Source organism: Podarcis pityusensis, assembly GCF_964106645.2.
Source record: "Podarcis pityusensis genome assembly, chromosome: 16".
In the NCBI taxonomy this organism is placed as follows: domain Eukaryota; kingdom Metazoa; phylum Chordata; class Lepidosauria; order Squamata; family Lacertidae; genus Podarcis; species Podarcis pityusensis.
The window spans coordinates 11,021,143-11,162,393 of NC_138041.1; the positions used below are offsets into that span (position 1 = coordinate 11,021,143).

Here is a 141,251-nt window from a genome sequence, read left to right on the forward strand (position 1 = left end):
ATATCACCATGCAAAACATCACAATATTCTGATATATCATGATGCCTGAAATAAGGATGGAGCTATGTAGAGGCATTGGCTGGCTTCACGGTTTCCCCCGCATTGTGATTTTTGCTGCCCCCTGCAGGACACAGGGGAGAGTTGAGCCGGCCAAGCTAACAGGAGCTGCAGAAATTGAGAGAAGCGTTGTCTGGCTCCACATTGTGATTTATATTGATATATCGTTGAGCCCTGACCCACACACCATTCTACTTTATTAGTTTTTCTGTAGTGCATTCATGCTTTTCGGAGGGACACAGTTGTTGCAATGTAAACCAACAAAAATATAACAACCCACCCACCTCCCTGAACATTTATAGTAGGGTTGCCATATTTCAAAAAGTGAAAAACCAGAGGAAATTCACCAAAACCTACACTTCCAACATGGGTTGCTATATGGCCGGATTTTTCCAGACATTACAGCCAAAGCCATATGGCAACCCTAATTTATGGTATGAAAATGAATCTGTCCAATCCTCTTTCAAAGCCATCCAATTCGGTGGCCACCACAACATATTGCGGGAGCAAATCCCATGGCTCGAATCTTCCACAATCAATCTAACTCAGTATCGTCTACCCTGACTGGCAGCGGCTCCCCAGGGTTTCAGGCTGAGGTCTGTCCTAGCAGCACAGAGAGATGGAAGATGTTCTACCCTGAGCTAGTCTTTCCTCATAGCTTATTCCCCTCTTCCTGCACACACACCTATCCCTCCCAGGTAGCAGAGATAGAATGCTGCTCCCTGCAAAACCATACCTATAGTATGTATTTGGAAAGTAGTTTGTTGGTTCGTAATGCATTTGGATGCCTCTTAAGATATCGTAACCCAATTTTGCTTGATGGTTCTGGAGATCAAGGAGCAGGTTTCTCTCTGTGGCTACTGTGATGGGACGATGAGCTGCTTGTGCGTAAAATCCAAGTCCCTCAGAGTTTGGTCAAGTTTGCAAACCTCTGTCTGTAACGGAGCCCCTTAAACATGGCTCTGTCAGTCGCTTGCAGATTCCGACAGTGGTTGCTTTCGGAATCGCTTCCAACATAAAAGCTCCTTAACGGAAACACGTCTTCTGGACTCTCTGCGTGACAGTTTCCGGCGAGGAGTGGGTGTCCCTACAGGAGGTCCTGAAACCTCCCCACTGTTTTCGCTGGAAGTGTCTCGGAGCCATCCCTCCTGCTCACTTTCCCTCAGCTCAGCTCTTCTCCCCCTACTGGTTCCCTCTTCAGCTGCTGAGTCTCTCCCAACCTGTGTGAGCCCTTCCACCTCCCTTCCTTCCGATGGCAGTTCCCTGACAGCTACATACAATCAAATGCCATTTTGAATCAAGATCACGGACTGAACCTTTCAAAACTGCACCAATATTTGCCACCAATTTCAAAACCGCACTGATTTTTTGGGTTTCTTAGAACGCATGAGCAGCGCTATTACTGCTAAGCAATGCAGACATTTGTCTTCAACACCTCTTGGTTTTCACCTTTGTTTCAATTTTATTACGTTTTTAAAGGGTTGTATCCAGTGCCTACTCAGAGCGGACCCATTAAAGTTAATGGGCAACATTAACTTAGCTCTATTAATTTCACTAGTTCTACTCTGAGTAAAACATAGTTGGTTACAACCCAAGGTCTGCTTTTATTGCTATTTTTAAATACTTATTCCCTATCATTTTATGTAACCCATCTAAAGTTGTTTTTTTCCTGATAAAGTGGTATATAAATCTTTCTCAATAAATAAATAAGATTTGCCACAACAGTGCGTTCAGGTGGCCTTTCAAGAGACGAGCAAAACAGCAGCTCTTAGGAAAGGCTTGCTTTTCTTTTCTTTTTAATTAGTGAGTCATGTTCTGTGGATCAGTGGGAAGTCCGGGGTTCAGAAGTTACACAGAGAAGCACAAAACAAAGTCACTGGCACATGTTTGAGTCTGCAACTGTTGATGGTTGAGGCCTAGGAGAACAGCCGAGGCCTAGCCTCCACCCGCAGGCCACACAGCCTGCCTCATTTTTCCTTGTGCTCAATCTGGCCTTTCGATATCAAGTCTGGGATCTCCACAGCCAGCCAGGGTCCCAGCTGCAAGACAAAGAGAGGACCGTCAGGAGGCCACCAGGGCCGCTGCCTTTCCCCTTCCTTGGCCATGTGACATACTTGACAGAGAATAGCCCTCTCCTCCATTTTTAGGATTGTTAAACAATATTTACAATTACAAGGCTTCCCAGTTCACATCCAACATATGAAGTTGCCTATCTAGGCTCAGTATTATCTACAATAGAGGTGAGGAACCCATTTTTCAGCCTGAGAACCACATTCCCTTCTGGATGACTTTCTGATCCTAGCCTGCCAGCTGATGGGGAATGAAAGATCTGGCCTACAGACCAGAATAAGTTCCCCACCCCTGATGTATCATGGATACAACTGACACGGGCTCTAGTCCACAAAAACCAAGGCAATTCTTAAACTTTAAGAAACTGGAAGACTCCCATGTTGTTTTCATGCTTTGATACTTATTTGCAGGACACAGTTTTTCAATCGGAAGGTTTGCTGCCAATGCAATTTACTCATTTGACAAGATCAGCCCTTTGGGGCTTACTAAATGATGTCCCAAGCAGCCCAGTCAAACACATGTGTGCGCACACACTCTCACACCTACAACTCACCCCCAAGGCCATGAGATGAGCCAGCCCAAATTTAGGTACGTTCCTGGCCCACAAAGGTTTGAAGTGGTCTGTCAGACATATTTTACCGCCCCTGCAAGAAGACACACAGAGGTATTAAGATGGGGCATTAACAGGACAGATACAAGGGGAAATTGTGATCTAGACCACACCATACAAACTGGCTAAAATATAGAGGAGGAGAGCATCTGACCTGTACATTTTTGCTGTTTTTCCATCCAGCTCTGGGATGGCGATTTCCGGCGCAGTGGATGGATATGTTACCGGAATCTGCAAATGGGGTTTAAGCAGAGCTTAATACTTAGAAATCCTGCATAGGTTGACCTAATTAGCCCTCACCAAAATCCACAGGTAGCTGACCATCCGACGGTTTCTGAAAACTATTTCATTCCAGCCAGCTTTTTAACTGAACTCTGATTGTATAGCTTTAACTCATTTTCAGTCACATTGCATTGGGTTTCTTGTTCACTGCTTACAGGCAACTGTGATTAAACAATATACAAATTGTTGAAATAAAATATATAAAAGTAAAAGAAGCAGCTCTCACACAGAAAGTGAGGAATGAAAGGCAGGAGGGTCAGGAAGCCCAAAGGAGGGCACAGGGCAAGGACTCACATCAAACTCAACAGCAAACTCATACTTCAGGAGGTTGTGAATGTACCAGCATTTCCCAAACCACCTGGCAAGGAAAGAAAAAGAGATATGACACAGTTACATCTCCTGTCACACTAAAGTCACATCCACATAATAATGAATATTAATATTACTATTATTGCTACTATCACCCCACCCTTCACCTCAAGGTCCCAGGGTGGGTTACAGCAAGTAAAACAGTGTTAAAAACAGTTTAAACAACTTACAGAAATAAAAATATACATCCCAATTGCCAAAAGCCAGGGTAAAAAAGCCAGGAGTCTCCAACATTCTCCAAGTGCTATAGAATATATTCACAATCCATGTAAAGCACTACAGTGGTACCTCGGGTTAAGTACTTAATTTGTTCCGGAGGTCCGTACTTAACCTCAAACTGTTCTTAACCTGAAGCACCACTTTAGCTAATGGGGCCTCCTGCTGCTGCCGTGCCACCGGAGCACGATTTCTGTTCTCATCCTGAAGCAAAGTTCTTAACCTGAAGCACTATTTCTGGGTTAGCGGAGTCTATTAACCTGAAGCGTATGTAACCTGAGGTACCACTGTATTGTGCCACTTTAACAGTCATGAAGAATACCAGGAACTGTAGTCTGTTCAGAGTGCAGACCTCACAGAGCTATAATTCCCAGCACCCAAAACAAACTACAGTTCCCAGGATTCTCCACAAAGTTTTGGGGGTCTCCCTTGTACTCACCTTGTGCCTTCCTTGTTGGACTCTAGCCTGAACCAATCGTTATCAGCGTTCTTGTTGTTTTCCACATACTACAGAAAGAATCCATAAAATAAAACAGTCAGCAAGGAAACCTCCATAGCATGATGTCTGTAATGAACATTTTTTGAAAATCTGACAGAGGCAGGTTACAGATTATTCCTGCAGCCGTATATTTAAAATAACACCACCACCCCCAGCACACATACAGAGATTCCTGGGAACTGTAGCTTGTTAAGGGTGCTGCGAATCATAGCTCTGTGAGCGGTAAGCAACAGATCCCAGGGTTCTTTAGAAGGGTGGATTTATTTACTTATTAAATTTAAATCCTACCCTTCCTCCCAAAGGAGCCCAGGGCAGCAAACCTACCCACTTTTTTTTTTAAGTAAAACTGTTAAAATGTTACAAAAGTAGTTACAGTTAAAAATATAGTTGTCATCCCCCCCAAGATCTCATCTCAGTAAGCTTCCAGAAAACAATTGGGGCGTGGGGGGGTGAGAGAGAAAAAGAAAGGTGAACTCAGACACAAGTCCTAGGTGTGTTTACTCAGGAGTGCCATCCGCACAGAGCAGCGTGCGGAACATGGCACTTAGGTTGGTAGCTTTCCTGGGCACAAACCCTCCTGAATCACAGTACAGTGGTACCTCGGGTTAAGTATTTAATTCGTTCTGGAGGTCTGTTCTTAACCTGAAACTGTACTTAATCTGAAGCACCACTTTAGCTAATGGGGCCTCCTGCTGCCGCCGTACCGCCGGAGCACGATTTCTGTTCTCATCCTGAAGCAAAGTTCTTAACCTGAAGCACTATTTCTGGGTTAGCGAAGTCTGTGACCTGAAGCGTATGTAACCCGAGGTACCACTGTACAACCATCTGGCCGGGGACCATCAGTCCAGGACGTTTCGCACTACAACTCCCATCAGCCCCAGGAAACAGCCAAAGGCCCCGCACGGTGGGAGCCGTAGTCCGAAACAACTGGTAGGCGTCAGAGTGGGTGGAGGCTGGTCTCCTCAGAAGCAAGTCCCACTGATTTTCAATGGGGCTCACTCCCAGGGAAGTGGCAACAGCCCTGCAGCCTCAGGCCCCGCAAGTCTCTCCTATTGCAGCAGCACGAAAACGCCTGACTATTCTTGACCCTCTGAAGCCACCGTAGTGCAGCGGAGCCACGTCACCCTCCCGGCACATAGCTCCCTCTCCTCACCGGGAAGGACCACGTACCTTAATGAGCGCCTGGTATTCCTCCTTCAGCCGCTGAATCCACAGCTCCTTGTCCCGCGGACCCGCGTTCGTCTTCAGCAAAGGCAGCTCGGCCACTACCCGGCGAGTAGCCTCGTCCGCCATCTTTGTTGAGGTACGCAAACCGGAAATGGCTTCCGGTTGGGCAGGGCGAGGAAACGTCGGACGTTGTTGTCATCCTTGCCCAGCACGTGAGCAGTTGGGCGGAAATGGATCGTGTGACGCTTTCCCCAACATGATTGTTGAGGGCGGAAATAGAGTGTAGAGCGGGGCGGGGGAAAGGAAGAATCGTAGAGCTGGGAGGAAAGAGTTAGAGGCTCCATGTAGGCTGTTGGTGGAAGTTGTTTCTTGCGTGGCTTAATTAGGGCGCTGTGGTTTCCTTGGATTCCACTTTTACCCAACATCAAAGGAGTGGGAGAGCGGACGGATTCCTCTCCGCCGCATGCGCTTGGAGCAGCCAGCCTCACCCTAATGCCCTCCAGATCTTTTGGACTACAATTCCCATCAAGCCCCAGTCGTCGCGTGTTGGTTGGGGCTCATGGGAGTCGTAGTCCAAAACTGTAAGCTCTCTGAAATCTGACGTAAAGGTAAAGGGACCCCTGACCATTCGGTCCAGTCGTGGCCGACTCTGGGGTTGTGGCGCTCATCTCACTTTATTGGCCGAGGGAGCCGGCGTACAGCTTCCGGGTCATGTGGCCAGCATGACTGAGCCGCTTCTGGCGAACCAGAGCAGCGTACGGAAACGCCGTTTACCTTCCCGCCGGAGAGGTACCTATTTATCTACTTGCACTTTGACATGCTTTCGAACTGCTAGGTTGGCAGGAGCAGGGACCGAGCAACGGGAGTTCACCCTGTTGCGGGGATTCGAACCACCGACCTTCTGATCGGCAAGTCCTAGGCTCTGTGGTTTAACCCACAGCGTCACCTGCGTCCCCAAAATCTGACTTAAGTGGACCGTTAAAGCAGCCTAATCACTGAAGCCATCGTGGCAAATGCCGGACCTCTCCCAGGTTGTGGAGTGAAGCCTTGGAGAGTTTGAACATTAAGCTTCAAACCTGCTGATTTATTTAGAACATTTGTGCTGTGGGTTAAACCACAGAGCCTAGGGCTTGCCGATCAGAAGGTCAGCGGTTCAAATCCCTGCGACGGGGTGAGCTCCCGTTGCTCAGTTCCTGCTCCTGCCAAACTAGTAGATAAATAGGTACCACTCTGACAGGAAGGTAAATGGTGTTTCCGTGCGCTGCTCTGGTTTTGCCAGAAGCGGCTTAGTCATGCTGGCCACATGACCCAGAAAAACTGTCTGCAGACAAACGTCAGCTCCCTCGGCCAGTAAAGCGAGATGACCGCCGCAACCCCAGAGTCGTCCACGACTGGACCTAACAGTCAGGGGTCTCTTTACCTTTGCTCTTCAGCCAAAAAGGCTCCCAGAGCAGCTTGCGTACAGTCAAAACAAGACAGTCTTACTATGTAAGCAAAAACAACAAGAACAAGAAACCTATGACACGCAAAGGGCAAGGGGCAAGGAAGGAAGAGGAAAATCAAAATCAAAACTCAGGCAACAATTTCTGAACAGTTGTTTCCAGTTGGCACATGGAGCTGGGCTTCCAGCAGAGCAGGTGGGGTGAGTTTCGTATTTGTCCCATTGAGGCAGCCTGATGGACTGGCTTCCCCCAAGTGACAGTTGAAGGGAGGGGAGGCCTGATGGAGCTGGCCTGTCACAGCCAGAACCAGTGGCATCAGCTCTGTTTACAAGATGATTGTCTCCCTTTGAGAGTTATATAGTACCTTTAGGCACACATTCATCTTTTCTATGTGCTTGCTTTGACATTTTTCTTGCAGTGATTACGATGACCTATAGCTAACAAGTAATATTCATTTTATTTTATTTTTAACCCATTAACCTCCCTTCCTCTGTTAAATAGTTCACCTGGGTTGCTTGTCACTTTTGCCACCTCCTCGCTGGCCTGCCTGTTTTTCATCAAGCTGCAGTTGCCATGGCCACCTATTGGCATCCACAAGAACCGCAGCGTGATGACAGCCTTACGTTTTTACATATACTGTATAGCAGTGGTTTTCAACTAGGGTGCTGTGGCACCCTAGGGTGCCTTAAAGGATGGTCAGGGGTGCCGCGGGCAACACTGGCCTCTGTCCCTCTTTCCTTCCCTCCCTCCTCTGATTCCTTCTTGCGTCTCTGCCTCCCAAAGGCTTGCACAGCTGTTTGTTGCAGAGGCCCTGGCTACAAGCTCCTCAGGTGAATGGTGCCTCTGGGGCTGGCCAGGGGGTGCTGGTTGCCAGAAGCTGAGGCGATCTCGGAGTAAGCAAGCAAGCAGGCGAGGGAGCCCAGCCAGCCAGTCCTCCAGCCCTTGCTGTTGGGAATGGACAGTGTGAGGAGGCACATTTCTTTGGGGCAGGGGGCAGCTCAAAGACTGGGGAGGGTAGCAACAGAGGACTCCCAAGGAGAGGGGAGAGGAGAGGTGGCTGAGGGAACACTCCACAAGGGAGGGTGTTTGAAAAAAAGTGAGAGGCTGCCAGCCCCACAGGGGTGCCACAGAAAGAATGTAATTGGTCAAGGAAGCCGTAGACTCAAAAAAGTTGAAAATCTCTGCTGTACAGGAATATACATAGAGAATTAGAGAGTTGGAAGGACCATGAGGGTCATTTAGTCCAACCCCCTGCAATGCAGGAATCTTTTGCACAATGTGGGGCTCAAATTAATGACTCTTAGGGCTGCCATATGTCCGAAAAATCCCAGACATCGCCAGGATTTGGCTTCCAAAAACGGCTTCCTGGTGGAATTTTCAATGTCCATTGTAAATGTCCGTAAAAACCTGGACATATGGCAATCCATATTGTAAGTGGGTTTCTTTGCTGATTTTTATTTTTTGCCAAAAAAAGCTTAACAACTTTGACACACACACACCACTCACTTTTGTGACCGGATTTTCACTTTCTGAAATACAGCAACCCTAACGACTCTGAGATTAAGAGTCTTATGCTCTACTAACTGAGCTATCCCTCCCAGCAGTGTATTTTAAAGATGTTGCTTAATCCCGTTTGTAAACCACACTAGGTGCTTCCATTTTAAACAGTGTGTGTTTTATATTAAACAAACGGAGTGTTTGCTGGATCAAAGCAAACTCTACCTTAGTGAACAATATCTTCAGAGGGCAGTTGCAGTGGTGAAGCTGCACGTTCCGCTACCAGGGGCGGAGAGCAGGCGGGGGGGCATGGCACACGTTTTGGGGGCGTGGCACGCCACCAGGGGGGGCGCGTCACATGTCGGGGGGGGCGCTGTGATGGCACCCTACTGGAATAATGGTGCCAGGGATGGTCTGCTCCCTCCACACCCCCGTTCCTCCGCCAGTAGGCAGTTGTCTTCAAGTCCTGCTTGCAGGCTTTCCAGAGGCCCCTGTCTGACCACTGTGGGAAAGAGGAAGCTGGAGGAAACAGCCCTTTCCTCTGTTTGGGGGGGGGGGCTCTTCTTGTAGCATTGTTCAGAATAGAACCTTCAGTGTACAGTGCCAGTCTACCTTGGGATGTGTGTTAAATGTACTGCATTTTTAAGTGTATGAGACACCCCCTACTTTTGAGGACCCCAAATTTAGAAAATGGGCATATACACTATCCGTGTATAAGACGCCCCCAGATTTTTAACCTTATTTTAAAGTTTTAAAAAAAAGCCCTAGTATTATACACAGAAAAGTACAGTACTTTAAATGTACAGTGCGGCTTTTAATCAAGTGTTGTTGTTGTTTAAATAGTTGAAGCTCGTTACATCAGCTTGAGGAACAGCAAACTGGGATGACGTACCAGTGGGGCAGGGAACTGTACATGGTATACAAGAAAAAGATGAACATGGAGGGGGCTTCGGGGTCCCCATTTGGCACCCACCCCATTGCTCGCCATTTTAAGTGGAGTGGGCATGCAATATCTTGCACTGAGCCTGCAGAATTTGGATGCTCTGCCTGTATCAAAACCCAGACACACATACACATGCAGACACTTAGAGAATAAGGCGCCTTTATTACAACCAGAGTGAGATCCAGCCAGTCTTTGGATTACAAGAAGGTGCTAGATTTCCCCTCGTTTCCTTTTCAGCAGTTGATGAGGACAGAGCCTCTCTGAACGCAGCTTCCACTCTTTACTTGGTCTTTTTCTGGATGGTACTCAAAAGGCTGGAGAAGAACTGAGTAGCCTGGTCCCTGAGTTGCTCAGCCATAGGAGTCACATGCTCTTGTGCCCGCTGCACGTAAGCCCTGCCAGAATGAATAAACGGACGAATAAAAGAATCAATAAGTGGATCAGGCCAAGGGCTTCCCTCTAATCCAAGCATCCCAATACTCGGCCCTCCAGATGTTTTGGGACTACAGCTCCCATCATCCCTAGCTAACAGGACCAATGGTCAGGGATGATGGGAGTTGTAGTCCCAAAACATCTGGAGGGCTGAATTTGGGGATGCCTGCTCTAATCCTATCCATTTCCAACAGTGATATGACAGACACTTTTGGAAAGCCAACAAGCAGAGCATGAAGGCAAATGGCTCTCCCCTTCTTTGGTAGTCCTCAGCAGCTGTTCTTTGGAGAGACTGCCCCAGTGCATGGGGGTTCCATTCCTAGCCATATTGCTGATTATGAGTTAACATATATATGCAACTGGTTAATGCCCAGATTGCTTCTAAGCAGTTTACAAAACGTAAGAACCAACTGCACAGTACAGTACATGCAGTTTTCAGAATGCAATGCGTTCCTCAGGAAATCGTTTGTTAGGCAAGAGTTTGCATAACGACAATTTCCAATATTTCCCTTGGGAACATTTCTGATCCGTGATTTGTCCAACCTGTCTTCTCTCTCACTCCATGGTTTCATCCTGAAATGGCCGCAGCCAACCAGCAAAAGAGAGACAAAGGAAAAACTGATTTATCCCTTCTCTCTGCCTGTTCCCCTTTTCCACGCTTTCTGCCCGAAAATGGCTGCGACTGACCAGCAAAGCACAAACAAGTAAGGAAGTGGGCAAACTCCAGATGTTCCGATATCTGAATCAGCTGTTGTTTGGGCATAATTCTTTATGTTTGGAATTTGTAGATAAGGAGCATTCTGATAGCGGGACCTGTGTGTATTGTTAAAATACAGACTAATTGTTTAAAATTTGGTGTAATTTAAATGCATGGTAAAACAATCCAACTGAAACATTAATATATAAATGACCGTAATTAACATGTGCAATGAAACAATCCCATTAAAATGAAACTGCAATTAAAACAGGAGGCTCGGGCTGAGAGAATAAGGGAATGCCTGTATAAATAAGTATCTTCGAAAGCCAGCAGCATGCCAATACAGATGGAGCATCTCATATATCAGCCGGGAGATTGCATTCCACAACACTGGTGCCATCAGGGAAAAAGCCAGTCTCTGATTCACCACCAGCCAATAACCATCAGGCCTTGGTAAAAGTAACCAGGTTCCATGTGTAGATTTTGGTGCCTTTATTGGGCAGTGGAGGGGAAGAGTTTTTTTTAGAATTGTATAAAAAGGGTCCTCACCCCATTTCAGTTGAAATGCGATTGGATCTGGCGCTGTTTCATTTATATGTGTATTTGATCCGCTGTTTTTGCCTTGAATCGAAATATTGCCTCTTTTGTACAAGTTATGTTTTTAATGCTTCATCTCCTTACCTGACCATGCTCAGTCGCCTTTCGTTCTGTCTGTCTTTCTGAATTGTTGGACTTTTAATAAAAATACATTTAAAAGAAAGAAAGATGTGAGGGGGGGAAGGAGCTCTTACATTGTCTGGGCCTTGAATTCCTCTATCTTCTCTTGTGGCACGAGTTCCTTTTGAAAGTAGTCAGATAAGCTATTAAGGTAGCTCTGCACTTGCTGCACGACATCAGAAGCCTGGGCTGGAGCCTGTTCCGCTTGCCGTCTGACCACAGTCCCTGCAAGGACAGGGGGAGACTCGTAAACAGGGGGTCACTCGACAGTAGAAAGGGAAAAAGCCATTAACCAGTACACCCTCTTAGTTCAAAGGGAGCTGCCTCATACTGAATCAGACCAACTAGCTCAGTATCATCTTCAGTGATGCTCCAGGGGTTCCTCCCAGACCTACCTGAACGACAGGAGTGAGCCAGCAGTAAATCACACAGTGCATGTTGGAGTTAAAGCTTTATTAGCAAGAACAGGATCTGCAAAGACTCGGCTGAGTAACAGGCCTAATGAACATAGGAACCCACCTACAGGTGTTTCGTCCCCATGAATCAGTTGCTGAAACTAAAGGTTCCTGCCTCCCCACAATTGTCTAGGTCTCCTCCTCTCCAGGGTTTGCCCCCCCGAAGCAATCAGAGACTGAGCCAGCATGCAGTCTGTCTTTGCTCCTTCCACTTCATGCCTCTTCTGGTTCTAGGAGACCAGAGTTTGTTGCAGCAAGATGGCGAGTCACCCATGACTCTTTAGCAGCCTGATTCATCTCTGCCTCTTGGCCTCTCTCCTCCAACTCTCCTGCTTCTGCCTCTGATATTGGACTTCTGTCTGCCACAGACTCTCCCAGCTCACTAAGCCCTGTTACCCCTTCAGTTCCCAGCACCTCCTCTTCCTAGTCTTCTCCCTCTCCTCCTTCTCACCACTCATTGTCGTCCCACCACCACTCCCTGGGCTCACGGAGATGTCCTTGGGGACTGAACCAGGGACCTTCTGCATGCAAGGCAAATGCTCTACCTAGAGAGCTTCAGCTCTGCTCCTCACGCATGCAGTATCCCCTCTCCTGTGTCCACACTGTGTCGTTCGAAGTTCAGTCCCGATGGAACAATACCGGAGAAAATTGAATAAGTGGAAAACAAACACCCACCCTCAACGGTTGCCAATGACCTGAAGGAGAGTCTCCACCCCCATCGTTCAGCCCAGACACTGAAATCCAGCACCGAGGGCCTTCTGGCGGTTCCCTCATTGCGAGAAGTGAGGTTACAGGGAGCCAGGCAGAGGGCCTTCTTGGTAGTGGCACCCACCCTGTGGAACACCCTCTCTTCTAATGTGAAGGAAATAAGCAGCTATCTTATCTTTAAAAGACATCTGAAGGCAGCCCTCTTCAGGGAAGTTTTTAATATTTAATGCTGTATTGTTTGTAACACTCGATTGGAAGCTGCCCAGAGTGGCTGGGGAAACTCAGCCAGATGGGCGGGATATAAATAAATTATTATTATTATTATTATTATTATTATTGCAAATTAAGTTCCACCTGGAAGCACTCTTTGATTCCCTCACGATATGCAATGAAGAACGCTGCCAGCCCCCTTGCCCCACAGTACCTTCCATGCAGCAGACGCTGACCAACAGGATTGCAAGAGCGAACACCTTCATTTTTGCACTCTTGGAGCACTCCTTTACTTTCTGGGGGGAAAGGGAGGACGGGGAGAGGTTGTGAGAAAAGAGGTGAGGAAGCAAGACCAAGCCCGCGCACTCTACGGCTTGATTCGTACACACTATACCTTTAAAGCACATTGAAAGTACATCTCCCCCCCCCTCAAAGAATTCTGGGCACTGTAGTTTGTTAAGGGAATTACTGGGAATTCTGTGAGGGGTGAAGTCCTGTGGTCAGAATTCCTTGAGAGAGAAGATGTGCTTTGAGGGCATTGTGTGTACGCAGGCTGCACCCACAGTGTACATTTGACATGTGGCTCTCCTCAAAGAATCCTGGGAATTGTAGTTCGTTAAGAGTTACTGGGAACTGAAGCTCCCTGAGAGGTCAACTACAGTGCCCAGAATTCTCTGGGAGGAAAGAATGTGCTGGAAAGCAGTAGTACTCAAAGGGATGGCCCACAAACCATTGGCAGTCCACAAGCTATCGGCTCAAAGGCCACGTAAACCCTCCCACAGCTCAGGTTGGGTAGGGAGCTTCAGAGACCAAATATGGTGCCAGTCCCTGGCACATTGAGGCTGGGGGAAAATGATGGCCCACCATATCAGATAGTTAGATAGAAGCATTGCTTTAAAGGTACAGTGAGGGTTTCCCAAACTTGGGTCTCCAGCTGTTTTTGGACTACGATTCCCATCATCCCTGACCACTGGTCCTGCTAGCTAGGGATGATAGGAGTTGTAGTCCAAAAGCAGCTGGAGACCCAAATTTGGGAAACCCTGGTATAGGCTTAGTTGGCCAAGTGAATTCTCAGGTTTTTCGTGAGGCAGGTTTTTTTGTTTGCTTGCTTGTTAAATACTTTACTGTTTTAAAAACAAAGAATATAGTAAATATGTGAACTTTGTGAACAATTCCCCCCTCCTCCCAAAAAACCACTTCGCGTTTTCTGCCCAACTGCATGGCATGCTTTAAAAAAAGCAAAACTTTTCATGAGGACTAGAAACTATTGTATCCCTCCTTTTTGGTCAATAGAGAGCAGCCATTCTTGAAGGCTGCAGTGCCTGTGTTAGAGAGGAGGCTGAACAGCTAAAGGTGTTGGAAAGGGAGGGGGGGACAAAGGGAGGAGAGAGCTGTACCCATCTATGTCTACCACCCAGACATAATAAAAGTAATTTAGAAATCCCAAACTCAGAAAGGTGGCACAGAATCTTTCTAAATGAAAAATTAAAATGTACATTGGTGGTGTTGAATATCAAAGAATAGTAATTTCACTTCCCTTAGTTCAGGTGCTTACGCAGCCAAGTTGGGACCAGTGTAGAGTTTTTTAAAGCTTTTTTTTTTAAAGGAAATTCGCCAAAATCTACATTTCCAGCACGGGTTGTCATATGTCTGGATTTTCCTGGACATTTAAGTGATTTTCGCCCGGACATTGTTTCTGATTGCCAAATCCCATCTATGTCCGGGAAATTCAGGACGTATGGCAACCCTAGCACGAGGGGGTAATATCAGCAGGCTGGGGGAGCCCCCAAGGTTTGCAGAAATAAAGAAAACATTGTGCGGGGGGGGGGGAGTCTACAGGAAACACCAGTAGCAGCAGTTGAGGACTGAGAATGCAGACTGACTGTTGGGAACGGAACGGAACCGGTTTATCCCAAATCAGAGAACTTCACGCTGCAACTCTTTGTTGCAGCCTAGGAGTAGCCAAACAACAACTATTGTCAGGGACAACCCCTCTGTTTCACATTTGTCACCAGCTTCCTTTTAGATTTTCTACTTTCCCATCCTTCTACCGCTCCACCCTTGACACCTTCTTCCCCTCTTGAGAACAGGCTAAAATTAAACTGGGGCAGTTACCCCCAGCACCACAGCGGGGCTTAATTCTGTGCTTTGACACCCGTTGCACAACTGCCACACCTCAGACCCATATGAACACCCAGGAGAGTGGTTTTTTCACCCGCCCACTATAAGAACAAGTGCCCCCCCCCCCACACCAAGGTTTCAAGAGCAGGGCTTGTGGATTAACTTGAATTCTGCCGTAATCCATAAAAAAAGTCAAGCTCTATTAACAGAAGCTCCACCGGTTGGATTTCTGCCTGTGTCACATAGCTGATAAAGTTTCAGAATTTCTGCGAGGGGGTAAAGTGACAATTCCATTGCTCCACCCCACCCCAAACCCTTTCTTCTTAAATAAAATAAAGTCAATTCATTCTTACCCAAAAGATCAATTACAAGGAGCCAGTCAACATAGAAGTGATTGTTAGTTTGAAGTTGTAGGCTCTTATATAGGGCATCAAAAGACCAGCCTGTTTCACCCGATCTATTCTCCCTGTTGATTGGTGCTTGTGTCCCGTCCCGTTCCTCCTCCTCCCCTTCAACCTGCCACCACATCGACTGTCCCTCTTGGAAGTGCAATGTGCGATTTCTGCAACTGCTAACTAAGGCAATTCCCATGTCAACAGCTTCGGGGTCTAAGGGTTAAGTACACACAGAGGCCCACACTTACTTCAGTGATAACATTTAGTGTGGGCAAGGGAATCGTGGCCATATCAGAGTTAATGCAGAATGCAAGCCCTGGTTTGAGGCAAGCGCCCTCATATAAACCTTTGGTGCAGTCACATCTAGAGTAACGTTTGCAGTTTTGGCTTCCTCCTTTTTCATGATCCTGGCCGACCTTACAAGGACGTTGTGTAGGGATAATAAGAACAGAGGAAGAGCCCAGCTGCAGTGGATCAGGCCAAAAGCTGAACGATTGGTATTCAGAAACGTTACTGTCTAATAGCCATAAACATCCATTAATTTTTCTAACCCCCTTGTACAGTCAGGAAATCACAAGAGTTTTAACTACCGTATTTTTTGCTCTATAAGACTCACATTTCCCCTCCCAAAAAGTAAGGGGAAATGTGTGTGAATGGAGCGAATGCAGGCTGCGCAGCTATCCCAGAAGCCAGAACAGCAAGAGGATTGCTGCTTTCACTGCGCAGCGATCCCTCTTGCTGTTCTGGCTTCTGAGATGCAGAATATTTTTTTTCTTGTTTTCCTCCTCCAAAAACTAGGTGCGCCTTATGGTCTGGTGCATCTTGTAGAGCAAGAAATACGGTATATGCTTCATTTTGTCTGTCCACTCCTTAATCTTCCAACTTTCAGCTCCATTGCATGATTCTGAGTTCTAGTATTACACAAGAAGGAGAAAAACTACCCAGGCCCCACCTTCACCAAACATTTAGAGGAGTATTCAAGGAGTATTTAAACAGTCACATATTCCTCCCCTCCCCCAAGAATCCTGGGAACTGTAGATTGCAAAATGCACAGAGAGTTATTAGGAGACCCCCCCTCACAACGCTACAGTTCCCAGAGTTTCTCCTGAAGAGGGGTTGATTATTAAACCACTCTGAAACAGTAGCTCTGTGAAAGGAGCAGGGGTCTCTGAAAAACTCCCAGCATCCTTAGCAAACTGCAGTCAGTTCCCAGCATTCCTTGGTTGGGGGGGAGCCATGTTTGTTTAAAGTAATACAATACAGCTTTAAATGTAAAGTGCAGAAGGAGCCTGGCCTCAGTTTGATTTCCCCTCAATAGAGTAGTGTTATACATCTTTTCTAAGCTAAAAAACCCCAAACCCAAATGTTGTCATCGTTCCTCACAGAGTGGCGGCTCCACCCCCCTGAACATTTTGGCTGTGCTTTTCTGAACCTTTTATAAAAACAACTGAGGTGGGGTGACCAAAACTGAACAAAGTGTTTTGTGTACATAGTAAGTGTTAAGTTGTGGGCGAACATATCAGACAACACAGCGATTCTTCCAAAGCAGCTCTTTATTTGTAAGCTGGAACAGAACTGAACTGAGGAGCTCAGTCAGCCTGCTTATCATAGAATCATAGAATCATAGAGTTGGAAGAGACCACAAGGGCCATCGAGTCCAACCCCCTGCCAAGCCCCTGCCAACCCCCTGCTTATATAGAGCTCCAGAACAATGTAACTGTTGCCATTTTCTAAAACTATCCAATCACTGAATGTCACTTTCGATTCTTCATTTGCATAACTATCTACAGTATCCCCCTGCTGGCCCAGGGTGAGAACTTCAGTACAGAACAGTAAGTTTGTCACATGACAGATAAAAATGATGCTTCAATAACTTTCCTAAGTTTAACGACTTAAAAATAAATAAACGGTCCTGACAATAAAAAGAAACAAATTCTGCATCTTTCCCCTCAACTCCCCCCCCCCCATTCATTTCCATGCCAGGAAAAGTTTTATCTTGCTGAATTTGCCAACTGTGGCTGTTGTTAAAGGCATGGGAGCTTTGTTGGGGGTGGGAAGGTGGCAACCCTCGCATCTCCTGCAGCTGAACTGGAGCAAGCTCTGCTAAACAATTCTTCGTTTAAATGCTGTGTGTGCACCTCTCGTCCTTGAATCTTCCTCCCTCATCAGTTGCCAACTGATGAGGAGGGAAGGGGGCCTAGCCTCCTCTTGTGCATTTTAAAATAAAGTGGCTCTCCAGAAATAAACAGGGGGAAGTTTTTTGCCCCTTCACCTGCAAACATAATTGGTGCATTCTGCACCAACATTTAAGGCACTATGATGCCACTTTTAAAAGTCATGGCTTCCCCCAAAGAATCCTGGGAGCTGTAGTTTGTGAAGGGGGCAACGAGTTGTGAGGAGACCCCTAGTCCCCTCTCAGAGCTAGCTACCATTCCCAGAGTTCCCTGGGAACTGTCGCTCTGTAGCAAACGTACTGTTCCCATGGTTCTTTGCAGGATGGCGTGACTGCTAAAGTGGCATAAGAATGTTATAAATGCATCCTGTGGATGTGACCATTGGCTGCCCACATTTGGAGACTGATATGAAAAAGTAGGCAGCACACAAAACACTACCAAACCATTCTACGTTCTAAATCTTATATTAATAATCCAAAATTTGAGAGAACAAGGTACAAGATCTACTACAAAAGCCACAAACAGAAAACTCATTCAAATTGTGTCCAAAAGGGAGATTCAGTCTTTAAAGTTTCTTTAGCCAGGCTCCTGTAGATTTCAGTCTACAACGAGAATTGGCTGCATAAAAAGTCTTGTCAGCTCACATGAGGCTGGCCAGGGTTTAATGGCTGGGAGGTGAAGGACAGAGTTTGGCTCTAATCTTATCGCTGGACATTAACCTCCAACATGTCAGGTTGACTAATAGGGGCAGATGTGGAAGTAGACAAAGGGGGAAAAACAGTGTCAGCAGAAAAGGAAGCTGGGAGTCCAGGACGTGTAAAGAGGTCCTTAAGAAACTCAGTAGACCTGGTCTGTGGGGGAAACCTGTCAGGCAAACAACTCCCTCCCCATTAAAAAGGTAGACAACAACAACCGAAATCCAAATCTTTGGCGTCTTTCCCTTTGACCTCACATGGAATGTGCAACTGTAGTTTTGCTTGAAGTTGGAAATAAAGGTTTTATGGAGGAATGGTTTGAGCCAGTGATTCTTAAGCCCCCCCCCCCAGGCCACACTTTCAGAATAAGAATTAGCTTGTGCCACGCTGAATTTTTTATTGGTAGCAAATACGTTGGGAAACAAAAAGAAACAGCAACTAGCGGTGCTTGATTTAGAACATACGGTAGAACACAAACTACCTTTATACAGTGGTAATAATAATAATAATAATAAATAATAAATTTTATTTATATCCCGCCCTCCCCAGCCGAAGCCGGGCTCAGGGCGGCTAACAACAATCAAATAATCAAAAAATCAAATAATCACACAATCTAAAAATATTTCATTATAAAAATTAATTACCTCGGGTTAAGTACTTAATTCATTCTAGAGGTCTGTTCTTAACCTGAAACTGTTCTTAACCTGAAGCACCACTTTAGCTAATGAGGCCTCCTGCTGCCGCCTCGCCGCCAGAGCACGATTTCTGTTCTCATCCTGAAGCAAAGTTCTTAACCCGAGATACTATTTCTGGGTTAGCGGAGTCTGTAACCTGAAGCGTATGTAACCTGAAGCGTATGTAACCCGAGGTACCACTGTAATAGGATCGTGGGACAGCCAGAAAGTATGAAACAATGCAGCTACATAAGGATCACTCCCAAAATATAATTATAAACAAGCCTCTTACATGTGTACCTTAAGTATGTATACAAACTCAGTGAGAGGTGTGAGCTTGCAGTTTAACCTGATGCTTCTTCTTTCATTTTGAAAAGATATCTATCCATTTCCTGCAAATAAAAACAATTATTTTGGTACTATGCTATGTTGAAATGTTTCTTTGCTTGTCCTTGAACCTTCCCACCATCTCTCCTGCCACACCAGTGTGGCACACCAAACCCTTTGAGAACCACAGGTTTAAGTAATTTGCTGTTCGCAAAGCTGGCTAAGGGCCACCCACACCTGTGTTTCAGATGGGTTGTGAATCCCAAGTGCCTCCCTTAATTCCCCCTCAGTCTTACAGTGTTTTCCTCCAACTACTGCTGCCCTAGACTTTTCTCCTCTTCAAGTCCAGAGATTTCCCTTTGCAATGGATGTGGCTTTGCTGTTCGGATTTTTCAGGATACAGGGAATCTCTGGGTTTTTGCAGGAGTGGTTCACAATCCACGTTAGGTATGGACAGGCCCTAAGACTCAGGCAGGCTTGGGGAATAATACACGACTCTCAAACTGGCACAGCTGGTGTGCTTGCTTCTGTACTCTTTCATCTTGGTCAACTTGTGTACGTTTGCAAAACAAGCAATTTTTCAAAAAAGACCATGCCCAAAGTTCTTGTTCTACTTGGGGGCGGGGGGAGCTGCCCGCTTAAAAGAGTGAGCATTTGTGCTCAGAGCACATGAAGGGCTGGAGCCCAGTGGGCAGGCCATCTGCTTTGCATGCAAAAGGTCCTGGTTTCCATCCTCCAGGTAAGGCTGGGATAAATCCCTTACTGAAACCCTGGATAGATGCTGCCAGTAGACAAGACTGAGCTACATGAAGCAATGGTCTGACTCCAGAAATTACTACTTCTTACATCCCAATGTGCTTGGCTGTCTGTGTGTGAGAGAGAAGAAACACTGTATTCTGCTCTGGTCAGACCTCACCTGGAGTACTGTGTCCAGTTCTGGGCACCACAGTTCAAGAAGGACACTGACAAACTGGAACGTGTCCAGAGAAGGGCAACCAAAATGGTCAAAGGCCTGGAAACGATGCCTTATGAGGAACGGCTAAGGGAGCTGGGCATGTTTAGCCTGGAGAAGAGGAGGTTAAGGGGTGATATGATAGCCATGTTCAAATATATAAAAGGATGTCACATAGAGGAGGGAGAAAGGTTGTTTTCTGCTGCTCCAGAGAAGCGGACACGGAGCAATGGATCCAAACTACAAGAAAGAAGATTCCACCTAAACATTAGGAAGAACTTCCTGACAGTAAGAGCTGTTCGACAGTGGAATTTGCTGCCAAGGAGTGTGGTGGAGTCTCCTTCTTTGGAGGTCTTTAAGCAGAGGCTTGACAACCATATGTCAGGAGTGCTCTGATGGTGTTTCCTGCTTGGCAGGGGGTTGAACTCGATGGCCCTTGTGGTCTCTTCCAACTCTATGATTCTATGAAACAAACAGGAGACATCAGCGCATAACTATGAAAACTATTAAACACATCAGGATTTCAACTCTCCCCCCTGCAGAAGGGCTCCTAGGCCTTCAACACCTGATGATCAACAGCACCTTCCATCTCGAACTCTACGATCGACAGGTGAGGCCCCAAGTTAGTGGCTAAATATCTCTGTTTGGTTTTTTGTCGTCGAAATACACTGCAGACGTCTGATCTCCCTGGAGACCAAGAGATATGACGATACACTGCTCTGCCTCCTTCCTCTTAGTAAATGTTTTGTGCCACTGGGGAAGTGGTAATTCTGTATTGATTTGTTTTGGATGTTGTATGTGATGCCAATAAAGGTTTTACGATACGATACAACAGGGGAGGCCTTGCTGCCATCCGGGGCTGCCCAGTTGGCCCTGACCTGTGACAGGGCCTTTTCAGTGATGGCTCCCCATTTGTGCAATGCCTTCCCTACTGAGGTGCGCCTGTCTCCATCACTATTAATTACCAGGAGGAATATGACAGCATTCCTGATAACCCAGGCTTTTGGTGGCTGAAGAATACTGTCCCTGGCGGAAGAATGTTTTTAATTGAGGAACCCGTTTGCATGATCCAAATATTCTTATTAGCATAAACAAGAGGGTAACGAACCTGAATCAAGTGGGTGGGGGGAAGGAACAAGGGAGAAGAGGGGGGAGGGAACCCTTTTTGCTTCATCCCCAGCATCGAAAATTCTGGGAAATTGTCCATTACAAACCATTGGGTTGGCAGGCACCTGGCCTATTGTACATAAACATGGTGGGCACATTCGGCCTGCTTCTTCCGTCACCGCTGCACATCATGTGCCCCTGTGTTTGAAGAGTCGCTGTGTGCTCTTCGGTCCAAAGGCTCAGTTAAGCAATCATCACCCCTGCAGTATTTGACAAAAATAAAATAAATAGATCACCCTGATCCAAGCTGAAATAATTGGAAAGCATTTTTCTTAAAGCTCCAAGTAGCTCCAGGAAAAAAGTATTTTGGGGGGAAAACAAAGAAAAACTTAATTTCCGAAAGAAAACCACGTGGGTTAACAAATCCCAAGCACCACACAATATTAAACATCCTAATCCCAAGCAAAATATTAATGTCAACGAAACAGAACCAGTCATCAAAAAACAGCCATAAAAAATAATGCACAGGTGAAAGTGGCTCCCAGAAGGGAAAAAAAAGGAATTAAAATAATAAAGGAGATGGAGCTACTCCCGTAAGGAAAGGTTGATTTCTTTGGAACTTTTTAGTTTAGTGAAAAGGTGAGCAGGTGGTGGCATAGAATCATAGAACTGTAGAGTTGGAAGGGACCCCGAGGGTCATCTAGTCCAACCCCCTGCAATGCTTGAACCACTGACCTTCTGGTTAACAGCCGGGTGCACTGACCCCTTGCGCCACAAGATTGAAGTTTATAAAATTTATGCCTGGCATGGAGAAAGTGGATAGCAAAAAGCTTCACTCTCTCTCCTTATATAACACTAGAACTTGCGGACGTCCAGTGAAACTGAATGTTGAAAAATGCAGGGCAGAATCACGTAGCACATAGTTAAACTGTTGGAATTCGCTCCCAGGAGAGGCAGTGATGGGCACCAACCGAGAAGGCTTTAAAAGAAGATTGGGGTGCAAGACTACTTGTAGCCAGAGGTTGGAAATGCGAAAAAACACCAACAATAACAGATTGGCAAACACTCATGATAGAGTATTTCCAATTAGCAAAGCTGACCGGAAAAACCAGGGGAGCCTTAAATCAAAAAGTATACGGAGAATGGAAAATATTTAAGGAATATAGAAGACTATATTGTAAAAAATTATACCATCCTGGCATAATTGAATGATATTTGTGTACAACAAATAAATGGAATAAACAGCTTAGAGGAATATATGGAAAAAGATATAAAACAAACTGTGCGACAAAATCAAGACAATAGAAAAAGAATAATGAGAACGATTGGAAGTTTTTCACAGAAAACTTCATTGGATAAGACATGTTGTGTAAATATGTGGTTCTTTTAATTGTCTTTTTTTTGTCACTTTTAAACCTTTTTTTGACCTTTTTGAGGTGACAAATCCTTTTTCTTTTCTTTTTTGTGCTTAATTTTGTTATACTTACCTTTACTGTATGATTGTATTTTAAACTAATAAAGATTTATATTTAAAAAGAAGAAGAAGATTGGGCAAAATGATGCAGGCGGCTATTGATGGCTGCTTGCCTTGGTGGCTCTGTGGTCAGAAGGCAGATGCTTCTGAATCCAAGGAAGAGGGCTCTTGTGCTCTGGTCCTGCCTTTGAGGCCTCTGTTTGGCCTCTGTAAGAACAGGATGCTGGACTAGATGGGCCGTTCGCCTGATCCAGCAGGCTCTCCTTGTGTTCTAAGGAACCAGAACTTGGTTCCGAAATTCTGGTTCCTTATTTGACACAGCAGGGCACGAATTTAAGTTTCTTTGCCCTTGCACCCCAAAATAAATACTGGGTTTCTGAGCACAATTCAAAGTGCTGGTGCTGACCTTTAAAGCCATAAACAGCCTCAGCTCAGTATACCTGAAGGAGCGTCTCCACCTCCATTGTTCTGCCCGGACACTGAGGTCCAGTGCCGAGGGCCTTCTGGCAGTTCCCCCACTGTGAGAAGCCAAGTTACAGGGAACCAGGCAGAGGGCCTTCTCGGTAGTGGCACCCGCCCTGTGGAACGCTCTCCCATCAGATGTCAAAGAGAAAAACAACTACCAGACTTTTAGAAGACATCTGAAGGCAGCCCTGTTTAGGGAAGCTTTTAATGTTTAATAGATTATTGTATTTTAATATTTTGTTGAAAGCCGCCCAGAGTGGCTGGGGAAACCCAGCCAGATGGGTGGGGTATAAATAATAAATTATTATTTATTATTATTATTATCATTATTATTATTATATGGGTTACCTTGCAATCTGAATGTGGCCCTCAAAGCCTCTCTGTCTGGTTCTTATGACTTTATTTAAGCAACACTTCCTGGCCTCTGGCCTCACCATCTGGCAGCTCCCTCACTAATTGCTTGTGATTTTAGAATTGTAGTGTTGGAAGAGACCCCTCCCTAAGGGTCATTTAGTCCAACCCCCTGCAATGCAGGAATATAAATGTCAATAAATAAAATTACTACAACCCTCCCTTTTTTTAAAAGCATACAATACTAAATTAAAATCCACCAAAAGATTAGAAGGCACTTTTAACTAAAAGCGCTCGTCCTGCAATCGCATAAAAAGGACACGTTGTCTCCCACCCAACTAAAAGATGAACACCAATTAGGAACAAAATCTCTGGGTAAGCGTTTACTTCGAAGGGAACCCGTTGCGCTCAGTGTGTGCGGAAGTTTGCAGCCCGATCCAATGCATGCCTACTCAGAAGGGATCCCAAGTAAGATCCCAAAGTAAGCATGGATTTTAGCCTTCCTCCCCAAGGAGCCCAGATGGAAGAACATCTGGAGAGCCACAGATGTCCCTGATTTAGCGGGTTGAAGCCAGAGCGGCGCTTTCGGAATGTTGAATGGAAGGAAGAAGGCGGTGGCAACATTTTCACCCAATCACAGAACAGTTCCGGGCGGGGGAGAAGGAAACAACAACAGCGATTGCAACATTCCTATCCAATCACAGCCCTTGTTTGCTTCCTCTCCTCCGCGCGGGCGTGTGTGCGTGTTGCGTGCCCGTTTCAAACATGGCCGCTGAAAGCACATGTTAGGCTTCAACCGTTGAAAATCGCTTCCTGGAAGAGGGCGGGTGGGGTCAAGGGGGGCCCAAGATGGCTGCCCCCATCAAGATCACAGAGTGGGTTTCTTCCTAGAGTCTAGTTTCTGGCTGATGCCCCTTATTTCCCCACCACCACAAGCTTCCCCCCGCTTTTTGCCAGGACGCTGCCTGCTGTTTTGTGTGCGTGTATGTGCCCAGTTATCCGAGCTTCTCCTTCTGTGCATGTTCCAGATCTTGCTTTAGAAGCCTCTCGTGAGCATCCAAAGCATGCACTGACAGGTTTCCCCCTGCTCAGAACCCTCATATCCTTCCTCTTCCTTTGCAAACCCCGCAAACCAGGTTCCGCTTTATGCGGCTGACCTGGCAAGCTTCTTGTGAAACTTCGTTAACTCGTTGGCAATAAATATCCGAAGAAGCGAGTTGTCCTGGGATGTTGGGAGTGGTTATCATGGCTGCGGCTGCGGGTGTTAAAGCGCTCCTCCGCTTAAAACCTGGCGTTACTCTATTCTTTTCTTTAAACTGAGAGGCAGGAAGTGGGACGCAAGAGTTCGTATAAATAGATTTCTACCTTAAGAAGCAAACAAACGCCAAACCAATGGGCCAAAGCTAAGCTTCTTAGCCTGGTTCTAGAGGGCCATGGGGAACATGCTGTCCCCTCTGCCTGGGCTGCGCAGGGGGTCGCATCGGAAGGAGCCGCTTGCTAACCCGGGCAGCTTCGATGAGCTCCATCGGAAATGCAAAGGTAAGCCGTCGTTTGCTCTTCCTCCTCATCCCTCCTCAAAGCTCTCACCTTTCTCATGAAGCCTTTGGTGCAGGCAGCCCCCTAGTCCTCATGACGGTCTATTGCTGGGGTGGGGAACCTCGGGGCTGGGGCTGGGGGCAAGTGCTGCCCTCCAGGCTGCTCTGTTTGGCCCTCGGACTTCTCTGCTGGCCCTCGCCCTGCCGTGCACCCTCCTTGAGTAGTTTTGTGTGGCTGCCGAAGGGCCATAGCTCTGTAGGCAGAGCATCTGCTTCGCATGAAGGAGACTCCGGTTCAGTCCCTGGCATCTCCAGTTAAAAAGGACCAGTAGGGGAGAGGAAAGGAAAGACCCATCCTGAGACCCCAGAGAGCTGCTGCCAGTCAGAGCAGGAGTTGCTGCACACTACCAGACCCCAAGAAGCTTTCCCTGTTGCCTGCATGATCTCCCTCTTCATTCCTTCCCCGCGGCTGAAATTCATGAGAAATTCATTCATACCGAACCACAAGGATCACAACGACTACTTATAAGGAAGATTCCTATGTTCCATGTGGAAGGTCCCCAGATTCAGCCCCCCAGCACTTCCGCATAGAGCCGGGAGATGTTAATCTGCAGAGAATACTGACTCTACACAAGGCAGCTTCCTACCTTTGAAGGTGACTCGGAAACTACAACTAATCCAGAATGCTGCAGCTAGACTGGTGACTGGGAGCAGCTGCTGGGACCATATAACACTGGTCCTGAAAGAACTACAATGGCTCCCAGTATGTTTCCAAGCACAATTCAAAGTGTTGGTACAGAACTTTAAAGAACTAAATAGCCTCGGCCCGGTATACCTGAAGGAGCATCTCCACCCCCATTGTTCTGCCTGGACACTGAGGTCCAGCTCCAAGGAGCTTCTGGTGGTTCCCTCACTGTGAGAAGTGAGGTTACGGGGAACCAGGCAGAGGGCCTTCTTGGTAGTGGCGCCTGCCCTGTGGAACGCCCTCCCATCAGACGTCAAGGAAATAAATACTATCTGACTTTTAAAAGACATCTGAAGGCAGCCCTTTATAGGGAAGGTTTTTTTGTTGTTTTTTTAAAGTACTGTGTAATGTTTTGTATCTATGCTGGAAGCCACCCAGAGGGGCTGGTGCAACCCAGTCAGATGGGCAGGGTACTAATAATAATAATAATAGTAATAATCCTCTAGAAATGTGTCCTTGAGCTATGATTATTCCTCTTGCTTGCTGGGTGGAGGTTGGAGAGAGATGTGCATGCAGAAATCTCTCACTTTATGTGGCTGTAAAACAATTTTGCCTTTGGACAATCGACTAGCTTCCCCATGTGCTCACACACACTTCTGTCATCCATCCAGGCATGTAGGAGGCATGAAGGGAGTTCAAGGATGCTTTCCAGTCAGGCAAAAACGCTCAAGGAGGGGGTGAAGCAGGACTCAAGAGGGGTGTGGCCTGGGGAGAGGGTCAAGGGCCAGGTAGAGAGGATTGGAGGTCCGCATCTGGCCCTTGGAGCTGAAGTTCTCCATCTCTGGTCTAGGAATTCCTGGATTATTCATATTCTTCATTTTGTAAGCTTAAATACTACTCCTGTCTCTCTTCTCCCTCCCTACTTCTGTTCCAGAAGTCTTCCCCCAGCAGACAGAAGGAGTCAAGCTTATCATTAATAAATCCCTCACCAGCCATTTTCAGGTTCGTACCCTTGCTGCTATTAATCATGCTGGCTATTTTTAGTCATATAAAGTGGAGAAATGGGTCCAGCTCCCAGGGGAAGCGCTGTGGCACAGAGGAACAGCATCTGGTTTGCAGGCAAAAGGGGGAAGTGGGAAATACTGTTCAATATTTACCATATTGCTCCCTGTAAGGTGTAAGGGGAGGGGTAGTGCCTCTGGTGGGGGACACACGCCATGATCTTTCTGGGGCAGTTTTTGTCCACTTTTGGTTCCCAGCCTGCACTCAAATCTCACCTGTGGCTCCCAGAAGCTGTCAGCATGTGACAGCGGCCACACCCTGGCAACTAAACCAGGTGAGGGGAGCCGATGGGTTTCAAACCCTCAATGAGTTAGGGGCTTCCCCTGCACGCGAAGACAGGCTCTGAAGGATTGAGTGGATGGGACAAAGAGTAGGTCCAATGGGAGAAGGAAACTTCGGATCCTAAACCTCCACTATCTTCGGGAGAAAAAAAGCGATGGGGTAAACCCTACAGAAATCCAGAATAGCATCCCTAAGACGGTTGGATGGTGCATTGTACACCTCCCTCCAGCAACTCCTGCAGCCAAGCTGGTGCCAGACATCTTGTTCTGCTTTCCTTTGGACCACATCAGCAAGGCCAAGAGGAGGGTCTTGTTGTCTGGGCAGCCCAGGACCCCCATACACACTGAAGAGACTTGCACCCTGGGAGGCCACTTCAGTGCTGCTAACGCAGTGCTTAGACTTCACCCCTGGAGGTCCACTCCATTGTCTCTTGAGACAGATGGATGCCAACAAAAAATAATTTGCCTAGGGATTGATTCCCCAAAGGAATTCTCCAGAGAGTTTCTTTTTGGAATAATAGGAAGGCGGGGGGGGGGGGATCTGTTTTTTGCTGATGGATGGGGATCTATACACTCCATATAAGGCTTCTATGTATGCCATTGCAACCCAACGAACCAGATAAAATTTTACTGTACAACAGGTTCTGTGTGCTGGGACCACCTATGCTAAAACATACTTCTGTGCTACCTGTATTTTTGTGCTGACCAGCGGTGGCACCCAGCCTTACAGATCCCAGAGCTCCCAAACCTGGAGTATGAGCTATCTGCTGGATCACGGTGTTCATTTCTCAAAGACGATAAGACTCTCTTCCATCAGCGGAGTGCATCTTTTTTCCTTCTTCCAGGTGACCCATACTATTCACATGAGCACAATTGGACAATCAAGTTATCATCTCAATACAACGTATGTGGGAGACCAGCAGTTGAGCCCCACGGAAGTGAGCAAAGCATTTATTTTTTTCCTGGGGGGTGGGGTTGTGACAAGTGGGGAAAGTGCTGAAAAGAGCAACATGGTTCTAGATATGTGGTCTTAGGGGGCTTTTGAAAAGTCTTAATAAAAGTTTATTTTTAAAAACGATCTAGGAGTTGGAGCAACTCCCCTGTGAGGAAAGATGACAAAATTTGGGCCTTTTTCCTAATTTAGAGGAATCTTTTGCCCAAGGTGGAACTTGAACTCAGGGTCATTCCATGAAGCCACAGGTTGCCCAGTCCCCCAATTTTATATTTAATTATTATTTGCTGGCGTTTTGAGAATTAATTTTATTGTGTACTGTTATATTCTAATCGATTATTGAATATTACTTTTGAAGTTATGTTTCATTATGACTTTCTGTATTGGATCAGATTACTATAAGGTGTGCATATTTTGTTGCTGTAAGCCTCCTTGTGTACTGAAAGGCTATATACAAGTTAAAAGTGAAATAAATATCTTCTACCCAAAATTCCCACTGCCCCAAGTAAAAAGTTGCATCTCTTTTCTTCCTTCCATCCTGCTGCTTAGTCACCACCTCTGCAGAGGCAGAGATGCTTCCAGAATGATACTTGGCATCCACATTTGCTCGCCCTGACGCCATCTTGAATAAGGTGGAAGGGAAAAATGGCAGCACCTATGCACCATCTGCTCTCTTGAGCATGGGTTTCTAACTCATTCAGTCTTCCTTCCTTTGAATGCCAGTTGCTGGAGCACACAGGTGGGGAGACTGTTCTCTAGCTCAGGTGCTGCTTTGGTGCTAAATTTCAGTGCTTGGCCATGGCAAGACGAGATGGGCCATTGGCTCTCCTTACCTTCTCCCTGCTTCCATCATAGGCCTTCCCAACTCTCATTGGAGACATTAATAATGCTGGGAGCCTCAATGCTCAAGTGCTCCACCTACTGGCTGAGCGGATACGGACAAAAGCTGTATTCCAGGTAAAAACTGCACAGGGAGTGTTTGGGTCTGAGGCCAACGGGCTTGAAGGCAGGATCTTAATGCTTTTGGTATTGCCAGGCTGAAAACTCATCAGCGTATATTTTTTTGAGTGTTCGATGACAAGCAACAGACTTATGCAACGGTTAATTTTTAAAAACCATCCTATCTCTCCCCCCCTCACTGTTTTTAATGGCATTTTACACTAGGTATATTGTTTATGAATTGGTAGTATGCAAATATTTTTCTAAATAAAAATGAATCCTAAATAAAGAAATTCAGAGGTGGCATCTCACACGCCTGTGAGGCTTTCTCACGTTAACAACGGCATCCTGTCTGAGAGGTTGAAGAGGCTGTAAATCAGGGACTGGGAACCTGGGGCCTTCCAGATATTGTTGACTGGGGTTGATGGGAATCGGAGCGCAGCAGCATTTGGCTGGTACCTGTTGGGGCTGGTAGGGCGGAAGCCATGGAACCCAACAGTGGGTGGCGCCAGAGCTAAAGACAGACAGAGTCAAATAATTCTAGTTTTGCCACCATCCTCCTCCCTGCTGTTGAGTTCTGTAAGTGGCAACACTGAGACTAAGGAGAGGGGAAGCTGGAAGGCCATACAGTGGTACCTCAGGTTACAGACGCTTCAGGTTACAGACTCTGCTAACCCAGAAATAGTACCTCGGGTTAAGAACTTTGCTTCAGGATGAGAACAGAAATCGTGCTCCGGCGGCGTGGCAGCAGCAGGAAGCCCCATTAGCTGAAGTGGTGCTTCAGGTTAAGAGCAGTTTCAGGTTAAGAATGGACCTCTGGAACGAATTAAGTACATAACCAGAGGTACCACTGTACTGTCACCTCCTGGACTGGTGGTTGGTAAGGCAGGCAGGTGGGAGCTGGGGGGGACGGGACAGACGAGATGGGTGGGACAATGCCCCATTTGCCCTAATGGACCAGTCTTTGCTAACATGTGGTCCCCCTACAGCCCCTTGGGAGCTTTTGCATCTCTGAGAACTAGGCTGTAAACTCGTTTTGAGTAAAAGTCCATGCCCAACCCTGTTCCCGCCCCCCCCCCAACTTTTTTGTGTTCCAGACTCAGCAGTCCAAATTTGTGACTTGGCAGTTTGATACCGAGTACCGAGGAGATGACTACACGGCCACCCTGACGCTGGGCAACCCTGACTTGATCAGCGAGTCGAGTGAGTGAGTGCCCGTCTGCCATCTTGGCAATCTTTGGCAATTGCCGTAGGCTTGTTTGCATCCTGCCCGCCCCTCTCTGGGGGGGGGGGGACTTAGTTCTTTGGTTGGCAGCTTGTCCAGGAAAATATACAAATGTGTGTGTGTGTGCATAGATAGATAGATACAGGCAACTCTCTGTTTATGCGATGGTTACGTTTTGAAGCACCACACATTTAAGTGAAATCACATATATTGGCAACACAATTGGAAAAAGCTTGCAAACGCCGCAGTTGCTGTCTCCCAGCCTCCTTCCTCAAACTCCCAGCTCTCCATGGGCCTCAGCGGTCAGTGCAAAGGCTCATGGGATTGCACTTGCTTGCTAGGGATTGCTAGGCGCTATTTTTGTGCCATTTTGGGGCTCTTTCGGGGGCCGTTTTTGCCCCTTCTGGGTTTGCGCGATGCACATGTTCGTTGTCACATGTGCCTTGAGCATGCACAAATGGAGAGTTGCCTGTACAAATGTAGGGAAGCAGGCAGAGAGAGAGGCTGACATAATGGGGAGAGAGGCAGGCAGGCAGTGAGAGGGAACCAGACTTGGATGAATGCAGAATAAATAGGTCACAATGCAGGGTTTCCCAAATGTGCGTCTCCAGCTGTTTTTGGACTACAATTCCCATCATCCCTAGCTTGCACAGCCACTGGTCAGGGGTGATGGGAACTGTAGTCCAAAGACAGCTGGAGACCCTAGTTTGGGAAACCCTGGCGTAGTGGTTAAGAGTGTTGGACTAAGACCTGGAGGTCAGGGTTTGAATCCCCACTGGGCACGAAGCTCACTTACGATACAATACGATACGATAATCTTTATTATCATTGTCCCATACAGAACAACGAAATTGAAAACAAAATTGAAAAAATCTACACCAGACATTAAAAAAAAGCCTGCTATCCCAACTATCCCAGCCTGGTTAGCCCCTAAAAACTCTCATACCCCATCATTGAATACAATATGCTCACATAGAAACTACCTTCCACTGCGTTTAAAACCAAAATTGCATTTGGATAGAAACTGTTTCTCAGGTGGCTAGTCCTAGTCTCGTAGGTCACCTTGGACCAGTCACTGTCTTTCAGCCTAACTTACCTCACAGGGGTTGCTGTGAGGTTAAGATGGGGAAAAGAGAACCACCTCGGAGGAAAAGGTGGTAAATAAATGTAGTAAAAAGAGAAAGAAAAGACATTTGGAGGCCTAGAATGGGAGGGGGAGCCCCTAAGACCAATGTTTCCCTCAAATGACCACTAGAGGGGGCGACTCTCCCGCAGCTGCTGTGTTGCTTAGCAACCAACCCTAGAGAAGGATGGAGTTTCTACCATGTAATGTAGGGCCTGCTAAACAGTGAGAGGCCCTATGTCACCTGGTGGCAGCTTCGAACATGGGGCAAGAACATCATGGCTTCTTTGTGGCCTGCAGCGATGCCTGGAGAGGGGTGGAGTAGCAGCCTAGCAGTCCCCCCCTCCCCGGGTGGGACAAATTTGCTTCCGTCCTCAACTCCTGACTAGTGTGTTATTTTATTTCTTTATTGAATTCCTGTCCCACACTTCCTCTCCCAAGAAGCCGAGGCAAACGGATTTGCACAATTTTAAAATGGATTAATATTCTACAGCCTTTTGAATCCGTCTGTGGGAAAGGGGGAGGTTATTGTTTCGCTGTTTCGTTTTACTTATTTTTCAAGTTTTTATCCTGTGTTTTTGCTCTGTGAACTGCCCTGAGATCTTAGTGAGGGTATAGATCAAATAAATAAATCTAATAAACAAATAAAAACAAAAATCAAGCAAAAACATCCTGGAAGAAAGTAAAAGGTTCTTAAAAACAGCAACAGTTGAAAACCTCTCAAAGCAGTTCCAGGTAAAAGCATTGTAAAAGCAGCCACAATTAAAAACTTCTTAAGTTTCCATTAAATTCCGGCATGGCTGCTTTTACCATTTTGAATGCTGGGTGTGGGAACAGGGAAATTGCCCTGGATCACTTGGATGAACTACTGAACGTTGTTGAAGGTTGTTTCATTAAGGGACAGACATGAACTGTAATTAAGTTCCTTTTCGGACATGTTGAACTTGAACTAGTTCCTTTTTAAAACAAACTTCCCAGGCTCTGCTCAAAACTCTGCCCAGGCCACAGCCCTCCCTGGCCCTGCTGTCCCCTCACCCAACTATTTTTGCCTAGCTAGATCATTCCCTTGAACTCTGATAATGCCTCTTGGCTTGCCTGGGTGAAGGAGATAGAGAGGTGTTTGTGTGTTTAGAAGGTTGCCTCCTGTGCAAAGTACAAATTTGCATGCATTGCTTTGTCTACTTTGGCCTCTGGCCTGCCCGTCGTTGGCATGTGACAGCTCTTGGGAGGTTGCCTTCAGACTAGAAAAAGTTCCCTCTGTCCGTGCTGATGGACCAGACTGCAACCTAACAACCGTTGCTCTAGAGAAACCATAGTGATCTGCTCAGACTCTGCCTTTCTCCAAGCTGGTGTGACCTATAGAACAGGCATGTGGAACCTTTGGTGCTAGACTGCAATTCCCATCAGCCTCAGCTTCTTTTCCAACCCTTCTTTGCTGCTCACAGTAAAATACTTTTTTTCTTAATTTATAATACTTGCCCATCCATTGCTATTTCCATTGACGCTGCATGTTCAATTCCTGCTCAGACTTTTTTCTGTTTTCCCACTTAATCAAGTAGAGCTAATCTGTCCATATAAATCATTAATCGTAATTTTAAATCATATTTCCTCAATAATATCCTCTCATTCGTAATATCCGAGTTTTACAAACCTCACAAACATCCAGAAAAAAATCTCCTCGTCTCCCTTGTTATGCCATTCCCTTTTCACAAAACAAACCAGTCACTATCCAGTTTCCCAGGTTTAATACACTTCCCTCCCATTATTCACAGATTTTATTTGTTTCTACTTCCATTGGCCCTGGCCAGCATGGCTAGTGATAAGGGAAAAATTGGAAGCTCGGCAAGATCTGGAGGACAAGAGGTTGCCCATCTCTGCTGTAGCTGCCCCAACACTTGGTTAGCTCAGTCTAGGAGGGGACGCAGGAAGCTGGCTTATATTGAGTCAGGCTGAGGCGTTCTCAAAGTAAAGGAAGGACTGAACTCTGATTAATAAGAATACACACAGAGGCTTGAACCAGCAAGACTCTGGGAAGGGTGCGTATAATAATCTCTCTCCCTCTACCCCTCAGCCCAGGTCGTTTTATTCACAAAAGAACTTTTTACAGATAGTTCGTAAGAACCAATCAGATTTCTTCTGAGCATTTCAACAAACCCCATGCAGGGACAAAGTTAAACTACAAACACTAGTTAGGCATGCATACTTTTGGGTAAATGAATGAAAACTACAAAGGAGTGCATTCAGCAACCCCAGAGGTCATAATCAATCAATACACATGATAAGAAGGATGGCCAGGAGGACAGCGATCATTATCTTTTTTTTTTTTTTAAATGATATTTATTGAGAATTTTTAAGTTACAGAGAAAAAAGAAGGAAAAAACAAGAGAAAAAGAAAAAGAAAGAAAGAAGTAGATAAAAATAACAATTAAACAATACAAATCAATAAACAAAGTCAAAGAGAAAAAACAAAACACACCGTACATCAAAATCAAAAAGCAAAAATAAACAAAAAAATTTAAAAACAAATCCAATATTTCCAAATCCTTAACTTTCATTAACTTATTTCATCGACCTCCTCACACCTCCCTTTTTTGTATTCTAGTTGTTAATTATCTCAGCAAATCCTTTCCATCTTTCACAATATTCTGTCATTAAATTACCTTAATCTATTTTAACCTTATCTTACCATAAAAAACCTTAAAACTTAAATCTTATATATACCAAATTCTTTTAACCATAACATATTCTTACATAATTCTTTTTAACATTTCTGCTAAGGCCAAATAATTTCATTCCAACATTTTTCTAATACTCATTAATTTTACAATACTTTTCTAAATAAATTTTTAAAACTTTCTTCCAATCTTCAGCCATCGTCTCTTCTTCCTGTTCTCGGGTTTTGTCAGTCCTTTCTATTCCGTCCATCTAGTCCATCAACCTGGTGATCTTATGTCCGAGGCTCTTAAGTCTTTTCCATGTCCCTTCTGCAGATCTTCTTCTTGTTTATACCTGCACTTTACTTTGTCTTTTGTTGATCTTTTTCTTATTTCTTTCCTTTCTCATTGGGGGGTAAGTCTCGGGAGGACTCCAATCCAAAAATATAAAAAATATCTCCATCTCTCCTCAGCAGATCAGCCCATTCCCCACAGTCCCATTCCCCACAGTCAGCACTGTAATCCAGAAAGTATTTAAAAGCATGTTTCAAAGTCCTTCCAAAATTAAGAGCCCTCACAACTCCAGACCCCCCCTGGTCCACTCCAGATTCAAACTTCAAGAACAGCGGTTTATACTCCTGCAAAGCCTCGGATTTCTCCATTTGTGTTACTTGAGGTTCAACAACAACCTCCTCCATTTTCTTCTGCACTTGCGCTTGCCCTGTCAAAACAGGTTCCTGGGCTGGTTCCTGAATGGTTTCTATATGGGTATTCACCGTTTGTCCAAAATTTTTAACTGCAACAGTCATCAAATCCATCTTCTCATGCATCTGCTCCAGCAAAGCACTTGTCTTACAAAAAGCAAGCACCAAGACTTCTTGTAAACACATTTTTATTCAAGGTTAGAGTCTGGTCTCACGATCCTAATCTTACAGCTGTGAGGTCCCCAGATCGACTCCGGCAACAAATTAACAAGCTCCCTCTAGAGGAGACAATTTCTATTTGTATCCATCTTTGAAAACAGGACCAACAAAAGAAAATTACTTTCACTTTTCAAATACTTTGTTTCTTTTGATTGCAAGAAGCTACATTGGAGTCAATTTGTTTCTCTTTTTTTTTTTTTTTTACTATCTGTCAAAAGACGTTCCATTCAGAGTCGATGAACTTCCCCATAAATTTCTGTCTCTGACACCCCGTTCCCAGGTTTGAGACAGTGGAAATTTATCTTTCTTTACTCTCTCTCCTGCATGCTTAAACAGTCAAAAATCCCCCCTCTTTTCTCCTGCTTCCAAGAGGGGTTTTGGTGGTAATAAATGAAGGAAATTTAGAACTTTATTTACGACTTTCCAGACTTTAGCTTACAAAGTTTTTGCTTCAATCTATTTACAAAAAACAGGAGGCGGACTTCCTGTTTAGAGCCTTCCCGCTTCAGTGCCAAATTAAAATGTTTCTTAATCCAATTTTCCGTTCTACTCACGGGTACTTGTTTAGAGTCCAATTGTCCACAGGAAAAAGTCAGCGCTCTCCGGCAACGGCTGTGCGGCTTCACTCCGTAAAAGTAGCAGTTGATTCAAAACACCGCGCCACTCACCCCACGTCGCTTCGGATCCCCAAAAAAGGGTTTCCCTGCGAGTAGGGGAGGCGCTCCTGGTGTCAGCCGAATCCCATGTTCCCAGGCTTCCTCCGCCTGGGATTTTTAGAGGGTCTCCGCCTTCGCCGCGGCGGCAAGACCTGATTTTCACGGAGCGGGTTCCTCTCGGTCAGAGGAGCTCTGCCATTGCCAATGGCGCTGACCCGGAAGTCCGACAGCGATCATTATCACCTTTATGTGGCCCAAAGATTAACATCCTAAGATTAACATATCAGAAAAGCTACAGCAAAGAAACTGCCCACTGTCTTTGATGACCCAGGACGCTTGCCTGTCTAAGTGTGTACGTGACTTGTGAAGAAAGATAAATGGAACAGGGATGCAGAGGTGTGGATTGATCAGATCAGGAATCATATCAAAATAGTTTAAACCCAGTCAACGCAATGCTTTCATTGCTGACACAGATGGCTTACTCTATATTTGTTATAATTCCTCATAGCAATACCACCTGATCACTACATCAGGCCACAGGTCCATCTAGCTCTGTACTGCCTGCACTGACTGGCAGTGGCTCTCCAGGGTTCCAGGCAGTGATTTCTCCCAGTGCTGCTCTGCTTGGAGATCCTGGGGACTGAACCTGTACGCAAAGCAGATGTGCTACCACTAAGCCACAGCTCGTCTCCAAAGGGTGTTGGTTATTTTTCAGCTGCATGCAAGTCTTTTTTTGGGGGGGGGATGACACTGACTTGCTCTTCCTTCTTTGCAGTCATTGTCGTGGCACACTTCCTGCAGAGCATCACTTCGCGGTTAGTCCTTGGCGGGGAAATGGTGTATCACCGGCGGCCGGGGGAAGAGGGCGCCATCGTCACGCTTGCTGGGAAGTACACAGGTTGGTTTCCTTTTGCTGAAGGTTTGGGGCGTGACTCGAGGAGCAGGCGCTCGTCCCCCACATACTTGGCCTCCATTTTCCATCATGGTTCTTCAAAGAGCAGCTTCTTGATATTGCTTTATTCGGCATCAGATGTGATCGGCATGAAAAGCCTTCAGCCCTCCAGGTGTTGCTGAACTACAGCGCCCATCATCCCTGGTCCTTGGCCATGCTGACTGGGGCTGATGGGAGTTGTAGTCCAGCCAACATCGGGATGGCTAAAGTTTCCCCACACCTGAACAAGAGCACACAGAGCTGTTGAAACACTTGCAGAAAGGCTCATTTCTCAGTTGGCCTCAGACTTTCCTGTTTCGGCATGTGGCAGGAAGAAGCCTGCATGTCCAAATGCTTCTCTGTGTCAGAGGCTTAGTATCAAGGGCAAAATCAGTTTATGGCTGCTAAATTTTTTCCTCCTTCTTTGCGTCTGGGAGATACAGTGGTACCTTGAGTTAAGAACTTAATTCGTTCTGGAGGTCTGTTCTTAACCTGAAACTGTTCTTAACCTGAGGTACCACTTTAGCTAATGGGGCCTCCCACTGCCACTGCGCCGCCACCGCCCAATTTCTGTTCTCATCCTGAAGCAAAGTTCTTAACCCGAGGTACTATTTCTGGGTTAGCGGAGTCTGTAACCTGAAGCATCTATAACCCGAGGTACCACTGTACTGTGAATAATCCAGCTGCAGAGACACACACACACACACACACACACACACACACATATATGAGAGCAGGGATGAAGAAACCTGTGGCCTCCCAGGTGATGGCCACATCCACACCATACCTTTAAAATGCTTTTGTACCTCTTCCAAACAGTCATGTTTAATTACTGGCACCCAAAGAATATAGGGAACTGTAGTTCATTAAGGGAGCTGAAAGTCGTTAGGCTATCTCCCAGTTCCCCTCACAGAGCCATAAATCCCAGGGTAGCTTAATAATCAACTCCTCTTCCCAGGGAATTCTGGGATGTAGCTCTGTGAGGGGAACACCGGGGGGGGGGATCTCCTAACAATTCTCAGCACCCTTAATGAAATAAATGTGTTTTACTTTCTGAAGGAAGGTGGGAGGAGAGGCAAGGAAAAAGATCTACCCTCCCTCCTTTTTTTCTAAGGATTCTACTCTCCCTTCCTCAAAACAGCAGCCACGTCTGACAGCAGATATTTTGGTTTCCCTGGAAAACTGTATAATGGTTCAAGTGGACTCTTGTAGCCAGGAGAGCTGCGTCAAGAAGTGTCTGCGTAGTCTAACACACACTCTTAGCCAAGAATAGAGACAGGATAGAGGTGTTGTTACACAGATGTCATTAAGCCACACAAATCTGCCCCTCCACCCCCCAAAAAAACCCTCATTGGGGTCCATGAATTTCAATGTGTTCCTTTGTCCTGTGTGTATTTCCCCCCTTTTTTCTGTAGCCCTCAAATGGATAGCCACCCTGAACCTTGGCTATGGCGGGGCTCACGCCAGCTATTATCACCGTGCCAATGACCAGGTGAGTCAAAAAGGAGTTTCTTCGGCGCCCCCGCCCATTGCCCACTTTCTTTGGCCAAGTCTGACCTCTTGATTTCTCCCCCTCAACAGATCCAGGTCGGGGTAGAATTTGAGGCCAACACTCGGCTGCAAGACACGAGCTTTGCCTTTGGTTATCAGCTCACGCTGCCACAGGCCAACATGGTTTTCAGAGGTGAGCGAGGGGCTGGGACGCCCTCCCTGTGCGAGGCCAGAGTGTGATCAAATGCCTGAACCTTCCTGCTACAGGCCCTGCTTCCCATAAGCCCTTCCTTCATCCGCCGTTGCCTGTCTTCCTGTGACAGGATAGTACGCACCCCGGAAATGATCTCTTTCAGCTTCTGCCTTCTGGAAGAAGGTATAGGGTTATAAAGGCCAGGACTAGCTGCCAGTTTCTACGCAAATGCAATTCTGGTTCTAAATGCAGCATAAGGGGTCTCTATAGTATAGTGTATTTTAAAATGGGGTTTCAGAGTTTTTAGGGGGGTTTGAATGTTTTATGTAGTTTTGTAGTAGTTTTATGTAGTTTTGTAGTAGTTTTATGTAGTTTTTCAGTTTCATTGTTCTGCATGGGACAATGACAATAAAGATATCGTATATCGTATTTATCGTATATTGACAGGAAATGAGTTTGGCAGGGATAGGGAACCTGAGTTCCTGTCTGTCGTGAGCCCTGTGGAGGTGTCATGGGAGGGGGGGGACGGACGGGACAGGAACATCCTGAGGAGATGAGGGGAAAAGAAATCAGGAGGTTGCAGCTAGATGACCCCGAGCAGCATGAAGAGGACAAAATTGGGGCCTCAAGAAATGTCTGAGCTGGAGGAGGAGGGCTGGTGATTGAGGAAGCCAGGAGCTGAATCCCAGGGAAAGGTTTAAACAGATTGTCAGAGAGATGTCCCATCTTGGAAGTCTTCCCTGAGTGTGAGGCTCTCCTGAAGCCAAGCTTGGGGGCTCTCAAGGCCATCCAGCAGAGTCTGAGAAAAACTGGCCAGACTTTTTAGAGAGGAGAGAAGACTGCATCTCAGCAGCTTGCTTGAGAAGTTCCGGCGCTGGGGAATTGTAAACTGGGTGGCTGCTATTGCCATCTTAACTTGGGGGTCCCCCACTCCCCTGAGGTTCAGGTGGCCTTTTCCAGGAGCTGAGTCCCTAGTGTGACAGGACCTCCCCTGTGAAGGCCAGCAGAAGTCCACCCTGCTTTATTTGAGGCACCTTTTAAAAACCATACAGTTCAGACATGGTGTTCTCTCTCTCTCTCTCTCTCTCTCTCTCTCTCTCTCTCTCTGTGTGTGTGTGTGTGTGTGTGTGTTTTACCAACCAATCTTTATTGATGTTATAGTTAATAGGGTCGCCATATTTCCAAAATCTCACCAACAACAAAATGAAGTTTTTGAGCTATTTTTAAGGAAATTCGCCAAAATCAACACTTCCAACACGGGTTCAGATTTCCCCAGACATTGCAGTGATTTCCACCTGGACGCTGTTTCTGAGTACCATACTGTGTCTGGGAAATTCCAGATGTATGGCAACCCTATTGTAGTAATACTATATTTTTCCATAGGGCCCTGCTGCCTTATTACCCTTTTTTAAAAAAAAATAAATAAATCAAATTACAGTTTGTAAATATTTAAACCTACACAAAATGTGCCCCCTCTTTCCTTTTCTAGGTTTCCTGGACAGTAGCTGGTGTGTGGGGGCTGTCCTGGAGAAGAAGCTCCCCCCTCTGCCCGTCACCCTGGCCTTGGGCGCCTTCCTCAACCACTGGAAGAACCGGTTCCATTGCGGCTTCAGCATCATCGTGGGCTGAGCGCCCTGAAGATCCACCTCTCTCGACTGCGCGAGGCAGTTGGATTTGATTTTGCGAAGCTGCTTGGTCAGAGGGGACCCCCGTTCTGTCCGTGTGTCTGTTTTGTGTGGGCAGAGCGGGGCACTTCACCACAGACTTCTGCAGTGGGGCAGCGATGATTTGGGGGCCCCAGCATCCTCTCAGCGTGCCTGCATCACAGCCCTGCCTTGAGGAGGTCCACGGATTTTTATTTTTTTTGTGTCTCCAGAAGGACATTTAATGTTATTGGTGTGGCAGGGAGGGAGATGTGCTCTCCTCCGAAAACATGACCATGTATTGTTTTCTTCCAGATCGTGCAAGGCGTAAACTCCGCGGCAGGTGTTATGGTGTGGGTGACGGGGCAGGGGGCTCGTGGAAGGACGGATGCCTTCATTTGCTGGGGCTTGGAGGATGTCGATCATGGCATTCCCTTGAGGAACTGGGAATCGATGCCATCACTACGTCAGTTCTGGCCCAAAACTCTGAATTTTGAAGAGGGTGGCATGCATGTGAGCATTGTGCCACTCCCCTTGCCTGGGACTGTGATGAGGGCAAGGGCTGTGGCTTCTGTGTAGTGATGGCTTGGAATATAATTAAAATCATGCTGGGGACATCCCATCCCCCCTCAAAAATGTGTGTCTTGTTGGTGCTTATTTGGGGGACCTGCAAGAAGGTTTGCCTGTGATATACTTTGCCCACCAAGTCGCCAGGCAGGAGGAAACAAAGGCATTGCCATCTACTATGTTAGCTGACTTTTTCTAAAGCAGGGTTTCCCAAACTTGGGTCTCCAGCTGTTTTTAGACTGTTTTTTTAAGACTACTATTCCCATCATCCCTGACCTGTTAGCTAGGAATGATGGGAGTTGTAGTCCAAAAGCATTCACGTCCTCAAAGGCATCGGATGGGAAACAGAATTTTCGACTTGACCCTGGGGGTGATCCAGCAGGGCTGCTGTTCTGTTCTGTTAAAATTCCTTGGGTGTGTTGGAAGAGCTCAGCATAGGAATGAAGGAAAGAAACAGGAGACCTCAAAGGTGTACTAGGAGCAAATTTTATCAAGGCTTCAAGCCTTTGAGCTGCAGTTCAATTCACTTGCCCCTGAAGAAATCTCACAAAGAGCTAGCTGGAAGCCTTTTGTGCGCTGTCTATTAGTAACTAATTCTGGCCAGCTTGAGGGCCTTCTGGTAGTTCCCTCACTGCTAGAAGTGACGTTACAGGGAACCAGGAAGAGGGCCTTCTCAGTAGTGGCGCCCACCCTGTGGAACACCCTCCCATCAGATGTCAAGGAGATAAATAATGATACGACTTTCAGAAGGCATCGGAAGGCAACCCTGTATTGCGAAGTTTTTTATGTCCGATGTTTCGTTGTGTTTTTATATTCTGTTGGAAGCCACCCAGAGTGACTGGGGCAACCCAGTCAGATGGGCAGGGCATAAATAAATTATCATCATCATCCCATTTTCCTGCTTGAAAGTCACTTGGAAAAGTGTCTGCTGCAGCAAAAACGGCACTGCCTCATTTTTAAAGTGCTGCCAAAAGAGTTCAGGTGCAGAGTAGACAAGATAGCTTTCCATACTCTGAAGCCTGCTGCTCCTAGGTGCCTGTACTGATTCTGTCTGGCCCTGGCCTTGCATCTGATGTGCCCCCGGAAATCCTTCTCGAGCTGTAAATAAACACATTAAAACACACACACACACACACACACACACACACACACATATGCCATCACTTTTTGGGGGGAGCTCTTTTCCTCCCACAGGACACCAGCTTGATATGCAAAAGCTGCCCTGAAATTCTCTCTGTCTGGGGGTGGGGCCCTGGCAGTCGGGCTTTGCTTTCGTGATCTCGGAAGCCTAAAGAGGGTTTTGAGGGGCAGCGCTGGGGAGCTTAGAGAGGATCAGTGGATCAGACAAGGTTGGCTGCAAGGAGGCTCATGATGATGCTTGGCTAAGCCAGGATTGGGGGTGAGGGTGGGAGGAACAGGGTTGGCTGCTATTGGATTAGCTGTGGAAGGAAGATTAGATTGATTGTGGGGGAGCGGGGGACGGGAAATATGGGTTTGCAGCAGATGGAGGGGGAAGAGACTACAGTTCTGCAAAAGTAACCAGCCCTTGCTCGGGGTAGCAGCAGAAGGGAGCAATGCCTGGCTTTCCAGCAGATCCCTAAAACTACCGGATCTCGAGAGAAGTCTTGGAAAACTTCTGGATCCAGTCTTCCAGCACATATGTCCCTTTTTACACCTAAAGCAAAACGTGAACGAAAGATGCAGCACTCTCCTGGTGCAAGCTTTCAGCTGATAATTTCCGAAAGCAGTGGCGTCATGGTGGTGAGGTCCTGGGTGTCGTGGATATGGAGGATCTGCCGCGTATTTTCGACTTTCAGCGTCCTCAGCTCTGTCAGCAACAAGAGAAGTTTGGCGTAGAGGAACCTGGAGAAGTAGAAGGGAGAAGGAGGCAGCCATCAGTCCTTGTCGTTCCTGATACTTTGAGTGGGTGCTCTCTATTACACACACCAAATTTCCATTTGCTCCTTGCCTGAGCACCACCTAGGGCCCCATCAGCACCACACATTCAAGTTACGTTGCTTTAAGCAACTACGGCTTCCCCCCAAATCACCCTGGGGACTGTAACTTGCTAAGGGCGCTGAGAGTTGTTCAGAAGACCCCCTCGCAGCTACAGTTCCCAGAGGGATTTAACAATATCCATTCCTCTTCCCAGGGAATTCTGGGAATTGTAGCTCTGTGAGGGGAATAGGGGGTCTCCTAACAATTCTCAACACCCTTAATTGTTTAGTTGTGGGTGAACATATCAGACGACACAGCGATTCTTCAAACAGCTCTTCTTTATTCAGAGGCCAGAACAGAACAGAACTGAACTGAAGGGCTCAGTCAGCCTGCTTATATAGCACTCCAGTACAACGTTACTGCAGCAACTTTCAAAAACTATCCAATCACTGAACGTCACTTTTGATCCTTCATTTGCATAAAAACTATCCAATCACTGAACGTCACTTTCAATCCTTCATTTGCATAACTATCTACAGTATCCCCCTGCTGGCCCAGGGTGAGAACTTCAGTACATAACATTAATAAGCCACAGTTCCCAGGATTCATTGGGGGAAGCAAAGGCTGCTTAAGGGATCTTAAAAGACTAAGGCCTCCATCCACACTGTACATTTAAAGCAGTATCATACCACTTTAAGACATCATGGCTTCCTCAAAAGAATCCTGGGAAATGTAGTTTGTGCTGAGCAGGGGTGCCAACTTGAATAAAATATGGGGAGGGCCCCAGGTAAGCCCCGCCCCACATAATCAGTCACAGAACGTGATGCACACACACCATTTGAATGGCAACGCCCGCCAACTTTGGGTGGGTGGCCCCTTCAAATGTTTTATTGGGGGGGTGAAGGGACCTTGGCCCCTAGGAGTTGGCTCCTATGGTGCTAAGAGTTGTTCAGGGACCCCTATTCCTCTCACAGAGCTACAGTTCCCAGAGTCCCCTCGAAAGAGGGATTGATTGGTAAAGCACTCTGGGAATTGCAGCACACACAACCAGCACAAGCCTTCATTTTGCCCATTGTGAAGCATGATAACTAGGGGCTGGAAAGTTGGGTTTGTGAGAGAGTGGAGAAGTAGTAACTGTTGGGACAGGTCAGAAAATACGTAACAGAAATGTTCTGTGAAAAACTGACTACAGCAGAACACCTATAGCAATCCTAAAAAAGCAGGGAGTGTGGTCAGTTGCACGAAAACAATCACATTTGCAAAATAAAGAGCCCGTCTGGAAGCCCCAAAGCAACATCAGGACGGCCACAGGTTGCCCACCCCTTGTAGAGAGCACCCCCTCTCCCACCACAAAGCACGTTCCCTGCTCACCTTCCTTCGGGCAGAGCATGTCGCTGGTCAATGTAGTTTTTTAAAGTTAGAGCGATTTTCTCTTGGGTCTGGTCAATCACCTCTCGCTGTGTGACGTCCATGTGGTCTGCAAAGTCGCAGGCTTGGGCAGTGAGAGACAAGGCAGAGGAGATATGGGGCAAAGGGTGAGGAATTCCCCTCTTACCCAAAGGGAGTGCTGGCAAAAAAACAAACAAACCCCACCCACCCAAATGGGTTGCTACTTAGTGCATGCTCAGAGGCACATAGAAAAACGTCCCCCTCTTGAGGAAGATGTACTCTGCATGCACCCAGAGGCCCTTGTCTGGAAATGCCGGACTTCTTGAAATAAAGAATGAGGTCGACATACTGTGCTGTGTGTGTGTGTGTGTGTGGGTGTGTGTGGGTGTGTACACACACACACACACACACACACATATATGAGCAAACAGCACTTCACCCACGTTTTCTCTGGATCCCTTTTGAGATTCAGTTAATCACGGGAATAAGAGATACAGGCCACTCCCCATTTACGAAGGGGTTATGTTACGAGGCACCGCGTTTAACTGAAACTACGTATATTGGGAACACCATTGGGGAAGCCTGCAAACACCCCCATCGCTCCCTCCCAACCTCCTCGCTCAAACTCCCAATTCTCCACGGGCCTCAACGGTCAGTGCAAAGGCTCATGGGATTGCACTCGCAAAGGCTTGCAGGATTGCTAAGCGCCTTTCCCCCCTTTTCTGGGCTCTTTTAGGGCCATTTTTGCCATTTTTAAAGACACTTCCAGGTTTGGTGCGACGCCCGTGCGATCACACACCAATGGGACGTGTATTGACTGGCCGTTGCCTGTATGATACTGCAGTTAACAAAAAATATTTATTTATTTTTAATCACAGATATATAAGCACACCCACATACAGACAGGCATTTTTTATTCCACCTCTCCTTCCAACGAGCTCTAGGTGGTGTATACGGTTCTATTGTTGTCCTCTGAACAACCCTGTGAGGCAGGCCAGGCTGAGAGGCCGCGACTAGGTCACCCGGTGAGCTTCCTGGCTGAGTGGGGATTTGAACCTTGGTCTGCCAGGTCTTGGAGGGACGCAGGTGGCGCTGTGGGTTAAACCACAGAGCCTAGGACTTGCCGATCAGAAGGTCGGCGGTTCGAATCCCCGCGAGGGGGTGAGCTCCCCTTGCTCGGTCCCTGCTCCTGCCAACCTAGCAGTTCAAAAGCACGTCAAAGTGCAAGTAGATAAATAGGTACCGCTCTGGCGGGAAGGCAAATGGTGTTTCCGTGTGCTGCTCTGGTTCGCCAGAAGCGGCTTAGTCATGCTGGCCACATGACCCGGAGGCTGTATGCCGGCTCCCTCGGCCAATAAAGCGAGATGAGCGCCGCAACCCCAGAGGCGGTCACAACTGGACCTAATAGTCAGGGGTCCATTTACCTTTTCACCTGCCAGGTCTTAGTCCAATACTCTAACCGAGCAGGCATGGAAACCTCCTGCCTTTCAGAAAGGGTGGTGATGGTGCAATCTGCCACTACTGGGATGCGGAGGACTTACCCGGGTAGAACAACACCAGGGCTTGGAGCAGAACGTATTCAGCCTCGTGCAGCCTCAGCTTCTTCAAGCTGATGTGGAACTTCAGCAATGGCTCCAGGTAGACCTGCTGGAATCCAGCTGGAGGAGAAGACAGGGATGTTGATAAAGTGGGTCTCTGTGTATTGTGGGCCTGTGATGCTTATGGCATGTAGCATAGTGGAACAGTTTGCCCACAGAAGAAACCAATCTGAGGTCACAGGACTGGCCCCTCCAGGATCCTCTGCTGTGCTAAATACTCCCCTCTGACCACAGGAGGGAGCATTCACACAACGTAATCCAATTATGGGTCTCTTGCTAGATTGGTTGTATGAACCCCATGAGCAACATTGGTTCCAGAAGGCAACCAGGTCAGGAAAGAACCCAGGAAGGAATTCAGCGCCCCAAAAGGGCTCTTGTTCCCACTTAGCATCATTTGCATCAGAAAACAGGAGCGTATTAGTAGTAGTAGTAGTAGTAGTAGTAGTAGTAGTAGTATTTCTAGACCGCCCTTCATCAGAGGATTGCAAGACAGTTTACAATATAAAAACACAAAAATGCATAGCATAATAACAAACAAAAAACAATAGCTCATGTGAAATCTCCATGAATTCATCTACCCACACTGCTGCTTCCAGGGTAATCTCTCTAACCCTGCCCAGGAAGCATAATCACGGCAGCCATAAATTGTGCTCCATACATTCTGTTTGGTAGGAATGCTAACAACTGGATTGTACAGACTGAATACTAAATTTATGGAAGTACTAGCACCTGGAAACTGCAAAACAAGACAGCTTTCCTTTGTACAATTAGCAAAGAGGCTAGGAAATTGATATTTGGAAGTTTTAAAAATGCTAATGGGCTGGGCCAGTCGTGGCCCACAGTGACAGCCACCAACTTGGATGGTTTTACAAAACAATTGAACATATTCATGGAGGAAGAAGCTATCAATGTCTACCAGCCGTGATGACTGTGTCCTGTCCCCACGCTTGGAAGGTGGCCTGCCTCAGGATACCAAAGGAGGGGAATCGCTAGTGAGAAGAGTGCTTTTCCACTCAGATCTCATTTGTGGGCTTTCATTAGGGATCTGGTTGGCCACTGTGAGAACAGGATGCTAGACAAGTTGGACTGTGGCCCTAATCCAGCAGGGCACTCTTATAGTCAAGCCTGAGAGAGCCCATGGAATGTGCCCTGCTCCCAGTCACATGGCAGCTGTGGGACTCTCTAGACTTCCTGTGACTTACTCAGGGCGCCATCTTGGATGGTGTAGCAGTGTTGGCCGCATTCCCAAGCTTTGGTCTCCTCATTGAAGACTGTGTTGAACCGGATCTGACAGATCTCCAGGGTGGCGCCTTTGAGGAGTGAGATTTGATCATCGATTGGCAAACTTCTGGTTGGGGGAGAGAGAGAAAACACATTAAGCGGTAAGACAGGCTCAGAGTTTTGGAACCAATCCTTAGCCTTGAGGTAGAAAGCTTGTGATGCTCTAGATGTTGTTGAACTATTACTCCATCACCCTTGACTTAGAGATTGGTTCATCTGTCAGTTCTGGTTTCTCTCAGTTTCTCGCCTTTCCAACGTCCTCCACATTTCCGCATCAGTATTGCAAATTTATTTAAAAAATAACAACAGTGCAAACTTCTCCTAATATAAACGTTTGTATGCAATTTTGCCTCATATACATAATTTTGCAGAGCAATTTTTCCTAATAGAATGCATTTTTGCCTGTTGCCGTTCACTATTTTTTTTAAATGCTTGATTTATTAAACCTTTAAAGTCAGCCTTTTCGTACATGTGACTTGGCCAGAGAACTGTGTTGCAAAACTTGGAGAAGTGCAAATTTCAAAGGCCAGCTGCATTTTGGTCTGCAGACTGTTTTGGAAAGTTCTAATCACAGAACTGTAGAGTTGGAAGGGACACCAAGGGTCACCTAAGTCCAACACCCTGCCATGCAGGAATCTCAGCTAAAGCATCCAGGACAGATGACCATCCAGCCTCTGCTCAAGAACCTCCAAGGACTTGCATGTACTTTGCTAAAGGAAAATATAATGAAAATGATGTATAGATGGTACTTGGCTCCTGTAAAATTAGCAAAGATATATCATAATTGTGACAATATATGTTGGAAATGTAAAGAAAAGGAAGGAACCTTTTATCATATGTGGTGGACCTGTCCCAAGGTGAAAGACTTCTGGGGAAAGATTTATAATGAATTGAAAAAAATGTTGAAATATACATTTATAAAGAAACCAGAGGCCTTTCTTCTTGGAATAACAGGTTTGGAATTGCCCAAGAAAGATGTTAAATTATTTCTGTATGCCACAACTGCTGCTCGTATTTTGTTAGCTAAAAAGTGGAAAACCCAAGAATTACCAACAGTAGAAGAATGTCAGATGAAGATGATGGATTTTTCGGAGCTAGCCGACCTAACCGGAAGAGTCTGCGACCAGAAGGAGGAGGAATATCGGGAAGAATGGAATAAATTTAATGATTATTTAGTTAAATTTGTTAAGTTAAAATACGGTAACCGCAAACAGCTTGCAGATACTTAATAGGCTTAGGATTCTGTCTATGTTAAGTGATGAATTAATATGTTTAATTATATAAGGTGAAGATTTAAGGATGTTAATGTTTAAGTTAAATTTTATAAAAATTGGGATTTGGAAAACCGTTAAAAGGATATGCAATGAAATTCAACTAAGGGGAAGCAAGGAAGTCACTTAACAAAGTTAATAACGGTAATTTTCAATAAGGCTATGATTTATGTTTGTTATGTTTGTTTGTCTTGTGTGTTTGTTTGTTTGTTTATAATATTGTGAAAACCAATAAAAAAATTTGGGGGAAAAAAAACAAGAACCTCCAAGGAAGGAGAGCCCACCACTTCTTGAGGGAGTCTGTTCCACTGGCAAACAGCTCTTACGGTCAGAAAGTTCTTCCTGATACAGTATTTAGCTGGAATCTCCTTTCTTGTTACTTCAACTGAGCATGTGCTCAGAGGCACCTTGTTCACAGAGTGGCTATTTTACACCTGGTTCTGGTTGGCAGATCTCAGTTCTAGATGAAAGCAAGAAGGCAGGGCAGGTGGGGACTGGCTGAGGATGGTGGGGGAACTATTATTATTTTATTACAGTCATGTTGTTGTTGTTTAGTCGTTTAGTCGTGTCCGACTCTTCGTGAGCCCATGGACCAGAGCACGCCAGGCACTCCTGTCTTCCACTGCCTCCCGCAGTTTGGTCAAACTCATGCTGGTAGCTTCGAGAACACTGTCCCACCATCTCACCCTCTGTCGTCCCCTTCTCCTTGTGCCCTCCATCTTTCCCAACATCAGGGTCTTTTCCAGGGAGTCTTCTCTTCTCATGAGGTGGCCAAAGTATTGGAGCCTCAGCTTCACGATCTGTCCTTCCAGTGAGCACTCAGGGCTGATTTCCTTAAGAATGGATACGTTTGATCTTCTTGCAGTCCATGGGACTCTCAAGAGTCTCCTCCAGCACCATAATTCAAAAGCACCAATTCTTCGGCGACCAGCCTTCTTTATGGTCCAGCTCTCACTTCCATACATCACTACTGGGAAATCTAGGCGGCTTACAACATGTAAAAAAAGTTTACATATTTACTGACATAACAAAAGTAGTCATGAACAATAAATAAAGCACATCAGGAAGCGCACAACCAAACTGAATAATTTCAACAGAAATCATATGTATAGCGTAGTAAGATCTAAAAATAAAAATAGCTTCGAGAACACTATCCAACCATCTCGTCCCCTGTCGTCCCCTGTCGTCCCCTTCTCCTTGTGCCCTCCATCTTTCCCAACATCAGGGTCTTTTCCAGGGCGTCTTCTCTTCTCATGAGGTGGCCAAAGTATTGGAGCTTCAGCTTCACGATCTGTCCTTCCCGTGAGCACTCAGGGCTGATTTCCTTCAGAATGAAGAGGTTTGATCTTCTTGCAGTCCATGGGACACTCCAGAGTCTCCTCCAACACCATCATTCAAAAGCATCCATTCTTCGGCGATCAGCCTTCTTTATGGTCCAGCTCTCACTTCCATACATCACTACTGGGAAAACCATAGCTTTAACTATACGGACCTTTGTTGGCAAGGTGATGTCTCTGCTTTTTAAGATGCTATTACAGTCATACCTCTAAGTTCGGTTCAGGTTATGTTCTTTCAGGATACGTCCCACAGAACGGGTTACTTCCGGGTTTCGCCACTCACGCATGTGCAGACACTCAAAATGATGTCACACGCATGCGCAGAAGCGGCAAATTGAGACCTGCGCACGCGCGGGTTGCGTTCTGCTCATGTTGCGAACAGGGCTCCGGAACGGATCCCGTTCGCAACCAGAGGTACCACTGTATTTATTAAATTTCTATACCGCCGTTTGTCCAAGGATCACAGGGTGGTTTACAATATGAAAACACAAAAATGCATAACATAGTAGCAAACAAACACACACACCCCAGTATTTTGTTGTTTATTATCAATCCCCCTGTATCCATTATTCAAGCCATCAATCACTGACTGCTGAGCTATAAACAACCTCTTTCCCCTTCCCCAAGACAGGGGATGCCCTCCATTAACCGATCCTTACCTCAAACCTTTTAAAATCAGTTCCATAATTAATTGATAATTAGTCTTAGATTAATTTCATTGTCTTACAGTGGAGCTGGCTGCCTTACACACACTCTTTCAGCATTCATCACCTATGAGTTATCAGCAGGCAACACGGGACAGAGGTCACCTCTGGGAGACTGGTTTATTGAGCACCCACCCTGATCTGTTTGCACAACCTTCATGGAGAGTTCAGACAACATTGCGTCAAGCAATTGCCTCCCCCACTTTCCAGCGTGTTTCCGCAATGCTTTTTCTTACTGCAAAAAAAGGGAAGGATTTTTTTTTGGGGGGGGGGGGGAAGGAAGCAAGTCTGATGCACGGGAGCAACTTTAATCATATGACCTAAATATGTCCGTATGTGATTGAATCTCCCGCATGAAAATAGCAACAGTCTGGAAGCTTCCTTAATTTAGATCAGAGTTCCCCATTAGTAGTCACATATTGACTCCCAGAGGGACGTGGGTGGCGCTGTGGATTAAACCACAGAGCCTAGGGCTTGCCGATCAGAAGGTCGGCGGTTCGAATCCCCACGACGGGGTGAACTCCCGTTGCTCGGTCCCTGCTCCTGCCAACCTAGCAGTTCAAAAGCATGTCAAAGTGCAAGTAGATAAATAGGTACCTTCCGGCGGGAAGGTAAATGGCGTTTCCGTGTGCTGCTGTGGTTCGCCAGAAGCGGCTTAGTCATGCTGGCCACATGACCTGGAAGCTGTACGCCGGCTCCCTCGGCCAATAAAGCGATATGAGCGCCGCAACCCCAGAGTCAGTCACGACTGGACCTAATGGTCAGGGGTCCCTTTACCTTTATTGACTCCCAGAGGACGATAGGACTTTGCAGGGGGTGAATAAAGACCCTTTGATTCACAGCAAGGCACTCACCTGAAAGACGGTATGGCCTTGGCAAACTGGATCACTTGCTGGATCATGTAGGTGCTGATGTCGGCAAAGAGCGGCAAGAGGTTGAAGACATCGGGGAGGACCTCCTCTGGAAAGCTCTCCATGTGGTCTTGAGGACTGTAGGGGCACATGGGAGGGACAGCAGCATCCTGGGGGCTGTGAGATCTCTGGCTGTGGATGTAGAGACGCACCGCTGGCTGGAGGGGAGACGCTGGTTAAGTGGGGCTCACAATAAATTTCCTTTCATTGAACCCCAAGACCATCTCAGCTTGCTTTCTTTCTCCCACCAGCTTCTGATCCTAAGCATCTAGTCCTCAAGAGAAATGCATGGAAATTGGTCAAGGAGCCTGTAAGGCAGCCATTCGCCTGATCCATCGCAGTGAGTTAAGGATCATTATTTTTTTGTTTATTTATTTAATGCCACCCATCTGACTGGGTTGCCCCCACCGCTCTGGGAGGCTTACAAAAATTATGAAACCACAGTAAAATATCAAAACTTCCCTATACAAGGGCTGCCTTCAGATGTCTTCTAAAAGTTGTGTAGTTCTTTATCTCATTGACATCTGCTGGGAGGGCGTTCCACAGGGTGGGCGCCACTACCAAGAAGGCCCTCTGCCTGGCTCCCTGTAACTTCACTTCTCGTGGTGAGGAAACCGCCAGAAGGCCCTCGGAGCTGGACCTCAGTGTTCGGGGCTGAACGATGGCGGTGGAAACGCTCCTTCAGATATACTGGGCTGTTTTTAGGCTTTAAAGGTCAGCACCAACACTTTGAATTGTTCTCAGAAGCATACTAGGAACCAATGTTCAGTGGTACCTCGGGTTAAGAACTTAATTCGTTCTGGAGGTCCGTTCTTAACCTGAAACTGTTCTTAACCTGAGGTACCACTTTAGCTAATGGGGCCTCCAGATGCTGCCGCCGTGCGATTTCTGTTCTCATCCTGAAGCAAAGTTCTTAACCTGAGGTACTATTTCTGGGTTAGGAGAGTCTGTAACCTGAAGCATCTGTAACCTGAAATGTCTGTAACCCAAGGTACCACTGTAGATATTTTAGGACCGGTGATATTTTATTTCCAGCAACATCTGAAAACCATCGTGTAGGTCTCTCCTGGTACATGAATCAATTTAGGGATGAGGGACCCCTCTCTAAGAGACGCTGAGCTCCAATTCCCATCACCCCGACCACTGGTCAGGCTGGCTGGGAGCTGGGGTCCAACAGCAGCATGTGGGGGGCCATAGGGTGTTCCTCCCCCCCTCATTCCTGAAACAAACCGTCTGGAACTCCTGCAAAGCTCACCTGGTAGTGGTTGAACTGAGAGAAGCTGGAGTCAAAGGTTTTCTTGTGGGCTTCGGTGAGGAGCTCAATCAGTTGTTCCTGCTCTGGTGTGAGGCTGCTTTCCTCAGGTGGCTCCACTGAGGCCGGACTCTGTCCTTGGTGCTTCTTCTGCCACCTCAGCGCACGCCGCACATGCAAAGCTTCCTCTGACATTATCACTGTGTCAGGAACAAAAAGGAAGCAGTGCTCAAAAGAGAAGCTTGTGTGGACCTTGAGCAGGGAGCTACCAGGGACCTGATAAACCAAACGCCCCACCAGTAAGGGTGGGTATAGGGATTTGATTTGATTTGATTCACGTCTCCTCTGAAGGAGGGATTTGATTCACGTCTCCTCTGAAGCCGAATCTTTCCAACCTATAGTTTCTGAATGGACCATAACACAGCCATCCTCTGAAATTCACACTTCTCTGAATTTTACTATTTTACTGAATTTTACTATGCGGCTTGTCAACCAAAAAATGGATTTATTGGGTGAAAGGAAGCATAAACATATTGGTGAAAATGGCACGCACAAAAAAACATTATATTAGGGGGAATTGCTGGCAAAGATGTGTACGTTAATCAAAACTCCATATAAGTACATGCTCGTTGGGAGACATTTGCACTAAAATGCTGGTGAATATTCATGAGAATTTAAACAAACAAACCCCACAAATTGCTGCAAAATGTGGCAAACTGAATTTAAAACAGGAAAGATGAGAAATCAGAGAGAATCGGAATGAACTGATCCTTCCATCCCTGAGCGAGTGGGATGCGTTTGGTTTCTCTTAGTTTCTCATTTTCCCAGTCTCAAGTACATTCCCACAGTAGTGTGTGGACTTTTTTTAAGTCCTCAGGAAAATTCGGCATTTTAGTGCAAATTTCTCCTAACAGACACATGTTTATATGGATTTTTGCCCTATATACTTTTTTTTTTGCAAAGTTCCCTAGTAAAATGCATTCCTATACACACTTTAGGGACTACTCCAGTAGCTTCCTGTGATTAAATGTGTAGTCTGGGAGCATCCCAAGGGCCAGACAGAGGGCCCGCGAGGGCCACAATTTGCCCCTGGCCGGTGGTTCCCTACCCCAGCTCCTAACCACGGCACCATGCCGACTCTGTTATTACACACTCTCCATTATTATTAATATTACACATTCCATGGCTAGGTTGTAGCTCTTGAAACCCCCGTGGGCTTTGCCACTGTCCAAATTAAGCCCTGTTGCATCATCCCTGGGCTTGGGGGTCGGCCGCCTGTGGCAGGCAGGGCACAACACTGTCAGAAAGGTTTTGCCGCTGCATCGGCCTCTTTGCAACGCTGCTTTCTTTCTTTCTTCCCCTGCTGTCAGTGTCCAGCTGAACTTGCTTAAGATTCTGCAGAGAGAAACCCCAATTGATTTGCAACACTCCCCCCCCTTCTCAATTCACTTTACAGGGGGTGCCTCTCGCTAGAAGCTCCTTAATGGAATTCTGCAGAGAGGGTCAGGTGCGATTCGGAGCTGTTTGCGGGCAGATCCAGGCGGTATTTCTTTTCTTAAAACCAGTGGCGTAGCGTGGGTTGTCAGCACCCGGGGCAAGGCAAGTAATTTGCGCCCCCTAACCCGTGGATTTGCGCCCCCTAACCCTAACCCCCAGATGTTGCGCCCGGTGCGGCCGGCCCCCCCTGCACCCCCCACGCTACGCCACTGCTTAAAACACACACACACAACAACAACGTGTGTGTGCCCACGGCTACATCACAGTCCGACTGCAGCACGGAACACCCTCTTGTGTAAGGAGACCGCAATGCATCACCCTCTGACAGTCTCTCGCACAGCGCTGACGCTCCTCTCTCCTTCCTCTCTCCACAAAGCCCCGGGGTGTGCGGCAGGATTCATCCTGGACCAGATTATTGTCTGCCCACACGCACACCTCACCCCACCCCACTGCCCCCATCAGATTAATCTGTGCTCAGGCAGAGGCCCATTTTGTTTTGTTTTTATTGGTTTGGCTCTGCTGCCAGCCTGCTCTGAGAAGGAGATCTTTTTTGCTTTTAAGTGTCTTGCTTCTGCAGCTGGAGGAGGGAGATGACTCTATTCTTGCTCCTCTCTGGCGTTTCTTTTAATGAAATCTGACCCTTTGGGCCAGTCGATGCGGAGGAAAAGCTGGCTGGGCGGCCTCAAATCCACCCTGCTTTCCAGCGCAGTGTATCGTTCCCTGGAGAGAGGATGCGGCTTTGCTGACAGCCTCCTCCTCCTCCTCCTCCTCCTCCTCATCACCCCTCCCTCTCCGCACAACCCTACAGCTGCTTCCAATCCTTCTTCTTTACTGAGGATGGCTTTGCAGAAGCAAACAAGCTGAAGGCTTCTTCTGCTCAGGATGACACCGAAAGATCCTTTGAGAGTGCCCATCTTGTGCTGTTTACCTGTGTCTGTGTGTCTGTGTGTGTGTGTCTGTGTGTGTCTGAATGTTGTTGCTATCGTTATAGTGCTGGGAAAAGTTTCCCAAAAGGACCACCAAAATAATAAACAAAGGGCCGGAGAAGCTCCTGTGTGACGAAAAGTTACAACATTTGGGGACTTTTTAGTTCCAAGAAAAGGCAAGGAGGAGCAGGCATGAGGGGGGTGGGTGGGTGTGTGTGTGAAACGAGGCCTGGTGTGGGGGTTGGGGATGGACAGAGAGGTCTCTCTCATAATATTTAAACTCGGGGACAACCTATGAAGCCCGAATGTTGAAAGATCCGGGACAGGCAAAAGAAAATACAGTGGTACCTTGGTTCTCGAACAGCTTAGTTAACAAACAAATTGGCTCCTGAACGCCGAAAACCCGGAAGTAAGTGTTCCGGTTTTTGAATGTTTTTCGGAAGCCAAACGTCCGACGCAGCTTCCACTTGGCTGCAGGAAGCTCCTGCAACCGATAGCAAGCCGCGCCTTGGTTTCTGAAAGTTTTGGAAGTCGAACGGACTTCCGGAACAGATTGCGTTCGAGAACCAAGGTAGCACTGTTGTTCTTTGCACAGTGCAGAGCCAAACTGTGGTAGCTGCATCTGCAAGAGGAAGCGATGGCCACTAGGTTGGACGGCTTTGAAAGAGGACTGGAGAAATTCACAGAGGACAGGGCTACCAATGTGACCAGCCCCGACGGTTATATTTTACGTCTGCTGGGAATCTGATCTAGCAGGGTTCTTTTTATACTATAATTTATTAAATTATGAACCACCTTTTACAAGGCAATTTGCAAACGTGCCATTAAAAACAGCTGGAAATAGCTTTAAAAGCAGAACATTGACAACAACAAATAAGGATGAGTTTTGAAACTATACAAAATGAACCCCTAAGGCCAGAGACTTTTCCATCCTGCTGGAAAAGCCTATCAAAACAAACATGCCTTCAGCTGTTTCCTGAAAGTGCATATAGTAGTGGTCTGCCTGCCATATCTCTATATGGGATCGTGTCCCACAAGGTCTTGGAGAAGGCATCTGATATTTTTGGGACTTCAAAGAGAAACTCTCCTGCAAAACGCAGGGAACTTTAAGGAGAATCTCTCTTGCTGAATGCAGTTAAGTGCAGGACAAAAGGACCAGGCCGAAAGAATTGGGGGGTGGGGAAAGAGAGAGAGGCTTCCTGGGTCATATAGTAATAGGAATTAAAAAGAACTCCACAAGCCAGGGCCTGAGGGAAGAAGCCATCCAGTCTGTTTCTTCCCCACAACCCCTTCCAGGTCTAGTATGACTTTTGCGTTTGACCAGACAGCTTCATTAACGCTAATAGCTATTGATAGGCAAATATATGGAGGATGGGTATCACAAATGGGATCTGGTAGGAAAATTCAAATCCACCACAGCTAAACTTGTTTAGGCCATAGGATGTAATTAGGGTCTGGTGAATGTGTCAATTTCAGTTTCTCTCTGTCGTTTATCCAATCTTAAGTTCGGTTCCCCAGAGTTCCACATCAGTTTGAAATTATTATTATTATTATTATTACTACTACTACTACTCAGAATCCTCATGAAAATTCATTAGCATTTAGTGCAAAATTTAGCCTAAAATACACATTTCTGTGCAACCCAGTTAGATGGGTGGCATATACTGTAAATAATCCAATTATTATTACAGACTTTTTTCAAAGCATATTTCTACACACACACACATTTTTATATGTTAATTTCACTAATATATGCATTTATATGCACACTTTCCCTTAACACATAGCAATGCAAAATTCAGAGAGGCGCAAATTTCTAAGGATGGCTCTGTTCTGCTCTCCTTAGTGTTTTCAGAAGGTGCAAATGACACGGGTTTGCCTTTAAAAGCAATCTGAAGCAAATTTCTCCCTCATCCCTGGGTGTAAGGCAGGGAACAGTTGGCCTCTGTACCGTCAGCCATTTTTAGAATTCAATCAATTCTAATGTTTTTTTCATTATGCAGCCACAGGAGTGGAGGCGTGGCAAGAGGGGCTGTCAGTGTCCAAAGATGCGACCAGGCAACCATATGTATTTTCTGTGTGTGTGTGTGTGTGTGTGTGTGTGTCGGCCCCACTTCCTTGCCTCAGAAGACCTTACTGGGAGAACCTAAGAACATAAGCTTGTGGAATGCTCTCCCCAAGGAGGCAAGCCAGACGCCATCTTTATCTATTTTTAGATGTCAAGCAAAGCATTTTCTCTTTACCCAAGCTTTTGGCCTTTCATTTGAAGGAGGGGCACTGTGGCTGCTTTTAATGGGGGGTTGGGTTACTCCTGCCTTTTATCTGTATAGCCGTGTTGTTGGGGTTTTACTTGCTTGTTCTGAATCCATTTTAATATACGTCACTTTGCGTCAGTCTGTGGGGAAAGTGACTTAACAAATTCATAAGATTAGGAGTAGTAACAGTCCAACTGCAGGATCAGGCCAAAGGCCTTCACAGTCCAGGATCCTTTTCTCACAGTGGCCAAACAGGTGCGGATGGCAGCTGTTGCCTAGCAACCGCCAATGGGGAAAGCCAGGCCTCCATGAGGACCTGAGTGAGGCCCAGCTGCTAAGCATCACTCCTTTGCCTCAGAGGATCTCAATGGGAGTTTTGTTTTTGTTTTTTGCCTTGCACGCAAAAGCACCCCAGGGACGTCGCTTTATTTCTTTTCCTGATACTAGCCTTGAATGTGATTTTTTTTAATATAGAAAATTGTGATGGTCTCTGCATTGAAAAGGTTGAAAAGGTTCTGCATTGCCTGGTACAGTAATTTGCCTGTCAGGGACTGGGCAGAGAAGGAGGAGGAGTGGTGGAGACCGCAGACCACCTCCCCATCCTGACCCTTCCAGGGAGGAGGAAGAGGAAGACAGTATAGATTTATAACAGGGGTTTGAGGGAGGTCACAGCTCAGAGGCAGATGAGGGGAAAAGTTAGGAAATACAGTGGTACCTCGGGTTAAGTACTTAATTCGTTCCGGATGTCTGTTCTTAACCTGAAACTGTTCTTAACCTGAAGCACCACTTTAGCTAATGGGGCCTCCTGCTGCTGCCGCGCCGCCAGAGCACAATTTCTGTTCTCATCCTGAAGCAAAGTTCTTAACCCGAGGTAATATTTCTGGGTTAGCAGAGTCTGTAACCTGAAGCGTATGTAACCTGAAGCATATGTAACCTGAGGTACCACTGTAATGGGAGAGGAGGAGCAAGCAGAGCCAGAACAGCAGCTGGCTGACACATTGTCACTTGAAAGCATTCCAGACCCTCCATCTCCCAGAACCTGGCGAGCCTTAAAAGTAGGAGAGCAAAATGCTCGAAGACAGAGGGCACTTAGCGGCAGCCGTAGAAGTGACGAATGAGGAAGTGGGAGAGACTGGGTGGGGTGGAGATTCACTCGGGACAACACCATTATCCAAGAGGCTGGGTTCTATAGCCTCTCTCTGCAAAGTTTGAAATAAAAAAGGCCCGTAATAAACTTTTCCTTGCCTTTATACTTTCCTGGGCAACCAGCCGGGAGCCGCTGATATTGCCTGGGGCCAAAACCAAGCAAGGAAGAACACTGCAGCCACACTTACTGTCTTTCCTCATGCCCGCGACGAGGCATTTCTGGTAGCGGCACGCCTGGCACTGCCGCCTCTTGGCTTTGGTGATGGCGCAGCTTCGGGTGAAGGGGCAGGTGAACTGGATGCCCTTGATGACGGTCCGCCTGCAAGACAAGGGGGCGGGAACGGAAATTACCTCACAGTCGCACCGTGGCGTTTCTCTGACTTCTGCAGCCACCTAATGTGTGTAAAAATGTGTAGACTACAGTGTGCCTATAAATGCCACATGTTAGCGACGACTACACACAAAAACGTCTCTCTAATGTCTCTCTAGGGGACGTGGGTGGCGCTGTGGGTTAAACCACAGAACCTAGGACTTGCTGATCAGAAGGTCGGCGGTTCGAATCCCCACGACGGGGTGAGCTCATGTTGCTCGGTCCCAGCTCCTGCCAACCTAGCAGTTCGAAAGCACATCAAAGTGCAAGTAGATAAATAGGTACCGCTCAGGTGGGAAGGTAAACAGCGTTTCCGTGCGCTGCTCTGGTTTGTCAGAAGCAGCTTAGTCATGCTGGCCACATGACCCGGAAGCTGTATGCCGGCTCCCTTGGCCAATAAAGCAAGTTGAGCGACTGGACCTAATGGTCAGGGGGTCCCTTTACCTTTAATAATAATAATAATAAATTTTATTTATATCCCGCCCTCCCCAGCCGAAGCCGGGCTCAGAGCGGCTAACATCAAATGTATAACACATTAACATAAAATCAGACAATCAATTAAAATACATCCTCAAATACTAATGTCTCTCTAAGCACAGTAACCTCAGTTGCGAAAAATTCTGGGGGAACCCAAATATTGAGTCTCTGCATGCAAGGAAAATGCCCCCTGGATCATTTTCAGAAGTGGGGTTACAGAAGTGGGGGGAGGAGTGGAAACCGAGACGGGGAACTGTACCGAAAGAAACCCTTGCAGCCTTCGCAGGTCATGACGTGGAAATGGTAGCCGGTGGCCCGGTCCCCACACACGGCACAAGTTTTCTCCTCCCCGTCGAGGTCTGTGTTGCTGCGACTGGAGGCAGTGGTGGCTGGGCTGCCTCCACTGCAGCTGCTCTCACCGTCGGAGGGGCACTGCACGGCGACGCCACGCACCGATGCCATGGGAGCTGTGGTCCTGGTGTGAAGGGAGGAAAACAGGTGACAGGCAGACCCACATCAGTGCCTGAGGCTGAAATTCCAAACAAGCATTTTGGAATATGGCTGCATTTCCTGCATTGTAGCGGGGTGGACTCCAGTATGTTTCGGAGAACAATTCAAAGTGTTGGTGCTGACCTTTAAAGCCCTAAATGGCCTCGGTCCAGTATAACCGGAAGGAGCGTCTCCACCCCCATCGTCCAGCCCAGACACTGAGGTCCAGTGCCGAGGGCCTTCTGGCGGTTCCCTCACCGCAAGAAGCCAAGTTACAGGGAATCAGGCAGAGGGCCTTCTCGGTGGTGGCACCCGCCCTGTGGAACACCCTCTCACCAGATGTCAAAGAGAACAACAACTACCAGACTTTTAGATGACATCTGAAGGTAGTCCTGTTTAGGAAGCTTTTAACTTTTGATACATTACTGTATTTTAATATTGTGTTGGAAGCCGCCCAGAGTGGCTGGGGAAACCTAGCCAAATGGGTGGGGTATAAATAATAAATTATTATTATTATTATTATTATTATTATTATTAAGCATATCCCCACATTTCACTAAGGTTTGAGAGGGTTTGCCCTGGGCAAAGCGCCCTCTACTGAAGCCCACCTTCTGTCGATGGGTCTGCCGACCATTTTAATTTCCCATAATGCCCTGTGGGACATTAAAATGGTGGCTAGACTAGCCCATCCAGTTCTGCTCAGAGTGCCATGCAGAGGCTTGGTTTTTGAAAAAGGTGGACTCAGAACAGGCACGGGTGGTCAATCTGACATCCCATTCCATAATGATCATCGTACTATTTATACCCCACACAACTTATTGGGTTGCCCCAGTCACTCTGGGCAGCTTCCAACCTATATAAAAACATAATAAAAAAATTAAACATTTTAAAAAAAAACCTTCCCTATGCAGGATTGCCTTCAGATGGCTCAGGGGTCAGATAACTCCATACCCTCCAACATTTCTGTAGTGAAAATAGAGATATCCTAAGGAAAAGTGGGACATGCTGGGATCAAATCAGAAACTGGGATGGCTTCTCCAAATCAGGGACGTCCCTGGAAAATAGAGACACTTGTAGGGTTTTCCCTAGTTGATTGTGGTTGCTGAGGCTGGCCCTGCATACAGTCTAGCTGCCCCTGGTTTTTGGCCGGATGTGGCCAACTCTGAATTCTTGAATGCCTTTCTATTCGTCAAACACGGCTCTGCAGTGTTCAGGCTCCATAAGAGACCTGGCATTGTCTTAAATTTGTCCATTTGGCCATATCTGCACCATACATTTAAAGCACTACCACACCACTTCTAAAATCCATGTTCTGTGACTTAATCCCAAAGAATCCTAGGAACTGTAGTTCCTAGTTAAGGGTGCTCTCCCACTTCAAAGCAAGTAAAGAGGCATTACCGGAGTTCAAGGAGACATCGCAGGCAGGTGAAAACACTACGGAAGGTGTGGAGCAGGTGAGGGGTGTGGCCTCAGGAAGAGGGTGTGTGGCCTGGGGGTTCTTCCAAGAGTCAGCGAGAGAAGCTTAGCAGGGGGCATATAAGACTCTCAGGCCTGAAGTGCCCCATCCTTGCTGTAAGCAGCGGCCCCAATAGTGGGAATTGAGTGACACCTCTTTGGAGCAGCTGGGGGGTGTTTGTGGCTGCCCCAAGAACCTACAGTGTTTCATGAATCTGCATTAAGGCACCTTGAGTTTACCACCTGTGCGAATGTCACGTCCAGCTCCTTGCAAGCGCCTGCGCCTTTGGGTGTAGATAAAAGGGCAGCCGTTACGCAACCTGGAAAGGAAAGAGAACAAGGGAGGGGAGAAAGAGAAAAGGAAAGGAAAGGTCAAGAGAAGAAAGCAACTCTCTCCTGAGTGTCTGGCTCAGCTGGAGGAGAAAAACAAAGAGCTGTGAAGAAGAAAGCAATAAAAAGGCAAACCCCGTTTGCGGTCCTGGTTCATTCTGCCAATTCTTCCCAAAAACGGGCGACCTTCCTTCCTTACTTTTGGTATATACCTGTTGTGTACTGAGAAAGGGGGGCTTTGGGGAGAAGCAGCTGTTCCTGACCTCTGACCTTTCCTAGGTCCTCTTTCCCCCTGTCCTGCTCTTCTTCCTCACCATGCCTTCCCCCACTCTTCCAAAGCCACCCCACTCCCAAAAATGTCCACCCCATAAAGCTGGGCTTACCAGTTGAGTTTCCAGCAGCGTGTGTGTTGGTGGGTGGGTGTAAACAAGGGGGGGCAGCTGGGAGGGTGGAGGGTGGGGGTCTCCCCACAGGGTTGCCACTCGGCGCCGGACTTCTTGTTTGCCTCCCCACTGGCGTTTGTTACTCCGGTGGGGAGAGAGAAAAGGATCTGGATTCTGATAAGGCTAAGTGAAATTTGTACTTTGGCCTCGAGGGCATGCACAGCTGGCGTCTGCAGGGCGGAGGCAAGAAAAACCAGGGGGGCACAAGGTGAGGTGAGGGAGGTTAGGAGCCAGTACGGAAAGAGAGGGAGCAAAAATGAGGGCTGGGTGGAATCATAAAAGGGGTCGTGCTGCAAACAGGGTCCTGGCACCACGGGCTCCACTCCTGTCTTGCTTTTGTAGCTGCATCTGTTGGAGTTCGGCCTGTCACGCAGCTGTTACACAAGTACTGGAGCCCGATGTGCAGTGGTGGCAGCAGGGGGGAAATCTAGCGTGAGTGGGAAGAGAAGGGGCAAAGTTTATCTCTAATAGGGTGAGTTGTGTCCCACATGTTAAAGCTCTGTGAAAGGGGGAAATATCAATTTATGTTACTGACAGGAGCTCAGCAGTGGGGGAAGGAGTTGGGGGTGAGCTTCTTGTTGGGGGGGTGCTTGCCTCCCCCTCCTCTGGCACCACCCACATTGATAGTAAGCTAAGAAAATGGGGGGGGGGAGAAGAGTATACCTGTCCTTAAGTGTGTGTGTGTTCAGTTCATTCCTTGTGAGTGCTGAGTGATGGTCTTCCTTGGAGCTATGAGAGCCACTGACTACCATTTTTCGGGTTCCTTTATGTGCTTTCCTTCCTGGGAAAGATGAGCAATTCCTGTTGTTTCCATTGTCCCCCCCCCCCCCCGAGTTTCTCACCTCGCTCATCTTGCAAATTAAGAGTTTGAAAGACTCTCATCCTAGTGAGCTGTGACTGAACTGGTTATCTTTCGACTCCTCTTTCCGTTCAGATTATCTTAACATTATCTTGAAGGGCTGAATAGACTGTACTCAGGCAACTAAATTTGCATGTGCTGACCTTTCTGCAAGGTGTGAGGAACTCAAGATATCCCTGAATGCCTTTCGGGAGACAAGATGCTGGGATCAGACTGGTACCAGCATCACCAAAGGTCAAGATGAAGTATCTTTTGTTATATTAGGTTATGTCAACCTTTCAAACTTACGCCCTAAACCAGGGTTTCCCAAACGTGCGCCTCCAGCCGTTTTTGGACTACAGTTCCCATCTTCCCTTGACCACTGGTCCTGCTAGCTAGGGATGATGGCAGCTGTAGTCCCAAAACAGCTGGAGACCCACGTTTGGGAAACCCTGACATAAACCAGTTCAGATTGACAAACATCTGCTCACAACTGCATGGAACTGATTGGATGACTTGGAGTTGAACATGTGACCAGGCTTGGATTTTGGGTGGAGAGGTCTGGTTGTGGCTTTTCATTTCTTTTGGAGAGGCAGAAGGTTCCTGTATTGAGCAGGGGGTAGGGGGTTGGAATGGATGACCTTTAAGGTCCCTTCCAATTCTTTGTTCTGGAGCAATGACGAAACTGTGGCTCTTCAGATCCTGTTGAACACCCAACTCCCACCAACCCCAGCCAATGTTCAGGGTGATGGGAGTTGTAGTTCAATAATGTGCTTTGACTCCAGTTCCCAACCACCACAGCCAACAAGGCCAGTGGACGGGGATAATGGGAGTTGTAGTCTGGCAACATCTGGAAGGCCACAGCTTCCCTATCCATGCTATAGTGGGTTGTCAGGAGATATGCTCCCATCTCCCTTTATTTATCTGAGGTGGTCCCTATTTCCTAGGTAAAGGTAAAGGGACCCCTGACCATTAGGTCCAGTCGTGGCCGACTCTGGGGTTGCGGTGCTCATCTCACTTTATTGGTCGAGGGAGCCAGCATACAGCTTCCGGGTCATGTGGCCAGCATGACTAAGCCGCTTCTGGCGAACCAGAGCAGCGCATGGAAACACCGTTTACCTTCCCGCCGGAGCGGTACCTATTTATCTACTTGCACTTTGACGTGCTTTCGAACTGCTAGGTTGGCAGGAGCAGGGACCGAGCAACGGGAGCTCACCCTGTCGCGGGGATTCAAACCACTGCCCTTCTGATCGGCAAGTCCTAGGCTCTGTGGTTTAACCCACAGCGCCACCCGCATCCCGCGTTATTTATCTGAGATGGTCCCTATTTCCTAGTCCCTGGTAAATCATTTCCCCCATGTGGTTTTTTTTTGGGGGGGGTGCATCTCGCTCATATTTTCAGATGGGCATACAGTGGTACCTCAGCTTAAGTACTGAATTTGTTCTGGAGGTCCGTTCTTAACCTGAAACTGTTCTTAATCTGAAGCACCACTTTAGGTAATGGGGTCTCCTGCTGCTGCCGCACCACCGGAACACAATTTCTGTTCCTATCCTGAAGCAAAGTTCTTAACCTGAAGCACTATTTCTGGGTTAGTGGAGTCTGTAACCTGAAGAGTATGTAACCTGAAGCGTATGTAACCTGAGGTACCACTGTATATTGCTCTCATTGCCATCCTTCAAGGTTCCGCTGTACCCCCAACCCTGGGTTTCCAGAAGTGAAATAATGCCTCTTGCCTCTATTGCACATGCACCTCAATCCATGCGCATGAGCCAGGCAATGCACAACCTGCTGTCTTACACCTTGCGCTGGCTCAAAGTGTGCTTTGAAGTGTCCTGGTGGCGCCTTCTCAGGAATCAGGAGCAGAGCACGTGTCTGAATGTGTGCAGTGTGTATTTTTATTCATTACAAACCAGACCTCACCATTTATGGGATTAAGGGGTGAGCATTGCAATCTGGCATCTGAGCTGGCTTAAGCAACAGCACTAATAGATGCACATCGGGCAAAAACTCAGAAGGTGAAGTCTTTGCCTGTATAAAGGCAATATTTACATTTTTTTGCTCTACCCACTTTTGCTTCTGGCCCCGCCCAACACTGGCACGCAGCCCCTAGAAAGTTGCCCAGAAGGAAATGTGGCCCTCAGGCTGAAATAGGTTCCTTAAGGCTGATCCGTAGGCCTCAAAATCTGTTCTAATCCCCATGATGGATTTCCTTTCCCCACGGCCAGCTCTCCTTTCTTCCTAGGCCAAGCATATTTTCCCAGCCAGCACCTGCCTCCTCAGGGTTGCCACATTTTCTCCCTGGCCCTGCTCCTCTGCCTTTAGTCAACTGCCTGACACGCAGACACTTGCCAGATACAGTGGTACCTCGGGCTAAGTACTTACCGTATTTTTTGCTCTATAAGACTCACTTTTCCCCTCCTAAAAAGTAAGGGGAAATGTGTGTGCGTCTTATGGAGCGAATGCAGGCTGCGCAGCTATCCCAGAAGCCAGAACAGCAAGAGGGATTGCTGCTTTCACTGCGCAGCGATCCCTCTTGCTGTTCTGGCTTCTGAGATTCAGAATATTTTTTTTCTTGTTTTCCTCCTCCAAAAACTAGGTGCGTCTTGTGGTCTGGTGCGTCTTATAGAGTGAAAAATACGGTAATTCATTCCGGAGGTCCGTACTTAACCTGAAACTATTCTTAACCTGAAGCACCACTTTAGCTAATGGGGCCTCCTGCTGCCGCCGTGCCGCCGGAGCCCGATTTCTGTTCTTATCCTGAAGCACTATTTCTAGGTTAGCGGAGTATGTAACCTGAAGCGTATGTAACCCGAGGTACCACTATAATGTCCCTACCCCACCCCACTGCCAATTTTAACCTTCCTCTCCAGGGCACTGCAAAGGTTCACTCACAAAATTCCGGCTAAAGGCTAATTAAAGAGGTGGCAATCCTGAGAGGAGCAGGGCAGAACGAAAAATGAACCAGATCCCATCCTTTCATTCCCCAGCGTCTGATTAATCCCCCAATCCCCCGGCAATGAAGACCAATTTCCTGCTAATGAAACTTTGAAGAGCTTGATTAATCTGCACTGAGGCAAGCCGGGCCGATCCATTCTTCCCACCGCCATCTCTCCACCGCACACCCTCCCCACCCACCCCCATCTCGCCGGTGGTGGTTGAGGCGGAGAGGATAATTATATTTGAACAGGATGTCTTCATTTTCCTATGACAGCTCCATCACATCCTAGCTTCCCACCCACCCTGCCCTCTCCTCCCTCCACAGCCACACAGACCCCTGGGATGCGGTTGGCACAGGAGCAATGTCAGATAGAGAGAGATGGCAAAGTCAGAAGGGGTTCTGTAAATTCACTGAGCAACACACCCGCCCACACACACACCCTTATTCTCCAGGGCCCGAATGCATTTAATAATAATAATAATAATAATAATAATAATAATTTTTTACCCTGCCCATCTGGCTGGGTTTCCCCAGCCACTCTGGGCGGCTCCCAACAGAATATTAAAAACACGATAAAATATCAAACATTAAGAATTTCCCTAGACAGGGCTGCCTTCAGATGTCTTCTAAAAGTCGTGTACAGTAGTACCTCAGGTTAAGTACTTAATTCATTCCGGAGGTCCGTTCTTAACCTGAAACTGTTCTTAACCTGAAGCACCACTTTAGCTAATGGGGCCTCCTGCTGCTGCTGCGCCGCCGAAGCACGATTTCTGTTCTCATCCTGAAGCAAAGTTCTTAACCCAAGGTACTATTTCTGGATTAGTGGAGTCTGTAACCTGAAGCGTATGTAACCTGAAGCGTATGTAACCCGAGGTACCACTGTAGTTGTTTATTTCCTTGACATCTGATAGAAGGGGGTTCCACAGGGCGGGCGCCACTACCGAGAAGGCCCTCTGCCTGGTTCCCTGCAACCTCACTTCTCGAAGTGAGGGAACCGCCAGAAGGCCCTCGGAGCTGGACCTCAGCGTTCGGGGCTGAACGATGGGAAGCAGGGCTGGCTCATTCCCTGGCATCTCCAGGAAGTCCCATGCCCTCAACCCTGGAGTCAGTGATGCCTTCAGCCCACCTTCCTTCCTGGACCACTCCCGGAGGGCTGCAGGGCAGAGATGGGCGGGGCCAGTGGGGAAAAGTGGGCGGAGCAACGAATGCGACGTTTACCTTTGCACGGGGTGCTAATTTCTCGACCCTCTCCATCCTCCGCCTAGATGACCAAAGAGCACGAGGGCCAAACAAAGAGGACCAGAGGGCCACACACCCCTGTGGGACATGCCCCTTTGCCTGTTGCTGCGATCATTATACCTGCTAAAGGCACAGAAGTCCCCCCCCCTTCCCGCAGCCAGTAATCTTATGAAAACTACGCATTCTTTGGCGAGGTGACGCACTTACCTGTTGCACTGAAGCCTAAGCAAAGCTTCGTCCCAGATCCCTTACTGCTCCTGTTGGTGGGGTGGGGGTGCTGCCCACCTGCCCCCTCCCTTAATGGTTGCAGGCCTTGTCCGCTCCAGGAAGGCCAAATCTCTGCTGGGTTCTCAGCCTGGTGGCGGTGGCGGTCAGCCTACGGAGCCGTCCATCCCATGCCTCCAGGGATCACAGGCGCGGCCAGCGGCCCTCCTCAGTTCTGCTCCAGGGCCAACTTGCCAGGAAATGCCTCCCATAACAAGCTGGGAATGAGACCGGACTGGTTCAGGTCCGGCAAGACACAGGCGGAAACTGGACAGTTGACACCTGACTCTTGCTTAGGATGGGGCCAGAGTGGGGGGAGGAAGATGAATGGGAGGTTGCCTGCTCTTGATGGGGTTACTCTCTCTGAAGGAGCGGGTATGTGGCTTGGGTGTACTCCTGGATCATTTGCTGTCACTTGAGGTTCCGGTGGCCCAGCTGTGCCCCCAATCTAGACAGGGCTAGCCCAACTACAGTGGTACCTCGGGTTACAAATGCTTCAGGTTACAAACTCCTGTAACGTGGAAGTAGTACCTCAGGTTAAGAACTTTACCTCAGGATGAGAAAGAACAGAAATGGTGCAGCCGCATGGCAGCAGCAGGAGGCCCCATTAGCTAAAATGGTACCTCAGGTTAAGAACGGTTTCAGGTTAAGAATGGACCTCAGGAATGAATTAAGTTCTTAACCCGAGGTACCACTGTATATAAAAACATAACAAAACTTCCCTATACCGGGCTGCCTTCAGATGTCTTCTAAAGATTATATAGTTACTTATCTTCTTGGCTCACAGGTCGCATAAATCCATACCCTCCAACATTTCTCCTATGAAAATAAGAACAGTTTCAGGTTAAGAACAGACCTCTGGAACGAATTAAGTTCTTAAACAGAGGTACCACTGTACTGCTGCCTAGGCTCTGATAACCTCTAGGTTAGATTACTGCAACATTTTATACTAGGGCTGCCTCTGAAGACAGTTCGGAAGCTTCAGCTGGTGCAATATTCGACAACCAGGTTGCTCACAGGGGCAAGACGCTTTGAGTATATTATACTGATCCTGGCCCGGCTGCGCTGGCTACTGATTAGCATCCGAGCCCGATTCAATGTGCTGTTTTTGACCCATAAAGCCTTAAATGACTCAGGACTACAATATCTCAAGGACCACCTCTCCCCAAATGAGCTGACCAAGATCCTACGATCTTCCTCTGAGGCGCTTCTTCATGTGCCTCCTCCACGTGAGGTCTGGAGGGTGGCAACACGAGAACGGGCCTTTTCTGTGGTGGCTCCCCATTTGTGGAATTGCTCTCCTCAGGGAGGTTCGACTGAAACCTTCATTATACATCTTTACAGTGGTGTGCAGTGAAATCTTTGCAGGGGAACAGTTAGGGCTAGAGGCACCAGTTTGTGAGGGTGATTCCGGGGCGTGGAGACGTCGGGATGTCACTCACGTGAGCATCATGCCTCCCTAAACCAGGCAGAAGCTCCCCTAGCTTTGGGGAGGAGGTGCTAGACTTTAATACTTTAATACTCTAATTTACTGGGAACATTTAGGGGACTAGCCTAGCCCCCTAGTCCACTGACCTCACGCCACTGCATCTTTAGGCACCAGCTCCTCTTTGGCTGATTAATATTCCATGGCCTTTAAATGTGTTAGGTGTGTGTTATTGTGAATATATGGAGACTTGAAATTAAGATTGGAAAAATTAGAAACCGAGGCACATTACCAGCTTAAAATGCAGCTGGGTCACCCTGTTTCTCAGTTTGGATTGCAGCTTCTTTGGTGGGAAACACATCAAAATGAAGTATTTCCTCAGAAATGACCAGCTAGATATGGATTGCGGCTAGTGTCATGAATGTGTCTGCACCTGAGAGAAACCAATATTGATGGATTTGTTCCTGCATCCCCGAGGGGACGTTTCCCTCCTCAGGCTGAGGCTGTTTTGCTCAGATTTTTATCCCCTGGGGCTTCAATCCGTTCTCTTCTTCCTTCCAATTGAGGGGAGAGAAAAAGAGAGATCTCTCCCTGTAAATTTCTGCCTCCCTTGTCACCTTGGAGGCACTGTTCTCCTTTTCCAGGTTTTCTACCTCTGCAGCGAGTGTGTTTGCTTTGCTGATAAGGCAGTGCATCCTGGATTCGGATATGGTGTTAAGTTTGGTACCACACTGGAAATACTTCAGCAGGTAAAAAGAGGGGAGGGAGGGGGAAAAATTGGATACATAATACTAAAACTTGGGGCCTGCCAATAAAACTGAATGTTTGAAGATTCAGGACAGAGAAAATAACTTTATTTACACAACGCCTAGTTAAACTGCAGAATTTGCTCCCACAAGAAGTAGAGACGGCCACCGACTTGGGCCACATCCACACCATATATTTAAAACACATCTAGTCCACTTTAACAGTCATGGCTCCCCCAATGAATTATGGGAAGTGTAGTTTTCCCCTCAGAGAGCTACACTGTACGGTGTGGATGTGACCATAGGTAAAGGTAAAGGGACCCCTGACCATCAGGTCCAGTCGTGACCGACTCTGGGGTTGTGGCGCTCATCTCGCTTTACTGGCCGAGGGAGCTGGCATACAGCTTCTGGGTCATGTGGCCAGCATGACTAAGCCGCTTCTGGCGAACCAGAGCAGCGCATGGAAACGCCGTTTACCTTCCCGCCGGAGCGGTACCTATTTATCTACTTGCACTTTGACGTGCTTTCAAACTGCTAGGATGGCAGGAGCAGGGACCGAGCAACGGGAGCACACCCCGTCGCAGGGATTCGAACCGCCGACCTTCTGATTGGCAAGTCCTAGGCTCTGTGGTTTAACCCACAGCGCTACCCGCGTCCCTGGATGTGACCATAGATGTCTTTAAAAGAGGATTGGAGGAATTAACAGAGGACAAGACTGTCCACGGCTAGCAGCCACGAGGGCTACATTCTTCCTTATCTGCCTCTGAATCACAAATGGGGAGAGCTGCGAGGCCCAACATTGTTTGCCACCAACTTAGGGAGGCTGGTGAGGCCCAGCCCCTCAAGATTGAGGGAGGGGCCCAGCCCCAACTTTGGGGGTGGGGAGACTGAGATGTCCTCAGCCCCATAGAGTTGGCACCTACATCAAGAGGAAGTTTGCGTGAACCCACCAAGGTTACAAAAGTCTCTCTTGGTTCATGTATCACCCATATAACTCTTCCTGACCCCCAAAATCTCAGAGTAGATGCCAAGTCTGACCATTAGTTCATCTAGCTCAGAATAGCCAACACTGGCTGGCAGCAGCTCTTCAGAGATCCACATCTCTCCCAGCCCTGCCAGGAGATGCTGTGAACTGAGGGCCTTCTCAGTAGTGGCTCCTGCCCTGTGGAATGCCCTCCCATCAGATGTCAAGGCAATAAGCAACTCTCTTACTTTTAAATGACATCTGAAGGCAGCCCTGTTTAGGGAAGCTTTTAATGTTTAATGCTGAATTGTGTTTTTAATATTTGGTTGGGAGCCGCCCAGAGAGGCTTGGGGAAACCCAGCCAGATGGGCGGGCTATAAATAATAAATTGTTATTATTATTAACGTGGGGGCCTTTTTTGCTCTACCACTAAGCTATGCCCCAAATATTGGTGGTTTGGGGAGAGAGAGAGAGAGAGAGAGAGAGAGAGAGAGAGAGAGAGAGAGGTGCAGCCTACAGCCAACAGGGGGCAGTATTCCCACATTGTTGTTCATCCATCCTAACCACAGCTGCCTCACTATATCATCTAAGGTTGCTAGCTTTGTAGCTCCATAAGGGATAAACTACAATTCCCAGGATTCTCTGGGGGAAGCAACACACTTTAAATGTATGGTCCGGTCATTGTGGCCAAAGAGCAATTCCAGATGGCACTGGTGGTAATCCTGCTCAGCATTTCCCCACACCATCTGGGTGCCTAACCTTCCGCCCGACACAAGCTCCACACTTTCAGGGCTTTATCTTAAGGACTAGAAACTTGTTTCCCTTTAAAGACGACTCTCAAGATGCTGGCTCTTACTTCCTTATTCAATGCTGCATGAGACTGCAACGTTGCAGAACATGCACATACGGATCTGTGGATCTCTTGTCTTGACAAATAGGTGAGCGAGAGGCGGATTACTCCTCCCCAGTTTCTCATAGACTACCTAGTGCAGGGCTGAGGGACCATTCATTAGCCCCAGGTCTGCATTTCCATCCAGGTAAGTGAAAAAGGCACAGAGTTCGAGGACATATTTCAACCAGGCCAAAGCACCTGAGTAAGGTGCCGCAGCAGGGCTGGTAAACGGTGTGGTCTGGGGAGAATCCTGGGGGCCAGGTAGGGAGGTTTGGAGGGCCACATTCAGGCCCTCAGACCTGAGGTTCCCCAGTACAGTAGAGGCATACAGTGGTACCTCGGGTTAAGTACTTAATTCGTTCTGGAAGTCCGTTCTTAACCTGAAACTGTTCTTAACCTGAAGCACCACTTTAGCTAATGGATCCCCCTGCTGCTGCTGCGCCACCGGAGACAGATTTCTGTTCTCATCCTGAAGCAAAGTTCTTAACCCGAGGTAATATTTCTGGGTTAGCGGAGTCTGTAACCTGAAGTCTGTAATCTGAAGCGTATGTAACCTGAGGTACCACTGTATTTAGAGGGGCGCAACTGGTTCACCCGCACTGGGTGCTGAGCTGAGAGGGCGCCGCGTAGGGGACATGGCATGAATGATGGACAACGGAATACAAGAGGTGGGGAGTGTCAAATTTTGGCATTGCACAGGGTGCTATTGAAATTTTAAAGCCCAAGGGTTGCCGCCGTCCCCACCCCTGACCTGACAGTTGCTAGAACCTCTGCAAAGAACCCTGCAATAGGGCCTGGTCACTTGAGAAAATCCTGAAGCTTCTGCAGAAAGGGTGCTAAACTGAGCAAGCATTGCCTCTGCACAGATGACTTATGCTTCAATTGGGTGTGAACTTTTGCTTTGCAAGTTTAAAAGGCTCTGATGGGCCACAGGGATCCTAGTGTTTGTGTGCGCGCACACACACACACACACACAAATACACACACAAAAACACCATCTAGTCCAGCATTCTCACAGTGGCCCACCAGATACGACCGGGAAGCCTGAACGCATAGCAATACTGCCCATTTGCAATTCCCAGAAACAGGTACAGTGGTACCTCTGGTTAAGTACTTATTTCGTTCCGGAGGTCCATTCTTAACCCGAAACTGTTCTTAACTTGAAGCACCACTTTAGCTAATGGGGCCTCCCGCTGCTGCCGTGCTGCTGCTGCACGATTTCTGTTCTCATCCTGAAGAAAAGTTCTTAACCCGAGGTACTATTTCTGGGTTAATGGAGTCTGTAACCTGAAGCGTCTTTAACCTGAAGCGTCTGTAACCTGAGATACCACTGTATTCAGATCAGTGGCATAGGGCTTCCGACACCAGAGGTAGCTGTGTTCTCCTCCATGAATTTGTCCAACCCTCTTTTCAAGCTATCCAGGCTGGTGCCCATCGCTAACTCTTGTGGTCTTAATCAGCAGCGGCAGGTATATGGGGCACAAGGGGCCTCAGCCCCCTCAATATTTTGAAGCAGGGGGTACAGCCTCCTCCAATATTGAGGGGACTACCGTCCCCTGCAAGTAGATAAATAGGTACCACTTTATAGCGGGAAGGTAAACGGCGTTCCGTGTGCTGGTGCCGGTTCGCCGGAGCAGCTTCGTCACGCTGGCCACGTGACCCGGAAGTGTCTGTGGACAGCGCTGGCTCCCGGCCTCTAGAGTGAGATGAGCGCACAACCCTAGAGTCTGTCAAGACTGGCCCGTACGGGCAGGGGTACCTTTACCTTTACCGCCCCCTGCTGCCCTGGGTGAGCACCAGCGCACCAGGTGAGGAGCTTGGAGGGTGATTTTCACCCTCTAAGCCGCCCTCCACAATTGCCAGTGTGTCCCAGCAGGCAAACGCTCGTCCCAGCACGCGTGGCCCAATGGGGGCAGGGCGTCGCACGTGTCATGTCATGCACATGCAGCAGCCCCCCCCCCAATATGTGGGGCCCAACTTGGCATGCTTGGTCTTATTTAAAAGACCTGGGATAACTCCATTGGTAGAGCAAGAGACTCTTAATCTAGGGGTTGTGGGTTTGAGCCCCATGCTGGGCAAAAGATTCCTGCATTGCAAGGGGTTGGACTAGACGACCCTCAGGGTCCCTTCCGATTCTATGATTCCACTGTTTTAACTACACACTGTGTGAAGAAGAATTTTGTTTTGAGTGTCCTGAACCTTCCTGTGTTCTGCTTCAATGCATGTCCCCATGTTCTTGTGTTAAGAGACAGGGAGAAAAATGGTTCTCTCTCCACTTTCCCCATATATCTATCTATATATATATCTGTATATCTATCTCTATCTATCTATCTTCTATCTCTATCTATCTATCTATCTATCTATCTATCTATCTATCATCTATCTATATCTCTATCTATCTATCTATCATCTATCTATCTATCTATCTATCTATCTATCTATCTATCTATCTATTTTCCTGCCCCCAACCGTGCCATCCCACATAGATGCTTTAGCTGGGATTTCTGCATTCCAGGGGGTTGGACTAGATGACCCTTGGTTCCCTCCCAACTATACAATTCTATGATTCCCATTGAGGCATCTGCCTGGCAACTATGAGAACAGGATTCTTGACTGGACATGCCTTTGGCCTGATCCAGCAGCCAGGCTCTTCGTTTGCTTTTACAGTCATACCTCGGGTTACGAACGCTGCAGGTTGTGTGTTTTTGGGTTGAGGACCGCACCAAACCTGGAACGGGTTACCTCCGGGTTTTGGCACATGCGCAGAAGCACAAAATTATGTCATGCGCATGCGCAGAAGTGCCGAATCTCATCATGCACATGCGCAGACACGGTGCTTTGGGTTGCGAACGTGCCTCCCGCACGGATCACGTTCGCAACCCGAGGTATGACTGTATGTGTCTTTCCCTCTTCCATACTGAAAAAGCCCAAATGTTGAAACCTTTCCCCACTAGAGAATTGCTCCATTAGGGAGCATTGCTTTCCCCATCAGTGAATTGCTCCATCCTTTTCCGAACCTTTTCCAGCTCTGCGATAGGTACCCTTTTTGGGACGAGGCAACCAGAACGGCGCGTGGTTTTCCAAGTGTGGTCTCGCCATAAATTTCAGAGCCAGCCTCTCTCTCTCTCTCTCTCCTTGTCTGTCTCTGAGCGTATGAGCAGGGCCTGCCTATATGGGGGTGTGAGTGCATCGCTGCGAGCTCACCAGTGGGAGTATAATTGAAGCTGCTGATGCATGCCAGCTGGGTAGGCTGCAACCGGAGAAGGACGTATAGATCCGCACTGCTCTGTCCCCATCAGATCTGAAGCATGCGCCCCGAGTGAGAAAGAGGGAGCCTTTCCAGAGTAGCAGAAGCAGGAAGCCCAAGACAGACCCGTGTTTGCTTCCTGATGCCTGGAGAGAGACCCAAAACCTGGGCAAGATCATGATTTCAGTCCACCTTCTCCAACCCGACTCCCTTCAGGCGTTTTCAACTACGGTTAGCAGGGGCTGATGGGAATTATAGTTACAGATGGGGAAGGCATTCGATGCAGCATGCATTTAAACCCAGACCTGTCTGACACTTTCTGAAGTAAGTTGCAAACCAAAACGCGGCCGTTCTTCGAAATCTGTGCTTCTCCTCATGTCAGGAGGTTAAACAGGCTCCAGTGCCAGTGAAGTTAACTGGGGAAACCCAGCCAGATAGGTGGGGCATAAGGGTGGCGCTGTGGGTTAAACCACAGAGCCTAGGACTTGCTGATCAGAAGGTCGGCGGTTCGAATCCCCACGATGAGGTGAGCTCCCGTTGCTCGGTCCCTGCTCCTGCCAACCTAGCAGTTCGAAAGCACATCAAAGTGCAAGTAGATAAATAGGTACTGCTCCGGCAGGAAGGTAAACGGCGTTTCCGTGCGCTGCTCTGGTTCGCCAGAAGCGGCTTAGTCATGCTGGCCACATGACCCGGAAGCTGTACGCCAGCTCCCTCGGCCAATAAAGCGAGATGAGCACCGCAACCCCAGAGTCGGTCACGACTGGACCTAATGGTCAGGGGTCCCTTTACCTTATTATAACTGTTTATTCAAAGAAACCCAAATAGCACAGGCCTAGGGATCCCAGGAACTCCTCCCAGTAGGTCTTGACCCAATGAGGCAATGGCAAGGACTGAAGTTGCCTAAGTCCTCTCCAGGGTTTTTTCCAAGCAATCAGAGATTGCGTCTGCACGCAACCAATCTGATCCTTTCATTTCTCTGCATGTTCTAGAAACCATCAGGAAGGGGAGACTCCCTGGCTGCTTCGGCAGCCTGCCTCATCTCTGTCTCCTGGCCCACGCTCCTCTCCAGCCTCCACTTCAGCCTCTGATTCTGGACTGCCTTCTGCCCCAGCTGCTTCCTGCTCACTAAACCCTGTTGCCTATTCAGCTTCCAACGCCTGCCCTCCTCCCAGTCTGCTCCCTCCTCTCCCTCTGATCACTCATTGTCTTCCCACCACTAGTCCCCTGCCTCTGAGCCTTCTCTCCCAAGGGGTTCCCTCCCACCGCACCTCTGCATTCATCCAGTCCGTGACACTGAACTTTGCACTGCACATTGCTCAGACCAGCAGCTTGTGCACACAAAAAGGGGCATATATTAGGCTGAAGTGCGTATTGAAATGCATACTTGTTAGAAAACATAATGTACTAAAATGCATTGCATTGGCGGAAGTCGCTTTGCAAAATAAAAAAGGGGGGGGAGAGGAGAGATTTGTACGGCACTGTTGGCAAATTTTCAATGGGACTTGGTTTTTTTAAAGCCAAACCAATGAATCGCAAGCTGATGTGAAAATGTGTAGAGCTGAACTTGGGAGTGAGAAAACAAGAAACTGAGAGACCCTGAAATTTGCCCATCCCAATTGCAGTCCGAAGCATCTGAAGGTCACTAGGTTGGCGAAGGCTGATCTGCTGGGTCCATTTAGTCTCCAAGTGGCCCGGCCACAGGTGCTTCTGAGAAGCCCAAGAACCATGGGCAAAAGTCCCTCCCTCCTCTGTTCTCCAGCAACAGAATTCGGAAGCAGGCTGCCCCTCATCACACAAATTCACGAATTTGAGTTCTGCAGTAACTGGGTCTTGAACATCTACCACTCACAGTTCAATATGTGCAGCCACTCGCAGAGCTGACTTCCCAGAGTTCCCAGGGAAGGGAGATCCATTGTTAAACAACTCTGGGGATTGTAGTTCTGGTGGGACAGGGTCTGCAAACAGCTCCCTTAACATACAGCACTTCCCATGATCCTTTGGGGGAAGCCATGACTGTTTAGAAGTGGCGTAACAGTGCTGTAAACATGTAGTGCGGATTCGATGTAAGGCTGTTCATGCTTCTTCTCCTTCTCCTTCTCCTTCTCCTTCTCCTCCTCTCCTCCTCCTTCTTCTTTGTACCCCACCCATCTGACTGGGTTGCCCCAGCCACTTATTGTGAAAACATAATAAAACATTACAGTGGTACCTCGGGTTAAGTACTTAATTCATTCCGGAGGTCCGTACTCAACCTGAAACTGTTCTTAACCTGAAGCACCACTTTAGCTAATGGGGCCTCAAGCTGCCACTGTGCAATTTCTGTTCTCATCCTGAAGCAAAGTTCTTAACCTGAAGCACTATTTCTGGGTTAGCGGAGTCTGTAACCTGAAGCGTATGTAACCTGAGGTACCACTGTATTTGCTTCCGAAAGGGATCTGGGAAGGAAAGGGGAGCCAACTCTTGCCCCCTCTGGTTCAAGGACCATTGATTTGGGGAGGTGAGCTTTGCTGGATGAGGAGAGTTAGTGACAGAGTCAGCGTTTCCCATCTCGGCCTGTTCCCTGTCTCTCCCCCCCCCCCCGCCCACGGGGTCTGGCTGTGCCACATTAATCTTTTATCACCTGCTTCTTGGGCTTTAAATTAAACATGAGGAGAAAACAGAAAGGGAAAGCCACCAAAAATAAAGGCCTTTAATCAGCTCTAAATGGGCCACGGTGGGTGACGGCAGCTGGCACACGCCGCCTCTCTCTGACATCTGACGTGCTGGGAGTGGGATGGAAGGCGGTGGCAAGGAAGCAACCAAGAAGTGTCTGGCTCACTGGCTCACCCAGTGTCACCTACTCTGACTGGCAGCAGCTTTCAAGGGTTTCAGGCGGGATTCTCTTCCAGGCCTACCCAGGGATGTCAGGGATTGAACTTGGCACCTTCTGCAGGCGAAGCAGATGCTCTCCCACTGAGCTATGACCTGTCCTTGTGCTCGGGGTCAAAACCAGGGCCTCGGCCATGCTGCTTCTGCACATTCGGCAGCAATACTTGGCATTAGGTCCATATAGTTAAAGCTATGGTTTTCCCCGTAGTGATGTATGGAAGTGAGAGCTGGACCATGAAGAAGGCTGATCGCCAAAGAATTGATGCTTTTGAATTATGGTGCTGGAGGAGACTCTGGAGAGTCCCGTGGACTGCAAGAAGATCAAACCTATCCATTCTGAAGGAAATCAGCCCTGAGTGCTCACTGGAAGGACAGATCGTGAAGCTGAGGCTCCAAGACTTTGGCCACCTCATGAGAAGAGAAGACTCCCTGGAAAAGACCCTGACGCTGGGAAAGATGGAGGGCACAAGGAGAAGGGGACGACAGAGGACGAGAGGTTGGACAGTGTTCTCGAAGCTACAAACATGAGTTTGACCAAACTGCGGGAGGCAGTGGAAGACAGGAGGGCCTGGCGTGCTCTGGTCCATGGGGTCAAGAAGAGGCGGACATGACTAAACGACTAAACAACAACAACAATAACAACAACAAAAGCCCGCTTTTCACGTGCTCAGAGTAATTCACGCAAGTTATCCCTGGAATCCTTGCAACAACCCTTTAAGGCGGACCAATAGCAAGTTGCAGACAGGAGGCCAAGAGAGTTGCGGCTTGGTAAACACCATGCAGTGAGCCTTTGTTATATAAATAATTGCTGTGGTTTATTAAAAAAAGAAAAAAGTGCTGGGATAGCTCAGTTGTTAGAGCACGGGTGTCTTAATCTCAGGGTTGTAGGTTCGAGCCTTACGTAAGGCAAAAAATTCCTCCATTGAAGGGAGTTGGACTAGATGATCTTCATGGTCCCTTCCAACTCTACAGTTCTCTGATTCTACATGGGTGTGCTTGCTGCTTGTTAATATTTCACTGAATTCCACAGGAGATGAACAAAGATGTTAATAGTACAATTACCAGAGTCGAGAAAGGACAACAATTTTGGCAACGCAGGTGGCGCTGTGGGTTAAACCACAGAGCCTAGGACTTGCCGATCAGAAGGTCGGCGGTTCGAATCCCCGCGATGGGGTGAGCTCCCGTTGTTTGGTCCCAGCTCCTGCCAACCTAGCAGTTTGAAAGCACGTCAAAGTGCAAGTAGATAAACAGGGACCGCTCCGGTGGGAAGGTAAACGGCGTTTCCGTGTGCTGCTCTGGTTCGCCAGAAGCGGCTTAGTCATGCTGGCCACATGACCCAGAAGCTGTACGCCGGTTCCCTCGGCCAATAAAGCGAGATGAGCGCCGCAACCCCAGAGTCGGCCACGACTGGACCTAATGGTCAGGGGTCCCTTTACCTTTACCTATTGCATGAAGGCCATTTGCCCTTGGGTCACCTACCTGATTAACATTACTCCATTAAATCGTGTGTGTGTTTTTAAAAAAGGATTGGACAATACAATATTAATTTAGAGGGGGGGAAGTGCGTACTGTATGTGTGTGTCTATTCTGTTGTGCGTTCATGATGAATTGTGCACCTGATGTTATCGGGAGAGTAATACGTGGTTCTGCTTTCAGTACCGTTCGCAACTGCAAAAGTTTCAGGGCAGACAGAATGCTTTGTTTCCAACCCGCGCAGTGCCCTGTAACTTCCTGCTGAAATACAGTAGCTTTTTACGCCACAAACGTTCCAGGCCCTTTTCTTCTTTTTAATCCCCCTTTTGACGCACTGTAAAACAAAAGCCCCTTTTCCAGATGGCAGTAACGCAGCAACACTGGGGAAGCACAGCAGGACAACTAAGGAAGCAGGATGATATGTGGCTGGTCCATTATAAATCCATCGCTAATGCACTATTATTACAGCAATGACATTTTTATTATCACCTCTACTAGTATTCCATTTATAGCCCACATTTTCTGCAAGGAGTTCAAGGCAGCACGCCTGGTCCTTCCCATTTTATTCAAACAACAACCCTGTAAGACAATGGAGATAATGACTGGGCCAGGGACTTTCAGGGTGGAGTTGAGATGAGAACTTGGGTCTCCCAGGTCCTAGTCCAGCGCTCTAACCACTATGCCTCACTGAATACACCAGCAAAACAACAGCACACCAGTCTGAAGGGGCTGAGTGGAGGAGGATTTGTCTTCCTGCTCCTAACCTGACATTCTATCGCAGGCTTCCTCAACATCGGCCCTCCAGATGTTTTGATACTACAATTCCCATCATCCCTGACCACTGGTCCTGCTAGCTAGGGATCATGGGAGTTGTAGGCCAAAAACATCTGGAGGGCCAAGGTTGAGGAAGCCTGTTCTAACCACTACACCACACTGCCTTAGTAAGATAAGCAAGAGAGAAAGGACCATATAGTGGTACCTCGGGTTAAGAACTTAATTCGTTCTGGAGGTCCGTTCTTAACCTGAAATTGTTCTTAACCTGAAGCACCACTTTAGCTAATAGGGCCTCCCGCTGCCGCAGCGCAATTTCTATTCTCATCCTGAAGCAAAGTTCTTAACCCGAGGTACTATGTCTGGGTTAGCGGAGTCTGTAACCTGAAGCGTCTGTAACCTGAAGTATCTGTAACCTGAGGTACCACTGTATTTCCCTATAGGAGCCTGCCCGGGCTTTGAGATCTTCAGGGGACAACTTTCTCTTGGCTCCACCAACCTCGCAGGAACATTTGGTGAGGGCACAAGACAGGGCCTTCTCGGTGGTTGCTCCCAGATTGTGGGACTCCCTTCCATGGAAGTGTAGGCTGGTCCTCTCTCTGCCTTCCTTTCACCAGCAGGCAAACACTTTTTTGTTGGACTGTTGGGGCAGGGTCTTTTCAACGGTGGGCTGCTGTGCGTTTTCTTCTCTTTCTGCTGTGTTTTAAATGGCTTTAAGTTGCTTTGGTTCAGTGCTGTTTTTTCAAATGGAAACCATTTTTTAAAATTTTTTAAAACTGATTGGTGGGGGGTGTCAATTTTTTAAAATTGCATCTGTTTTTAATTCGTGTTGTAAGCTGCTTTGGTTCCTGCACTGGAGGGAAAAGTGGGATAAACATAATAAAATAAAATAAAATAAAAAGTCTCTCTTCCCAAGAGTTTACAGCGTGTGTTTCAAGACTGCCTGTGGCAGCAAAGGAAGGAAGGACAGAAGGAGGCAGATTAATGTCAGGTTGAGGAGACAGCCACAGAAGTGAAAATCTTGCTGCTCCCTATAAATACAGGCTTGTGTACATCGTGGGTAGGGCTGCCTGTCTCGGCTGTCTTCCTGTATTTTGGATCTGCTAGAAGTTACTAAGAGGGTATCTTATCTAATTGTTTTGTGCCTCTTTCCAATGGGGGTCTTTTTCTTCCACATTTGTGTTTGTGCTTTTTTACGATATTGCAAGCAGCTCAGAGATTTCTTTGAAAAATGGAGCAATATATACGTGTGCGTGCGTGTTAAATAAATAAAACAAGGGTTTTCTCGCTTTTCCTGGGGGAAATTCTCCCGCGACAAAGGGGTTATATTCAAAACACAGACTAGAGCTATGATAGTCATTAAAGGGCTGGACTTAACAGCGCATTTTTATTGGTGCGATGTCAACCCTTGAAATCATCGTGTAGCCAGTGGCACTAGCTAAAAGCCTAATCCCACATACCTGGGAGTAATAATAATAATAATATAATAATAATTTATTATTTGTACCCCGCCCATCTGGCTGGGTTTCCCCAGCCACTCTGGGCGGCTTCCATAGAAACCAAAAATACACTAAAATATCACAAATTAAAAACTTCCCTGAACAGGGCTGCCTTAAGATGTCTTCTGAATGTCAGGTAGTTATTTATCGCTTTGACATCTGATGGAAGGGCGTTCCACAGGGCGGGCGCCACTACCGAGAAGGCCCTCTGCCTGGTTCCCTGTAGCTTTGCTTCTCGCAATGAGGGAACCGCCAGAAGGCCCTCGGCGCTGAGTAAACCCCAACGAATTCGAAAGCACATCTGAGTAGAGAGGGTTAGGGTTTTGCCATCAGTTGGGTAATCCTGACTCTGGATTCTTGCCGGGGTGATTGGGGCCCATTGGGGCTGATAGAGGAGAAGGCAGGGAGCCCAATAGTAGATGGCGCCAGAGACAAGGAGAGGCGGGTCCAGCTCATTTGACTTTTATCCCTATAGGAGCCCACTCCTAGGCACCAAGGTCCCTTCAGCCCCCCCAATAAAATATTTGAAGGGGCTGCCCCCCCCCAGTTGACGGGCATTGCCATTCAAATGGTGTGCGTATTTGTTCTAATGGGTCACCCTGGAAGGAAGGGGAGCTGTTTAGACTATAATGTCATAAATGACATAATCATAGACTTGGAAGGGACCCTGAGGGTCATCTAGTCCAACCCACTGCAATGCAGGAACCTTTTGCCCAACGTGGGGCTCAAACCCATGGCCCTGAGATTAAAAGTCTCAGGCTCTACTGACTGAGCTATCTCTTCCGTGTATTTGCTTTGGAGTAAGCCCACCTTAGATGGGACACGGGTGGCGCTGTGGGTTAAACCACAGAGCCTAGGACTTGCCGATCAGAAGGCCGGCGGTTCAAATCCCCGCGATGGGGTGAGCTCCCGTTGCTCGGTCCCAGCTCCTGCCAACCTAGCAGTTCAAAAGCACGTCAAAGTGCAAGTAGATAAATAGGTACCGCTCCAGCGGGAAGGTAAACGGCGTTTCTGTGCACTGCTCTGGTTCGCCAGAAGCGGCTTAGTCATGCTGGCCACATGACCCGGAAGCTGTACGCCGGCTCCCTCGGCCAATAAAGCGAGATAAGTGCCGCAACCCCAGAGTCGGTCACGACTGGACCTAATGGTCAGGGGTCTCTTTACCTTTACCTTTTAAGCCCACCTTGCTGCATTTGGGGTCTCCCCAAAGTCCTGCCACTGAGAGTAGTCACTATTTTAAACTGAGCGATCTGACATAAAAGTGGAATTTATTGTATGTGTCCCTTTGAGACAATGGTAGCTAATGCCGTAAGCTGCAGATTTAATAGACTCCAGTTCTTTTCACTCCCAGCATGGTGAGGGGCGATGGGAATTACCTTCCGAAAATGGCTGGAGGGCACAACATCGGCTGCCCCTGCTTTAAGATATCTGGAAAGGATGCCATTTGATTTGGGTAGGAGAAACTTCCCCCTCCCCAATTAACCGGGTCCCCATCCCCAAACTTGCAGCCTCTGTGATCATCAGTTCCTATGGGGAAATCGCATACAGAATTGCTTTTCCTTTTTTTAACTGTCTTTATTCATTTTTAACATGTCTGAAGATTTGCAACTACCCAGCACTCAGCTCTGGATTTCAGAAAGAAGAAATAAATAAATGTCAGGTTGGTGGAAGTTGGGGAGGGGGCGTGCATGGGAGAAAGAGAGAACCACGTTGATAGTTTAGAATCAACAAGGTGGCAATTCTCTCCTCAGCGTCTGTTTACTACCACCATCCCGCTGTATTAACCCAGTTTGCAAATGCAGCAGAAACCACGGGCCTCTCCCATTGGCTGCCTCCACCTGCCACTCAAAGTGCCGGGCATCTTTGAGTCCGGCAATATGCTATATATGCGAGTGAGCCGGAGACGGAGGGGGGGCAGTGTGTGAATGAGAGCGAGCGAGAGAGAGTGAGAGAGAGAGAGCGCAAGAGAGGAGAGAGGACCTGAGCATCTTTCTTGGAGCATCCTTAGGGTACCATCCCGGCGCCATGAGTAAGGTGAGGGGATGCGGGAATTCGGAAGGAGATGGGATGGAGAGCGTCTTCTGAGGAGGGTTTGTGCCAGGAGGGGTTTTTTTGGGGGGGTGCCAGCCCCCCCCAAGGGATGCCCATTTGGAGGAGGAGGCTTCTCGCCGCTCGCTCGGCATTCCCTGGGCAGATTGCGTGGCGGAGGTGATCCCCGGGCGCTGGAGGATGGGGTTGGGGGGTGGGGAGCGTGGACCAAAGTGGAGAGAGACAGACAGACAGCGTCACTGTGTGATGCATTTGGGGTGCAGGGAGGAAGGAGGGGGGTATATACAGAGAGAGGAAGACAGGCTCTGCTGTCACCGTCTAATCCATCTGGCTGCGTGTGACCCGCACACTCTATCCTCTTGTGCAAACAGCTGATTGCATCTGGAAAGAAAAGGAGAGAGTGTGTTTGTTCAGAAAGGTTAGCAACCTGCATGGCTAAGGTGTGTGTGTGTGTGAGAGAGAGAGAGAGAGAGAGAAAGAGAGAGACAAGTAGTGAGAGTATAAGAGAGAGAAAACTCACTTGTATGTTGATTTTTGTAAGTTTTGTGTGTTTCGGGTGTGTGTTTGTGTGTGTGTATATACATGGGATGCCTCTTCCTCTTCTTCTTCTTCTTCTTCTTCCTCTTCCCTGCCCAGATAGGGACAAACCGCTAAAATAAACAGAGAAGTAAGCAAACGGTTCTCCAGCGAAGGGAATTTGAGAGAGTGCAGCTTTTTTAATCCACCCTGAATGGAAAGATGGGGGGAATCTCCTCTTCCACCCAACAGTCAGAGATACAGCAAGCAACCCATTCCCGTTTTGCATCTGATTCGCCATATAGAAGGGTGCCTATGTGAGAGAGTGACAGGGGTGCAAAGAAGACCCCTATCCTGTATTTATGCCAAAGTGAGATACAGCTCTGTGCATGCAGGAAATTGTGTGTGTGTGTGTGTGTGTGTGTGTGGGAGAGAAGACTATAAAGTGTGTTTAATACAACCCCATGTCTGTTAATCCATAAATTCTATCTCTGGGTGGAACATAGGAAGCTGCCTTATACCAAGTCAGATTGTTGGTCCATCTGTCTAGCTTTGTATTGCTTACACTGACTGGCAGAGTCTCTCTAGGGTTTCCAACGGGGGAAATTCCCAGCCCCACCTGGAGAGGCCAGGATTGAACCTGGGACTGTGCATGCAAAGCAGATCCTCCAAGCACTGGGCTACCTCTTCCCCAACCCATCTCTCTCTTTCTCTGCTCACATATACAAACACACACACACACACTGATCCAAATGCCTGTGTATGTGTTAACTCTGAAGTCTGCATTAGTACCTACCGCGTGTGTAAGATCCAAATCTGGCAGGAAGAATCCCAGGTCTGGAGCCGGATGGGGCAAACCCTGACAAAAGCCATGGGATCGTGCGCGATGCGTAAACACACTGTGAGCTGTGCAGTGTGAGAAGTGGGCATTTGCTTATTTATTTTCTCCCTCCTTCTGTGATATAAGGACGCGGGGTGGGGTGGTCACCCCACAAAACTGATGAGCAGTACTAGGACCAGGCATTGTCTGACAAGGAGCCACCTCTCTCAAGCAATCTGGCATTCATGTAGGGAATTCTCTGCCCTGAGAAGCGCTGATGGCTTAATAAATAAATTAGGCAGATTTAGGAAGGCTCGCTCCCTCGACAATCCTCAAGGGTATTTACTTGGAAATAAGCCCCAGCTGCATTCAGCGAGGCTTACTCCCTAGCAGATGCGTTTGGGATTTGCAGCCTCGAGGTGGTGGCTAATCTGGGTAGCCTCCACGTTCAGGAATAGCCTATCTGTGATTAGCAGTTGCTGGGGGAGCTGATGACTGTTTGCCTCTGTTGCTCGTGGGCATCTGGAAGACAACCTAAGGTAAAGGTAAAGGGACCCCTGACCATTAGGTCCAGTCGTGGCCGACTCTGGGGTTGCGGTGCTCATCTCGCTTTATTGGCTGAGGGAGCTGGCGTACAGCTTCCGGGTCATGTAGCCAGCATGACTAAGCCGCTTCTGGCGAACCAGAGCAGCGCACAGAAACGCCGTTTACCTTCCCGCCGGAGCGGTACCTATTGATCTACTTGCACTTTGACGTACTTTCGAACTGCTAGGTTGGCAGGAGCAGGAACCAAGCAACGGGAGCTCACCCCGTCGCAGGGATTCGAACTGCCGACCTTCTGATCAGCAAGTCCTAGGCTCTGTGGTTTAACCCACAGCACCACCTGCATTCCCATTGACCTTACCTAGCTGCTCTTACATCCGTGTCAGCGAAGATAGACTGCCTCTGCCTATGGAGTTTCCGTTTAGCCATTGCACACATTGTGTAAATAATTTTTGTATTCGTAAAGAACTGCCTTGCAGGATCAAACCAAAGGTAGCCCAGCCTCGTGACTGCAGTGCCAGAGCACCTGACAGAGAGGGTGTTGATGTTGTGGTTAGTGTTGGACTGGGGAGAAGGGTCCAGATCCCCACTCAGCCATTAACCTCACTTGGGGGGGGTGTGACCTTGGGAAGGGGGAGGCAATCATACTCTCTTGGTGTGGCCTACCTCACAAGGCTGTTATGGGGATGGAGTAAAGGAAATGGGGAGCTTTGCGTGTCCCCCTTGAACTCCTTGGGATAGAATTGTAATCATAAATAACATTAATAATCCAAGTGCCTCTGGGAAGCCCACAAGCGGGGCAGGGAAGGAGGCGGCGAGCAGCACCTGATATCAGTAGACAGACTGTCAATCTCTTTAAGCTGTCTCTGAAGGCATCACACATGTGCACCAGAGGAGTGATGGGCCAGACAGACCGTGAGCCTCATCCTATAAGCTTCTTTCCTTAGCGAACTTATTCTGCAAGCTCCACTTGTGAAGACCTCCCAGCTGCTCTGGGGCACTCTGGGCTACAACCCCTATCGGAGGCAGTACGTTTAGGAACACCAATTTCTGGAACTCCCAGGAGTGGAGAGAAGTCCTGTTTGTGAGCTTCCCATAAGCAGCTGGGTGGCCGCTGTGAGAAACAGGATGCTGGTCTAGATGGGCCACTGTCCTGATTCTGATGTTCTCCTCTTTGTGTGGTTGCCAGGGCAAGGCCTCTGGCTTGCCCAGATGCTTGCGATACTTGCCTCCAGCCCTGGACCTCTTTTCCTGAGGAGGAAGAGGAGCAGGAGGAGGAAGACGAAGACGCAGTTCGTGGAGAGAGCCGTTGAGGCAGTCTGTGCCTAAGCGGGGTTGACAGGAGCTATTTAGGCGTGAGCAGGCAAGGGCTGATTCTCTTAATCATGGTTAATTGCCTCGGAGAGCCCGGCAAGAACTGTAGCTGGTGCTTTGGGCTCAAGGCCGGGAATTGGCACCGCCGCCCCATCCGTCCAGATGGACACAGCCGATTAAACCGGCTCACGCCGGGCTCTGCCAACTCCTCACACCCTCCCACAGCCTGATCGTCCTCGGGTGGGAATGCGTCTTCCACCACTGCAGTTCCTGCTGTAGACCAGTTCATTTCACACCAGCAAGGCGCCAGGCCCAGGCTTGGAACTCGCCAGTCGCCTGTGGCGAGTCGGAATCTCCTCGTGGCGACTAGGGAAGAAAGCTTTTTTTATTTTTTCCCCTTTTACCACACAAGAGTTCTTCCTTTCCACCTTTAAGGCTGTGAATATGTCACAACTGACTGGTGTGTGTGTGTGTGTGTGTTTGTGTGTGTATGTTAGCAATAACCTTTTTGTGTAGGTGTATGCATTAGTGGCTCAGCCGACTTACTGTATTTTTTGCTCTATAAGACTCACTTTTTCCCTCCTAAAAAGTAAGGGGAAATGTGTGTGAGTCTTATGGAGCGAATGCAGGCTGTGCAGCTATCCCAGAAGCCAGAACAGCAAGAGGGATTGCTGCTTTCACTGCATAGCGATCCATCTTGCTGTTCTGGCTTCTGAGATTCAGAATGTTTTTTTCTTGTTTTCCTCCTCCAAAAACTAGGTGCGTCTTGTGGTCTGGTGCGTCTTATAGAACGAAAAATATGGTAACTGCAGGAGTGCACCAGGTGCTGTGCAACGCGTACAGAATTAATGCATTTAAGTTGGGTGGGGGCTAGTAATCTATTCTGATGAACATGGCTAAGGGGAAGATAATGGGTTAGGCTTTGGTAAAGGACTAAATTTGGTAAAGGCAGAGATATGCAGAAAAAGTTCTCTCCACCACAAGCAGCATCTACAGTTGTAATTTCTCCACTGTGCACGAGACCTTGATCCCCTACTACCCTGAGACCAGGTGGTTTGTAATCCAGTTAAGGGAGTCCCTCTTCAACTTTCCAGTTGAGGGTTCACAACTTGGAGGCCCTCCAGATCTGTACTGAACTACAACTCCCATCAGCCCCCAACCCACATGGTCAACAGTCAGGGAGGATGGGAGTTGTAGTCCGGCAACATCAGGAAGTGCACAAGTTTCCCTCCCCCTGGAAAGAACAAACAAGCAGATGAACACTTAACCAGAGGATAAAGCATTGCTGGCATGCTGGCAGTTTTGCACAATGGTTAGCGTGCTTGGGTTCATTGTGGGAAACTCAGAGTCCATTCCCTGCTCAGTTTTGAAGCTCACAGGATCGCCTTTGGAGAGATGTCGTTCCCAGATTTAGTTGCCTCTTAGGGTTGCTTTTGAGATGAAATACTTGAGGAGGAGCAGGATACAAAGATGGAGACATGAAGACAGAGGCAACTCTCTCTCTTGAGATGAGAGATATTGGCTGCATACAGACCATACATCTAAAGTACATTCTCCTATCCCAAGGAATCCTGAGAACAGTAGTTTGTCAAGAGTGCTGGGAATCGTGCTCTCTGAGGGATAAAGTACAATTCCCAGGATTCCTTTTTAAGAGTGTGTGTGCTTTAAATGTGTGCTGTGTACGCAGCCTAAGTCTGCATCTAGAGAAGAGTTATGCGTAAACTCTCCATTTCCCTCACTTCCTCCTCCTTCCATCTATTAGGTTGGTTTATTTTATTTTATTGCCTCAGCAAGTGCTGGATTTGCAGAATTAATTGTCCTTCAGCATGCATGCATGCCCCAGGAAACTGGATCCATTTTGCAAAACTCAAACACTAAAGCGGTTCTGCCCCCCCTCCCAAAAAACCCCCGTCCCAATAACATGAAGGATTGAGAAGATCAAGAGGGAGAGAGAGAATACAAAGGCAAATACAAAAAAGGCACAATTTTGTTTATCTGCAAAGAAAGTAGCAGATGAAATTTGCAAAGGTATAAATATTCAGTTTTGAGGGAGGCGGGTGGAATGAAACAAGCAGCGTGAGACAATATCGGAGAAGAGGGACAATGAGAAATCTCTTTTCAGACCAGAATAGAAAGCTCATATCTTTTGAATGACTTCTCAGATTTTGCACAAGGACAGCTTTCTCCAGTCTTGGTACCACTCCAGATGTTTTGGGCTACAATTCTCATCACCCCTAACCATTGGCTAGGCAGGCTGGGGCTGATGGGAATTGGAGTCCAACAACATCTAGCAGTTGGGGAGCCATTTGGGGAAGACTGTCCTGGGGACTGAGCACAAACTAGGATGTATCACATGGTGGTTTGGGGAAATGTCAATCCTACTAAAACCTGCCAGGTGGTACCTGTGTACAGCTCTCTCCACTTTTGATTCCCAGAAACTCTTATTAGAACAGGGTAGAGATGATAATACCAATAATTTTCACAGCATTTATGCAGCGATTTTCTTTATCTTTCTAAAGTATTCATGTACATATAATGTTTCAATATAGCCTCACAACAAAATCTGAACCGAGGTCTTCATATTTCCACCAGGCAAAGAACTTCAGTCATTTCAAGTCAGAGTTGTCTATAGGGGTAATTATTATTATTATTATTATTATTATTATTATTTATACCCCGCCCTCCCCAGCCAAGGCCGGGCTCAGGGCGGCTAACAAGCAATAATAAAAACAAGTTGAATGAATACAACTTAAAAACAAGATTAAAATACAACAATTAAAATATTGAAACATTAAAATATTAAAATGCAGCCTCATCACAGGAGGAGAAAGAAAAAAGAAAGAGGGGGAGGGAATCAAATTGGCTCCAAGCCAAAGGCCAGGTGGAACAACTCTGTCTTACAGGCCCTGCGGAAAGAAATCAGATCCTGCAGGGCCCTGGTCTCATGAGGCAGAGCGTTCCACCAGGCCGGAGCCAGTGTTGAAAAGGCCCTGGCTCTGGTTGAAGCTAATCTAACTTCCTTAGGGCCGGGGACCACTAGGGTGTTGCTATTTATGGACCTTGAGGCTCTCCGTGGGGCATACCAGGAGAGGCGGTCCCGTAGGTACTGGGTCAGCGTGAGATTGTGTCCAAGCAAGACTTCATTTAGGGGGTAGAGTTGGTTATTGTTATGTTTTTGCCTTATTAGGTGTTGAGAAAGAATGACCTCTGCCTTGCCTCCATCTCCATTGCAATTGGAACACGCAGCTTGGCTTACTTGCCTGAGTTGCCTGGAGAGGATCCCCTAAACACTTTGGTTACAGCACAGTTTCCCAAACGGCTAGCTAGGGATGGTGGGAGTTGTAGTTGGAAAACAGCCAGAGACTCAAGTTTTGTAAACTCTGGTTTAGGGTGAGGAACCCGTGACCCTCCCGGTGTTGACTGATTACAACTCCCATCATTCCTGACCACTGGCTGTGCTGACTGGGGCTGATGGGAAATGGAGTCAAAATGTCCAGAGGACCACAGAGTCCCTGGTTTAGGAGCTTCCATTGGGTTCACACTTGGCCTCCTGTTAGCGACCTGCAAATTCATGCAGTGCCTGTTTTGTTCTCAGTGGCTAATCTTGTAGCCATCTTAGTATTTTATAACCCTTTTCCATCTCTGCCCCTCAGGCTGACTGGTTGAATATTAATAGACTTGTTTATGTGGCCCTATTATTTAAAGCTTCCTTTCATTCCTTTTTAAAGGCTTTTTAAAAAGATTTGGACACAGTGCTGCTTCTGTTTTAATCAAGGCCTGGAGGGGCCTGACCTTGAACAGGAGTTATCTGGCCCTGCAAAGGAGTGTGTGTGTAAAACAGGGGTGGTTAAGCTCCAGATGATGGTGGACTACAACTCCCATCAGTCTCAGCTAGCATGGCCAATGGCCAGGGGGTTCAGCAACATCTGGAGGACCATAGTTTCCCCATCCCTGGTTTACGAACTGGGTTCTTACCTCGGGCATTGCAGGACCATGGAGAGCTCCCAAGAAAGGCAGATGTTGCTCCAAGGCGGCCTCTGGCTCAACTGAGCCCCTTTTATACCTTGAGCAGCATCACATGACTAGCAGAGAGCCACCCCTCATGCAAAGTTGCAGAGAATTTAAGGAGATGGTGTTATGGTTTGGCCCTTCTCAAGTGGTAGGACCATTGAGGAAACAAGCTTGGATGATGTATGGATTGCTCCTGGCTCCTCGCTCTGGGAACATCCTTTTTATTGGGCATTTGTGATTATTTGTGCTCATGATGGTACAAAGGCAATTATATGCAAATTTTTCAATGCTTGCGTCTGCCATAGTTTTGGGGTGGTTTTACTGCTTTGTTTTACGTCAGTGCATGTTTCTGTAACTTCTTGCTGAAGTCTTGTAACTTTCTATATCCTCAATGTTCTCTGGGGAGGGAGAGATTATCCTGGTTTTCCTGTGCTGTAAGTTCAAAAGTGCCCCCCACCCGATGGAAATAATGCAGCAACACTGAGGTAGCTTTATGGAACAACGAATACAGAGGAATGATGTGTGGACAGTCCAGCATAAATCCATCCCCCAAATGTGCTGCTATTACATCAGTGACATGTTGCAGCATATGCCTGCAACACACCTGCAAAAAGCCCTGAGATCTGGAGACTTCAAACGCCTCCTCCTCTGACCACCTTTGCGGGACATCTCACTGAAATCCAGGGAATTTCAGGGCCAGGGCAAATTTAGTTCTACATTTTCAAAGCTGCCTCCTGGAAGGTGCTGACCTTATTTATAAAAATACTGATAGCCCTAGAAATCCGACCTGACCTCCTGTGTGCCTGTTCCTGTGCTGCTCTAAAACTGTACAGCTGAGGGAAGGAAAGGTTAAAAAAAAAATGAGTCTGTTTTCTTAGTTGGAAGTTAGGAGGTCTTGTGGCAAAGCTTGTGTTCCCTATATATATCCTTATTTCTTTTGCCCTGGTGTCATGTCTGTTCAAGGTATTGAAAGCTTAATTTTCCTATTATCTATCTATCTATCTATCTATCTATCTATCTATCTATCTATCTATCATCTATCTATCTATCTATCATCTATATCTATCTATCTATCTATCTATCTATCTATCTATCTATCTATCTATCTATCATCTATCTATCTAATCTATCTATCTATCTATCTATCTATCTATCTATCTCTCTCTATCTCTATCTCTATCTCTATCTATCTATCTATCTATCTATCTATCTATATCTATCTATCATCTATCTATCTTTTTTGGAACTGCCTAGCAGAAGCTGTTTGGGTGTTGACCTGGTTACCAATAATTTCTACTGTTTACTTGTTGCTGTGCAATATCCCCCTTGTAAAATCAGCTAAATTGTGCAGCTGTAAATAAATAGATTTTTAAAAAACCCCAAACCCTAGCCTTCCCCAAAATCAACACTCTGCAGTGCTCCGTCATCCAAAACGAAGACGACACTGTAAGCGGCTGGGCTGGAATTTCCCACGGCCCAGAGGGAGTGGGGAGGGAGGAATCTGCGCCACTTTGCTTGAAGGCTCTGGTGCTGGATCGCTCTCTTTGAGAGGGAAACGACTGCATTTTGTGTGAGGCAGAAAGATTGGCAGCGATTCCAGAACACAAAGGAAAGAGAGAGGTGTTGTTGTTTTTCCTTGCGGTGGAGGTGCACCCTGCGAAGTGAAGGGGTCAAAGAGTCTTGTTTATGCCAGAGGGCCATGAGCAAAGAAGCAGGTGAGCCTCTGGCTGCCATTGGCTGGGCTGCTGTGATGCAAGAGAGGGTGACGGCGGAGCAACCTGCGGAAACAAGGGAAGAAGAAGGGGAGGAAGGAGATGTGGAGGAGCAGGGCTATGAGAACTTTCTTCAGCTCAAGGGCTGTATTATCTCATGGGGACCTTCCAGGAGCCCCATGGCAATCGGCATTGGGGCCAGAAGTTAAAGTTGTGGAGCAACAAATGTAACACTCGTTTAGACATGCCAGCCACACAGAAGTCAGAGGTGTCTACACACACCAGGGCCAGATTTAGGTTTGATGAGGCCCTAAGCTACTGAAGGTAATGGGGCCCTTTATATGTCCAGCTGTCCTTTGTCAACAACAAATTGTCGCTGTTTTTTTGTGTTGAATATATGCTATATGGTACCGGTAATTTACGGACCTAATCGGTATCTAAAACCATTTGCACATGTTGCCCTGCAACCAGTCCATGCAAAATGTAGGCACCCTATATATAGAAATGAACAAACCAGTAATATTTTAGGGAGCAGGCCAGCAGGCGGGGCCCATTACTTGCATCATAGGAGCCTACACAACACAAAACACTGTTGCTTTTTGTAGGTTTTATTTTATTTGTTTTTCCCCCTATATTTTGGAAATGGACATCCAGTTTTTTCCCCTTTAAATTTTTTGGGGGCCCCCAAGAGAGTGGTGCCATAAGTTACAGTTTGTTTAGCTTATATGTAAATCCGGCACTGACACACACACACACACACACACACACACACCCTTCTGTCACAGACGTGTTGGATGCAGAGGGTGCGAGGCACCAGCTGGGGAATCCCAAAGGGAAAAAGGCTCAGAGACCAGGGATTGGTGGTGGGACAACAATGAGTGGGCAGAGGGAGAAGATTAGGAGAAGGTGTCAGGAGAGGAAGAGGCAACAGAGTTTAGTGAGCAGGAAGAGACTGTGGCAAAGTCCAGAATCAGAAGCTGAAGCTGAATCAAGAGAGGAAGGAGGTCAGGAGGCAGAGATAAGTCAGGCTGATGAGGAAGCCAGGTCTCTCCCTCTCCTGCCACAACAAGCTCCCAGGACCAGAAGAGGTATGAAGAGAAAGCAGCAGAGACAGGCAAGTAGGCTGAGTGTCAGATTGCAGGGGAGATTTAGGCAGCTGTGGGAAGGTGATCTTCAGCCTCTGCAACTGTCTCATAGGGTGAAATATACTCAGAGTTGGTGAAATATACTCGGAGTCGAGAGTGGATTTCATGCTCTTTATTCAGCTCATAGTGGTGAGGAGGAATGGAATTTCCCCCAGAATGTCTGCCTTATATACCGTATTTTTCGCTCTATAAGACGCACCAGACCATAAGACGCACCTAGTTTTTGGAGGAGGAAAACAAGAAGAAAAAAAATTCTAAATCTCAGAAGCGAGAACAACAAGAGGGATCGCTGCACAGCGAAAGCAGCGATCCCTCTTGCTGTTCTGGCTTCTGGGATAGCTGCACAGCCTGCATTCGCTCCATAAGATGCACACACATCTCCCCTTACTTTTTGGGAGGGAAAAAGTGAGTCTTATAGAGCAAAAAATACGGTACATTATTTACACACTGGGCCCCACATGATTGGCTAATTCCAGGATTCTCCTGTAGGCCAATCAGGTTGCTGATTCCCTTCCATCTGGAGCTGGATTGGGTGGCTCCTGTGGACCAATCAGACTGCTGCATTCTGAATCCTATTGTTCTAGGACCAATCAGACTGCTACATTCTGAATCCTATTGTTCTAGGACCAATCAGACTGCTGCCTTTTTGGATCCTATTCAACTCAGTACATAACATAGGGGCATGACCTACCGAGAAGAGTCGCTGGGCTCATTAGGCCTGGCTTCCCTGAGCAGGCCTTGTTTCTTCTAACAAAGAAGTGGTTTATTCCTGACATCCACTCCTGACCCTCTCCGTCCTCCATCCAGACAAGCATGAGGCATTGTCACAGTTCAAGGACACTTTGCAATCAAGCAAAATCACTTGAGGAGGTGGAGGTGGTAAGGGCTGGCGAGGGTCGCAACACCGGGCAGCGGAATCTGGGAAGATGTTATTTATGAAGGTTATATTCTGACTTTCCTCCAAGAAGCTCAAAGCTGTAGCCCCCCCCCCATCTGAATCTTCCCAACAAGCCTGCAAGGTGGGTTAAAGGAGGGAGAGAGACTGGCCCAGGCTGTCCAGTGAACATTGATGACCAAATGTCAGTTTGGGTCTCCCCAGTTCTTAATTCAGGGCCAGGGACCTCACTGCACTGGCTCTCTGTAAAATTCCTAAGATAGAAGCAGAGGAGAGACCTCCAAGGACAAATGAGAGAGAAAATGAGAGGATGGATGCATACACACCATACATTTAAAGTCCACTGCCTCCCACCCCAATAATATTGAGAAGTGTAGTTTTTTGTTTTTGTTTTAAGGGTGCTGAGAACTGTAGCTACTGTTCCCGGGATTGTTTTGGACGGCATATGCTTTAAATGTGCTGTAAAAGTACAGTATGTATGCAGGCTGGATGAATGAATGGAAGCGCACAGAGTCGACATCTGCAGACGACTTAAGTTCCATATATTGATCAGGAATAACCAGCCGCATTTTTGGCTGCCAGCCCTCCGAGACTGCAAGATCATGCATATTTATCTGGGAGTCTAAGCCCCACGGAAGTCAATGGTACCTGGGACAGCTCCAGGCTGGGGGTGGGGGGCTTAGGCAAAGTGCCCTCTGCTGGGGGGCTGGCTGAGAAGTAGCCATCATTCATGAGCTACTGAGCTTCTGAGCCATTGTCAGTTCCCACCTTGTTAATACGCCTTTTTGTCTTCACCCCTGTGTGTGCAAACATAGCAAATTCCCAGAATGCCCCTGGTGGTGCTGTCGCTTGGGGGCATTGTGGGGAAGCAAAAGGGAACCTGGAACCAGCTGCTCAGAGGGCCTGGATTAGTGGTAAAGGTAAAGGGACCCCTGACCATTAGGTCCAGTCGTGACCGACTCTGGGGTTGCAGCACTCATCTTGCTTTATTGGCCGAGGGAGCTGGCGTACAGCTTCCAGGTCATGTGGCCAGCATGACTAAGCCGCTTCTGGCGAACCAGAGCAGAGCACAGAAACACCGTTTACCTTCCTGCTGGAGTGGTACCTATTCATCTACTTGCACTTTGACGTGCTTTCAAACTGCTAGGTTGGCCGGAGCTGGGACCGAACAACGGGAGCTCACCCCGTCGTGGGGAATCGAACTGCCGACCTTCTGATCAGCAAGTCCTAGGCTCTGTGGTTTAACCCACAGCACCACGGGAACCTGGAACCAACTGCTAGCCAGGGCTTGGTGCCGGCCCTAAATTATCTTTGCCTCCTAAACCAGGGTGTCTGTCAGTTTGAACGGCAAATGCAGTCACCTGACAGACTCCTTTGCTTTTAACAGGTAGAAATTTACCAGGTGCAGTTCCCTTATCACTGCTTCTCCATGCTAGAGGGGAAGAAATGTGCTGGCACCTGTTGAATTTCTGACTGTTATGCAGCAGTTCAGAGCACAAAATCCCTACTCTGGGTGGGGAAAAGTCAAGTTGGCAACGACTCCTAAATTGTATAGGACCTTTGTGTACTCTCCTTTTTCCCGCCCCCCTTTTTGTCTGCCCCCATTTTTTAGGTTCCACGAGCTCTGATTCCTATTGAATTCTTATATATATATATATTGCTGTGCTGATCCAATCCTTGTGAACAAAAACGGGAAAAAGCTTCTCAGCCCCCTAATAGCTTTCTGTTATATTATCTCCCCCCGCTGCCTGCTGTTTCTTCCTTGGGAGATTACCCAGAGCATATGCCTCTTCTTTTCTTCTTCGTCTTCGTGTGTGTCTGCATGCAATTGAGATCATTATGGGATGGGCTGCAGTTGCCTCGGCAACGGCAAATGCAGAAGACCCACAGCCCCAAGCAGAAATATTCAAAACAGCGCAGCTTCCAAGACAATTGGTGCGGGTGGGGAGGAGAGAGGCAGCGTGGCACAACTGCGGTCTCGCCACCTGGGGGCGCTACAGAGAGCAAGCAGGAGGGTGGCAAAGGAGGAGTTTTGGCTCTGATCATTTCCAGGTAGCGATGAGCGATCAGGTCCATTGTGTTTCCGTTCCTTTTCTCATTCTTCCAGTCTTAAGGTCTGTTATCCACATTTCCACATCAGTTCGTGTGATCTAATCCTCATAGAAATTCATCGGCATTTAAGTGTAAACTTCTAAAACACATATTTTGGGGATGCAGTTTTGCCTAATATAGGCATTTTTGCAAAGCATGTTTTCCCTGATTCTTATATTTCCCCTAACATAATGCATTTTTGAGTGTCGCTCTCACTAACACGTGTTTTTACGCACATTCTGTTTGCAGTTTTGCCTGTTAGATGCATTTTCTGCAAAGCTACTTTCCCTTACACAATACATTTTTTTCACCTGTTATTTTCGCCATCCTATGCTTCTATGTACAGTTTATTCTAGTATATATATTTCTGTCCATGTTACTTGACTGGAAAACTGCATTGCAGAATCCGAAGATGTGCAGATTGAGAAGGATGAAACTGCATTTCAGTTCTCATATTGATTGAGAGAATGAGAATTTGTCAGGTTTGCCTTTAAATGCAAACTTAAATTGATTTTCTCCCCTATCGCTAGTGGGAATCCCAACATCTGGAAGGTCGCAGGTTCCCCACCTCTGCTCTCAGTTCCTGGTGAAAACACAGTTTGTGGATAGCTTGTTAAAGTGTCACTTGTAGGAGTTCATGGACTTGGGTTCTTTTTTTAAAAAAAAGTTTATTATTACATTTATATTCCACCTTTTCTCCAAAGAGCTCATTATGGCGTACAAACTTCTCCCCAGTGCTATTTTTCTAGAAACAGAGGGGCCTGAACTCACCATGAACACCTCCCTCATTCTCTTAGAATGGCAATGGTGCCCACCTGAGAGGTGCCGGAACTGAGCTCCGGCAAATTCTGCCTGGGGAAAAAGCCCACTGTGCGTGCTGTGTTAAGGAGTCCTCCCTCCTGTCTGTCCCGGATCTTCCAAATTTCATTGGCTGACCCCTCTGGGAGTTTTTAGTTCAGGTGGCGGCCATTTTGTGTGCGTTCAAATGACACATGACCGCTGACGTACTGGTCCTTTTGGGCCTGGAAGAGAGCAAAACAGGGGCATAGTGGAGCATGGCGGGCTTATGCGCGCTCCGCCAATGTGTGCGGGGGCCAGGAATGGGACCCCTGCACAAAGCGGTCACTTTACTGTGGGGTTGCGGAGAGAAATACCCACATACTACTAGTATCCTCCCTTGTGCCTGGGATAATTTAGGGCCCCGGATCAGTCTGTGTGGCATTGGGGGGGGGGGCTCATTGAATACACATGACATCACATTACACGTGATGTCACGTTGCATGTGTGATGTCGCATTGCACGTCTGATGTCACATCACACGTGTGATGACACACATCTGATGTCACATCGCACGTGCGACGTCAGACATGTTGGAAGGAGGCTGCAAGGGGCCCAGCCTCTCAAGAATGGGGGTGGGACCTCAGCCCCATCCCCGCATACTTTGGGAGGCTGAGATGTCCTCAGCCCCATAGAGTTGAACATATGGATGGGAGTTGGAGTCTCCCAATGTTGGGAGGAGCCTACAGATTTCCCACCCCTCTGTTTTAACTGGACAGCCGTCCAGTCCCCTTGATAGCCAACCCCCAGGTCCCTTCGCATCTTCCAGTGACGAGAAAGCATCTTTGGGGCCCCAACTCTTAGTGTATGTGCTACCGAAGCAAGCAATGACCCAAACTCTTTATTCCTTGAGTGCGTCTCCCTCATGCCTGGTGCAGAAAAGCGGAGCGAGGGAGCTTTAGCAAAACCGCTTCCCTCTCTGCTTTCCGTTTCTCTGCACAGGCTCCAGCACTCTTTGTCTGCGCAGGGGCCCCCAGGCACCGCTGCCTGTCAAGCGGAAGATAATTTATTTTTCCGCAAGATGGAGTGCTCCAGTTGTACACTGCGCTCTCTCTCTCTCTCACACACACACACACAAAAGCCACACACACAGGAGCTCATCGTAGCAGCCTCTCAACCCCCTCTTTCCTTTCTGGCATTTCCCACTTTGAGTTCATCTTCGTTCTCCTGAGCATAGTGGAAGGACAGTATCAAGATGGGGAGGTCAACCCCACACACCCAAGCCTTGTCTACACCTGTATCCTTTTCCCCTTTGCTCCTTATCTCCTAAGTAGGGATGTGCTAATCTCTCAATTTCAGTTTTCACCAGTTTCTAAATTTCCCCGAGTCTTAAGACTATTCTTCCACGTTATCGCATCAGTTTGGAAGTATTGACCAGAATTTTAGTGCAAATTTCACTTAGTATTCAAATCTTCATATGCTGTGTTGCCAGATATATGCATTTTTGCAATGCAGTTTTCCCCAAAATAATGCATTCCTGTTATGCTATTTTTCACGAATACATGTTTTTTTTAATGCATTCTTTAACTCCAGTAGATGCATTTTTGTCCACAATACTTGACTTGGAGATCTTGCATGGCAAAATTCAGAGTAGTGCAAATTCCGAAGCATATGCCTGGTTTTCAATTTGCACCTTGTTCCAAAAAGTACAAACTGAATCATATTTCTCCCCCTTTGCTCCTCCAAAGGCTGCAATCTGACACACACTTCCCTGGTGAAAGGAAATCCCATTGAATACAGGGGGTCTTATCCCACAGAGCTCAGTTGGAAGACCACAACCATTGCACACTGTGTGATTTGCTCCATCATACAGCTGTTTCAGCCCAGGGCCACATTCCCTCCCGGGGGCCGCAGGTCATTGGGGGGCAGGGCCAGAGGCAAAAGTGGGAACAGCTAATTGCATGAGTTTTAGTTGCCCAATTGATTCAATCAGCACAAACGTACCTATAATCTGAATTTGCACTCATGGTGGTATTGGTGTAACTGTTTGAGATCAGGGTTAGGGTTTGTTTCCAATTGATGTAGGATGGGTGGATGTTGTCCTGTCTTTGTGGCAAGTGCCCCCTCCAGTTGGCAGTAGTGCAGTAAATCTTGAGGACACATTGCAGAGCAATGAATAAAGTAAACTGTCTATTATAAATGCACCACTTATGCACTATTATTGCATCAATGTTGCTATTGCATCAACGACAGGATACACCTGTTAAACAAACACACACAAGTCGGGGGGGGGGTTGTTCTTAAAAATGCTTCCCTGCTAGCGTCACTTTCCTGTGGAAATGGGAGCTTCCCACAAACCCAAAGAATGCTCCCTCCTAATGCCTCGCCATCCTGAAGAAAAATGACAAGTGGAGTGCCACAGGGTTTTGTCCTGGGCCCATTGTTGTTCAACGTCTTTATAAACGACTTGGATGAAGGAATTGAGGTGATGCTCATCATATTTGCAGATTACACCAAACTGGGAAGGGTAGGTACAGTGGTACCTCTGGTTATGAACTTAATTCGTTCCGGAGATCCGTTCTTAACCTGAAACCGTTCTTAACCTGAGGTACCACTTTAGCTAATAGGGCCTTCCGCTGCCGCCGTGCGGCCGCCGTGCAATTTCTGTTGTCATCCTGAGGTAAAGTTTTTAACCCGAGGTAGTACTTCTGGGTTAGTGGAGTCTGTAACCCAAAGTGTTTGTAAACCGAGGTACCACTGTAATGCAGCAGGAGACAGAATCAGATTGGAGAAAGGTGCCAAAACCAACAAAATGAATTTCAGAAGTGACAGGTGTAATGTTCTGCACTTAGGCAGGAAGAACCAGCTGCACAAATATAAGATGGGGGACACCTGGCTTGCCAGTAGCACATGTGAAAAGGGTCTAGGGGTCTTAATGGACCACAAGCTTAACCCAAGTCAATAGTGTGATGCAGCAACAACAAGAAAAAGGCTAAGGCTATTCTAGGCTGCATCAACAGAAGTACAGTGTCCAAATCAAGGGAAATAATAGTACCGCTCTATTCTGCCTTGGTCAGACCACACACGAAATACTTTGTCCAGTTCTGGGGGCCACAATTTAAGAAGGATATTGACAAGATTCCTGCATTGCAGGGGGTTGGACTAAATGACCTTCGGAACCCTTCCAACTTTACAAAGCTATGCTCATGTTCTGTTTTATTCTTCTGCCGATGGACAGTCATAGTTATATAATGAAATATTTAGCACTGTTTGGTTCTGGCCAGTTGTGATTTCATGGCTTTAGTTGCATTACGGGGTTGGGGAATCTGCGGCCCTCCATACATTGTTGGACTACAGTTCCCATCAAATCCCGGCAGTAGGCTGTCCAAGCTGACACTGATGTGAGTTGGAAATCCAGAACATCTGGAGGGCCCCATCTCTGCTGTATTCTATTCTATTTAATTTATAGGCCACCCTGAGAGGTCTTCACCCTCTCAAGGCAGCCTAGAAGCAATTAATAATAATAATAATAATAATAATAATAATAATAATAATATAGGCAGCAATGTTGGCTGCCTATGGCTGCAGCAAGTCAGGCAGAAATTAAGAGAAGTTCCAGCTACTATCTGCTGGGTGCGGAGATGGAGGCAATGGCCCATGTTTGCCCCCCCTTCTCCATCGCTAAGCCCTCTCCTTCCCCTCAGCCCACGGCTCGCCTGTCCTTGACTGACGGCTACAGGATGATGGGTGATGTTATCGCAGCAGGGGTCCAGCCTCTGCAACAGTCAAACAGACAAAAAAAAGGGGGGAAGAGAAAACAGCTGGTTCTCGGTGCTGCGTACAGCCCATGGGTGACCCAGTGGGGAGAAAACACATTGTGGCAGAATGAAAACTAAGATGATAATACGAGCTATTTCTGGAAAGGAGCAGGCATGGAAAACAAGACGTGTTTGGAAAACAAAAGGGAGACCCTTTGCTCAACAGAGAAAAGCAGGGAGAACTCTTTCCTGTGGGGCTGTGGTTTCCCCAGTTGCGTGCTGAGGAATTATTGGGGTTCCTTGCTAGCATGTCCAGGGGTTCCACAAATAGTAGTGCTGCCAGGGATTTCTAAACAAGCAGTTGGCAGCAGAGCCTGTGGCCCTGTGGAAGTACAGTGGTACCTCAGGTTATAAACACCTCGGGTTACAGACTCCGCTAACCCGGAAGTAGTACCTCGGGTTAAGAACTTTACCTCAGGATGAGAACAGAAATTGTGCGGCGGTGGTGCAGTGGTAGCGGGAGGCCCCATTAGCTAAAGTAATTCCTCAGGTTACGAACAGTTTCAGGTTAAGAATGGACCTCCAGAACGAATTAAGTTTGTAACCTGAGGTACCACCGTAATTGGACTACAACTCCCATCATCCTTGCCCCTTCACCAGACTGTCTGGGGATGCTGGAAGCTGGAGTCGTCCAGAGGACCACACGCTCCCAGTCCTTCCATTGGAGTGGCAGATAGCCTGAAGTTCCTTTCCGTTAAGACTGGAAAGACAGTCTGGGCCTGAATGCTGAACGGGTAAGATGTCCTTTGGCATCTTAGCACTGAAACTTTGCATTCATTGTTGTGTAAAAAAAATATTTTTTTTTTAATTGTCGTTTCCCCTACAGAATGGTTACTGACATAAGCAGACACAAAGTGCAGTGAGAATGATGAGTGTAACAAATAAAATTAAAAAGTGGGAATGCAACAGAAAGGACGCAGCATGGAGGACTGCTGCTAAGGATCCCAGCTGCTCTGTTTCATTTTCCCTCAGCCAACCTTCTAAATTTGAACTTCTCCAAACTTTTGCAATACAGTCCTCCAGCCAGGCTGCTGGGCTAGCCCAACAAACTCTTCTGACTTTCTTAAGTGTTCAGGAACACTCCTGACACGGAGGAATACGAATCAGGCCCTCACTAGGGCTGAACGATATATCGTCCAAAACCGGTTTCAAATCCATATTTTGATCTTGGTTTCATAAATTTTGACCTGGCAATATATTTTGAATCGTGTGTGTGTGTGTGTGTGTGTGCGCGCGTGTGCACGCTATACAAAACCACAATGTGGGGAAAACCATGATGCCAGCCAATGCCCTTCTACATGGCTCCTTCCTTAATTCAGACATTGTGATGTATTGGTATATCACAATGTTTAGCTGGTGATATACCACAATGTTGAAAACCTGACACAGTGGCACCTTGGTTCTCAAACTTAGTCCGTTCCAGAAGTCCGTTCCAAAACCAAAGTGTTCCAAAACCAGGGCACGGTTTCCCATAGAAAGTAATGCAAAATGGATTAGTCCGTTCCAGATTTTTAAAAACAACCCCTAAAACAGCAATTTAACATGAATTTTACTATCTAACTAGACCACTGATCCATAAAATGAAAGCAATAAGCAATGTATTGCAGTCACACAATCAATCAATCAATCAATCAATCAATCAGTAACTGAACTGGGTTCCACACAGTCACAAAAACAAAACGAAAAGAGCCGTAAAAACAAAAACGCAAAATAAATGGCAAAAACAGACAGACCTCAGTGTAACACTCAAATCAAAGCATAACACTCATATCACAAGAGTGGCACTCAAAACGGAAGTGTAACACTCAAAACGGAGCACGTTCGGCTTCCAAACAATGTTCGCAAACCGGAATACTTACTTCCAGGTTCGCAGTGTTTGGGTTCAAAGTTGTTTGAGTACCAAGGCATTTGAGAACCAAGGTATCACTGTATTGCCCAGCCCTAGTCCTCACCCTTCCTTTAAGGGGCGGGGGATGTCAAATCAGTCCACCCCTCCTGCTATGTGGCTAGAATGCAAGGTTTTTGTTTTATAAATTACCTGAGCTGATATGGAGGGTTTATTCCCAGCGAAGTTATACTCAGAGAAGGATGGGGTGTGTGTGTGGAGAATTTGATTTCATTCGCATTTAAAGACCAACCAGCCTATTTCTCACTTTCCAATACAATACACAGACTGAAACTTGTCCTTTGGAATTCCCCGTTCTCCAGATTTGGCATTGCAGTTGTCCAGCCACGTCAAGTGCACACAGTACAGTCAACTATGCAGGAAAAGGGATATAATGAAAACAATGTTCAGAAATGCCTTCTGTTTGCAAGAAAAGAAGTGCCATTAAGCAAACTCACATTGAAAAATGTGAAATTTGCACTGAAATGCTGGTGGGTTTTCGTGAAGATTTAAAGAAGCAAAATTGCAAATTGGTGCCCCAATGTGGAAAACTGAATTTAAGACTGGGGAAAGGAGAGAATGAAATGGGCAGCTCCTTCCATCTACATTTCTTCTTCCTTTCTCACTCTGTGTGCTTTCTTGCCACTCCCCGTAGTCTCCCTTGCCACACAGAGCCACAGGGGAAGCAGCAGGCGTGTTCTTGGGGCCCACATGCTAATTATAGTGGTACCTCAGGTTACATACGCTTCAGGTTACAGACTCCGCTAACCCAGAAACAGTACCTCAGGTTAAGAACTTTGCTTCAGGATGAGAACAGAAATTGTGCTCCAGCGGCGCGGCAGCAGCAGCAGGAGGCCCCATTAGCTAAAGTGATGCTTCAGGTTAAGAACAGTTTCAGGTTAAGAATGGACCTCCGGAAAGGAATTAAGTACTTAACCTGAGGTACCACTGTACACAGAACGGCGGTGCAGCCGGGAGCCGGGGAAATCCCCTGCGAGGCTCAGGGGCTTTGCAGTAGAATTTGGGAGGCTTATCAGAATATAGCTCAACAGGGAGCGTGGCCTCTGAAGAGTGGAAGTTTGGAAACTGCCATCGCAGAGCCTTGGGTAGGCAGTTGGTTGGGCTTTGTGCTTATTTTTCAAAACAAGATGGGCCTGCAACAAAATGTTGCAGCGCAAAGTGCTCCTCTTCTGGATTTGTGACAGCCAGCCGGCCACGCCAACTCCTCACTTACACCATTCCGTTCCCCCTCCTCTGCAGTTAGAATTTAGCGAATTGTAGAGTTGGAAGGGACCTTGAGTGTCATCTAGTCCACTCAGCTGCTGTTTCTGAGGTTCTGGCACAGCTGATACGGAGCTCGATGGAGCACTGGCCTGACTCCCAAGGGTGCTGTGAGGAGGCTTGGCCAGGCATAGCCTTTGGGTGCCAGCTGGAACGGGAAGACGGGATCCTGGGCAGATAACGAGATTTGGGAGGTTCGGCTGAGCAATAGCAAGGCAAAGTTAAGCAGATTAAGAGATTGCTGATCTGCCTTGGAATAATGGAGTTTCTGCGTGTCTGTAGTTCTCGGAGTGGCAAGCGGTGAAGGAACCTGTGGTTGTGGACTCCATAACAGGCCCAGGTACAGGAATGCTTTTTTGCAGCTCTTCTCGGAGAGCCGTGGTCCAGATCTGTGGTCAGCAGACGGGCCCAGCCCCTTGGAAACCTCTTTGACTAAACGCCCTGGGGTCAGTGCGGGTGGCTGCTTAGCTGTAGGGAGTCATCCCTGCTGCTATAAATATGCAGCTTTGAATTACATGTGCATATATGCCTTTACTTATTAAAGCACTTTATTTTTTTTGCCCTGCTCTGGAGCCAAAAAGGCTTCCAGAGCAGCTTGCAAAATATGACAGTCTCTGCCAGCAAGCTTACAAGCCGGAAGACATGACACAAGCAGAAGTCTAGGGTCCAAGTCAAGGGAAGTCATGGTACCACTCTATTCTGCCTTGGTCAGAAAAAACACCTGGAACATTGTGTCCGGTTCTGGGCACCACAATTTAAGAAGGATGTTACCAAGCTGGAAGCTGTGCAGAGGAGGGCAAGCAAGATGATCAAGAAGGTCTGGAAACCAAGCCTTATGAGGAAGGGCTGAAGGAGCTGGTTATGTTTGGCCAGGAAAAGAAGAGACTGAGAGGAGATATGATACACGTCTTCAAATATTTGAAGGGCTGCCACAGGGACGATGTAGCCAGCTTGTTTTCTCCTGCTCTGGAGGGTAGGACTCGAACCAATGGCTTCAAGTTGCAAGAAAGGAGATTCCGACTAAACATCAGGAAGAACTTTCAGACGGTAAGAGCTGTTCAGCAGTAGAACAGGCTCCCGTGGAAGGTGGTGGACTCTCCTTCCTTGGAGGTTTCCAAGCAGAGGTTGGGTGGCCATCTGTCATGGACAGGGCCATCTTATGTATATCTGGCGCCGTGGTGCAAAGATCCCTCTGGTGCCCCCCCCCATTCCCCAGAGTTGCTGACCTTTTTACGGCACTGCCGGCAGCTTTGCGGGTGTGGCGCTGCTTCAGCGAGGCGGGCGAGGGCGGCAAGCTGATGCCGGGAGGCGCCGCGCCCAGCCTACGCCTCTTCCCTGGCGCCCGTGCCGCAGTGGCCACGCCAGGCAGAGGCTCCAGGCGCAGCACTGCTTTGGTGTGGCATGGCGGAGGCGGGCGAGGGCAGTGAGCTGATGCTGGGAGGCGTCGCGTCCAGCCACTACCTCTTCCCTGGTACCGTCCAGAACTTGGCACCCTGGCGCCCTGCACCACTTGCCTCTATGGGCAAGATGCCCCTGGTCATGGATGCTTTAGCTGAGATTCCTGCCTTGAAGTGGGTTGGACTAGATGACCCTTGGGGTCCCTTTCCAACTCTACGATTCTATGATTCTAAAACACTATTAACAAAAGAGCCACTAAAAAAATAAGCTGTCCATTGTGTGTTTGTATCGTTGTTGGCATCCGTCTGTCTCAGGAGTCAATGGAGGAGTGGACCTTTGAGGGTGAAGTCAAACTGTTGGAAGATTGCAGCATCTGATCAGCTTTGACAAGCACACGCTTGAGGTGGTAGAAAAAATTGTCTTCCTGGGTTCCACCATGACCAGCAGCCTCTCCATTGACAAGCTTATTGGCAAGACCTTCTTCTTCTATGGCGATCCATCATAACCGAGTAAGATTGTCTTCCATAAACACAGTTTTAACAATGAGTCCGTAAGTGACTGTGGAGGCCAATTCTGGATCCACACATCCTTCCACAGTGGGGACATTGGTTTCTGGGTGGGAGTTGATCACGGTGTGGATTTGCCAAGCGTGCCTTCCTCCTAGCATGTTTCTCCCTTGCGTCCTGAGTTCAAGTGTCTTCAAAGCCCATGACACCTTTGGTAAAGGCTGTTCTCCAACTGGAGCGCTTGCAGGCCAGTGTTTCCCTATTGTTGGTGTTTATACTACATTTTAAAAGATTTTTTAGATTTGCTTTGAGGCAGTCTTTAAACGTCTTTTGTTGACCACCAGCAAGGCCACTGGTGTAATGGCTCACCTCTCCAAAAGGCCACGGAAGAATGCAAAGCTAACGTTTGTTCCCAAGATGAAGGGCTGCCATGCCTCTGTGTTGAGCATGCTGCGTTATGGAAGCAAGTCACGGGCAACTGACAACCATCAGGAGCAACGCCACATACACTGCGTCAGGAAGATTTTGGGGGTCACATGGCAGGACAGAGTTTCCAACACAGGCCACGTTCCCGTCATGTTTGAATACGCACATCACAAAGGATTTGCTTAGGAAGGAATGTTGCTCAGAGGCAGGACACAGGTTGCAAAGGCACATGGTCCAGCTTTCAATCTCTTGCATTTCCGGTTAAGAGTTGGATAACACTCCAAAGAGGGATCCATAGTTAGAGCAAGCAGCACTGTGCTCAACGGACCAATGGTATATCCCAGGGGTGGGGGACTTCCTGCCCATGGGGTTATATTTGGTCTACCAGACCTCTGCATTTGGCCCGCCAGCCGTCACACGTGACATCAGACCTGGGGCAGGAGGAGACATGTAGCCACTTTCTTCACAGAAAGCAGGGCTGATCTCTCTGTGCATCAGCTGATAAGCTGAGGATTCCGTTCTGCGGGGAGAGCTCAGTTCATATTCCCAAACCCTGCAGCAGTGGCATAGCATGGGGGCGGGGTGCACAGGGGCGGTTGCCCCGGGCACAAAATTGTTAGGGGCGCAGAATTTCTGCACCCGGTGCTATCTCAAAACAGCTGCGTGCTTCCGTCGCTGAGCACTGTTGAAAACTTGAAAACCAGGAAATGACCTCTCCAGACAATGGAACAGTTCTTATTTTCTTATTTCTGAGGCTGCGATCTTCTGGGTTAGGCAGTTGAATGCACATGCATACTCCGGCCATTTCCCTCCCTCCGCGCCATGGGCTCTGGCAACTTCCGCAATGTCACTGCCTTGCAGGAGCCAGACTGAACAGGCCGTGCACCACCCACCAGTTGATGCGTGGGGGAGCTCAGTCTGGCTTGGTGACCATCTCCCTACACCCACCTGTGAAAGCTGACCCCCCTGGGTCCTTCCACCTGTCACAGTTTCTCCACTGGGTGCGGGGATATAGGGATCTGGCCTCACCCCTGGAATTGCCACCGATGGCTTGCCTCATTTGGGGAGGCCTCATTATATCAGCCACAGAGCAGAGGCTTAAGGCAGAGCAGCTGGAACAATAATGCCATTATATAAATCCAACAAGTTGCAGCTATAACCTAGATTACAGCATGCGGAGACTGGTTTTGACCCCATCTTTAAAAGGGGACACCGCAGAGCTCGGAAAGGGGCAGGCGAGGACATCCAGAACCATCAAGGGGTGGAGGAAAGTCTCTTCCTTGCGAGGAAAGGATAATGTTTTTTTCTTGTGGCTATTTGTCTAGAGTGGCTTTGGGAAGAGGGAGGTTTGTAAAATTATGGATGATGGATAGAGAGCAGATAGAGATCAATTCCCTCTCACGTTACACTACAGTGTGGGCCTGCCAATTATAAGCAACTGGTCGGCGGCAGATTCAGGAACATGCAACAAATTGGACTTTTGCACACCGACATAATAATGTGCGGGATTTGATGCCGCGCAACTGTGACTGTCACAGGCTTTATTAGACGGCTCTCAAAATGGGACTGGATGTTTGGGGAGGAGGGAGATAGATCTGGCCCAATCGCCTTCTCAATCTGGTCCACAGATGGTCCGGGAATCAGCGTGTTTTTACATGAGTAGAATGTGTCCTTTGATTTAAAATGCATCTCTGGGTTATTTGTGGGGCCTGCCTGGTGTTTTTACATGAGCAGAATGTGTGCTTTTACTTAAAAAGCATCTCTGGGTTATTTGTGGGGCATAGGAATTCATTCATATTTTTTTTCAAAATATAGTCCGCCCCCCCACAAGGTCTGAGGGACACTGGACCGGCCCCCTGCTGAAAAACTTTGCTGACCCCGGTCTATACCAGTCAATGGGGTGGCAGCCACAGGGGAGAGTTGTTGCTTTCCTGGCCTTGCCTTTGGAAACAGGATGCTGAGATGGACTGGAAACCACTGGAGGGCCCCAGGTTGGCAAAGCTTGCTCTGTGAGGATGTCCCTGAAGAGCAGAAGACTTGCAGGGTCCTGGAAACCTGACTGCTGCCCTTCCGTGAACCATTTTCCCCTCCCGCGGCCCCCCTTACTAGTTGTCCCTTGCCCTGCAGCCTTCTAGTCTCTCCCCCAGTTCATCTCCCTGCTGCGCTTCTCCCCAGGACAGCTGAGGTTTGCATAGCAGGGGCTTAATTGCTGCTTGAGAGTTTAATCACCCACTAGGGTGTAATAAAGAAGCAGATGCTGCAATGCTGCAACCTCCCCGCACGCACAACCGCAATCCCTCCACAAGCCATGCAAAAAAAGGGGGGGGAATGAAAGAGTTGCCAGCTTGCATTGTAATGCTCAGTCCCAGACAAAGAGCTGCCCAGCCTGGGACACGGACTGTTCCTCTTCCCCCTCCCCAAACCTGACACAACTGCACCCTCGGGCTCAAACGCCTCGTCTTCTCATTTATTTCCTTTGTTAGTTACAATTCCGTCTATTGCTGATGTTCGGTTGGCGAGCGCCGGTGTTTTACATAGCCAAAACCGCACCATCTGCACTCAGGAGTGACATTATCAGCAGGCTCAGAGGTGGGATCCCTGGGTTTGCAAAAGTACAAATAAAATCCCCCAAGGGGGAAGGGGGGAACCCCAAAACAGCCCAGTGAGGACTGAGCATGAACAGTCACCCACAGAATGCAGATTTACTGGGGGTCTTTTGGAGGAGGGGAAGCAGAGAGAGGAATGGGACGTGGCTGAAGGGGAACGCTCCACACACCAACACATCCTTGCGAGTCCCACTGCTTTCCTGTGTTGTATGAATGTGCTTTATTATTATTATTATTATTATTATTATTATTATTATTATTATCTGCCTAAATTAGGGTTACAGGCTCACAGCCATTCTGTACGTTCAAAGGACATGAATTTTCTCCTTTGAAGCTGCAGTCTACCCCTCACAAAGCTACAATTCTCAGCCTCGCTTAGTGAGCTAGTGCTCCCAGGATTCTTGGTGGGGGAAGCTATGTGCTTTAAAAGTGCGTTAAATGTGCAGGTGTCACTTGTGGCCACATCTTGTGGCAGTGAGCTCCACAGGCTAAGTGACACATGGAATGAAGAACCACTGGCTTTTCGCCCACGCCAGCTCAATTTCCCATTGTTTGGCTTGGGCAAGTCTTGGTATTTCAAGGCCCGAACTACACATTACATGCCAATGTGTGCAAGGGCTGCCCAACAGCCCATTCAGATCTGCTTTCGTTTGGGGCAAACAAATGTGGAGAAGATGCAGCAGGAGGAGGCACTTAAACCTTGCCCTTTCTGCTATTTTCCAGCTCAAAATCACCCCCCCCCCAGTGACTTTCTCTTGTCCTCCCACTGTGGAGATTTGAAAGCATCCCCGTCAGGGAGGATTAATTTAAGTTGAGGCAATTGAACTAATAATTTAGAACACCAGAGGGGAGGGAAACCAATGATTAAATCAGGTTCCGTATTTTGTAAACCATGCGTTTTCTGAAATAAAGACTGCATACCCGTCGGCTGCGATGACAAATTCAAGAATAATGGTTTGCAAGCAGATTAAGTAGCTGGACTTCTCTGGAGCCAAATGCAAAACCACTCCAATGAATGCAGCTCACAAGTCTGTTGAGCAACCCAATTTTGTCTGTTTTGAGAAACCCGAGGCAATTGTGAGATTAACAGATCTGTGCAATTTCACTGTACAAATGCAAGGACAGTGAGCAAGATCACTTACGTGAAGAGAAAAGAATCTGAAGAAGTGTGCATGCACACGAAAGCTCATACCAATAACAAACTTAGTTGGTCTCTAAGGTGCTACTGGAAGGAAGTTTTTTATTTTGTGAAAACAAAAAACAGCAAAGTATTACATCACCTCAAAGCAGCAGTAGGGGACCTGTGGGCCTCCAGACATTGTGGGACTCCAATTCCCATCAGCCCCAGCCAGCATGACCAATGATCAGGAATGAAGGGAGTTGAGGTCCAATAATTTATGGAGGTTCTCCACCCCTGTCTTAAAGACTAACAGATATATTTTCCTAAAGACAAGGGCCATAATCAATAACAGGCTGTACTATACAGACCGATTTTTTCAGAGGCAAAGCTGGTAATTGGTGGAGAAAAACAACCTTTCTCCAAGAGATGAAATGTAAATAACCACGCGGATTATGGAGCCACAGGTATTCATTCTTTGCTCCAGCTCTCAACACGTGGGGCTGTTTCCAATGTTAGACATACTCAGACCCATTGGAATTAGGGAACATGACTAAGGCTGTGAATACAGTATCTGTTTAAAACGCAGCTAAGTCGATATTTTTATCAATTCAGATTGAAGCTGGCTTGGGGATAATGCATCAAAACATTGCATTTCTTAAGAAAAAACACAGGATAGATGCAGATTTTGGCTAATGTTGTGTGAATGGTACTATCCGAAGCAGTGGTGGTGGGAACGCACTGGATGCAGAGTAAACGTGTGATTGCAGAGCCTAACCTAGCCGCATTAATTTCAACAAGTCAGCTCTGAGTAGGACTTACAGTGGTACCTCGGGTTACATACGCTTCAGGTTACATACGCTTCAGGTTACAGACTCCGCTAACCCAGAAATAGTGCTTCAGGTTAAGAACTTTGCTTCAGGATGAGAACAGAAATTGTGCTCCGGCGCCGCGGCAGCCCCCATTAGCTAAAGTGGTGCTTCAGGTTAAGAACAGTTTCAGGTTAAGTACGGACCTCCGGAACGAATTAAGTACTTAACCCGAGGTACCACTGTAGCTGGATCCTTGGTTTATAATTTAACTTGCTTATCAGTATTCAAATTCAGACTTAATTTATTAATTATTATTATTATACCAGCCCATCTAGCTGTGTTTCCCCAGCCATTCTGGGCGGCTTACAGCCTCGGCCCAGTATACCTGAAGGAGCGTCTCCACCCCCATCGTTCAGCCTGGACACTGAGGCCCACTTCCAAGGGCCTTCTGAAGATTCCCTCATTGCGAGAAGTGAGGTAGAGGGCCATCTCAGTAGTGGCTCCCATCAGATGTCAAGGAAATAAACAACTATCTGACTTTTAGAAATCATCTGAAGGCAACCCTGTTTAGGGAAGTTTTTAATGTTTGATGTTTTATCACTTTATTTATTTATTATAATTCTGTTGGGAGCCGCCCAGAGTGGCTGGAGAAACCCAGTCAGATGGGTGGGGTATAAATAATAAATTTGTTGCTGTTGTTGTTATATCAAAACATAATAAAACATTAAAAACTTCCAGATACGGGGCTGCCTGTATTTAAGCTGCTTCACATTTTTTAAAGTGGCATTTAATATAACTGGTTTTTAAAATACCTGATTTAATTGAAGACTATTTCGAGCATTTAATTTAATTTCACTTAAAATAACTTTTATCCAGCTGTCTGTGGAGTGTGGAGAGGATTTGGAATGGGGAAATGGCAGGAAGCGAAAACACGGAGGGCACCTTCCTTGTTCCAGCTTCATCTAATGAAGCTGAACACTGGAAAATCCGGGACCAATAAGAGAAGGTCCTTCTTCACAAAGTGAATAGTTAAACTATGGAACTTGCTCCTGCAGGAGGCAATGAGGGCCGCCAACATGGCTTGCTTTAGAAGAGGATTGGGTAGATTCATGCTGGCTATGCTTTGGATGCAATAATGCTTCTGAATACCAGTTGCTGGAACCACAGGATGAGAAAGTGCTCTTGTTCTCAGGTCCTGCTTGCAAATTTCCCACAGGCTTCTGGTTGGCCCCTGTGAGTACAGGATGCTGGACCCCGGGGGCCACGGGCTGGATCCAGCAAGCTCTTCTCACATTCTCCTCTTTTGAAACCACCCAAAGAGTCTTTGCCTGGTGTAGATCACCTGCTGGACTTTTATATTACACACATTTGCGGAACAAGCCGCAGCAGAGCCAGTGTGGTGTAGTGGTTAAGAATGGTAGTCTCGTAATCTGGTGAACCGGGTTCGCGTCTCCGCTCCTCCACATGCAGCTGCTGGGTGACCTTGGGCCAGTCACACTTCTCTGAAGTCTCTCAGCCTCACTCACCTCACAGAGTGTTTGTTGTGGGGGAGGAAGGGAAAGGAGAATGTTAGCTGCTTTGAGACTCCTTAGGGTAGTGATAAAGCGGGATATCAAATCCAAAATGATCAAGGGGCTGAAGCAAATCCCATACAAGGAAGAAACGTTTGGGATTTTTCATTGGGACAAACTTGGCGCACAACAGAAAAGTGTTTCAGGGTTAAATCATTTCAAAGAGGAACAAAAGATGTACAGAGAGAGGTCAGCACATCCCTAGCGGTGCCTGTGAGACACCCACCCTATATAAAGTTCCTCTCTTTCCCTGGTAGCTATTCCGGAAGCTTCTCCTTGCGTGACGTTGACAGGCAAACACGCACACAGGGATGTCTGAATGACAAGGGAGCTTGGAGGCAAATGAGGCCATGTGCCCGAAAATACAGTACGTTCTAATGGAGTGCCCTTCTCTCTCTCTCTCTCTCTCTCTCTCTCTCTCTCTCTCTCTCTGTCTCTCTGCAGCTCAGCTCCAATGAGTCACCGTCCCCCAGTGAGATTCCAGGCCAGGAAGAAAAAGGTGAGTGAAAGCAGCTGGCGCTCGCACACACACACACTCTTCATCGTCTCCTCCTCTTTGTTCCAGGCTGCCAACTTCTCTGCCAGTCTCAGGGGCATCATCCCCACGCAGCCCCATCCTGGGAAAAACCAAGGCTATTTATTTATGTCGCCTTCCACACACGTTTCAAGGCAATGCAAAACATGCAATTAAAAACAGCTGGAAAATAGTTTTGCTTTTTTTAATGATGCAGAAAATAACAGCAGATAAATCTGAAAACAACGGCAAGTAGAAACCCATGGAAGAGACCTAGACCTCCAGCTGGGAAAGTTTATAGGAACAAAAAATGTCTTCTGTTGTTTCCGGAGAGCACAGATAGTGGGGCACTTGTGGTATCTGGACAGGAATGGTGTTCTACGGTACGGGGGGAGGGAGTCCCATTGTAGTTTAGTATAGGGTGGGCTTCTGAGATATTTGGGTCTTGAAGGCAACGTTGTCCCGCAGCCCATTGGGTATCGAACATTAGTCCTATTTCGAGCAGAGCCACTGAAAATAATGGACATGACTCACTTAGGCCACATTCATGCCATGCATTTAAAGCAGCAAAATCGAAAGCAACACGATGGCCAGAAACAATTACAGTATAGAAAACTTTATGGAATAGTGCAAAACATCAAAACTATCAAACTGAAGTCTCTGAAAGTCCTTGAATAAGTCACGGTGCCAGACTTTACCCAGCAGAGAGCAAGCCTGTAAAGGTTTGTATAATTGGCAAATGTCCAATTCTGATGTCCAACTCTGAACTCAGCTAAACAGTGTGTCCGGATAGCAACTACTATTTCGTTCAGTTCTTCATCAGAAAATTAGTTCGACAAACACTCGTAAGTAGAAAGATGTGCAATTACTTCATTAACCAATCTTTTTTCGAATTGATATGATATACATGAGAATGAAAAGTACTCTGGAACAGTGCTCATGCGATTATGTAGTCTCTGCCGGGTAAAGTCTGGCACCGTGACTTATTCAAGGACTTTCAGAGACTTCAGTTTGATAGTTTTGATGTTTTGCATTATTCCATAAAGTTTTCTATACTGTAATTGTTTCTGGCCATCGTGTTGCTTTCGATTTTGCTGAGTCATATTTTGCAACAGGGGTTTGTTGGTTGGTTTGTTTATACATTTAAAGCAGTCATGGCTTTAAATTTAAATTATTTAAATAATGTTGTTGTTGTTTAGATTTCTATAGTGCCCTTCATCACAAGATCTCAAGGCTGTTCACAGGATAAAAATACAAGGTGAAAACACAAGTAAATAGTTAAAACAACAAAAAACAAAACCCTCCCCACACATTTAAACAGCTGTAGAATTAGTTAACAGTGCTGAGAGTTCTTAGGCGACCCCCCCCCCATTCTGCTCACAGGGCTACAATTCCCAGAGTGGTTTAAGACCCACTCCCAGATAATTTTGGGAATAGTAGTTCTGTGAGGAGAGTTGGGGTCTCCTAACACCTCTCTGCATCCCTAACAAACTACAGCTCCCAGCATTTTGGGGAGAAGCCATGGCTGCTTGACGTGGCACGATAATGCTTTAAATGTATGGCGCGAATGTGGTCTTAGCCTCATTATTTTGAATGGGTCTACTCTGTGTATAACAGGAGACAACCCATAAGACAGACTCCGTAGAAGGCAGCTTCCTCTGTTCTGATGAGTCTCTATTAAGCCTTCATTAAAGGGAGCTGCTGCTGCTGCTCTAACCATGGAAATGCGACTCGACAAGGTCTGACCGAGGGCACTCAATGCCACTTGGGCAAATTGCTGTAACGAGAGAGCGGACCAAAAAGGGCAGGCAATGGCATCCCGGAGTGCTGGAGAGGAAGGGAAGGCTCACAAGAGAAGGACACTCTGCAGCTGCTAACAGATCCCCTTTGCTGAGCATGACAGCTTATTCCTCTAGGATGCTCTTGCCAGACACTCGGCTGCAAAGGAGAAGGGCCTTGATCGCTTGGGGGCGGAACATCTGCTTTGCAGAAGGTCGCAGGATCAATCCCAGGCATCACTGTGTAGAGTTTATATTTGCCCCCTGTCTGAAACCCTAGAGAGCTGTTGCCAGTCAGAGTAGACAATACTGAGCTGCATAGACTTGGTATAAGGCAGCTTCTCCTGTTGGGGAAGGGTCGCAGTTCCGCAACTGATCATCTGCTTAAGTAAAGGTAAAGGGACCCCTGACCATTAGGTCACCGACTCTGGGGTTGCGGCGCTCATCTCACTTTATTGGCCGAGGGAGCCGGCGTACAGCTTCCGGGTCATGTGGCCAGCATGACTAAGCCGCTTCTGGTGAACCAGAGCAGCGCACGGAAACACCGTTTATCTTCCCGCCGGAGCAGTACCTATTTATCTACTTGCACTTTGACGTGCTTTCGAACTGCTAGGTTGGCAGGAGCAGGGACCGAGCAACGGGAGCTCACCCCGTCGCGACCTTCTGATCGGCAAGTCCTAGGCTCTGTGTTTTAACCCAAAACACCACCCGTATCATCAGGTAGACCCGGGAGAAGGCTCCTTTCTGAAACCTTGGAGAGCTGCTGCCAGTCAGTGCTGAGCTAGATGGACCAATCGTCTGTCTTGGTATAAAAGGACCAAGAAGGAGCTGCCATTAACTCTCCCTCCCCTTCTCTACTGGCTTGTTGTTTGAGAGTTAGTTCTGTTAGCTCCTACCTTTTCTCCAGGGCACTCAAGGTGCTGCGTGTGGTTCTCCCTCTTCCCATGTCATCCGCACAGCAATCCTACAAGGTGCTTCATGGCTGAATGACGCATTTGAACCCTGGTCTCCATCTCTTGCTCCAGACCGGCAGTCAGGTCTGGCAAAATGTAGAGCAAATGTAATCAGGACCATGGAGATTTCCTTTACGGGCCAGAGGCAGGAAGAGGCGGCTCAGTACTGAGAAGCGGGAAGTTTGGGACATTGTTGCTCCAACATTTGAAATTCTGAATGTTCTGCAAAAATTTGAGAGGTGGGGGTTACATCATAACAAGGAGGGGGAGAAAGCACCCCTCTTTTGTATTTTATTTCAAGCGGGGAGCAGGAGTCGGAGGAGTATGTGTGAAACTTGTTGGTGGTCTTCTTCCACGCATGATGGGGAATTAGACCTGGCAGCAAGAATAGCAGTAAGGAATGCTGGCAAAATCTGCACCCCCAAAAAATCGCCCCTCCAACTTTCCACTGAGATCCAGCTTCCTTTTGAAATTCTTTTGCATTAGAGGCCTGTGTATATCATCATCATCATCATCATCATCATCTTATTTGTTTCCACCTTTCCATAGCTAAAACCATGATCTAGGTGGCTTTGTTGTTGTTTAGTCGTTTAGTCGTGTCCGACTCTTCGTGACCCCATGGACCAGAGCACGCCAGGCACTCCCGTCTTCCACTGCCTCCCACAGTTTGGTCAAACTCATGCTGGTAGCTTCGAGAACACTGTCCAACCATCTCACCCTCTGTCGTCCCCTTCTCCTTGTGCCCTCCATCTTTCCCAACATCAGGGTCTTTTCCAGGGAGTCTTCTCTTCTCATGAGGTGGCCAAAGTATTGGAGCCTCAGCTTCAGGATCTGTCCTTCCAGTGAGCACCCAGGGCTGATTTCCTTCAGAATGGAGAGGTTTGATCTTCTTGCAGTCCATGGGACTCTCAAGAGTCTCCTCCAGCACCATAATTCAAAAGCATCAATTCTTCGGTGATCAGCCTTCTTTATTGTCCAGCTCTCACTTCCATACATCACTACTGGGAAATCTAGGCGGCTTACAACATGTAAAAAAAGTTTACATATTTACTGACATAACAAAAGTAGTCATGAACAATAAATAAAGCACATCAGGAAGCGCACAACCAAACTGAATAATTTCAACAGAAATCATATGTATAGCGTAGTAAGATCTAAAAATAAAGATGCAAAAAATTAAAATCAGTAACACGAAACCACATAAACAATGCCCCAGCCCAAGAGTGTGTTCAGTGACCTCACCTTTTCCAGGTGGAGTGGGTTGTCTTCTTTTCCATCACACTTCCATTTACTCTGAATTCAGTGCTCTCCCATCGCTGGTTTGGAAGTAGTGCACAGAAAACATGAGCCAAAATCCATATCGATCCTGTCATTTTTTAAAAATGAAATATTGCATACTGGTGTGTTTCCGCCCAGACTGGCTTTGATCCAAATTGAGAAAAAGAACAACCCAGATGAATGCTAAGCCTGTAATATGTTCTCAGACTTAATTAAGGGCAAGAGAGTTAATGACTAAGCAGCCCATAAGAACTGAAGAACTTGCAACTGATTTTTTCATTATTAAACTTGACCGCATGCCTTTGCTTTGGGTCAGGTAACATAATCAAAACAATGTTTTTCCTACATTATTTGATTGTTTGATTATTTGATTGTTGTTAGCCGCCCTGAGCCCGGCTTCGGCTGGGGAGGGCGGGATATAAATAAAAATTATTATTATTATTATTATTACATGCACACACACTCTTTTTAATCAAACATGGATTACCTCAGGAACAGGGAGACGCTTTATACAAAGTGAAAACATCAGCCCACCTGGCTTTGTATTGTCCACACTGACTGGCAGCAACTGACTGGGTTTCAGAGATGGTTCTCTCAGTCCTACCTGCAGATTCTGAGGATTGAACCAGGGACCTTTTTCTACTTGAGAGTTGACAGCAGCCCAAAGTGTGAATATCTATTATTATTCTAATTAATAATAATACTAAAATCCTTAATATGAAATGATGGTGGGGTTTTTGTTATTCATATATTAGCTCCCTTTCATTTCTTTTTTTAAAAAAATGTTATATATATTGTCCTTACCCTCCCTCCACTTAGTTATATTTGTGAATATAAGATTATTTTTTTTTTTAAAAGGTTCTATCAACTGATAGCGGGGGTGGAATTATGTTCAACTAGAAGGGAGAAGAACCTGTGACCCTCTAGATGTTGCTGGACTTAAGACTCCTATCCTCCCGAACAACTGGCCATGCCATTTGGAGCTAATGGGATAGATAAAAACGTGGGGAAGTTAATGTGTGAGCACACACCTCCCTTCCAACTTCCACACCCACCCTCCACACACTTTGTCCCCGTTCTAGACAGTGATTGTGGCCTGAGTAAGGCGGGCTGTCATTCACAGAACGCCAAAGGAAGAAAGGGTGGGAGGAATAGAGGCAGTGGTACTTAGGCCCCGTCAGCTAACGGTTGCTAGGCAACCTGGAGGCTGCGATGCTTTCTGCCCTTGCAGCTCTCTGCCTGTGGTTGCTAGGCAACCCAATATCCATGCTGCCCTGACCACCTCTAGGGCAGGGCAGGGCTAGGCTGTGAAGGTCAGCGCCCTCACAGGGCCTACTTAAAGAGTAGACTGTGCTCTGGCACTGATGTCCCGAGTTCAAAACGCACGCAGGCCGCACCCCTGGTGGAGGGCAGGCATAAATGGCTACTTCAAATGTCCTGAAGAGCCAGTGTGGTGTAGTGGTTAAGAGCGGTAGTCTCGTAATCTGGGGAACCGGGTTTGCGTCTCCTCTCCTCCAGATGCAGCTGCTGGGTGACCTTGGGCCAGTCACACTTCTTTGAAGTCTCTCAGCCCCACTCACCTCACAGAGTGTTTGTTGTGGGGGAGGAATGGAAAGGAGAATGTTAGCCGCTTTGAGACTCCTTAAAGGGAGTGAAAGGCAGGATATCAAATCCAAACTCTTCTTCTTCTTCTTCTGAAGTGTCTTGATCCTTTTTTGGCTTCCCATTTGGATGCTTTTTTAAAAAGTGCTTTTTTATTTTATTTTTTATGTGCTGGAAGCCACCCAGAATGGCTGAGGAAACCCAGATAGGCGGGATATAAATAATAAAATTGTTATTTTATTTTTTACAACTCACAATTGGCACGTGTACATGTTCTCCTAAATCTGGGGACACCAATGTGGTGCCCTCCTGGACGCTAACTCCCATTACCCCAGCCAGCATGGCCAGTGGTCAGGGATGATGGGAATTGTAGTCCACCAATATCTGAGGGCATCACATTCAATACCCTCATCCAAGTTTCTGCCTACCAGCAGCTGCCTATTCAGGGCCAGATTAAGGCCCTAAGCACTGAAAAGATATGGTTCCCCCCATATGTAATTCAAAATGAAAGCAATGCTAAACCATACAATAAAAAATTGTTTTTCAAAATCACACAAAACTGAGATGCATGCTGAAATGAAAGCAGCTACTTCTAGATGACGCCTTTGATGCTTTTTTAAATATCAAATGTCAAATTCTTCAATAATTTTTTCTTTCGCTGCTGCTCTTGGCTGACACCCTAAGCACGTGCCGAGCCTGTTTATTGGGTAATCCAACACACTCTGTAGATTTGATTTAAATATACTGACCCTGTGGAGTGGGAGGAGGAGCAGATCCAGGGCAGGATTTGGGTGGTTGGGACAGATCATCAAAAATGGGGGCAGAGTGAAGACTGAACATGACAGCTTACGTGGGTGAAGGCTGGCAGCATCCTGAGTTTATTGGCTCTTAAGAACCACAACTACCTAGTAGCTGGCAAATGACTGTTATATTGTTCGGGCCTGTGAAACAGGGGCAGGATAACCTGTGGTCCTTCAGATTCTGTAGGACTGCAGCTCCCTCCATCCCTAGCCAATGGGCCATACTTGTTGAGTTAATGGGAGCTGCAGTCTGACACACTTACCTAACCAATGGCTGATTGGCTGAGAGGGATCTGTACTCCTCTTTGCAGTGGTGTCTGCTGCCGGTGGACACAGAAGCCGTGGTCCTCTGTCTCCTTCAAGCAACAGTTTCTGAGTTATAGGGTCATTTCAGTCATGTCAGGGGTCGCCAATGTTGTGACCTCCAGCTGTTGTTGGACTCCGATCCCCATCAGCCTCAGCCAGCGTGACCAATGTTCAGCGTTGATGTGAGTTGTAGTCCAGTGAGAAGGTTGTTAGCGTCCATTTGTCTTGAAAGACAATGGAGCACATCTCTGGGGGCCAAGTCAAACTGTTGTAAGCCAAAAATAGCTTATCTCCTGAGATTTTTGGCTTACAACAAAACCGTTTGATAACTACAGTGCCAGATGTGATGATAACTCATAACTGCTGCCTTCAGCATGTTTTTTGCTGCATTAGAAACACCAAAATGACCTCTCTGGGGCGCATGTCTGGGCAGTGTGTATGGAGGTCCTGGGCTGCCCAGATGACAAGACCCCCTTCTTAGCATCACTGATGTGGTCCAAAGGAAAGCAGAGCAAGACATTTGGCAGGAGTTGCCAGAAGGAGGTGTACAGTACAAGGCGCCAGCCAACTATCTTAGGGACTCCACTCTGTTTTTGTGTAGGGTTTACTCCTTCCTGACCATTGGACCCACTATTGGTCTTGTCCACTCAACTCTCCAGAACCTGCCTTCACGTGCAGGGGAAGCTCCTAACTCACTGAGGGTTTGAGACCCATCGGCTCCCCTCACCTGGTTTATTCCTTTATCTGCCTGAAGCATCCATTTTCTTGGATGTCCTCAAACTCTAGAATAATAATAATAAAATTGTATTTATATCCCGCCCTCCCCAGCCGAAGTCGGGCTCAGAGCGGCCAACAATAAGGGAGGGAGAAAAACTCTATATCCACTTTCTCCTTGCCTAACATAACTTTATAAACTTCTATCATGTTGCTGCTTATTTGCCTTTTTTCTGAACAAAGAAGTCTGCAACCTTCCCTTGCAACAGAATCGCTCCACCCTCTCGATCACTTTTGTGCAAACGTCCGCTACGGTGCCATTCCCTACTCTGTGTTCAATGCGTGCACCTGTTGATTCTCCACACAGACAAAGCGGGGAGTGCCAAGAAGGTGGTAGAAGCAGAAGAAGAGGAAGTAGACATTGACCTGAATGCGCCCGAGACGGAGAAGGCCGCCCTCGCCATCCAGGGGAAGTTCCGGCGCTTCCAGAAACGGAAAAAGGACCCCAGTCCCTGAACGGCAGCAGCTGCAGCAACACCAAACCCACCTCTCCCGTCTCCCATGCCACCCCCCAGCCCTCCGCCACGACACACAGCCTGCCTTACCCTAACGTCCCCTTATCCTACCCATATTAGGTGGGGCTAGTGGTATTTATTTTTTTGCACGTACTGTAATATATTCAAAGCAAGGGTGGGGCTTGGACCCTCTCCGGAGTTTGGGGAGGGGGGTAACAAACAAAACAGGGGGCTACCCTCAAGCTCACGTGCCACTCACCCACGGGAGGGCGCTCCCACTTTCCAATAGCCATGATGATAGCCGCGTAGCCAACGTCCCTTCACTGAAAGCCATTGAGAAGGCGCTAGATTACAGTGGGCAGGGTGGGGAGAGGCAGGGAAGAGAAGGGGGCAGGCCAGCCTTGGGACAGAGGTAGAGAAGATAGCCATTGCTAGACTTGTAATATTTTAATGCGTTTTTTAAAAATGTCTGCACTTTGAAAAATTAGCCTGCTGCTACCCCCCACTGCGGTTTGGCGGGTCAGGTCAGACTTGCCCACTGCCCAATTCAGGGTTTGTTTGTTTCTTTGCTAGTAAACAAAATGAAAAGCCTTATAGCTACTCTTCCCCCACCCCCTCCAATATATAGAGATATATAGATATATAATTATAATAATAGTTTTTTATTTATATGCTACCTATCTGACTCTGGGTGGCTTCCAGCAAAATATAAAAATACCATAAAACATTAAAAACTTCCATATACAGGGCTGCCTTCAGATGTCTTCTAAAAGTCATGTATGTTTGGCATCTGATGAGAGGGCGTTCCACATATATTTGGGATCAGGAAAGAAATTCTTATTAGAAATGGCAGATTAAAAAGCCATTTTGAGAACATTCATAGATAAGTTATTTATAGGTTTTGTGCTCCGAAACTGAACACCATAGTATTAGATCCAAACATTAATGGCATGAACGCCACCATTGAGACATGATCCACAAGTCTCTCCCCCCCCCCCCGCCGCCAGCCCCAGTGTGCAAAACACACCTCATGTGAAATCCTTAAGAGCAAATGTTTAGATTTCAAAATCATCAATACTGAGATAGCCAAACTTGCCAGGTTTTAAATCTCTCATTTTTAAAATATTATTGCATATTTATCCCACCTGTTCCTCCAGAGAGCTCAAGGTGGCTTAACATGGCTCTCCGCTTCTCCATATTATCCTCACAAAAACCCAGAGAATTTTAACATACGCAATTAAGATATGATCTGCCAGAGGTCAGCTGCAAGCCGGTGAAAGAATCTGCCAAGAAGCAAATTCCATCAAGCTTTGTGCTACCTGAGTGTTCCCCAAAATTGTAATAGACTTAATAGGCATCTGATCTCTTGCATACTATATCTTTTCCCCCAAGAATATACTCAATTCTTGCAGACGTGACAAAAAAACAACCCTTCATGGATTCCTTAAACCATTACCACAACAGCTACTAATTCAGAGCCAGTTGCTAAGACTCAGAAGTAGTGGGAAGGGAGTAAAGATCTGAACTAAGAATGGAAATTTACTGGTCCAGATAGCTGGATTAAAACTGGGGCTGCATATTCACCATACATTTAAACGCACACACCATGCCCCCCAAGAATCCTGGGAACTGTAGTTTAAGGGTGCTGGGAATTGTAGCTCGGGGTGGGGACAGCAAACTACAGTTCCCATGATTATTTGAGGGAAGCAATGTGCTTTAAATCTATGGTGCATAACGCAGCCTGGGCTACAGATAACTGAAACAGATCTGCTCCCACAAGACGGGGAGAGGGAAGGGGCAAATCCTTAAACCATCACCAATTTTTAATTCCAGCGGGTCTCATTTCCCTATTACCAAGCCCTGAGATAAACCTAAAGCCCAATGACAAGGGCCCCGCAATCCCACCGACGGGAAAGGACTGTCCTTCGCGAGATCCACGCGCCCTCTGCTCCAGGGCCAGTCTGCTGTTGGGCCAGAACCCGCTACAAAGATGGCCGCCACATAACTCTCAAGCACTGACACGCCGCTCCACCACCCCTACTCTGGTTGCGGAAAACCTCCAACGGGCCCCTCTGCAAATGGCAATCAGCGTCACCACGGGGCACTGACAGAAGCTGCTTTGTGGACTGACGTTTAGCATGTTAATAAAATAATCAGGGGGAAAATGGTTGTGCCTGGTTTTTATCCTATCTATATCTATATCTATATCTATATCTATATCTATATCTATATCTATCTATCTATATCTATCTATCTATATCTATCTATCTATCATCTATCTATCTATCATCTATCTATCTATATACACACACACACACACACACACACACACACACACAAACATTCTCTCTCTCTCTCTCTCATTTGTGGAGTCCATTTGAGTCCAAAGATGGGCTGCTATGTGGAGCAACCCAAAACCTACTCAGGCCCACAAAAACATATGATCTCAAGAAGCTTTTGCAGAAGCCAGGTGGTTATCACATGACCTGCTCTGGCCTGGTGTTCATAGAATCATAGAACTGTAGAGTTGGAAGGGACCCTGGGGATCATCTAGTCCAACCCCCTGCAATGCAGGAATATGCAGCTGGTCCATACAGGGATTGAACCTGCAACCTTGGCATTATCAGCACCATGGTCTAACCCACTGAGCTATCCAGGCTCATTGGCCAGACTCCGAAAATATTTGACCCCTACCCCCACCCCCAGGTTCCCCCCCCCCTGCCCTATACTGGGCCAAACAGTAGTACAGTCAAACCTCGGTTGTCAAACGTAATCCAGTCCGGAAGACCGTTCGACTTCCGAAACGTTCCGACAACCAAAAGCGGAAGCCTTGATACAATAGGGAAACTCAAAACGGAAGGCGCACAGCACGTTCGGCTTCCGAAAATTGTTAAAAAACCGGAGCAGCTACTTTCGGCGTTCGGGAACCGAGGTTTGACTGTAGAGGCCCAGAACTTAAAGGCCTCCATCAGTGGTTCCCAATCTTCCCCGCCGCTTTAAAATTGCTGAGGGCCTCGGCAAGTCACTTAATGGTTTTCCTCTCCCTGTTGTAGCCTCTGATTTACTGCGCTAGACGCCACGTAGTTTTTAATTGCATTTGTACCACTTCCTTTCCTACACTGCATTTTGTGGCATAAACATTCGAATCCCACAGAAAACAATCAGAGACACAATAAACGAATGATCCAATGCAATATGAGAAACTGAAAGAAGCAATGCAAATATAATTGAAAAACAGGATCTGACTATTTCATGAGCTATGCCCATTCACAACCTCTGCTCCCCTATCTGCTGACCCCTAGCCAGCGTGCTTTGGGCAAAGGACTTTAAAGCAACCCCTGTGCTCTTGTTTGAGGCTGAAACCCAGCACTAAGGATCCAGCAGCATTGTCTCCCACCCCCACTGGCTGATGTGACAGGACAGTGATCCTGCTGGTTCTGGGTGTGCAAGAGCGCACTCCTGCGCATCTGAAACTGCTCAGTTCAACCACACAGGGCAGACAGCAAAAAGCTGATAATGAAGAGTCTCTTTCCTTTGAAAGGAAGCAAAAAAAAAAAATCTCTTCCCATTATCAGCATCTTGCTCCCTGCTGTGAGCTTTGAAGTCCTGACACATGGAGCCAAAATTCTACGCTGCTGATGTATAAAGATACATGGTGCGCTGTGCTATAATCGGGAACTAGGCATAATTCAGTGGCAGAGCACAGGCAGGCAGAAGGTCTCAGATTCAATCCCCAGCATCTCCCTCCAGGTACGGCTGAGAATATCCGATGTGAAACCTGTGGCAGCTGCTGCCAGCCAGTGTAGTAACACTGTGCCAGGTGGACCAATAGTCTGATTCAGTATAAAAAAGCTTCCTGTTTCAAGGGCTGCTAACTCAGTGGCAAAGCATCTGCTTTGAACCTGGGACCTTCTGCATGCAATAATTGCTAGGACCAGGAATTATGCTTGCCTGCAACCTTGGGAAGCTGCTGCCAGTCAGAGTCGACAATACTGAGCATGATGGGCCAACAGTCCTGACTCCACACAAGGCAGCTTCCTAATCATGTGAGACTGCAGTGCTCAATGCAGAGAGCTCATAAAGCAAGTGAGAGACAGACTTTTAAAATTATCATGGGCAGAAATGCTACTGAAACAGCAATGCGCACAGATTTGGACCAGGCGTCTCCCTTGGCTCCAATGAAAATGCATTTTTTCACTGTATTTTATTCTCTTTCTTTGGCCCCCACCATAAAATACAGTCCACCCTCTCCACAAGCATGCTAATTTAAATATGCAACATCAGAGCAACTGATATGAACAACTTTGGCTGTGATGTTATTCCAAAGGAAAGACTGAAATTTGGTTGTCGCAACAATACCCTCCACAGTTCAGGAACGACACAAGTAGCCGGCTGGTTCGTTGCGTGCAGATCCGCAGCTCTTCTGAAGAAGCACTTCATGTGACAGAGAAAATTAAGGCAAGCCATCTTTTCTGCGGCCTCCTCTGGGACACAGCCCTGCTCCAGAACACATGCTCTGCGAAACCCCAAACCCCCTTTGCCAATCTGCTCACGCAGATGGGTATTTTTACTCTGGAAGGAGAAAACATCGAAATATTGTCAAGGCCCGCCTGGCGCATTCAGCAGGATGCCAGCCATCTTGATACTGCGAGGAGAATCTCCCTCCAGAGGCCCAGAGTCAAGGAATAATACAGAAGCATATGGGTGCTCCCACCTCACAAAAACAGTTAGTGTGGGTTAACAAAAACTATAAGGGGTGTTCAGTGTTGGTTCTACTCAAAGTAGCCGTTGACTAACCTGTAATTGGCCACTAATCATTTGCAATCACCTTGGCTAATATTACTAATAATATTTATCACAACTTCGAAGGCAACCAGCCCCTCCCTCCTCCCTGCATTCTCTCAAGCAAACCAAATAATCTCTGCCTCTGCTGGGGTACCCCCGCAGGTCTTGTATTGTAGCGTCAATGTGCTGGCTTGGAAACAATTGTTTGTTGATTAAAAATACTCTGATTAAACTACATGACTTTAAAAACAACGACTGATGTTTCTAGTCCTTCTGGAATTTCCGTCCTGGGTGGCGGTGAATCAATTAGCTTCCCAGCTACTGTACTGGGGAAAATGCCCCTGTGCAGGGCAGCCAGGGGGTTTCAGCTGAACTAACGGAGGCTAAATCCTGGGAACTATTTTGGGTACCAGCGATCGTCAGCCCTGCAGCACAGGAAATGAGTGTATCTGAGCAAATACAGCGTTTATCCTTCAATGGAAATAGGCAGTTACTGCACAGGAACTTCCAGACAAGCTTAAAGGAAAGTAGCCCTAGGTCTGGTGCGGATCATTAATAACCCCAATGCCTTTATAGCTTACAGTGCTTGCATTGCGCACATTTGTTTCTCAAATCTGTTTATTTGATCTATAATTCGATAATTATGATGCACTGTTCTCAAAAGTCTCTTTTTAATGCTTTTTAATGGCTATTTTATATCATCTATGTTGTTTTTATTAAACGGCATACAGGCCTCCCTAAAAAAACGTAATAAATATCGCCACCCTGTACAGCTCTTCCAAAGGCGGCTGCCACAACCCTAGACAGCCCCAAATCCCCAGGAGGCTGCGGCGCAACTCTAGACAGCAATTTCTCCAGGAGCGAAATCGATCACGGGCTCTGACGCGTCTTACAAATATCCCACCCCGATCGATGGCGCCCTATTCCGGAGGAGTGATAAATCCCGCCGGGATCGATAGGCGGGAGTAAACAGGGCCTGGATCCAGCCGCAAAACCGAGACTTGCAGGCTCGGTAAATCCAAGATCCTCTTCACCCGATGTTCTTGCCTGCCTCCGCTCTCTACTGTACAAGCCTGGCGCGCTTTTTCAAACTACCCGTCTCCAAACCGAGCACCCAGAGCGCTAGATCGCTTGCTTGGCATGCAGAAATCGCCGGCATCTCCAGGTAGGGCAGGGAGAAGACACCGCCTGGAACCCCGGGGAACGCTGCTGCTGCTGCCAGTCAGTGTGGACAATACTGGACCAGATGCAGCAACAGTCCGACTCGGTACAAATCCACCTTCCTAATCCACACGGCGCACGATGTGCTCAGCTGCGTCCCGTGGCGCCCAATTCGGGGAAGGAAGACACACACCCCAAAACAAAGCTCATAGATATTGCTTTGGGGTGTCAGCAGGGGGTGGGGGGAACCAGCTTACCTTGCATGGCACTTCTAGCCAAGCTGAGAGCGCAGAGTCGGCGCAAGCGACCTCTCCAAAATCCCCCTGCACTAAAAAAACCCAACGATCGGTAGCAAGGACTCTCCGGACCAAGAAATAAGGGCGAAGGCCGGATGTGGGCCGGGAGGGTGGAGGTGAAGGAGGCCACGCCTGGGCAGCTTTGCAAGGCGGAGCAGGGTGGGATCCGAGTTGGCAAGGTGATCAGCGAGCGGAGGAAGCCCCCAAACGCTAAACGTGATCCAGCCTTGTAAAGCTGGGGTCTTCCTCACTTTGCAGCTGTGTTGGAAATGGTTTGGGGGTTTTTTGTATGTATAAAAATTGACTTTATTCAAATAATTTGTTAACAGTTAGAGGAATATACATTTTTACAATTAACATCCCCCACAAAATCCTACTTTTAACAACGCCACATACATGTTGCAATCAAGTGTTCAGGTGAACTGGCACCACCAGAACGTTCAACTGTCAAAATGCCACAAAGCTGGGGAGAATTGCAGGCTCCCTTTTCAGGCCTGCTCCATGCAAGGCAGCCACCAGAGGCATGGCTAGGCCTGGAGAGGACGTGGTTGGCTCCTGTCTCCAATATGCTTCACACAGCGGGAGGTTGTTGATGTCACACAGACTATAGCCGGAGGAGTAATATTCTTCCTCCAGCACATAGAGGTCTATGGAGATCTCATCACGCAGGGCAATCAGCTTCTTGTCGCATTCCTCCTGAAGGCTGCGCAACTGCTGGTTCCCATTGTTGATGGCTTCGTTGATGGAAGGGAAGTCATTGAGGATCAGGAACTGTTTTAGGTCAGAGACAAGCTTCATAAGAGACTCACCAGCCCGAACAATATTTGCAGCTCTGACATACATCTCACAGTTGTCCTGCTCACCTTGGGTTGCCCGAGAAACTTGGGTTTCTTCCTCAATCTTTGCAGTTTTGATTATCTCTCTGAAGTTATCCATGACCGACTTGATGTCATCTTTCAGCCTCTTGTTGTAAGACTGAAGGAAGGTTTCCTTGCTCTGGGGGAGCATGCGCTGCTGCGACATTGTGGTGGCAAGGAGACAATCTTAAGTGTTATAGAAAAAAACGCTCCTTTCCCCTTATGGTGTATCCAAGAGCCCGTATAGAGTCCTTGAGTAGGTTCCCTGAACAATGGTGTGCAAGCCCTTATATAGACTTTTGAAATTGCCCATCCTGTAGCTCAAGACCACCCCCCCAAAAAAACCATCATACATACAATACAGGAGGAGGTGGTCCCCAACAGAAATCCTGTTTATCAAGATAGCTGACAATCGTCACTGATTGCTCCACCTGGGCAGGCCGGCCATGCCTTTTGAGATGCTAAATGCTTAGTTCCTGAATGCAGGTCACAGGCTCACCCTATTCATACACAAATACTCCCTCAAGACAGGATTTGAGTAAAGAGACAATAAGGAGGCTTTCTCATTTCCTTCCTCACTGCAGAGGAATATTTGAGGTCACTGGGAGAGTCAAAATGGCTTCCGGATTGCTCTCCTGTACTATTACAGACACATGGTTTATATACTTATGTGTTTGCCTTGTACATTTATGAATGTTTATTTTATATTTGGGACCTTAGAATTCTTATAACGTTCGCTTACTCAATACATGTAATCCTCTTGAAGACAGTGGCCATTTTTCCTTTTACTCTTGCAAATAAGTCCTCCTTCATTGGCTACATCCAATCCATGGGGCGGGGAAAAGGGAAAAAAAGAAAGATGGCCAGTAAACAGGAGTGAAAAGGATTGGGAACACCATGCAGCTGTTAAAATTGTAGAATTGAAAGGGACCCTGAGGATCATCTAGCCCAAGCCCTGCAATGCAGGAATATGCAGCTGTCCCATACAAGGATCGAACCTGCAACCTTGGCATTTATCAACGCCATGCTCTAGCCAGATAAGCTATCCAGTCTTATGCTACTCAAAAAATAATAATTCATTTTTAGTGTGTGAGACCCCAGAAGCAGAGACTGGTCCTTTAGCTCTTCATACTTGGGATTCTTAAAAAGCAGAGACATCACCTTGCCAACAAAGGTCCGTATAGTTAAAGCTATGGTTTTCCCAGTAGTGATGTATGGAAGTGAGAGCTGGACCATAAAGAAGGCTGATTGCCAAAGAATTGATGCTCTTGAATTATGGTGCTGGAGGAGACTCTTGAGAGTCCCACGGACTGCAAGAAGATCAAACCTCTCCATTCTGAAGGAAATCAGCCCTGAGTGCTCACTGGAAGGACAGATCGTGAAGCTGAGGCTCCAATACTTTGGCCACCTCATGAGAAGAGAAGACTCCCCGGAAAAGACCCTGATGTTGGGAAAGATGGAGGTCACAAGAAGAAGGGGATGACAGAGGACGAGATGGTTGGACTGTGTTCTCGAAGCTACCAGCATGAGTTTGACCAAACTGCAGGAGGCAGTGGAAGACAGGAGTGCCTGGCGTGCTTTGGTCCATGGGTTCACGAAGAGTCGGACACAACTAAACAACTAAAGGATTGGTTTTCCCCTTGGGTGTTGGTACTGTCAGAACCCCAAGGAAATGCTGTCTGGGTTTTGGGATAGGGTTTACTGGTTTACATACCCGGTGGGCTGTGTCAGAATTTTGATAATCTGTACTTCTTTCCAGTCAAGTTGGATTCTGGCACATAAGAAGTAATGACATCATCAGGAGCGGACTTTAAGGCAGAAATCTAAAACCCCTTGCAGGAGAGCAAGCAGGAGTGGCCCCCAGACATTGCAGGGCTGAAGTACCACAAGTAAAGTTATACACATTATAATCTAAATTTTGGGGTTCCGCTAAGACCAGGTGTTGCCTAAAGCATCACCAATTAGTAGCAGACTAAGGTCAGGAGAACATGACTGAATACCTTTTATCTCCATGCTTTCTCCTGACAGGCTGCTGAGATAGTAAGAGTGCAGTGCCTCTTATCTCCTGGTTCCTTTGAAATGAAAAGTAAAAAATTAATAAATGGAGAGTGCCAGACAGGCTCTTTTGACCACTTTACATTTACAGCGAGGAGAGAGCAAAAAAAAAAATTACCCATCAGCCTTTGTAGATGTTATTTCCTGATCTCAAGTGAGTCAAAATTATGGATAAATAAAATAAGAAAATTGTCCAGTAGCACCTTAGAGACTTAGTTGGTTTGTTACGGGTATAAGCTTTCGTTGTGCACGCACACTTCTTCAGATACACTGAATGAAGGATGTTTCAGATTGTTGCTATTCTGCAGATCAATCACATACAGACCCGTTAGTTAATGAAAGTGGATTTTTTGCTGGTGTGCAACAAACAACCCTCCAGTCCCCCCCCCCCCTTTTTGCATGCAGGATGTCCCAGTTTCAATCCCCACCATCTCCAGGTAGATCTGGGAATGTCGCCTGGCTGAAGCCGTGGAGAAGCCACTGCCAGTCAGTGTAGACAGTACTGAGCTAGAAGCATAGAATCGTAGAGTTAGAAGGGACCCCAAGGGTCATCTAGTCCAACCCACTTCAATGCAGGAATCTCAGCTAAAGCGTCCATGACAGATGGCCACCCAACCTCTGCTTGGAAACCTCCAAGGAAGGAGAGTCCACCACCTTCTAAGGAAGTCTGTTCCACTGCTGAACAGCTCTTGCTGTCTGAAAGTTCTTCCTGATGTTTAGTCAAAGTCTCCTCTCTTGTAACTTGAAGCCATTGGCTTGAGTTCCTACCCTCCAGAGCAGGAGAAAACAAGTTTGCTCCAACTTCCATGTGAGAGCTGTGATAGGAATTTTGAGGTATTGGATAAATGTTAAATGTTCATAAGTGTACCAACCAAGCACGTACATAGATCAGCACAGGAAGACCGACCTGAAACCGTTTTTGATTCCCAAACTGAAATAAAACCATTTTGATTCCCAAACTGAGCAAATGTTTTCTCTGCAAGGTCAAAGGAAAATGAAAAAGCCTCCCCATTGTCTTTTCCTTCACAAATCCTGTCTTAAGGGTATGTCTGTGTTTGAATAGGGTGAGCCTGTGACCTGACTCAGGAACTAAGTATTTATCATTACTAAGTATTTATCATTACAAAAGACTGGCCAGGCTCCCCAGGGTATCCAATCAAGTAAGCAGGCAATCCAATCAAGTGACCATTAAATAGGTAACCTGTCAGACAAGATAAACAAGTCACTCACATTTCTGTTTTAGACCACCTTTTCTGTGATGTAGGTATGATGTATCTGGGGTGTGGTCTTGAGCTCCAGGGCAGGGAATTTAAATTGTCTATATAAGGCCTTGCGCGCCATTGTTCTGGGTTCCTCCCCCTTTCCTGCATGTGAGGGGAGCACCCTGTTGCAACAGATCAATAAAGATCAAGCTTACTAGCTGCTTTGCTTCTCAATATTCTCTGGTTGGCCTCTGTTATTTTCTCCTACCAATAGGGAACCTATGTAAGGACTCTATATGGGCTCTTGGATACCCCAAAAGGGTAAAAGGGCAGATTTTGTTTACAACACAGCCCTTAAGATATTCCTTCCAGAAGGAAGAACAGCAAAAGAGGCTTGAGCTCAGGGGTCAGCCTCTTTTCTTTTGGCCTTAGGCCCACCCCCGGCCGGCCGGCCATTGTCCTCCCTGGCCGAGGGCGGGTCAAAGGCCAGCTCAAGCAGGTGGGTGGCACCCGCCCAGGTGAATCTCGCTTGGTGCCGCAAACCCCGCCCACCTGTGGGGAAGGGAGGGCGGATATTACAACACAGCCCTTAAGATATTTGTAAATGGCTGTCATATCTCCTCTCAGTCTCCTCTTTTGCAGGCTAAACATACCCAGTTCCTTCAAGCGTTCCTCGCAAGGCTAGATGGACCAGTGCTCTGACTCAATATAAGGCAGCTTCCTGTATTCTTATTTGTATCAGCCGTTCATCTGGAACCATGAAGACTGGAACCTTATTTTATTTTAGGAGAAGGACCCTAACTCAGCAGACGAGCATCTGCCCTGCATGCAGAAAGTTCCAGGCTCAATCTCCAGCATCTCCATGTAGGCCTGGGAAAAGATTTCAGTCTGCAATGCTGGAGAACCGCTGTCATTCAAGTCTAATACCGAGCTGAGAGGACCAATCCTCTGGCTTGCTATAAGGCAGCTTCCCATGCATAGCTTCATGGCTTGTTAAAAGAAAAGTTGGTGTCTCTGGTTGGAATCGTTCCAGCTCCCAGGAGCGAGAGGATCTCCCCGTCTTGCTGAGCTTGTTTTCCGGTGACTGCCTTCCGACTGAAGCCAGCTAGCAAACGCATTTAGATGTGCTAATAGGACGCTCTTGGGGGTTGCAATGTAATCAAGTTGGTGTCCATAATTGCATTAACTAGCCTGAGCTAATTGGACAAGCCCCTAGTTGGTGATGATGTAGGAGTGACTCAACCCGGGTTTCCATTTCTTAAGCAGAGAGCTTGCACTGCAGCTAGGAGAGTGTAGAACAGCACCGACTGTTTCCAGTCCCCTGTACAAAATCTTTACTTTTTTGTGTCAATGATCAAAATGTTCTGACAGCCCTCAAGTCCTCTTCTTTCACCTGTCAGTTCTTCCTGGGTCTTGTTTCAGCCTGTTGCCCCTTTCCTATACAATGTTTGACAATCTGCTGCGGGTCACACAATCACACAAGCTTAACTGCTATTTTCTAGCCCTTGTGTCAAGATTATGCTTACCAGGCAACACTGAGTGCAGTATTTGCTGGGAGATGGGGGGACAGTTGTCCCAATGATGGGCTTCAGCCAACATCTGCTATAGCCCTTTACCACTCTGACTTTTTAAGTGGAGAGATAAAAATTGCTTTGTTGGAAGACTATAGCCTTAACCCTTTTCAGCTCTCCCCAGACCACACCCCCTCTTGCTAAATTGCACCCCTCACCAGCTCTCCACCACACCTTGAATGATTTAGCGTGACTGGAATATGTTATAATAATTCCAAGGGGCCATAAATAAAATGAATGTTCAGAAGCGCACACAAAACCCACATGCCTGAAATAGTACAGGAGAGCAATCCTGAAGCCATCTTGACTCTTAATGAACTCAAATATTTCTTCTGCAGAAGGAAGTATCTTGGAAAAATCTCTCCAAATGGTTCTTTTCACTTGCAAATCCTGTTTTAAGGGTATATTTTGTGTGTGAATAGGGTAGTCCTATGACCTGGATTCAAGAACTAAGGTATTAACATTTCAAAAGAATGGCCCAGACTGCCCAGTAATGCAATCTGTGACCATTATCAAGTATCTTGACAGACAGGAAATAAGCCACTCTCTTAAATGTCTCTTTCTGTGATATATGCATGATGCTTTAGGGTGGTATTTGGCTAAGGGGTTGGGAAGTTTCTGAAGTTTTAAAAGTTATGCACACCTTTGTTCTGGGTCCTCACCTCCTTGCAAAGGGTGGGGAGCTCTTATGCAACAGAAAAATAAAGATCTGCCTTGCTTTCACAAAATCCTGTCTCTATCCATTCTTGTCTGTCTGACTGATACGGGACTTAGGGGACACTGAGTCCCTTGATGGAGAGCTGGGCTGTAAAAGCAAACCCCATTTTTCCCTATAACATCTTGAACCTAAAAGGCACACTCCATTGTCTTCTGAGACATGAATACCAGCACATTTGCCTTTGGATCTGCCCCTGCTGGCATGCAACCCCTGGAAGGGAATGTGGCCCTCAGTCTGAAAATAGTTCCCGACCCTAACCCACCCACCCCCAACTGCATGGGATAGATCTTTCTTGGCCTGGGGCACTAGAGAGCTACTGCCAGTCACAGGTCCAGCCCTACCATTAGGCAAAGTGAGGTGGTCACCCCAGGCAGTTGGCAACCTTAGTTGGAACTGATTCTCTTGGAGCTTGTTTTCTGCTAATTGCCTCCTAATTGAAGCTACCTAGCAAATGCATTTAGATGTGCTAATCGGACACTCCTGGGGGTTTCAATGTAATCAAGTCAGTGCCCATAATTGTGTTAACTAACTAGTTTGAGCTAATTGGATGAGCACTTAAGGGTGGCGAGGAACAAGGCTCAAGCCTGCTTGCTAGCTGCTGCCTTTAATACTGGGACTCATCTCTCATAAAACCAGAACTCTGGGCCAGAACCAATGGAGCTGAATGTTGAAAGATTCAGGACAGACAAAAGGAACAACTTTTTTACACAGTGCATAGTTGAACTATGAAACTGGCCCTCAGAAAATATAGTGGTGGCCGTCAGATTAAAAGTAAAGGGACCCCTGACCATTAGGTCCAGTCGTGGCCGACTCTGGGGTTGCGGCGCTCAGCTCGCTTTATTGGCCAAGGGAGCCGGCGTACAGCTTCCGGGTCATGTGGCCAGCAGGACTAAGCCGCTTCTGGCAAACCAGAGCAGTGCACGGAAACGCCGTTTACCTTCCTGCCATAGCGGTACCTATTTATCTACTTGCCCTTTGATGTGCTTTTGAACTGCTAGGTTGGCAGGAGCAGGGACCGTCAGATTAGAGGGCTTTAAAACAGGGGAAATAAACAAATTCATGGAGCATAATACTAGCCACAATAGCTATATCCTCCCTCCACTGTCAGAGGTAGCAATGTGTCTTTGAATATCCCCGAAATGCAAGCAGGGAGCATAGCTGTCAACTTACAGATTTGAAAATAAGGGACCAGCAGCCTCGAAAATAAGGGATCAGCAGCCAAAATAAGGGATTTTCTGGGCACAGGTATGTTCAACTTCTGAGCCCCTCTGAGCCAAAGGCAGAAAGCCCAGCCAGCAGCCAAATGAAGCCTCATCAATAAGGGACAGCAGCGGGACATGGCACTGGCATAAGGGACTGTCCCGCCAAATAAGGGACACTTGACTGCTATGGCAGGGAGAGTTGTTATTGTGGTCAGGTCCTGCTTTAAACACATTTCAGCTGCTGATATGGATCCTAGAACAGAAAGGAGACCACCTCTGTATAGAAATGTCAGTCTTTTTATTAACTTCCCTTCTTTTTTTTAATTGTGTCATGTATCATTTTTGGTTGTTGCTGCTGATTTTGAGAGAATGTACACAAAGTTGAGAAAGCCCCACTACCCCCCCCCCAAAAAAAGGAAACAAAATACACCATTTTACATAACATTTAAGAACAAGAAAACCAAAACACAAAGGCAGTTGACTGCTACGCAGAAAGTATGTGTGTGCTTGTGGTTGGCTATATACATATCTATGGAGACGAATCTATTTGCTAGGCCCTACCACACGCCAGTGTTGTTAGATTCCTTGCTCACAACTGAAAAGGAAGATTCTGAAGCATTGTGGGGGGAAAGTGTGCATATATGATATAGCAGAGGATGCAATAGTATGTCCAAATGCAAGTACGAGTTTGGGTAGGGGCCCTTCCTCAACAGTATGGCGTTTTCCTGGCCTAGCAGAACGACTGGCCTCCAGATCTTTTTTGTTGTTGTTGTTCACTTGGTGGCCATTGGGCCTACTAAGTTACGGAGCGTGTTGTCCTGGGTAACAAGAGTTAATCTGAAAACAGAGGAGGACACATCATAAAAAAGAAATGAGGACATAGAAGGTGAAAGACTGAGGCCTCAATATGAAGAGGTATTAACCGTGTGACGTCATGTGGCGTTCAGTCACCGGGGAAAGAGAGACTAACAGAAATATATCAGTGGTTAATAATAACTAATAACAACCCTCCTGTGGGTTGGGGATCACACTGTAAGGTTGAACCACTGTTGAGAAGGCTTGTTTCCAGGATGGCTTAATTCCCCTCAAGGGGATTAGTGAAGATGCAGAATGAACCAGAATATCAATGATAAAGGCAGGGAAGGAGAAGGGGATTCCGCATAAGGATGCGTGGGAATCTGCCTGAGGCATTTTTCTTATCAAAACCCCTCATTGTTTCCCCCCCCAAAACCTTCACCCTTTGCCTAGAATTCAGCTTTGGGCAAAATCTGGGGACAACCTGGAGATGGGCGAAACCCCCTCCCTGAGGAAATTCGGGGGTGCTTTGTTTTTCTCACTTCTCCAGAAATTCCTCAGATGCTTCGCTCAAAGCAGGAGCCCCTGACTGTGTCTAAAGCGAAATTCTGTGGCAAATGCATTGTGCCTTATTCCGTTGATAACCTCCTGTGGTGTGCTTTTGCTTTTTTGCCCCCCAAAAAATTGGGGCAAAAGAGAGCTTGAAGGTTAGGCAGAGATGGAGCACCAGCAAAATACTATCTTGCCTTCCAGAAAATTAGCATTTTCACCTATATGCAGCCAAACAGGGGCTGAAGTAAACAGACAATGGTGGGGTTGGGTGACCTGCAATTGGGGAAGGGAGCTAAACCATCCTTCTGAATCTCAGAGACACGTGTATATATATATATTTGTTCCTTGGATTAAAAGGGGGTGGGGAATAGGAAAAAAAATACACCTGTGCTCGAAAAACACCGAGCGGAAGAGGGTTGTGTCACAGCCGTTTGGGCAGTAGAAGGTACCCCTGTCTGGGGAGGTTGCATGTCTTTCTTGCCAATGTTTTGGGGGATTTTGAGGAAAACTAGAAGTAGGAGGACACCTGTCTATCCAGGCCTCAAGGCATCGTATCGGGCCTAGTGACTGATGGGAGTTGGAGCTCTGTAGTTCAGGGTGAAGTTTCACCCTAAACAGAAGGCCAGGTTCCCATTAGAAAACCAGAAAATAAGCCCGGTCTGTTGTCTATCTACAGCTTTCGCATGGAGGTCTTGAAGTTGACAGTGGCGAGACTGGGTCACTCAGGAGAGTCGCCTGTGCCTCAGAAAAAAAGTATCTGCATGGTATTCAACTCAGAGTAAATCTGTCGAAATGAATGAACCTAACTTATCCAGGGTCATGAATTTCAGTGGGTCTACTCTGAGTAGCAAAGCATGGGTGTGATGGTGTTCCAAGATGCTGAACCAGCCTGTTTCTAGACTTAAAAGAGAAGAAGAGGCACGTCATAATGGGGAGAGGGCATAGTTTGTTCCTTAGGATTACCCTGCCTCAGTTTGCCTCATGGTTTTAATGTGCACACAACGTCCTAGGAGTTATTAATAATGTTAAGTCACTTAGGTGGGTGCAAATTCCCTATGCTTTGGATATACATATATGATGCGAAAGGCTCTCCATCAATATCTTAATAGGGACAGAGACTGGGCAGGAATATGCCCAAATCCCATCAGCCCCGGACTAGATGGGCTATAATGAAGTGTGTAAGAACATGGCGGGATACAAAACCAAGAGGGTTGGATGTAGGGGAGACTATCCCAGGCCTCTCTCCTCAGGACGGAGGGCTGGGATCATCGCCACCTTTTCAGTATCCAATCACTTTTCCGAATCGCTTTTGATGATGTTCATGAGGGCGTTTTTGAGGCTGTTCTTGCTTGGGGACTTGACGGCGGGCTTGAGGCCGCCGGCCTCGAGTTGGTCCCTCTTCAGTTCCATCTCGATGGTCATGACGACCTTCTTCTCGCCCACCTTCTTCTGGGTACCTTCCCTGCCGGCTAACCGCTATTTCTTGGACCTCTTATCGCTTGCCGACTTGGTGAGGCGGCTGTGGTCCAGCATGGCGTACAGGACGGGTTGCTACAGGAGAAGAGGGAAGAATTCAGCAGGAGAGGGGAAACAGGGAGGGAAAAGAGAGTCTTGTCACCACGCAGGAAGCCATAAAATGTGGGCCTGCTTGCCTATGCCTGCATCCTTTTCCGCAGAGGCCAGATGCCTTTGAGAAGCCAACCAGGTGGAGGATATCAGTGGCTACTAGCCAAGAGCGCTATGCTCTGCATCCACTGTCAGAGGCAGTAATACTTCTGCATGTGGAAGCCACAGGGCAGGAGATACCTTATTTTTCGCTCTATTAGACGCACCAGACCATAAGACACACCTAGTTTTGGGAGGAGGAAAACAAGAAAAAAAATATTCTGAATCCCAGAAGCCAGAACAGCAAGAGGGATCGCTGCTTTCGCTGCGCAGCGACCCCTCTTGCTGTTCTGGCTTCTGCGAAAGCAACGCAAAGCCTCTTCAGGACAGGGGGAACGCTCCCTCTGCCCTGAAGAGGCTTCACGCGGCTATCCCAGAAGCCAGAATAGCAAGAGGGATCTGGCTTCTGGGATAGCTGCACAGCCTGCATTCGCTCCATAAGACGCACACACATTTCCCCTTACTTTTTTGGAGGGAAAAGGTGCGTCTTATAGAGCGAAAAATACGGTAGTTCTTGTTTTTGAGTCCTGATTTTGAGTTTCCCTCAGGCATCTGGTTGGCCGCTGTGAGAACAGGATGCTGGACTCGATGGGCCACTGGCCTGATCCATGAGGTTATTACGCTCTGATCACTGGTGTTACGTTGAAACATATATTTAAAGCACATGGTTTCCCACAAAAAAACCTGGGGACTGTAGCTTACCCCTACTGAAACTACAATTCCCAGCACCCTTAACAAACTAAGGTTCCCAGGATTGTTTTGGGGAAGCCATGCCCTTTTAATGTTTGGTGTGGTCGTGGCACAGGTTTCTTAAACCAGCATAATATATTATGCCTCCCACTCATTCCCCCCCCCCGACACATTTCCTTCCCTCCCTCCCTCCCTCCCTCCCTCTCTCTCTCTCTCTCTCACACACACACACTCACCTGACGGCCTCTTTTTGAAGAATCCTTGCCCAGCCTCAACTTCCCTTTCTCCATAGCGCTGAAATGAAATGGAAGCAGAAACAAGTCATGCCCTCTGTGCTTACTGGAATGCATGAATGGTCCCTCACATCGGACATGTTTCTGTGCAAGCGAGGAAAGGGCTACACATTGCCAAAGGGGAAAAAGAAGAATTCAGGTTTTCCTAAATTTTTCACATGCTTATTTATATGCATAGATGCAGCTTTAGAAATAATTAATGTTATTTAATTAGAAATACATCTCCCCGGAGAGGTGCAAGCCTGTGCAGGGCCAAATTCACACCAAACATATAAAGCACTGTGCCACCACTTCTAACATTCATAGCTTCCCCCAAAGAATTATGGGAGCTGTAGTTCATTAAGGGAGTTGTTAGCAGACCCCTTATTCCCCCTGCAGATATAGAATTCCCATAGTTCCATGGTAAGAGGGAATGATTGTTAAACCATTCTGGGAATTGTATCTCTGCAAGGGGCCTAAAAGCTCTCAGGATTTTGAAAGGGAAGCCATGACTGTTTAAGTGGTCTTATAGTGATTTAAATGTATGGTGCAAATGTGGCTCAGGTGACTTGTGTGCTTGTCTGCTTGCTCAGTTTGCTGCTCAAGGGTTGATGGGCAGCATCAGACTTCATGTTTAGACTGGACTTGTGCCAGACTTCCTCTATGAATGAGGGCACACAGCTGCCCTCAATCTCAACTGCTGAGGTCTTGCCCTCAGGGCAATTTTGGGCATCCCCCTTGCCCCTGAGGTCCGGCTGGCCTTTATCAAGGGCTAATAATAATAATAATAATAATAATAATTTATTATTTATACCCCGCCCATCCCAAGACTTTAGTGTGGCAGGCCTTGCCCTGTGGAACTCCTTGCCAATAGAAATTTGTTCAGGAGTCATCCCTCCTCTCTCTCAGATATCTTCTGGATACTGTACTATTTGGACAGGACTTTTGAACCTGAGACTCTCTGCCAACCAGATTTCCCTGTGATGTTTCACTTTTAAAATTGTTTTTACTGTAGCATTATGTGCTTCTAGGTCGCCTACTGCCTCACAATATTTTGTGATGTGCTCTATAAGTATTTAAATAAATGGGCGTAGCAAATGTCATAGATCCCTGTGACTACAGCTCCTGACACTGTAGTGGAGGGAACGAAGCATTCTCCATGCCCTTAAAAATCTAACAAGTAAGGAGTGTGTGTATATAGCAGCCAGGGCGACACTCATGGTTTCTGCCCTTCTATGACATGTCCATCCTCCTGGGCGCTTTACCTGAGTCTCCGCTGCAGAGTGGCTTGTCTCCTCAGCCAGCAATACCGGATGAGATAGGCGATCACCAACACAACAAAGACCACGAGCAGAACACCTCCAATGACAGCTCCCAACACAACACCATACCTGGTAGGTACTACGAAGCAGAAGAAGGGAGAAATTTGCTGTTTAAAATTAAAAAGACATTGCACTGGAGCTTCCAGCCCACAAGCACCACCTGCACCTGGGATGGGGAGCCTCCAAACACCGGGGCCAAACCTGGTCCTCCTGGCCATTCTTGGGCTGAGTTTTTTGGTTCTCTAGGGGGTCACCTGAGTCATCAGTCAGCTGACCTCACAAGAGCCAATCACTGTCCTCCAGGCCCTATAAAGCCCTGGCCACAGACCTTTCTCTTCAGACAGAGCAATGTGTCTTTAGCGTAAGGTCTTTGCTTAAGTTTCTGCTTCTGCCTAAGCTGCTGAAGAGAAGGGCTTTTGCATCTGCTTTGCAGGCAGCAGGTTTCAGGTTCAATTCCTAGCATCCATGCAGTGTTCTTATAACTCTAGTTTTCTGACTTCATATACTGTGTTTTAATTCCTTAGCAAGTATTCAGACTCTTTTATACGCATTCATATCTCTCCTGGATGCCCCCTAACTCTACTCCACCCCTGGGCCAACTCCTAACTTAGAAGTGGGGAACATATGTTGCAGTACTCCATCAGCCCCAGCCACCATGGTAAGGAATTATGAGAGTTGTAGTCCAGCTACAACTTAAGTTGCCTCTTAAGCTGTATCCTGCTTACAACGTCTTCCTCTTCACACTTCTCTCGGACTTAAAGATGATGGGTCACCTTGGATCTACCATCTGAGAGAGAAAAAGGAAGCATGGTTGCCCTTGCATTCTCCCAGATTAGTCATTTTGGAACTAGAAACTTTTCTATCCAAGCTTTGTACTTCCTATCATAAGCAGCTGTGTTGTTTTCTTACCCTACAAGCATCTCTCTGTGTGTGTGAGCGCAGCAGGTAAAGTCTGCTCTCTTAACCAGATTCACAAGCTGTGCTCTGCATACCAATATGAGCAGACCTTTCACCTGGAAGGGAAACCTTACCATTTTCAAAGACGTAGAGCAAGACCTGAGACGACTTCCCCACGATGTCAGGGGGGTTCTTGACATCACATGTATAGGTGCCGTTGTCTATGTAATCCAGGTTATGGATGACGATGGAACCATCTTTCCAGCGAGGGTTGCCAATCCACTCAATGCGCTCCTTGAAGCGTCCAATGTCATCTATGTAAGGTTGGCCTTTGGCATAGTGGAATATCTAAGGTGGGATGAGATATGGTCAGGAGGTGTGGATGTGCCCTTGAGAAACGGCTGCAGCTCAGAGATAGAATGGCTGCTTTGCATTCAGAAGGTCCCAGCTCTCCAGATAAGGCTGGGAAGGACTCCAGAAGCCAGTTAGATCATAGCTACAGCATATATTTAAAACACTCTGATGCTGCTTTAACAGTTATGGCTCCCCGCCTCCAAAAGAATCCTGGGAACTGTCATTTTTTAAGGGTGCTGGGAACTGTAGCTCTGTGAGGGGGGCGTGTCTCCTGACAATTCTCAGCACCCATGGCAAACTACATGTCATAAATTGCATCAGGATGCTTCATTGGAAGCAATTCATAATATTAATAAGAGGAACAGTAAATTGTGCATAAGATGCAGTACTAGTAAACCTAACATACAAAACTGCAATATATTAATGAAAATTGCATTGCAAAAATGTGTCAGGGGAAATGGTGGAAAAGCATGTATGTTAAGAGTGGGAAAATAAGAAACAGAAAAACTGAAAAAGAGAGTTTTGCTCATCTCTAAACATGATGACACAGGAGGGAGAGGAACATGGGATTTCAGGGCCCCTGTCAGACCACAAACGTTTAGCTCCTCTCCTTTCATCTTCCAATTCCATCTGGCCATTACAATAATTCTGTATTTAGGATCTAGTGCCTGGGTTTGCTCTTTTTCCCTCCTCCTTCTCATTCCCTTTTTCTTCGTAGATCTATGGGCAGTGACAGTCTTACACCAATATTTTGGTTCTCCCTTCCCCACCTTTTATTTTTATTGGAAATGTTCAGCAATGCACAACATGGGAATATATGCATGTATATAATGCCGTAATAATCTAATTTGTTGAGTATATTGTATATATAATCAAAAGGCATAAGGGGAAAGAGCTTATCTCTTAA

General features: G+C 47.2%; 5 protein-coding genes, 1 long non-coding RNA gene and 1 pseudogene across 11 annotated transcripts in view; 2 read left to right on the forward strand and 5 right to left on the reverse strand.

Moving 5' to 3' along the window:
- Positions 1-1,836: 1,836 nt before the first annotated feature.
- UFC1 (ubiquitin-fold modifier conjugating enzyme 1) lies at positions 1,837-5,441 on the reverse strand. Its single transcript, XM_080984902.1, has 6 exons — positions 5,274-5,441; positions 4,044-4,111; positions 3,314-3,377; positions 2,892-2,968; positions 2,681-2,771; positions 1,837-2,096 (listed from the first exon to the last, which is right to left on the reverse strand). The coding sequence occupies exons 1-6, from the start codon at positions 5,394-5,396 to the stop codon at positions 2,025-2,027; spliced, it is 495 nt and encodes a 164-aa protein (XP_080841028.1). The 5' UTR covers positions 5,397-5,441; the 3' UTR covers positions 1,837-2,024.
- A 3,853-nt stretch (positions 5,442-9,294) lies between these two features.
- Positions 9,295-14,918, reverse strand: APOA2 (apolipoprotein A2). Its single transcript, XM_080985656.1, has 4 exons — positions 14,846-14,918; positions 12,586-12,667; positions 11,073-11,223; positions 9,295-9,547 (listed from the first exon to the last, which is right to left on the reverse strand). The coding sequence occupies exons 2-4, from the start codon at positions 12,635-12,637 to the stop codon at positions 9,433-9,435; spliced, it is 318 nt and encodes a 105-aa protein (XP_080841782.1). The 5' UTR covers positions 12,638-12,667; positions 14,846-14,918; the 3' UTR covers positions 9,295-9,432.
- An 8,993-nt stretch (positions 14,919-23,911) lies between these two features.
- Positions 23,912-40,035, forward strand: TOMM40L (translocase of outer mitochondrial membrane 40 like). 2 transcript variants are annotated; one of them, XM_080984826.1, is made up of 9 exons: positions 23,912-24,645; positions 26,261-26,328; positions 27,515-27,607; positions 28,477-28,578; positions 29,658-29,763; positions 35,917-36,039; positions 37,488-37,564; positions 37,654-37,756; positions 39,246-40,035. In XM_080984826.1, the coding sequence occupies exons 1-9, from the start codon at positions 24,540-24,542 to the stop codon at positions 39,383-39,385; spliced, it is 918 nt and encodes a 305-aa protein (XP_080840952.1). In that variant the 5' UTR covers positions 23,912-24,539; the 3' UTR covers positions 39,386-40,035. The 2 variants fall into 2 exon arrangements, with proteins under 2 accessions (XP_080840952.1, XP_080840953.1); XM_080984827.1 differs by having other exon boundaries at positions 26,264-26,328.
- A 403-nt stretch (positions 40,036-40,438) lies between these two features.
- On the reverse strand, positions 40,439-61,142 carry NR1I3 (nuclear receptor subfamily 1 group I member 3). 4 transcript variants are annotated; one of them, XM_080984735.1, is made up of 10 exons: positions 60,976-61,142; positions 60,506-60,582; positions 58,578-58,793; positions 57,660-57,790; positions 51,651-51,847; positions 50,339-50,553; positions 46,094-46,239; positions 44,835-44,951; positions 43,276-43,396; positions 40,439-41,829 (listed from the first exon to the last, which is right to left on the reverse strand). In XM_080984735.1, exons 3-10 carry the CDS (start codon positions 58,778-58,780, stop codon positions 41,691-41,693), a joined length of 1,269 nt encoding a protein of 422 aa, XP_080840861.1. In that variant the 5' UTR covers positions 58,781-58,793; positions 60,506-60,582; positions 60,976-61,142; the 3' UTR covers positions 40,439-41,690. The 4 variants fall into 4 exon arrangements, with proteins under 4 accessions (XP_080840861.1, XP_080840863.1, XP_080840860.1 ...); XM_080984737.1 differs by having other exon boundaries at positions 43,276-43,381; positions 60,492-60,582; XM_080984734.1 differs by having other exon boundaries at positions 60,492-60,582.
- A 50,857-nt stretch (positions 61,143-111,999) lies between these two features.
- On the reverse strand, positions 112,000-127,377 carry LOC308465061 (mediator of RNA polymerase II transcription subunit 22 pseudogene; annotated as a pseudogene). Its single transcript, XR_013991548.1, has 4 exons — positions 126,154-127,377; positions 115,978-116,101; positions 114,679-115,753; positions 112,000-112,107 (listed from the first exon to the last, which is right to left on the reverse strand). The product of XR_013991548.1 is annotated as a mediator of RNA polymerase II transcription subunit 22 pseudogene (transcript).
- LOC308465184 lies at positions 119,950-122,115 on the forward strand. The gene is made up of 2 exons (XR_013980328.1): positions 119,950-121,262; positions 121,305-122,115. It is a non-coding gene; the product is annotated as an uncharacterized lncRNA (long non-coding RNA).
- A 6,703-nt stretch (positions 127,378-134,080) lies between the features above and the next one.
- Positions 134,081-141,251, reverse strand: part of MPZ (myelin protein zero) — an 18,392-nt gene continuing 11,221 nt past the window's right edge. Inside the window, exons 3-6 of the mRNA XM_080984867.1 lie at positions 140,125-140,338; positions 139,037-139,172; positions 137,736-137,793; positions 134,081-136,695 (exon numbers count right to left, since the gene is read on the reverse strand). Coding sequence (XP_080840993.1) covers positions 136,621-136,695; positions 137,736-137,793; positions 139,037-139,172; positions 140,125-140,338 — 483 coding nt within the window. The 3' untranslated portion in view covers positions 134,081-136,620. The remainder of the gene's footprint in view (positions 136,696-137,735; positions 137,794-139,036; positions 139,173-140,124; positions 140,339-141,251) is intronic.

What these genes read in the sequence shown, in the direction of transcription:
- UFC1 (XM_080984902.1), bottom strand. Translation starts at nt 5,396, where the DNA reads ATGGCGGACGAGGCTACTCGCCGGGTAGTGGCCGAGCTGCCTTTGCTG. An exon ending in AGTTTGCTGTTGAGTTTGAT is followed by an intron (nt 2,969 to 3,313) that starts GTGAGTCCTTGC and finishes CCCCATTTGCAG; the next exon opens with ATTCCGGTAACATATCCATC. An exon ending in CTCATCTCATGGCCTTGGGG is followed by an intron (nt 2,097 to 2,680) that starts GTGAGTTGTAGG and finishes TTTGTCTTGCAG; the next exon opens with CTGGGACCCTGGCTGGCTGT.
- APOA2 (XM_080985656.1), bottom strand. Translation starts at nt 12,637, where the DNA reads ATGAAGGTGTTCGCTCTTGCAATCCTGTTGGTCAGCGTCTGCTGCATG. An exon ending in CAGCGTCTGCTGCATGGAAG is followed by an intron (nt 11,224 to 12,585) that starts GTACTGTGGGGC and finishes CTGTCCTTGCAG; the next exon opens with GGACTGTGGTCAGACGGCAA. An exon ending in GAATTCAAGGCCCAGACAAT is followed by an intron (nt 9,548 to 11,072) that starts GTAAGAGCTCCT and finishes TCATTCTGGCAG; the next exon opens with GGCTTACGTGCAGCGGGCAC.
- TOMM40L (XM_080984826.1), top strand. Translation starts at nt 24,540, where the DNA reads ATGGGGAACATGCTGTCCCCTCTGCCTGGGCTGCGCAGGGGGTCGCAT. An exon ending in CCCTCACCAGCCATTTTCAG is followed by an intron (nt 26,329 to 27,514) that starts GTTCGTACCCTT and finishes TCCTTCTTCCAG; the next exon opens with GTGACCCATACTATTCACAT. An exon ending in AGCAGTTGAGCCCCACGGAA is followed by an intron (nt 27,608 to 28,476) that starts GTGAGCAAAGCA and finishes CTTCCATCATAG; the next exon opens with GCCTTCCCAACTCTCATTGG.
- NR1I3 (XM_080984735.1), bottom strand. Translation starts at nt 58,780, where the DNA reads ATGGCATCGGTGCGTGGCGTCGCCGTGCAGTGCCCCTCCGACGGTGAG. An exon ending in CTCAGTTCAACCACTACCAG is followed by an intron (nt 50,554 to 51,650) that starts GTGAGCTTTGCA and finishes TCTCCCCTCCAG; the next exon opens with CCAGCGGTGCGTCTCTACAT. An exon ending in CATGCTCTGCCCGAAGGAAG is followed by an intron (nt 41,830 to 43,275) that starts GTGAGCAGGGAA and finishes CTACTTCTCCAG; the next exon opens with GTTCCTCTACGCCAAACTTC.